This window comes from Acipenser ruthenus, chromosome 30 (genome assembly GCF_902713425.1).
Source record: "Acipenser ruthenus chromosome 30, fAciRut3.2 maternal haplotype, whole genome shotgun sequence".
In the NCBI taxonomy this organism is placed as follows: Eukaryota; Metazoa; Chordata; class Actinopteri; order Acipenseriformes; family Acipenseridae; genus Acipenser; species Acipenser ruthenus.
Genome location: NC_081218.1, coordinates 2,324,753 through 2,440,636, shown reverse-complemented (window position 1 = coordinate 2,440,636; position 115,884 = coordinate 2,324,753). Strand labels below are relative to the sequence as shown.

Sequence of the window (115,884 nt, the reverse complement as noted above, 5' to 3'; positions counted from 1 at the left end):
AAAGCATATTTAAATGAAGGGTGATAGTGTCCCAGGATACAGCAGAGGAGTTCTACAGGTGCTGTTTGAAGAGGTGAGTCTTAAGGAGGCGCCGGAATGTGGTCAGGGACTGGGCAGTCCTGACATCTGTAGGAAGGTCGTTCCACCACTGCGGAGCAAGGGTGGAGAAGGAGCGGGCTCGGGAGGCAGGGGAGCGTAGCGGAGGTAGAGCCAGTCTTCTAGTGCAGGCGGAGCGGAGAGGTCGAGTGGGGGTGTAGGGAGAGATGAGGGTCTGGAGGTAGCTGGGTGCAGTCTGATCAAGGCATCTGTAGGCTAGTACAAGAGTCTTGAACTGGATGCGAGCGGTGATCGGGAGCCAGTGGAGCGAGCGGAGTAGTGGAGTAGCGTGGGCGAAGCGAGGTAGAGAGAACACCAGGCGAGCAGCAGAGTTCTGGATGAGCTGGAGCGGACGGGTGGCGGACGCAGGGAGGCCAGCCAGGAGGGAGTTGCAGTAGTCTAGGCGGGAGAGTACCAGGGCCTGGACCAGGAGCTGGGTAGCATAGTTGGTGAGGAAGGGTCGGATTCTTCGGATGTTGCTCAGGAAGAATCTGCAAGTGCGTGCCATTTAAGGTTTGTAAAGTGGTGCAAGAAACTCTCTCTAGTCTTAGTTGTGCAGTCAAAATGATTCATGTTAATGTTTTAAACATGCTTAGTTTTTACCAGAACCCCATTGAAGGGTTGACTGGGTGTACATGGTCAGCTTTTCAGGGAACTAAACTGTTTCTGTGTGTCCCTTTAAGAACTCCCTGGTAAAATCGCCGCACTCAGTCAATAATCTTGGACAGCTGTTCTTTATTAGAAATACAGTATTTGCACCTCGATGGTGCCCTAGCTGCAGTGAGTGAAGTACCTGTATTGTTCCACAAGGAGGCAGTAGCAGATTCACGATTTTACTGTTGGAGCCAGTGCACTAATTCCGTAAAGCCTGTTTAATCTGGGACCAGAAAATTGTGCCGGATTCCACAGTGTGCTGGATTACAGAGGTACTGAAACATCTATACCAGGGGTATCCTACCCTGGTCCTGGAGAGCCCCAGTCCTGCAGGTTTTCTAGGTGTCTTTACATCATCAGTGGCTAAAGATCTGGAACACCTGTTCATCTTGACTAATTAAGCCAATAATTGTTGCAATTAAGTAACAGAGCGCTCGGCTGAAACAAAAACCAGAAGCCCCCCTGTAGCTCTCCTGGACCAGGGTTGAAGACCCCTGTTCTATACTGTACCCCCTAGAAAACAGATATCAGTTAAACTATTGAACACTTAACTATTATAGTACATAACACCACGACTACTACTAACAATAAAGTACTCTCCAAGTATACCCAGCAATTCAAGGATTGTATTCCTTTTTTATTTTACTTGCATATACTTAATTATACATTTACAAATGAAAGAAAAAACACATGACTCTCAGATTTACATTGCTTTTAATTAAGCAGGCAAAACTTACCCATTATGCTGGATTCCAGAAGAGACCAGTTCTGGATCATAGAGGACTGGATCACTTCATTCATTTCAATAGAGATCATAGAAGACTGGATCACTCCATTCATTTCAAAAGAGATCATAGAGGACTGGATCACTTCATTCATTTCAATAGGGATTGTAGAGGACTGGATCACTTCATTCATTTCAATAGGGATCATAGAGGACTGGATCACTTCATTCATTTCAATAGAGATCATAGAGGACTGGATCACTTCATTCATTTCAATAGAGATCATAGAAGACTGGATCACTTCATTCATTTCAATAGGGATTGTAGAGGACTGGATCACTTCATTCATTTCAATAGGGATCATAGAAGACTGGATCACTCCATTCATTTCAATAGGGATTGTAGAGGACTGGATCACTTCATTCATTTCAATAGAGATCATAGAAGACTGGATCACTCCATTCATTTCAAAAGAGATCATAGAGGACTGAACCACTCCATTCATTTCAATAGGGATTGTAGAGGCCTGAACCACTCCATTCATTTCAATAGGGATTGTAGAGGACTGGATCACTCCATTCATTTCAATAGGGATTGTAGAGGACTGGATCACTTCATTCATTTCAATAGAGATCATAGAGGACTGAACCACTCCATTCATTTCAATAGGGATTGTAGAGGACTGGATCACTCCATTCATTTCAATAGGGATTGTAGAGGACTGAACCATTCCATTCATTTCAATAGGGATTGTAGAGGACTGAACCACTCCATTCATTTCAATAGGGATTGTAGAGGACTGGATCACTCCATTCATTTCAATAGGGATTGTAGAGGACTGGATCACTCCATTCATTTCAAAAGAGATCATAGAGGACTGAACCACTCCATTCATTTCAATAGGGATTGTAGAGGCCTGAACCACTCCATTCATTTCAATAGGGATTGTAGAGGACTGAACCACTCCATTCATTTCAATAGGGATTGTAGAGGACTGAACCACTCCATTCATTTCAATAGGGATTGTAGAGGACTGAACCACTCCATTCATTTCAATAGGGATTGTAGAGGACTGAACCACTCCATTCATTTCAATAGGGATTGTAGAGGACTGGATCACTCCATTCATTTCAATAGGGATTGTAGAGGCCTGGATCACTCCATTCATTTCAATAGGGATTGCAGAGGACTGGATCACTCCATTCATTTCAATAGGGATTGTAGAGGACTGAACCACTCCATTCATTTCAATAGGGATTGTAGAGGACTGGATCACTCCATTCATTTCAATAGAGATCATAGAAGGCTGGATCACTCCATTCATTTCAATAGGGATTGTAGAGGACTGAACCATTCCATTCATTTCAATAGGGATTGTAGAGGACTGAACCACTCCATTCATTTCAATAGGGATTGTAGAGGCCTGGATCACTCCATTCATTTCAATAGGGATTGCAGAGGACTGGATCACTCCATTCATTTCAATAGGGATTGTAGAGGACTGAACCACTCCATTCATTTCAATAGGGATTGTAGAGGACTGAACCACTCCATTCATTTCAATAGGGATTGTAGAGGACTGAACCACTCCATTCATTTCAATAGGGATTGTAGAGGCCTGGATCACTCCATTCATTTCAATAGGGATTGTAGAGGAGTGAACCACTCCATTCATTTCAATAGGGATTGTAGAGGACTGAACCACTCCATTCATTTCAATAGGGATTGTAGAGGCCTGGATCACTCCATTCATTTCAATAGGGATTGTAGAGGCCTGGATCACTCCATTCATTTCAATAGGGATTGTAGAGGAGTGAACCACTCCATTCATTTCAATAGGGATTGTAGAGGACTGAACCACTCCATTCATTTCAATAGGGATTGTAGAGGCCTGGATCACTCCATTCATTTCAATAGGGATTGTAGAGGCCTGGATCACTCCATTCATTTCAATAGGGATTGTAGAGGACTGGATCACTCCATTCATTTCAATAGAGATTTGGTCAGGGACCCCAAAATGATGCCGAATTATACAGAATGACAGACATGCTGCATTAATAAAGTGGTTGCTATGAAATACTGAAATAGAAGATGCAGTCTCTTGAAAGGTTGTATTTTTCTGAAATGTGTTATTCAATAAAACACATCCATATAATTATTTATTTTCTTTCTACACTTTTATTTGTCCGAACCCATCCTGAAATAATTCTTTTTTAAAAAATAATTTAAACCTTTTATATATAAATAAAAGTTTGACTATTTGCATTTCACACTGGAGATTTACCGAAAGGGCTGTAAATAAATAAAAGCAGTATTTTTCCTTTCACTGCCCTGATAATGTGTATTTGCCTATATTGTCAGTGACCCAATGGAAGAAATAAAATCGTGGAAAAAACGCACTGTACCAATTAAAAAAATAAATAAATATATATATATATATATATATCAATCATGTTTATTTGGAATGACAGCACAATCCATAACAAATTAGACAAATACATGTACATCTTTTTTTTAATTTAACATTTCAAAATCCATCTTAAATATATATTTAAAAAAATCAAAACTCAAACGACTCAGAATTAAAAAAATATAACAGTTGTGACGAGAATAAAGACACATTTCAGAAATACAAACGAAACATAAATATATATATATATATATATATATATATATATATATATATATATATATATACAGAGAATTCAGAACCAGCGCCCAGCTCTCTATTCAAGGAGAATCAGGATCCAACAGGATACTCAGCAATCACTAGAAATACTGAATGAACAAGAAAAGTCACTGATAAACTGAAAACTTGCTGTTTTAATAATTTGCTACTACAAAAACATCCTCCTCCTCCTCCTCCTCCTCCTCATCATCATCATCCTCCTCCTCCTCCTCCTCCTCCTCCTCCTCCTCATCATCCTCCTCCTCCTCCTCCTCCTCCTCCTCCTCATTATCATCATCATCCTCATCCTCCTCCTCCTCATCATCATCCTTCTCCTCCTCCTCCTCCTCCTCCTCCTCCTCATCATCATTATCATCATCATCCTCCTCCTCCTCCTCATCCTTCTCCTCCTCCTCATCCTCCTCCTCATCATCATCCTCCTCCTCCTCCTCATCCTTCTCCTCCTCCTCATCCTCCTCATCATCATCCTCCTCCTCCTCCTCCTCATCCTCCTCCTCATCATTATCATCATCATCCTCCTCCTCCTCCTCATCCTTCTCCTCCTCCTCATCCTCATCCTCCTCATCATCATCCTCCTCCTCCTCCTCCTCATCATCATTATCATCATCATCCTCCTCCTCCTCATCCTCCTCCTCATCATCATCATCCTTCTCCTCCTCCTCCTCCTCCTCCTCGTCCTCCTCCTCATCATCATCATCATCATCATCATCCTCCTCCTCGTCCTCCTCATCCTCCTCCTCCTCATCATCATCCTCATCATCATCTACCAGCCTCTCTGGGGAAATCGGAAGCCCAAACGTTGCAGCTAATTTATTACAACAGCGAGTTATCAGTTTATCAATGATGTTTCTAAATTGTATTTATTTCTATATCTATATCTATAGATAGATGCAATAATATCCCGGTTTTAATACCACTCCGAGCAACGTTAATAGAACCCATCTATAAAAACCCTGTGTTCATTTTCGGTTGGCATACAACAGTGTTTAAATATCTACAGAATAAATTGAATGACAAACGTTTTGAGTCTTAATACACATCGAAAAAGACTTGGTTGTCATTTAATGTATTAAGTTTCTTTGAAATGTTTGTAAAATAATAGTTATGGATGTTTAAATATCTACCTGTAAAACTCAGACCCCTCCTCCCCCCCCCATGTCGGGTGTGAATGAAAAACAGAAACTTCATATCTAGAACCCACATCTCTAAAAATGCAACTACATCTGCCCAATAGTCACACATTGCAAGAACCTGTGTTGAAAACGCCATATTAGTTATAGTGCTTTAAATAGATTTAACATTTGAAGGGAAACATTTGCCTGCACGCCCAGCTACACCAGGACTTTGCTGTAAGGGTTAGATAAGGGTTAGATGACCATGTTTAAGTTCACAGTAAGCTTGTGGTTTGTGTCTGTTGTATTTAGAATTTTGAAAAATGACCTCATATGTGACCCTAACCACCACTTGTTTGTTTTGGCACCAGCGTTTTATAAACATTGTCAAACTTAATAATAAAAATAAATAAAACATTTTTAAAAAAAATAAAAAATAAAAAAATCACCAAGACAGTGATTATTAGGTCTGGCACTTTTAAAAAAAAATTCTCTCCACTTCACCTACAATGCTTTCAACAACCACCAGAGGCCACTGCTGTGCTGTCAGAACGCAGCACAAAGGAATATCCACTATAAACTGTCTTCAGATGATTCTTAATGGTTAGGTTTAGGGTATTGGGTTAGGGTTAAGTTTTAGGGCTGGGGTTGGGGTTGGGGTTGGGGTTGGGTTAGGGTCAGGGTGGGTCGATGTCGGAGCGGTGCCGAGCTCGGGAAGTGAAAGGTGGGAGTTCTTGGCAAATGCCCTAGAATCATCCGATGCCCTCAGGACAGTTTCTAGCAGATATTCCTTTCCGCTGCTGTCAGAAATGTAGCGCAAGAACACCACCTGTTGGTGCATTAGCAGAACTGCAGCAGCCAAAGTCTTATTGTTGGACTGCCAAAGCACAATGCTACACAAGATATTTTTCAAAACCGTCTGGAAAATTGCATATAAAACGTCACAGTAAGTATTATTATTATTATTATTATTATTATTATTTTAAATGTGCCTTTCATGAGGAGCTAGGAATCTTGATTTAAAAGTCGATACTGCCTAACTCAATTTAAAAAGGTTCTATCAATAGTAACATTACAGACACATCCCGAGCAAAACAACAACAACAACAACAACAACAACAACAACAACAACAACACACACAATCCAAACTGTAGCCGAGAAAGACTCCTGGCCCCACATTGCTGGAGGTAAAACGAATTGTTAATAGAATATTAATCCCGAGGTAAAAATTTTACAAAGAAAAAAAATATATTCTTTTTGGCAGGTTTTGCAGGCTCCCCCTAGAGGATTGGAGGACCAAACCATTTAACCTGTAAATCCAAGGTCTTTTAGTTTGCCATTGGTAAGATATATCCGAAACAAGCATCCAGCTGCACTGATATTCTGCATGGAGGGACGCAAGTTAAAAGAGCAGATGTCCGCCGACTGGTCTTGCAGCAGAAGGTGGTTATTAAAAAAACAAGCCAGAGAAGCCTTTTCAAATCCACCGTCTCCTTATTTCTTGTTAAATACCATTCAGTATCACTGCTTACGTTGTGCAGAATAACTCTTTCAGACACTATGCCCTTAGAAACTCCACTGATATATACTGAAAAACCCAATGGTTTTTAAAAAGTAGCTGTCATTTCGTTGACATGTTACATTATCAAAAGTCTTCAAGGCAGTATTTAATACATTTTGTAGCACTGAATTAAGTAAATATGGTAACCTAACATTATCTATTACATTTCCGTTGCTATGTAACAGTGTCACGCCGAGTGATTCTGGGTTCAGTTACCGTCATAGCGACTCCTCCTCCTTTGTTCTTTGGGCAAGCTCAAAGCCATGTAAAGGGAGTGATAAAGTATGCTTAATACAAGAGGAACTAAACCCAGATCCACTGGAGACACCGGAAGGGAAACACATGGATACACTGACTTAGAAGCTCCTCGCTAAACGAACAAGGGATGTGAACAGAAAAGCCTCTCAGCAGTAGCTCTCAGTGCACTGGCCCGCAACGCTGCCCTCCGCTGCTCCGCTGGTGCTGGGGGGCAGGCAGTCCAGGCTGCTGGGGGGCAGCTTGCGAGTGGAGATGTAACAGAAGGACTTGCCCTTCTTGGCTCCGGTGTGGTGGTGCTGTGGACCGGAGGACGAGTTGTCTGAAGAGCTGTGGGACTCTGTGTTGGTGTCAAGCTGCTGCTGGGAGGCAGACTGGCACAGGGGCCCGTGGCGGCAGATCCCATTTCCCGCATCCCCAGCCTCTGGCTCGCCGGCGCCTCCCTGTGGCATGTTGCTGTAGGTGTTGCGGTGCTCGTCCAGCAGGCTCGCACCCAGATTCCGCCTCTGCCATTTCTTCCTGATCTCCGACTGCACCTGTCAGCGCACAGAAATGAGGAATCAGTCACGTTCCTCTCCAGTACCTCGTTTTCACTGCGTTTCTTTGCTTGCAGAGCTAGGTTCCTTTACAACAGTGATTGCGAAATTCGTAAGGAGTTGCAATTACAATGGAACAAGACATGGAGCGTGCTGTGTATTTTGGAGGGGTTGTGTTTGTGAACCCGCCCGTGCTGTGTATTTTGGAGGGGTTGTGTTTGTGAACCCGCCCGTGCTGTGTATTTTGGAGGGGTTGTGTTTGTGAACCTGCCCGTGCTGTGTATTTTGGAGGGGTTGTGTTTGTGAACCCGCCCGTGCTGTGTATTTTGGAGGGGTTGTGTTTGTGAACCCGCCCGTGCTGTGTATTTTGGAGGGGTTGTGTTTGTGAACCCGCCCGTGCTGTGTATTTTGGAGGGGTTGTGTTTGTGAACCCGCCCGTGCTGTGTATTTTGGAGGGGTTGTGTTTGTGAACCTGCCCGTGCTGTGTATTTTGGATGGGTTGTGTTTGTGTTGTGTTCCTCTTACCTCCTTGTTGGTAAAGCAGTACAGAATGGCAACCAGCAGCCCCTACATGAGAAAGGAGAAAGATTGACAACAGTAACTAATCCAGACAACACACACACACACACACACACCGAGACACACACAGACACAAACACACGCTGAGACACTCGCACACAGAGACACAAACAATCCTCATATTTTCCTTCTTCAACCTCTAAAACATCTAATTATTAGTATTATTATTATTTTAGAGTGTCCAATTATTTACCCCCCCCCATTTTCTTTCTGCCCAATTCATAGCTGTGGCCGAACATTTTGCATCACCTAGAATTTTAGGATTTAGACATAAAAAAAAATATGGAAAACTACAAAGCGGTGTGTAATTCAATATGTTAACGTAACATTATTCAGCAGGTTTCTTTCGACTTTCTGAAGCAAAATGAGTTCATTCCGCAGGGTGATGCAAAACTTTTGGCCACACAGCTCGAGAGACCGGAGATTCACCCTGAACACAAAGCAGTCCTGCCTTTACCAGGGGAGACTTCGTATACGTATTGTGATGATGAAGATGAAGATGTAGATGATGATACCTGGAAAGAGCTGAGGAAGAGCTCTAAGAAGAACTTGACGTTGCGCAGCGTTCCTTCGACTTGCTCCTCCGTGATGAGAGCGAACACCAGCTTGTGAATCCCCAGGAGAGGAATGAGGGTGAGGGTCGACTTCGCCAGCCTGCCAACACACCAGAGAGTGACTTACACCACAACCCACCCCGACACAGAGTGACTTACACCACAACCCACCCCGACACAGAGTGACTTACACCACAACCCGCCCCGATACAGAGTGACTTACACCACAACCCACCCCGACACAGCAGAGTGACTTACACCACAACCCACCCCGACACAGCAGAGTGACTTACACCACAACCCGCCCCGACAGAGTGACTTACACCACAACCCACCCCGACACAGAGTGACTTACACCACAACCCACCCCGACACGGCAGAGTTACGAGTTTTATTACCAGTGTGACAAATGAGAACGGACCTCAGCAGGGCTTGGCAAGAAATACACAAACAAACAAAACACACACACAACTTGAATTTTCTTTGTTTCCGAGGTGCTGGTGTGTATTTGATGTCATAACAGAACAAGTGATTAAAATGTGATGTGGTATTTACAGGGCTCTGTAGCATGAGAGAGAGAGAGAGAGAGAGAGAGAGAGAGAGAGAGAGAGAGAGAGAGAGAGAGAGAGAGAGAGAGAGAGAGAGAGAGAGAGAGAGAGAGAAAGTCCCACCTGAATTTGTAATCCGTGTACCTCATCTGATGTGCTCGGAGTTTGGAAACAAGAATCTGTATAATCCGGATGAATATGAAAAAGTTTATCTGCAATCGAAAGGAAGAAAAGAAGAAAGGAAAGAAAGAAAGAATTTTAAAAAGGCAAAAAACAAAAGGAATAAAAAGGAAAGAGAAAAAAAGACAAATTATACATATTTTATAATTGCTATTTTTTTTTTTTTGGAGGTAGTTGTCGTAATTGTAACAAACAGTATTTTTTTCCCCCATTCCAAATTAGGTAATAAAAAATAAAAGCCCCCCCCCCCCCCCATCCATATATAATGAGTGTCTACTCCTGCTGACATGCTGTGTGGCAGAACCACAAGACGTCCAGCAGAACACAGCCTCAACAAGCTGCACTCAATTAATCTGCAGAATGGAGCGGAGTGGGTGGCAACCCACCTTATTAAACAGGCTAACGAATGCTGTCATTAGAGATGAGAAACATGGGAGCAAAACATTGTAGCGAGATGACAAATTGTCGTTTAGTGTAGATCGCTCAGTTACCAAGTGCTGTACAGCTTTTATTTGCACAACAAAAGAAACATGAATTTACCAGAATAGCTAGGAGTATAGGAGAGCGTATGATCCACCAATAGGACATGTTCTCGTTTATTTCCCAGCACCTTAAAAAAGGCAGAGGAAGATAATAAATCAATGTGTTCTTCTTTAGTTTAGCATCATGACAACAGTGACTGAATACATTCAACTATGAAACTGCTATTGCAAATTGAATATCTTCTCTCTTAAGCCAAGGAAGCATGGAGCCCCTCTGTGGCTTGGAACTTGGTTTCAGGAGACCAGATTTCAGGCCACTGCACGGCACACCAGGGGAGACTTGGGGTTTGATACAGCAACCTCAAACTAGGTCTCCTGGAAGCAGGTTTCAAGCCGCTGTTCCTGACAAAGTGGCTCCGTGTTCCCTTTATATTTGCAGCAGCCCAAAGACAAAATGTTCAGCAATCTCTGCTAATTTATTAAGCAGCTTTTCTGATGTATGGAAAAATGTGACATGATGCGATGTGCAGACAGACGCCCACATGTAACCCCAGAATCTAACACATCTCATTAAGCTCTGTGAAGTAATGTTAATGCAAAGTATCGTCACAATCAGCTTAAGTGGTTATCCAGGCATATGGAAAAATGGGAAGAGTGATATACATAAGGTTGCATATGCTGAGTAATAGAAATCCAGACCACAACAGTTTGGTACAGCATTGCGTTTGTGGTTTGAGATTTTATTAGGACGACTGTTAGTGAATGTTACTGGCTTGAGATACCATTACAGCCTCTTAATTTCATTATTACCCTGTCAGGCTATTACATTATGAAATAATTGCATAATAAAAAAGAGCAAGAATTTGAGTCAAGCAGCCCCACCGTTTCACCATCATCGCTGCAGGACTCTGAGTGTTTGAGGACGCGTCTGCAATTCAGCACGCAAGCAAGACATGTATATAAATAATCATTATTTGGACTGAAGCTTTTAAAATCTTACTTACTGATTGTTTTCATAAAGGTATCTGACCACGACCCAGGGAACTACAAACAAAACTGGGATTCCTGAAAAATAAAACCACTTTAAATTATTATTAGTTTATTTAGCAGATGCCTTTATCCAAGGCGACTTACAGAGACTAGGGTGTGTGAACTACGCATCAGCTGCAGAGTCACTTACAATTACGTCTCACCCGAAAGACGGAGCACAAGGAGGTTAAGTGACTTGCTCAGGGTCACACCAGGAGTCAGTGGCTGAGGTGGGATTTGAACCGGGGACCTCCTGGTTACAAGCCCTTTTCTTTAACCACTGGACCACACAGCCTCCTAAATTGTACATTAATGCATGACTGATTGGCTGACCACTTTGTTTACATTAGCTAGTTTTAAGAGTCTCGGCACACAAACTTCCTCCCTCTTTGAAGCTTTCTGGGCAGTTTGATCTGTTCCTGGTTTAATACGATAAAAAAAAAACTAGCTTAAAAACAAAAATGACACATTTTGCAAATTATATTTATATACACACACATATATATATATATATATATATATACATATATATATATATATATATATATATATATATATATATATATATATATATATATACATATACTTGTTGTTATTCATTTAAGAAGACAGGGGCCCGAGTGTATGTTTGACTAGGGCCCCGTGATGAGTTAATCAGGGAGGGCAGGCAGGTGTGCTCACCCCAGCCGATGAACAGGTAGCCTCTGAAGTAGCTCTTCTGTGAGAACACCATCACCACCAGCAGGTTGTGCAGGTACAGCCCCTCCACCAGCAGCCAGTAATAGTTCACGACCACAAAGTATTGCATGAGCACCTGGGCCAGTCTGCAGCCAGTCAGAGCCTGTCCACCAGGGGGAGACAGAGAGAGACAGTCAGCACACGCAACAGGCCTGGAAAACACTGTGAAGCCCGTTAGATTCATAACAATACAACGTGCAGGCACAGGTCCTTAACCCTTTCAGTCCTTGTCTAAGGGCCGGATGTTAACGCATGCGTCGGATATCACGTTGGAACCTCACGGGACTCCTAGGTCCCAGTCTGACAGGTAGTGTAGAAATATACAGTAGTGTGCAAATTTATTACAACACCTCAAGATTTGTCATTTATATATCCTTTATATACCTGCCCGCATGAAAACCTCTGGGTGTGAGAATTATATAGATATAGAAACAATAGGTACTCATGTGTGAAAATGTTAGACCGCTTTGTGCTTTTAATTAGGCGTCTTAAACAACTTCTAAAAAGTCTCCTGCATTTTACGATGTGCAGGTCTGTGTTCCTTTTTCTCTTCCTAATTGAAATTAATTGCATGTGTAGCCTAATAAAAAGTCGTCAATTAAATTAGACAAATCACCAATTTGCGCATTTGGAGAATTTTTCGTTACAGTGGTTTGATTTCATATGCACAAGAAATCAAACCGAATGAGGTGTTCCAATAAAGTTGCACGCAAATTGGAAAATGTTTCTACAGCATATTACCGATTCTAGCACCCAGAGGTTTTCATGCAGGCAGGTATATAAAGGATATACATAAACACAGTTGCACTCTGCTGTACGTAAAACACATATTTCTTTGTCCTGTGTTCTTGTGTACAGTATACAGCTTGACAAATTAAAATTTTATAGCTCGACTGAAAGGGTTCAAGTGCATCTGCGTCTACATCTGCCTGTGCCTGGTTGCTCAGCATGACGGTTGGGTCACGGTTTTCTCTCAGCTCTCTGGTCTGTCTCAGCAGCAGGACGTCCCGTGTGAGGATGGAGATCGCTCTCAATATGAAGGAGGCAAACAGGTTGCTGTGGATGTTGTTCCGAGTGCATCTCAGCTTTCTGCGGAGAGACAAACACATCGGGAGTGGTTTCACACATTCAGGGGTTCATCTGTACTGTTTAGTGAATGACAAAACTATATATATATATACACACACACCAATATTAATAGATGTAATACAGTCATCTAATAGTTTAGTCATCTAATAGTTTGTACAACAGAGTTTTATCAGATGGAAATTACATCTCGTCATTAAAATTAGCTATACTGCCCATTAAGTAGTATCTATCTATTATAATCAAGAATGCAGTACAGTTTTCACCCACTCAGGGTCGGCCAGTAACCCCACTCTTGGGTACCCTCTCTGACCTTGTTTCGTGCAGCACTCTACACGATTCTGTATCTGCTGTACTCCGGAGTGACTTGTCAGTGGTATTACAGACAGGTTTGAGTGTGAAGGATTGGGGTATGCTGCTTACCTGAATGACAAGAGGATTGCGAGCGCCAGCGTCAGAGCTCCGAGAGACAGCGAATACCCGACTGTGTACATGACCCTGAAATAGTCCAGGAGTCTCATCTGCTCCTCCTGAATCAGAAAACAAATACACCAGCATTTAATCTCTGCAACACTGCCTTCTAGAGCTGAGGGAAGCTGTAGCTTGGAACTTGGGTTCAGGAGACTAGGTTTCAGGCCACTGCACGGCACACCAGGGGAGACTTTGATACAGAAAAGTTGCCTCAAACTAGGTCTCCTGGAACCAGGTTTCAAGCTGCTGTTCCTGAAAATGTGGCTTCATGTTCCCTCAGCTTAAGGGGTTGGGAGCTTTATAGTTCACTCTTTAAAAAAATTCTGTTTAAAAAACAATTCAGATAAAAAAATAATAATAATAATCACAATTCTCTCTCTCTTTTTTTTATGGTGTTTGCGATCCTTTTTTGAGTTTTGTGGCTCCCATATATTAGTTATTCAAATTTTTCTCTTAATCTCCCTTTATCAATTATTATTATTATTAAATTTATTATTTGATTGTGAAGCGCCTTGAGAGGGCTTTGCCAGAAAAGCCGCGGTATAAACATTATTTGATTGACTGACAGATATCAGTGCCTTCAAAGGAACTGATAAAGACTTCAAGTCAAAACATCGGTCATTGAATTTTAGTTTCTTTTGGGATTTCTTTATTAAAATTGAGACACGGATCATTCAGTTATTACACATCATACCGATATTGTTAGAATGTTTGATATTGCAGAAGAAGGAGTTTGTCTACACAAGCTAGCCAAACCCAGACTTGACTCCCTGGAACTCGACAGAAAGGAGAGAAAAAGATCCAGTGGTTAAAGAAAAGGGCTCAGCCACTGACTGGCTGTGTGTGACCCTGAGCAAGTCACTTCACCTCCTTGTGCTCTGTCCTTCAGATGAGACGTAAAACAAATGAGGTCCTATTGCAAGTGACTCTGCAGCAGCAGTTGTTGATAAAGCATAGCTCACCCCCTAGTCTCTGCAAGTCGCTTTGGATAAAAGCGTCTGCTAAATGACAAATTAATAATAATAATAATAATAATAATAATAATAATAATAATAATAATAGCAAGCCTGAGGGACCTGTGCTTTCGGGAGACTGTCGTCCAATGCACACTGGGAATAGTCTCTCAAGGGATATCCAGAGCTGTTAATGAGCCACTGACCGTCCGAGCCGCAGTACCAGAAGACAAAGCCATTCCGAACTGGAGCCAGACAGGAGGAGGAGAAGGAGAAACAACACAATATATTAAAAGGTTGCACTTCAGAACAGTTCGGATGTATTTAATGTGTACATCTTTTTGCACGCTATAACCCCACTCTGATACAACTGTGTACATATATCATGCAGAAAGATTTACACGTGAAGAACATTGCAACTGTGCATAACAACATTGCGATTATGTGTATGTATTTACTAAGTACTTACAATTAAATAGGAATGTGAGACCAGTAGCGATTTCAGGTACAATACAATATGATGGGACAGTCCTGGTCGTACCAGGGTCGTACCTTGGTCGTACCAGGGCAGATACCACGGGCAGGGTACCTTCGCTGTGGTGTTGGGCAGACCGTCACTCCAGCAAGCATACTTGTCAAACGTGCGGTTACAGAACACACCTGTGGGGGGGGGGGGAAACCAACACAGAGTCACAAACCATGTATCTGATCATGCCTGCTGCTCGATCTGGGAGCATCATGTTTTGCTGCCTGTTCACTGTATTTTAAAAACCGCTTGGAACTGTATTATTAAAAAGAAAATGTAATCATACAATTCATCTGAACAGTACAGCGTGCTTCTGAAATCCACTGGATTTATCTACAGTGGCAGTGTGTAACTGGAGGGAGCACCCTTTCTCTTAGGGGGGTGAGGGAGGGAGGGAGCAGTTCAGTCTCCGTGCCTCAAGCCTGCCCTGGACTGGAGGGAGCACCCTTTCTGTTGGGGGGGGGGGGGGGGGGGCGAATGAGGGAGTTCTGTGTCCCTGCTGCCCTGGCCTCTCACCTAGCGGGTAGGGGTCATACATCATCTTCTTGTGACACTCCAGGTGATATCGCTTCCATTCCTCCAGGGTGTCCTTCAACATCTTCCCCGCTGAAATCTGCAAGAGTTTGGAGAGAAACCAAAGCGGTTGGTGGAGGACAGCTTTTCTTCTTTTAAAATGAACACAACGAATATTTCTGATATGTGCTAATTACTAAGAGGTGGCCTAACCACGATTGCACGCCTGCCCCCAGACAATATAAAAAGACAAGCTGGGGACGTGTCAAAATCACAAATAAAAGCCTTGCTGACAACTGCACTGTAGGGGAAAGAGACATTACTTTGATGGCATTGATATTACTGTCTAATGACCGTAGTTTATCAGGCATGCTAATAGGATCCTTATTATTTAAACCTATCGCAGGGAGTTTTGATTATTATTATAATGTTTTGTTTTTCATATTAATCCCCTGGCGTTCCTTTAGCCGAAGTTCTTGTGCACACTTGGGTGATCAAGCCTTCATGCTTCATGTCCCATTGCTTTGGATGTCCGTAATCTACCCATTCTTGACGTCTGTATTTGTACCTGCGTTTACTGCTGGGTAGAATAAACAGAGTAAACATGTGTGCAGCTATCAATGTAACTTTTTAGTGTTATTGTTATTAAAACTGAAATTACTGCAGCATCATTGTAACTAAACAAAATTGGAATTGGAATTGGAATTTCAGCAAACAGTGATGCTGTAATTGGAATTACCTCGGAGCCCCACAGCACTGAGACAGTGAGCAGGTGGATGACGGGAGCGCCCCACATCTCTGCACCTCATTACTGGAGGGACCGGGTCGTCTCGGGGGCTCTGCACGGGCTCATGGTCACAGCACAGGCTGAGCAAAGGAGACCCGAACCCAGCCGCTCAAATCGAAGATCTCAGGGCTGCATCGCCTCCCATCCTACTGCAAGAGAGACATGAGGGGGGGGGTAAGAGGTTACTGGAGAAGAACAGACTGGTTTACTGGTTTATAAGTTTACTGGTTTGTCACGATACACTAAGTATCACAATATGCTAAGTATCATGATACATTCGATGGGCTATTTGTATGATGCTTAACAATACCCATCTCTATTGTGATACGACACATCATGTAAAGAAAGGATCGCTGCACCTCTATCTACTGCTTCCCCAACTTGCTTTTTTTAAGTTAAAGGACAATGAAACTTTGCAACAGTAAAACAAAGCCAGACCTTCATCACATGCTTCTGCTGAGTCTATATTCCTCAGACTACCATTGGTGGAAAAGCAAAGGTTGGTATAGTCGATTTATGCACAAGTCAACGAGAGACATAAAGAAAGAGGATAGGCAACCAAACTGCTCCCACACCCCCTGAGAAAGGGTGCTCCCTCCAATCCAGGGCATGCTTGAGGCATGGAGACTGAACTGCTCCCTCCCTCCCTCACCCCCCTGAGAGAAAGGGTGCTCCCTCCAATCCAGGGCAGGCTTGAGGCATGGAGACTGAACTGCTCCCTCCCTCCCTCACCCCCCTGAGAAAGGGTGCTCCCTCCAGTCCAGGGCAGGCTTGAGGCATGGAGACTGAACTTCTCCCTCCCTACCTCCATCATCACGCCTATCCCTACAAAACAGATTTGCTCAAGTCCTGTCATCCCCCAATAACACCAGCTTCTGTATAGCTGATGAAAGCCACTGGTAATTAGATAGCAGTACTTGATGCTTTGTGTCAGATTTAAATCAGATTGGAAACTCGTGCATGAAAACCTCTTTTCTTCTGAAGTGGGATTAGTTTCAGATATAATTATAACTGAAGAGGTGCCTTCTAAAGCAGACAAATGCATCTCCATTTCAGCACGCAGAAGATACCAACACAAACGCTATGGCTTTGCTTTCGGTTTACTTCTGCTGGCTGTGTGTCGTACTCGCCTCTCCAGCAGATTGTATGAAGTGTTAATTCATGCATGAACGCGTGCCTTATACAGGTGCGCAACATCATTTCTCCAGGGTAAACAGACAATTATGACTTTTAAAAAAATCAAAAAAAACAAACAAAGGGAGATGGCTGGTTTTTAAGTACCCATCTTAGTTAATACATAATTTGAACGTATTGCAGTGTACACCGCAAACCTGTCATTAATAGTCTCTCGTCGTTCGGTTTTACATCATTTGTTTATTTATTTTGTTAAAGAGATAACCACTTAGGAAATTAAAGAGGACATAAACGTAGAGCCTAATTAACTCAGAGTGTACTCATGTATAATAACCATCTGAGGCAGGCCATGGGTTCCACTTCCAGCACAGTAAAAATACATCATATTATTCAACATTTAAACACTAAATGTCTTGGATTCTCAAATCGTCAAAAAACAAGGGACAATAAAAATTTTAAAAAATTGAAACTGAAGCAACTTTATGGTTTCTTACACATTTCAGAATTGCAATCGGCATTTTAAAATCTGTGCCAATAACAATTTGAAGTGAACAGAATGCGGTCCGTCAAAATAAACACCAACAGCTGTAAAAATCTCAAGCTGTCGCAACGGCCACTGTATACAAAGCACTTCCGAAAAATCAATAACTGTAAATCTCAAGAGGGGACGAACTGTGCAAATTAATTAAAAACGGGAGGATGTTCATGCAGTTCAATTTGATAAGTCAATATAACATTTTACTGCATGCTAATCATATCTTATTCATTACTAGAAAAAAATAAACTGTAGGCGCTCAATAAATGAGTGCTGATGTGTCATTAGAATTCAAGAGTGCAGTTGCTAAATATAGAGTACATTAGTTTTGTCTTTTGTTGTTGCAGGTGCTGCAGTGCCAATTGAAAAACATATTTTCCAAGCATTGCAAAATAAGTAGCCACTAGAGAGAAGTTCACAAATCTGATATGTGGACAAAGATCAACTAGTGGAAAAGCTGCCAAAGGTGCTCCCTCCAGTCCAGGGCAGGCTTGAGGCATGGAGACTGAACTGCTCCCTCCCTCCCTCACCCCCTAAGAGAAAGGGTGCTCCTCCAGTCCAGGGCAGGCTTGAGGCACGGAGACTGAACTGCTCCCTCCCTCCCTCACCCCCCTAAGAGAAAGGGTGCTTCCTCCAGTCCAGGCCAGGCTTGAGGCATGGAGACTGAACTGCTCCCTCCCTCCCTCACCCCCCTAAGAGAAAGGGTGCTCCCTCCAGACCAGGACTTGCAGGTGAGGAGCTGTTTTTTCATTCATTCACAGATTAAGCTCTTCTTGCACAAATGACTGGTTTAAATAAATAATATTAGCCACGTGCCAGGAAGTGTAACAACTGAAATTTAGGAGACAACAATAGTTAGGTTCTCTGTTCCTATTTGACCCACAATTGCATGTTTCTTAGCAACGCGGCAGAAAGGCTGGTCTATCAATGACAAATTGAGTGGTTGTCTTAATGTAGATTAGCTAACCGGGGCCTGTGCTGGTCAAACACGTGGCAGACAACAGTGGCTGTCTGACGCATTGCCTGAAAATAATAAATAAAATAAGAAGTTAAGGCAAATAAATAATAATAAGGCGGCAAATGCACATCAGAGATGGAAATAAGACTCCTATTGCAAAGCAGTTTCACTCATTGCATGTTTAAAAACTTGCTTGATTAGCTAGTGTGTCTAGGCAACAAGCTCAGGTGCGTCTTATTAAAAACTCATAGTGAAACCAGGAATGGATCCAATTGCTATGCAATGGGAGTCCATCCTTGTAAAGACAATGGAAGTTAGGGTAGACTGGCTTATGTCCTGCACCCTGAAAGCGTGTGGGTGTGAAGTCAATGCAAAAAATGTCACGTCACCATTCCAGCATTTAAGGGATTTTCAGTACAGTAAAATCGTGATACTCTGAATATTACCCTGCTTCCACAATGCCGAAGGCAACAGTAGAAACTTCAATATCAGAATGCTATGAATACTGTGATTAAGATTTATAGCAGTGTTTTCCCATTCAAGGGGTTCATTTGATTTTTTTTTTTATTGAATGTACTGCAGTCAAACATAAAAGGCATTTTTAGTACAGTGTCGATTACAACCAACCTTCTGATGGGAGTCATTCTCAATGAGCACAGCCATAAATACCTGAGATGTGGGGAGGCTTTGGTCTGTAACTGTGGTCCCTTTAATAAATCACGAGCTGCATACTGTATATAGACTAGGAAAGTATTTGGGAAAGATTATCATAAACTTGTGTGGCTTACATAGGGATCCCAAGTGGATACAGAATGGGTATGTCCTGCAATAAACTTTAAAATAGGAGTCTAGATTTACAGCAGCGTGCAAATGCATTAGAAACACCCCCATTGCTTCTGTAGTTTGGATTTGTTGTGCAGATGAAATCAAACCACTGCAACCTGAACATCTTGTTAAATTGTCCAAATATGCAAATTGGCGATTGTCTAATTTAAATTAATGACTTTAAATTGGCCACACATGCAACTAATTTAAAATAGTAAGAGAGAAAGGGAACACATAGCTAAGGGCTTAAAGAACTTCTTTTGAAAATGTTTTCACAACTTTACAGAAGTCTAAGTTCAAATAAAACCAGTTAAGTCAGGGGTCTCCAGTACTGGTCCTGGCAGGCCGGTGTCCCTCCTGGTTTTTGAGCAAACACGATGACGTTTTGCAAATACGAAACAGGATCAGCAAGTTATCAAGCTGAGATACCTTCATGGCTGAAGCGGTTATTACAACTTCAGCAAATATTGTATCAGTTATAAAACCACGAAACTCGATGCATTTTCTCATTAAATTGGACTGTTTGCTTGTGAAGATCACTGTGTACAAAGTACACAGACCTCAAATCATTTTTATTTATTTTTTTTACTGCAACTTGGTTTTGGTCGATTTAAAGAACTACTAGTTCTGAGTGTATAATATAGTTATCATTCATAAGCCACGGTTAACGTTTTATAACTGTTGACAAAGTATTTTATTACTAGGTGGTTGTTCAGTCTCCGTGCCTCAAGTCTGCCCTGGACTGGAGGGAACCCCCTTTCTCTTAGGAGGGTGAGGGAGGAAGGGAGCAGTTCAGTCTCCATGCCTCAAGCATGGAGACATTATCTGATACTTCGGTTTTATTAAACGGTTTCATCTGCGCCCACTAAACACAGAGAGTACAAAATGTTAACCACTATTTCAGTTTCGCAGCTAATTAAAGAAATCGTACTCCAGACGTAATAGTTTCAGAATGAAACCAATATGGACCACGGGATACAAAAAGGGAGTTTGTAAAACCGCATCTCCATAAACACATGCTGCAGCGAGGGGGGAAATAGGACGTTCTATACATTCGGGGATAAACAAATGGACATTTTTTAAAAGTGATGCAAAAATGTAATAAATAAATAAATAAATAAATAAATAAAGTCACTGTTTACCAGTTTCTGTCTGCAATAAAACGATCAGACATAACCTCGGCGGTTGGATAATAAGGGACTGCGATTGCTCAGTCATTTCTGTGGGAGAGTTTTAATTGTGTTTTAACTTAATCAGGAACTGCGAGACGCTTCTAATAAACTTACACCAAGCGAAGCCAGGGCATTAACGGGATGTGTCTATCGTGCAGAGACAAGCGCAGCTGGCATTAAAAACGCAGGAGCTATCGACGGAAAAAAACAGCAAGGCTGGGTAACGCCACACACCCTTTCGTCGCTTTAATTTAAGGACTAATCAAATGGTGATGTGTTTCAGACATTCTTGGAACTGATTTAGCGACTTCAAAACTGAGCTTGCTCAAAACAGTACGAACGTATTTCAACAGAATTGAATAAGCTTGAAAAAAAAAAAAAACACCATCAAACGTCACACCCCGAGCTAAACAGTGAAAACAAAGTGCCCACACAAACACTGCTAGGCAACGAGGGACACAAAACATAAGTTGACGATGGACACTAATTGACCTCCTTTTGGTACGGAGTTGTAATTAGTTTGACACGGTCACTGTAGATCAGCTTTAAATTGATCGTTGTTATGATACTCCATCAATACCTAACAAACAAAGTGATCAGGCAGCGTGGGTCCCTGTTGTCGACCTGTGTTTTTAAATCACCATTAAAAGAAGGAACCGGATTAAAATCAACATGAAATGGGAAATCACCAGTCAGTTTGCACGTAATTACATAGTTAACTTTGATGATGATGTGCCTTTCAGAGAGATGAGCAGAGCCGTGTTGAGGCTTAAGCTCAAAATCACACAAACAGAAAATGGTTTCGGGCTAAAGACAAGTGTGTAGGTACTGCAAAAACTGAAACGGTTTTGATGCCTATAATCAAACACGGAATCAGACAGAATAAGCAGGGATGGCAATATGGCCTGGACAGGAGCATGATGCTTCTGAAAGCAGCCATCACCCCCCCGGGTACAAGTACAGCACCGCTGGGTGGACTTGATCCTAGTGCTGCACCAAACGATGATTCAGGCGGGGGTCACTGCTGTGGATCGGGTGAAACGAGACAAGAAACAGCTGCTTGGGTTTGTGTAGATCGCTGCTTTTCTTATGAGGAGAACAGCGACCCGCACAAACCCCAGCAGCTGTTTCTTCACTTGCAACACTTGGAATGAGCATTAAAGTGATCCTATCACACACTACTCCATGCATTATTCTCTGTGTAATTATGTGTAAGTATACATGTATTTACAAAGTAACTATATGTAAATTGACAGAAATTACAGACACGTGATATATATATATATATGAGAGAGAGAGAGAGAGAGAGAGAGAGAGAGAGAGAGAGAGAGAGAGAGAGGGAGAGAGAGAGCTGATGCATGTCCAATTTTGAGAAATGTCTTTTTTTATACAAAAAACAAAAGGTTGCACAAGAGAAGGTTTGGTGACCTCAATTCAAGGGAGTTTAAAGAAGAAAAAAAAAACACAACAAAACCACAAAGCAGCAAAATGTAATATCACTCACCAGGAATCTCAAGTGTGCGATTAGCAAATACACATAATCTACAGAATCTGCAAGTGCTTGCAGGAACTGAAAATCAAATAAAGCCAGCTGCCGCCTCCGCACATGAGCGAAAGACAATGCATCAAAAGTCATAACTCTTTACATGTAGGAAAAAAAGAGAAAGCATTTCTTAAACAGTCATTTCATTTGTTTGCATTAAAAAAAAAACTGATGCAAAAAGGATTTTCGACATTCAAATGGCATGCTGGGGAAATGTGTAATGTGTATAAATGTGGAATGTGCAGCTGGCTCTTTCAGCTAATATATATACATATACATATATATATATATATATATATATATATATATATATATATATATATAGATAGATAGATAGATAGATAGATAGATAGATATAGACACACACACACAAACACAGAGCTGTGTAGATTTATTTCAACACCTCATTGCTTCTGTACTTTCTTGGATTCCATGCTGGACAAAAGCAAGTCTGTGGAAACAACTTCAAGAAAAATGGGATCAAATTACACCAGAGATTGAGAAAGTACACAAACGCAAAGCCAAAAGGATGCCGAGCTGTTACTGATTCCAAAGGTGACCATACTAATGAAACTTACAGCTAGGAGCTGTGTTTTTAGTTTTGAATTAGTTCAAGACGAGTTTGCAAAAATTAATATATAATCATTTGCAATCCGTGGTATCTGTCCAATATTTCATGTACAAAAACAGCCAAGGGCGTGTCACAAACGTGTGTTATCTACAAAATCAGCCATGTTAAAAAAAAATATATAACATAAGAGGTCAAGATATACAAGTGTAACCCCTCCCCCCTCCCCCCTCCCCCCCTCCAAATTCTTATTTGCTTATTTACGTGTAGGTCCATGCCGCAGTGTTACCTATGTCAGGTAGGGATGCCCCATGAAACACTGCCCAAGACGTCATAGTCCCTCTAGTGGAGTGAGCTGTAACTTCACTTAGAGGGTAGGTTAGCCAGCCGGATCGTAGCCACTGTCTAATGCAACTGAGCCATGCTCAACAGGAACAGCTTTAGCTCCAGCAATACCCTTCATATGAAGTTCATCCCTGTTCAGTTTTTCCTCCTTCCTTTATTCCAAGTTGTCAAGTTTCTGCGTGTCCCCATCTTGCTCTCATAAGTTCCACGCGTAAGTTTTTCCCCCTCTCGGGATGATGAGGTGAAGTCAAGTCTGAGGTTCACACCTTGGGCTGAAGCAAAGCCTTTTTTCCTCTTGGTATCTGGTAGTGAATTAAGTCAACAGCTAATACAATTTTCAATCTCTTGACTACCTGGAATCATTCCAGCTTTGACTATGACTGTAAAAACACAATTTACACCCCCCCCCCCCCTCAATCTTCTATGGCCTTGGCATAAAAACTTTTTTTAATATAGATATATTATTCATATTAAACTAACCGTACCTTTTAAACATTATAATGGAAGCATGAATCATTCTTAAATTATGTTTTCTTTTTCTGTCTACATCAAAATAGCTTTTAAAAGGGCATATTGTACAAACTGTTCTCGTTCCCTTAACTCCTGGCCTTCCATCCATACTGTGCAGATGCTACTGTGTAATGACGTTAATGGTTTTCTGCATTAAAATGTTTTTTGATTTGTCACGCAAGGTAGCACTCATTTGATAAAGAGTCTGGGTTGATTTCAGCTGCTTTTCAGTTCTAGTTGCTCGCCTCACACATATATTATATATTAGTATTGGTACAAATTATGGAAACAGCAAATTATTCACAGCAAGACTATGGGTTTGGATTGTAGTCCCCATTTTTCCCCTCACTCAGACCCTTTGCTTATCAAATACCCTGGTATCTCTGAATAGATCATTGTCTCCTCTTTCAAAAATGTGCAAATTATTTGAAATGAGCAAGACGTCTCACAAGTAGAACAGTCCGCTGAAATGTTCTCCTTTTTCTAGGAAAGCAGCACAGCTGGGGATGGGAACATTTATTGCTGGTTAACTTCACTCAGACAACTTGCTCACTAAATATCTTGGTAACCCTGAAAAGAAAATAGTCTCCTCTTTAAAAATAAGCGAAGGATTTTAATGAGCAATCCATCTAAAAAATTCAGTGGTATCCCAAATAGAATTGATATATTATTATTTATTTCTTAGCAGACGCCCTTATCCAGGGCGACTTACAATTGTTACAAGATATCACATTATTTTTACATACAGTTACATTATTTTCTTTACACAAATGTGTGTATTAAACATTAGCTGGTATTATGAAACATCTGCAGTAAACAGCATTATGTTAATACTTTGAATTACCTGGCAAAAGACACTTTGTGGAAATACTCGTAGAAATTAGATAAATGCATTACCCATTATATGTGTTACTAGAAATACAGTATACAAATAAAATGTGAATTCGTATAATAATTCTTGTTTAAAAAAAGTCTATTTTAGCTGACATTCTGGTACTTCAGATGTAGGACCACATTGCTGATAAAGACCCGATTGTCAACTTCTTTACATCGCTGTAGATCTTTGGCACAGAGGTACAAATCCATGATAGGAGGCTGTGTGGTCCAGTGGTTAAAGAAAAGGGCTTATAACCAGGAGGTCCCCGGTTCAAATCCCACCTCAGCCACTGACTCATTGTGTGATCCTGAGCAAGTCACTTAACCTCCTTGTTCTCCGTCTTTCGGGTGAGACGTAGTTGTAAGTGACTCTGCAGCTGATGCATAGTTCACACACCCTAGTCTCTGTAAGTCGCCTTGGATAAAGGCGTCTGCTAAATAAACAAATAATAATAATGATTTGCAGGTGTGAAAGCTAACGTGTGTGAGCCAATGGGTTTGTAAAGGTTCTGTTGCACTGTGGTGTACAATGCAGTGTGGGAAAGGTAAGGTTAATCAAGCAGGGCTGTGTGTGTGTGTGGGCGTAGAGGGATGTATATTGATGTGCTGAGAAAGGTCAAGGAGAAAGCACAGAGTGCATGATGGGAATCAAAAAGAAACGAAGCGTGATGTGAGGTTCGTTTACCTTGTAACAATCAAAATCACTCACAACTGGTTACACACTACGAGAAACGTAAATCGATTCAATGACCAACTGGAAGCCTTTCTCGGTGGAGGAGGTCCATTGGGAATTTCTGATTACCATTAACAGCAGAGCAGGATTACTCAGATAAAGGATGTTATTGATATAATATAAATGATTACATGACCCCAATGTATAATACAATACAGGTCGTGTGCAGATGTATCAGAACTCCCCGTTGCTTCTGTCGTTTTTGATTTGTTGTGCATATGAAATCAAAACCACAGGAACTGAAAAGCAGGCCTCTCTAGAGAGACATTTCCACCTTTCTAATTAACTCCACATCATAAACATGCTTGCAAGCAGTTTTCTATTACATTATGCAGCGGTAGGGGACTGACCCACAAGCGATTTTGTATGGGAAAAACAAAATAGGAAATTAACATCAAATGTGGCATTAACAGGAGAATGGCCATACTACCCTACTGAAGCTGCATGCAATTTCTCATAATAAATGAATGCCACAGGGTTTTGATTCTTTTAAAAAAAAGTTCTTAGGCATTAGTTAAACTGATTAACAATCTACTGAATGGTTTAACCATGCTAAATGTTATTCATTTCAGTTTATTTTATTGTTTGCAATTTACTGGAAGTTTACAGGATGTTAGAAGCGAGGGTTTAACAGTGGTTTAATACATTGGGTACAACAGATGGTAGCCTTACTAAATACAGGGCTGGCAATAACATTGAAAGTGGGTTTACATCGCCTTCAATAGGAGCAAACTGTACATCAGTGGTCTTAATTTTGATGTGGTCTTTTTCACACACACACACTTCAGCTCTCAAAACCACAGCCTTACTGATATGAAGATTCGTCCAATCCTCACACGTTAGACCATGCCTCAGGATCGGAACTCCGCCTCAGAACTGTGTGTGTCTCAGTGTTCTTAGAACATGCGTCTGTAAATCACCATGCAGCTTTCAAACTGAAACAGCAGCACCGGTCTGCCTGGCTGTCTCATACCAGGATCTCTGAAGGAGGAATGGGACAAATCCCACACACTTAGCTGGACCGAGAGAGACGCAACTCCCCCATTTCTTATGGAAACCATTGAGTAAGAACTTTCCAACGAAAACTTGTCATGCCAGACCCCAGTCCCCACTTCCCTGGCACTACCAGCGTAGAAAAACACACTGCATTACAGTTAATCAGACTCAATTAAAGGTATTAGACTCTCCTCGCTTTTAGCAAATTGGCCGAGATGAAGGCACATCACGGTGCATTATCATCACTCACTCCTGTCTGAAAGGACAGGACAGACAGAACCATTTGGCACTAAAAGGCAGGAGCACCAAGGCAAGACACAGAGCTCCATTATAGCTGTGCCACTTTCTCCCCTCTGCTTTCCTTGGAAATGTATATCCAGTAGACGCTGTTACAGTGATGGCGACCCTAACCCTAACCCTAACCATTACAGTATGCAATATACACAGTATGTTGATTGTGACTAAATGTTTCAACTCTAGAGGTGCATCGGTGTAATGTACATGGGGGACATGTCCCCCTCACTACTACAACTTTCATTTCTCAGCAATTTATTTGTGTATTTACTCGTCAGTCTCCACTAGAACCCAGCGGAAACACGAATCAACAGAGGCAGCACAGGTTGCAACAGGCTGTGTAATTCTGAATGTCATTTTAATTCATTTTTTATATCCCCACCCCATAGTGTTTCCAATTATTCCAAGTGCTTCTAGATCCTGTTGCTTGGAGTGCTTACCATTTTTTCTCAATCTCTAAATGAATTACCGAGAAGCTATCTTGAAACTTAATGATTGCAGGGATGGAAATAAGACTCCTACTGCATAGCTGTTCTGCCAGTTCCAGGTTTTAATATGAGCTTGATTAGGCCCAGTTTATAAGTAACAAGCTCAGGTGTGCCTTATTAAACAAGGAGTGGATTAGACTGCTATGCAACAGGAGTCTTATTTCCATCCCTGGATTGAATAGATAAATACTCAATACCATGATGCCTGAAGGTTTAAATAAAAAAGGAATCGCAGATTGTTACATCATTAGCTATGGAGTAAATGACATCACAAGCACATTAATAGAGAAATAAATTAGTGTAGTCAGCCTGACGAAAACGTTTGATATGCATTATAAAATAGATACATACAGCTATGGTCAAAAAGTTTCGCATCACCCTATAAAATAAACACGTTTTGCTTTATAAAGTCGAATGAAACCTGCTGAATAATGTTACGTTAACATATTGAATTACATACCGCCGTGTAGTTTTCCATATGCTAAACGAAAAACTCACATTGAAAAATGTGACATTTCGAAATCAAACATGAAATACTCTACTACTATTATGGCTTGTGGTTGACTTTTATGCAATATCATTTTGTAGTTTTTTTGATCACATGATGTTAAATAGAAGATGTAAATTATGGTCATATATATATATATATATATATATATATATATATATATATATATATATATATATATATATATATTTTAAAACTGTCTCAACCCTAAAATTCTAGGTAATGGAAAACTTTTGGGCAGAGAACTGTGGATAGGAAACTTAAGGTGGTACAATTATACACACAGTAAATGAAGGGGAGATGAGAGAGAGAGAGAGAGAGAGAGAGAGAGAGAGAGAGAGAGAGAGAGAGAGAGAGAGAGAGAGAGAGAGAGAGAGAGAGAGGGAGAGAGAGAGCTAATAAAAAATAAACCCTATATCTCATATTTCTTGCTACCACCTTTGACACTGGTATCTTTATCCCCATTATCAGTTAATTGCCTTTCCTGGCACATCGTTTCCTCCATCTGTCGCTTTCATTTCCTCCTTGTGCCTCTTTTCTCGTCTCTCATACTTCTGTCAAGCACTTCGCATAGGATTTCATACGTTCTCCAGTGCACCTTATCATTGTCTTAATGGCAAGATACCATTACAGGTAAAGAGGTAGGAAACTACTACCTGCCACACGTGGGTCTCCAAGTCTAGCTGTGAAGCTGGAAGCATAGACTGGCTTGGCTTGTACTGAAGCATCCTGTTGATCTGACCCCCCCTCACTCACATGCTAGGCTGTTCATGGTTTTAGTTACTTATGTTTTAAAATCCAGCCTCACGACTGGAAAGAACTCCTATTGCACAGCAGTTCTATTTTGTAATACAAGCTAGTGTATAGGTAACAAGTTCAGGTGTGCCTTATTAAACTCAGTGAAACCAGGAATGAATCAAACTTGCTATGCAACGGGAGTCTTATTTCCATCTCAGATCTGCTGGCAAGGGTTCTCCAACTTATTTGCTCTGTCACTCACTTCCAGGTTTGCAATTCTGACTCAATATTTTAAAGCAAGCAGTCTGTTGAATATTTTTTGTATCGTGCTCTGGATTGCATCAAGGAAGCGATTCAAATGAAATTGGAATGCTGTGGGACCTGTCAATCTACGTGGACGGTCGCAAAACATTTGTCTCCCTTATAAAAAAGTTTTCCCACAGTAAAAGCATTTTAAAAAGTGTATTAAAAGCATGACAAAAGCATGTTAAAACAAAACCAAAAAAAAACTTGGCAAACCATAGTAAGTGCATTGAAAATGCCACTCAAATTTCACTCAAAGATCTACTTTCAAAAACATCCCAAGTCTGAACTTTCGCATGGACACCAAGCACATCTGCCTAGCTTAAATCACTCTCTCACAAAACCGCGTGTATAATATTCCAGTTTCGAGACTGTACAAAAATCACCCTTTAGCAAAATATGATGGAAAATCCTTTGGAGCAAGGTAAGTGCCTATAACCACAGGGAAAGAATGAGCAAACTGTACAATTACTTTAAATTGAAGTCGGTTTTAAAACGTGTTTGGTTTATTTATACACGCTTCACTTGTCTTGCTTCCCCGATTTAGAATTGATAAATCTCTGTATCATCCCCAGCGGTGGGAACGCCTGTAACTCCCATTCTAATATCAATCCTAGCGTACAGCAGTGGGAGGTTATCGCCTCAGCTGTTCATTGAGGACGCAAAACCAAACTGACCAAATGCTAACTAATTATACTGATAAGGCATTGCAAGAAATATAAATGTGATAGTTTGACTGTATTATTATTATTTATTTCTTAGCAGACGCCCTTATCCAGAGCGACTTACAATTGTTACAAGATATCGCATTACTTTTACATACAATTACATTATTTTTTTTACATATAATTACCCATTTATACAGTTGGGTTTTTACTGGAGCAATCGAGGTAAAGTACCTTGCTCAAGGGTACAGCAGCAGTGTCCCCCACCTGGGATTGAACCCACGACCCTCCGGTCAAGAGTCCAGAGCCCTAACCACTACTCCACACTGCTGCCCACTGTAAAAGCTGTACCCAAAACCGTGGGTCGCGCATCTCGTACAGTACATATCACAAAGGGACGACACACGTGTATTTTTCTGCAACCAAAATTAATAAGCAAATAAATAAATAAATAGTATTAAGATGTAGGGACCTTACCTTTTAAGAATGCCAGGTTTTTATTGTGTTGATAAATCATTCACAGGTAACAATACCACATTGAGAGGATAAAAACTTCTGAATTTAAAAAGCAAGGGGACCAAATAAAGCTCCCAATAATAATAATAATAATAATAATAATAATAATAATAATAATAATAATAATAATAAATTAACACGTGCAATTAACACGAGGCGCACCGAGGGTCTCCTTTTAAAACCGAGATCCCGTTTATTGATTACTTCACTGAAAATATGATCTGTAAGCAGCGTACAGTACAAGCAGCTCAAGCAGAGCGAGTTAATCTGATTGAGTTACAAAGAGTGGGACAGACACTAGCTCTCTCTCTCTCTCTCTCTCTCTCTCTCTCTCTCTCTCTCTCTCTCTCTCTCTCTCTCTCTCATTTCTGCGCAGAAAGACGATTATTTTTTTAAGGTGCAGTACATCTGTCGTTCATGTGCATTGACGCTGTAGTAGGCTAACATGCTAAATAAATCCATTATAATAATCTTGCCCCATCAGCAGAGAGAAGCAAAAGGTTCTCTATCCAGGGAGAATCGGGATCCAACAGGGTACTCATCAACCAAATACTTAAATAGTGACTTTCCAGTGTATTAATTACTTTTTATTATTTATGATTGAATAGGACAGTTGTAACACGGGACAGTTGTAACTCCTTGAATTTCACAAGCGATTTTTGACCTAGTAGAGTACATTTTCCCCCCAATTTGCTTTTTTGTGACATATCCCTGTGTTATCCAGTTTATGGATCCAGACTTTTAGCATTCTCATCCCTGATCTCTGTACTTACAATTGCTCAAATCATTTGTGTGTAATGGGGAGAAAGGTGAAACATGTTACAACTGTCAATCTATTCTTCAAAACATTAGAATTAACACTCCAAATGCATCTTGAGTAATACATACTGTAGCTGGATTATTAATTATATGTGTGCTCCGCCTAATTACAGAGAAGCGTGTTCAACCCAAGCATACTTTAAAACACACAAGGATCAAACGATATATATATCCTTTGATCCTTTTGACACATAAACACACACGCACACACACACACACAGGAGGAAAAAGTAATTCAGTACTTAATCCATCTTAAATTATAAATGACCTGTCAATTAAACGCACTTCCTTGGGCGGATAATATCAAATTGTAATATGGCGAGGAACCTTGAAAAGCAACGGTGTTTTTACAAAGAGGGAAAAGCTAGAAAGTCAAATTGGCAATGCTATTATTCTATGCTTTACCAGACCTCTCTGTGCTTTACAATGCTTCCCTATGCTTTACCAGACCTCTCTGTGCTTTACAATGCTTCCCTATGCTTTACCAGACCTCTCTGTGCTTTACAATGCTTCCCTATGCTTTACCATACCTCTCTGTGCTTTACAATGCTTCCCTATGCTTTACCAGACCTCTCTGTGCTTTACAATGCTTGCCTATGCTTTACCATACCTCTCTGTGCTTTACAATGCTTGCCTATGCTTTACCAGACCTCTCTGTGCTTTACAATGCTTCCCTATGCTTTACCATACCTCTCTGTGCTTTATAATGCTTGCCTATTCTTTACCAGACCTATCTGTGCTTTACAATGCTTCCCTATGCATTGCCTATGTTTTATTACACTTTGCTTGGCTTTTACCATGGGAAACAGTTCAACTATAGTGTTGTCAACATCCAGAAATCAGCAGGCTTCACATTTGAACTCCATTGATATAACTGCGAGCAAAGGGAGTCTAGATTTCAAATTTCTTTGATTTACGAGGGAGGAGAAAACGCATTCATAATTTAAAAAAAAAAAAATTCTGCAACAGTGAAATATTGCACAAATGAAGCAGACTTACGAATGTGGGAAATCAGAGATGCAAGAGAAACTCATTACTTTTCTTTAGTTATAACAAATAAAGTCCATTCTCCAGGAAATACAGCCTTATTCTTTGCAATTGGGTGTACATTATTCTTCATATTATCCTGTATAGCAAACATTAAGAGGAGGCACGTGCTTTGAGATAGGAAATAATAAAGGGTTCTGAGCAACGTTTTTAAATCCACTTTACCCCTGGTTATAGCAAAGGTAACAACACAGTAGTGTGCACATTTCTTAAAAGACCTCCGTTTTAAGCTTTGCACACACACACACACACACACACACACACACACACACACACACAATGTATTCATTTACAACAGAAATGTTCTGAAGTGTTTACCCTTTCCAAGACCATTTGTTACCACGGCAATGAACGCAATGGCGTGTTGATGCATTTTGATGTCTGTTTGGCTGTTTACACAAGGGCTGGACAGGCCATTACAAGTGACAGAGACTGACCAATTACACGTGGGTCTGGAATTGATTTCACTGTTTTTAACATTGATCAAGGTGGCGGCTCTGTGCAGTTCCATGAAGGTGATCCAGTAGAGAAATAAGAAAGAAGGCAGACTTCAGATCCATTAGGTCTGTCATTGGCATTTTAAAATACTCTGTTCAGCTTTGACATATTTGATTGTGTGTATTTCAATGATGCAATTGTGTACTTAGATATATCGTGCAAAAAGACTTGCACATTAAATATATTGTAACTGTGCATAATGACATTGCAATTAAGTGTAAGCACACAGACATTTACTATGTAAATGCACAGCAATTAGAGGCACAATGAAAATTGTTACCTCTTTTTTTCCCCTACAGTTTGTTAATGGGAAGTAGAACACAGGGAGGTAGCAGCAGAATATGCTGAGATCTTGCAGAATTCTGCAAGCAGGTTTTACACATGAGCCCGGAAGTGCGGGAGTCAACATCAATACCAATGCACTGGCACACTCGTACGAAGTGCATTATAGACCCTGCTTTCACTGCCAGCTGCCCCATTGACAAAGACAGGAATACAAAGCCATGTTAGTTACAGTACCTGCATTGTCTTACAGAGCTGATATCCTGCAACTCGGGTTTTGTATAATTTTCTTGCCGTTTCTGCTTCGATCAGAATTTGCCTGGCTTACAAACTAAACCGAACAAGGTCTGTTTCTGAAAAGACTGGTTCCATTTTTATAACTTTCTCAAAGTCTGCCTTTAACTGGTTTTGAGCTGGATAATCCGAAGGACCAAGCACCGGACCTTGCAAATCCTAACCAGGTACAGTAAAGAAGTGAGAGTTCAATTCTAATTCAACACCGGAGCAACACAAAAGAACAGAACACAAAGACAAAACAAACAAATACTACTGCACCTGCTCTTTAAAATATAAAAAGCATACAAGCAAAAGATGTTCAACACAAGACATGGTACACCAGCATACAGTTGCTTGTGCTTGCAAAGAGTCTTATTTCTCATTCCTTATGCGGTATTTTACATCCGCAAGACGCCTAAAGCATATCAGAGTTCAGCTGGCTGTATAAGGACTAGTAATTTGATACAATTGCCTGTACGGCTTGCTAAACATTGCAGAGTCAACATGTCAGTTTGCTTTGTATTAAAACGTGTGCATTGGTTGATATTTGGTTTAAATTAGCCCTTTGTGTTTTCCATAAGGGAAAACGTATTGAAAAGCAATTGGGTGCATATAGTTGGCCACCCTATACCTAGCCTCCTTCTCATTGGATGCTCATTGGGTAACTTATCCCATCAGCATGGAGAGATTGAGTTCAGCCAGCCAGTTAAATGGGGCTGGACAGACCGGGTCCCAATTCAAACTGCTCCGCTGCTGATGGAAACGAGCAAGCCTGATTTGAAAGCGCTTTGTGGCTGACAAAAAAAAAATGTTACGTTAGCTTTCCCACCAGGTCACAATGTCCAACTGGCACGACACAGAACTGCAGTAATGGGACCCAAGGGGTTTCGTTACTCGCATCACATTGATCTCTGGTTAAAATGTAATGGCAAATGAAAAGAATTGAGTGAACAGTGAAGGTACATGTTGACTCATGTTTGACACCAGGCAGATCTGCAGAGTTTACAACGAACTGCAATTTACAACAAGTGAGCACCAGTGGCCTGTCTGACAGCTTACAAATTAGTCTGCAATAGATGTTGCCACAGGAGACTTGCAAAAAATCATTACAGACCAAAGTCCCGGGAGGATCCTTTGCTGAAACATCGTAAAAATTAATAATTTGCTGAAAGCTTTCTTTTTTTCCGTTACCTGTAAGAATGGGGAATTGATTCTGGCAATAATGTATACCTGCTTTCTGTCTTTAGATCTTTAGCATTAACTGATCTTGTGGTGTATTGGGTTGACCTTGGGTGCTGTGTGAAAAGCTCCAGTCACTCTTACAAGTCTGGAACATAACTGGGATCGATTCACACCATCCTTATTTTTTGCTTAACCCTTTAAAAGGTACAAGGGACATAGTTGTCCCACAAATAAAAATAATGCTAAATTTTCTTATTTTTGCAATGAGGTGGTGCACCAAACAGGGTTTAAATGGACCGGTTTGATCTGGTCATCCAAATTGTCAGTTTCCTCCTGGTGTATTAAGAAGAAACATCTGAACAAGTGTTCAATTCCTTGTTATCCATCTCCTTCTCTCTTATTAAATACTGCTCTCTTTACTTGTATTAAAAGTCTTTTTATGCTGCTTTTTTTTTGCCATTGGGATACACAGGTATTTCAAAGACAGTTCTGCGGAATTATTAGTTCCTAATTTAGTGTCTGACCATGATAACTTCTGGACAGACAGAGGAGGAAGAAAGCTAGTTTTAAATACAGAACAATGCAATTTTTTTTTAAAAATCATAAATCTATTGAAATTATGATTCACAAAATTGCCCCTCAATAGGCTTTCAGTAAAAAAAAAAAAAAAAAAAAAAAATGAAGTTATGATCAAAAGGTCAAATTGTGCATCACAGAGGAAGAATTAAATAATTCTTATGATGGAAATAATTGAAACTGTTTCTGTCTTCAAAAAATAATGCTTAACCCTTTAAGTACCCAATTTTTTTTCCCCCAAAGAAAAAAAATATCACAACACAAGCTGCATGTATTTATGTAATTTTAACTTCAATGGTTACTAAAATCAGTGCAAGTTATAACAATATATTTTAAATTTCTCTTTTAACAGGTAGATTTTTTGTGAAAAAAAAAATCAGACAAGGACAATGGCACCAGCTGGGTTGAATTATTATTTGTGTCCAGTAAATATACTCAGTGTTAAACTGGAATTGGATTCATTGGTGTCGTTTTGATTTTTAAAATCATTTCTTCGTCACTTGTACTTTAGCAGAGGGGGGCTGTGATGCGAGTGTAAGAGCCAGCCTTTCTCCCCTCGAGTAGCACAGAGCAGAGGGAGCTGCTGCATTAGCACGTGTTGAGTTTGCTGCTTTGTTCTCTGTACTCATCTGTCAACAACAAGCCACCTGCTTCTTGTTGACCAAACTGGAAATAATTTATTTAATGAGACACGAATGAAAAGAATCTTGCATTACATTTGCTGAGCAATCGCAAAGCTGGTTTTCGTGGGTGAAGGTCAAATATTTCATTCTATGATTAAGGAATCATGCACAGTAACCTACACTATATATTTTATGATCTATAGTTTACAATATATATATATATATATATATATATATATATATATATATATATATATATATATATATATATATATATACACACACACACACCTTACTCAAAGGTTTGTCACTATAGGTCTTAAAAAGGCCTACGTAGCTTGTGTGGCTGCAGCTTAAACGACATTTGGAGAATATAAACAAACTGGACAGCCAACGAGACCTGGGTTCAGATGACGCAGAAGGCACAGAAGGCACTTTTGTGTTCTTCCGTTTTGAGTCAGGACTTGTTTTAGCGATTGCGGTGCACTGCAGCTTTCAAAAAAGTGTATTAATCCATGTTTTACTGGTACAATCAGTCTAAATATAGAATGGAATTCGGAAAACGCAGACAATCATACAAAGGCTTCTAATAAAGGCGATGGGAGGTCTTCAGCGCAGGGGATCAGAGTGAGTCGCTGCTTTCAGTTAATTGCAGACTCCAAGGCTGAAAACAGGATGCTGTCCAATTCCAAATTGAAGCTCTTGCGGCGCCACACCGATTATGAAGGATTTTAAGATTCTGTTGAACCCATCAGGATTGGACTCGCAATTAATTATTTTCTTATGCAAACTCGCGACGTATTCTGGATCACAGCAAAGCAGCAACTTTTGCATGTTTATGGCAACACCCGTTTGCGCCTGTAAATGACACGTATTCTATACCGTTTTGTAAACTGTGGTAATTACGCAGCATGCATATTTTACTTATTATTATTATTATTATTTATTTCTTAGCAGACGCCCTTATCCAGGGCGACTTACAATTGTTACAAGATATCACATTATACATTATTTCACATTATACAGATATCACATTATTTTATATACAATTACCCATTTATACAGTTGGGTTTTTACTGGAGCAATCTAGGTAAAGTACCTTGCTCAAGGGTACAACAGCAGTGTCCCCCACTGGGGATTGAACCCACAACCCTCCCGTCAAGAGTCCAGAGCCCTAACCACTACTCCACACTGCTCCACTTAATGAGTTTTAATAAACACAAAATTACTGACAATTTCTTGCTGGCAAGCGTTTCATGAACCTCCCTGTTACAAGTTTCAATTACAGTATGATTTTGTTCCTACAGGGCTGGAAGTAAGTCAAGATAACGCTGTACTGAATTAACTTATAAAAAGACAATACAGAGATTTAGTCAAATGTAAATGAGCAATAATGCATTCACTACAAGCCTTGATCATAAGTACAGTACCAACATCCGTTCAGTGTCTAAAACTGAGGGAACATGAAGCCCCTCTGTGGCTTGGAACTGTGGCTTGGTTTCAGGAGACTAGGTTTCAGGCAACTGCACGGCACACCAGGGGAGACTTTGATACAGCAAAGATGCCTCAAACTAGGTCTCCTGGAACCAGGTTTCAAACCGCTGTTCCTGAAAAAGTGGCTCTGTGTCCCCTCAGCTGAACATTGGTTTATTCAATTTAATGCTGTTTGCACAAGTCTTACTCCACTCTTCTAAAAAAACAGATCTATTTTACCAAGACTGTCGCCCACTTCATCTCCAGCAGTGCTTGGTTGCATACAAAACTGGAGATAGATATTGCAGTCTAGGCTATGGACCAAAAACATGTTTCCACCTTAAAACCTTTCATCAAAAGAACATGCATTGCATACCGCTATCTCAGGAGGAGAAACAATGAAATAAATAGGAGGAAAAAAACCAGAACCACTTGTTTAAATCTGGTGCAGGCTCCAGCGACACTGGCAGGGTGATGGAGCGCGAGGCTGATTTTATTTCACAGTCGGATGGTGTGATTATGAACATTTGCAAGCCCTGAGATGCTCGCTTCCATTACAGCGCAGCCCAGAGTTTAGAACAGCTATAAAAATGCTTTATTGAACGGCTTGGCAGCCCCACCAAGATTGTTTTAATCTTCATTGCTGTCACTTGCCTGTCTGCCTGCCTGCCAGCCTTTCCTCTCCCCTGCTGCTAATTCCCACCCATTACAACTCTGTAAATTCCCTTTCTTGCTGGGTAGTTTCAGTGCTTCAGTCTCCTTATCTTCCCCAGAAAAGGTCAGTGTGATCTGCAAGTACATTGCCCAACGTGCACCTTTTATGAATGTGCTTCATTATAAACTTTTCTGCAAGTGAAAGATGAGCATACACTGGACTGGAAGGTGAGGGAGCAGTTCAGTCTCCATGCCTCAAGTCTGTCCTGGACAGGAGGGAGCACCCTTTCTCTTAGGGGGGTGAGGGAGGGAGGGAGCAGTTCAGTCTCCATGCCTCAAGCCTGCCCTGGACTGGAGGGAGCACCCTTTCTCTTAGGGGGGTGAGGGAGGGAGGGAGCAGTTCAGTCTCCATGCCTCAAGCCTGCCCTGGACTGGAGGGAGCACCCTTTCTCTTAGGGGGGTGAGGGAGGGAGGGTGCAGTTCAGTTTCCGTGCCTCAAGCCTCTCCAATAATTTTGCAAAGCCCTGGTAATCACTTCTTTGAAGGTAGTGGAAAATCGGAATAATTTGCACACCCCTCTGCCAAATCACTGCTCAGCACATTGTCATGCAATGAGAGTTCAAACAGAATTGAAAGAAGTGTTTTCCTCATCACAGCGCATCAGTCCAGTGGAGATTTCTTCACATATTCCATCATTAGCGGCTATATTAAATTTTAGTTGTGTTTTTGTCAGGTTCACGTAGTAGCTCACATTGCTTATCATTACAGATGGACTAATATGGAAGTGCCAGGACCTGTCTGATTCAAGCCAGGTGCAATTTTAATGGGGCAGAAATATAAAACAGATATTTTATTTAACACACTGAGATTGCAGTGCATGCCAAAGACAAGCCAGATATGTCTGGCAATGCCGAGGAAATGCCTTCATTCAACGGGATAAGATGGCCAAACTTCACAGTGGCGGTCAATGCAAAATAGAAAATTCAACTGAAGGTACTTCGGTGATGTTATTTATTTATATAAAATCAAGAGTCGTAAAGCCAATAGCTTTCATACAAAACGTTGTGACAGAAGCTACATTCAATTCGTCATTAGCACGTCTTTTTTTTTCAGAAAGGAGAAACACAACCAATAAAGTTAGCAAACCAAACTAGAAATAACACAAGCTACGGTTTGTTCTTCGAACCTTGGAAATCGAGGGGTATGTCTGAATATCTAAATACACAGTGCAATTAATGCAACCACTGTACTGCTCCCTAATTGTTCCCAACCCATTGGGCTGCCACTGGTGGCAACGCTGTGGTCAGCTAATGGTTCTGCTAGAGTTCAGTCAAGGTATTGGGGGTATGCGGTAATGTCCCAATTTATTAGAACGCCACAAATTGAAAAGCTGACAGAATAGAAAAATGAGCGATTTTCTGATTTAATTGATGACTTCAATAGGCCACACACGCAATCCATTTAAAATAGTCAGAGAAAAGGAACACATAGCCACACATGGTAAAATGCAGGAGACTTTTTAGAAGTTGTTTAAGATGCCTGATTAAAGCACAAAGTGGTCTAACATTTTCACACGAGTTCCTTTTGTTTCTGTATCTCACAACCAGAGGTTTTCATGCAAGTTTGGTATATAAAGGATATCTCGAGGTGTTCAAATACATGTGCACACTGATGTGTATTTGAAGCAGCTATTTTTATCAGGTTTTTTTAGTACAACTGGTCCTGATTGAGTATTTAAACTAAGGCACAGATAAGTGGAGGTCTAGAGAAAAGAGAAGTGCCTCTCTGCTTTCAGTGTGGCGTAGGAATTCAGAAGGGACTTGGGAGGAAGAGGCTATAAATCAATAAAGAGACTGATGGACGGATGCAGCGTACCAAAAAGTGATTTGTGATGAAGAGCTGGATGCAATTGAAAAGTAAATGCGCAAGTTTTCGCCTTCAGAAATCCATAACAAACAGATTACTGCGGGTAAGTATATGCGGATTGTTCAGTTAGAAGTCAGTATATTATCAAAAAAGAAGTGGAGCTCCACAGGTGTTTTTTTTTTAGTTTCTAGACTTTTCGTTTTAAAAAGTTGAAGCCACACGCTGGATCCTATTTTAATGATCTAAACAGTGGCGGATCTTATTACCACCGTTCTTTAACTGTGCATTAATCCTGCTGGGAGTTCCATACGAGTGATTTATAGACCTCACTTATTAACAGTACTACCTCTGTAATGAATCTCCTCCTAGCGGCTGATCCACCACCAATTAGATTATTCAAATAGAATCCACTGGGCCCCATTCACATATTGATTGGTAATTCCCATGGTTAGCACTGAAGACATTATGGAATAATTTAGCATTGTTATATAACCTTTACCTATGCCCCAAACCTAATCAATATTAACATTACTGGGAAGCACAGATATTTACAGATCATTACCATCCGCTTTGAGTTTCCTATCCTGAAGGTTACAATAGTTGATCCATTTCTGAACCTGTTCCAAGTATTATTATTATTTTTTTTTGTTTTATGTTTTATATCCAAACAGGGCAACATTTTTACAGTAAGTAGTTACTTTATAAATACACGTGTGCTTACACATAATTACAATGTTATTATGCATAGTTACAATGCATAATAGCATTGTAATTGTGTGTAAGTACTAAATAACTCTAAGTAACTACAGTAATAAGAGACACTTCATGTAGTGTTATGTTGGTAAGACATTACTAAGTAACTGTGTATTGTTTTATGGCTCTAATCAATATTACCATTCCACTTCAGTGAGTGAAAGAAACCCCCAAAGGAGAATGACTGCCGTGAAAAATAATAATAGAAAAATAAACAGGCATGGAAAATTATGAACTGTAAGCGACTTAAAGCATTCCTTTGAACTGCACGCCTGTAAAAAATAACCAGTAACGCCACGAAAACTAAGAGATGGGATTTATTTAGATCCGACTTGAAGTACACCCTGGAAGGAGAATTGTATTATTATGTAAATAAAAATAAATGTTTAGAGTTGTTGGGCTGATTTGTTCAAAGGTCTCACAGCAGTAGATTGCACTTGTTGAAATATGGCTAGTCCCGCTGGTGGAAGGGTAATTACACACTACACCCGCTTGACGTGTTACCCGGAGAGCAGACCGCTTTCGCTCAACAGTTTTAGCAGATCCAGTCACCGCTAGACTCACAATGGGTCTTGTTTAAAAACTCGAACGCGTCACAGCGCTTATTTTGACCTGGAATGGCGTCACGGCAACCCAGGGCGTTCTTGGCAAGCTACTCTGCGTTCCCTTTTAAAAGCCCTGAAAACGAATGCAAGCCGTTTCTTCATCTGTGCCGTGGTTTCTTTGCTTTGAAATGTTTTATTGGGATACCAACTTGCCAGGGCAAGTTGGCATGACCAGGCTGTTCTTGACCAGTGGTGTCCAATCCTGGTCGCGGAGGGCCGGTGTCCCTCCTGGATTTGTTCCAACTGTACCCTAAATTAATTAAGTGGACCAATTAAGCTTCTAATAACCACTTACTTGGTCCAATTAAGTAATTTAGGGTAACTGAGCTCTCAGTTAGTTAACTAGACCCTTAATTGAACTGATCGTTTGCTTAATTAGACCTTTTAATTGTTTTCAGCTCTTAAACAGTTGCAGATTTCAAGTTAGCTATAACATTTTAGAAGTTGTACTTGAACTGCAACTTTTTAGGAGCCGAGAACAATTAAAAAGGTCTACCTAAGCAAACGATTAGTTCAATTAAGGGTCTCGTTAAGTAATTGAGAGGTGTTGGAATAAAAACCAGGACCAGGATTGGGAGGCTCTATCCTAGGGTGTTGTAGTGAGGGTAGAAATCCAGGGCCAGGTCTTCAGAATAGCCCCTGCAACAGACCCTTGTAATACTGTTATTTGTAAAATGTAAGCACATTATTATTTGTTTATTTAGCAGACGCCTTTATCCAAGGCACCTTACAGAGACTAGGGTGTGTGAACTATGCATCAGCTGCAGAGTCACTTACAATTACGTCTCACCCGAAAGACGGAGCACAAGGAGGTTAAGTGACTTGCTCAGGGTCACACAATGAGTCAGTGGCTGTGGTGGGGATTTGAAGCCCATTTCTTTAACCACTGGACCACACAGCCTCCTGGACCATATGTTTGCTGTATGGGGCATGGAAGCACCCATCAAAACAGAGACAGCGGTTAGATCTCTCAAATTCGATCAAAGTACAAGGATTTAGTGGATGGGATGTTTGCCTAAATTTAGAGGAACTACCATCTTGAAAAAAATCCTCTCAATATGTATCACGTCTCCTCATGCTAAACAACACACTGAAAAAATGAAGTTACTCATAGGGAAAGAAGGGGGCTCAGTGGTAACGTTTGGTAACACTAACAGAAGAAAATGAACTGCAGAGGTTTGCTGATCATCACTCTTTGCAATGTGTGCCAGCTCTCTCCTGTGTCATCCCACAGCGCTCCTATCAACACGGTATTATTTGCGAAGCGGTGACTGACTGTAGTACAAGCGCACACTCGCCCTGCATCGTACAGTGCGTACAACTTGCCAATTAGGTGACAATGTAGGGCTTTTCTTTTCTTAAACCCTTTATCTCCTCAGATACCTCAGCAGCACTTTTAATTATTAGTATCTGCATTTGTTTTTCTAAGCAGTGGAGATTCTAAAGGCAAGGATTCTGAGAGCCTCCCAATTTTAAGCAGTGCCATCGCTTTGTTAACTGAAACCCACACAAACCAGGGCTGTGTGGCCTCTGGCACCGTCTTCAGGGATTGCCAAGAGACGTTTGCATTTTAGATACAGTGATTATCTATTTTGTAACACAATGGAGACCTGCCAGGGATTATTTCAAACTACGTTAGGGGTACTCTCCGAATATTGTATTATAATAAAACAGTGTCGTGAGCTAGAATCAAGGGGTTCTCAAACTCTTAAACAGTTGCAGTTCAAGTTACTTGTAAAATGTTACAGCTAACTTGGAATCTGCAACTGTTTAAGAGCTGAAAAAAAGTAAATTAAACAAACTATCAGTTGAATTAAGTGTATAGTTAAGTAATCGAGAGCTCCAGTTGGAATGAAAACCAGCAGACACAGGGGGTCCCCAGAACCCCTGAGCTAGATACTGTAATAAGAATTGGTGCCGTCTGCTCTGCAATGCTGAATTGGGAGACAATATCGGTCGGTATACGAAGTGTTTGCCAGTACTGCTCCCCAGTGCTTGAAGACAGCAACTGCAACCCAACGAAACAAATCTACTGGACTGAATGTAAATAATTGATTCAACTGGCTATAGTTCTTCAACAAACTGAGCGCCAGCGACATCTTTGTAAAACGGTTAACAATACATTAACTAATAAACTGTTATTTAGGCGTAGTAACAGTATTTGTTGATGTGGAAAACCTCATGATGTTAAAATGATTTACCCAAAAGTTAATGGCAAATTTAACAGCAAATTTAATTATAAATACTTTCACATCGCTTTATTTACTATTGGTTAATGAATACCAATTTAAATTTTACAAGGACGGGTACATTGCATTAACAAAAAAAACATTTACAGCGAGTTGCTTGGTGAAACAGCAAGCTTTGCGTTTGTCTGTGCGATTCCATTACAAATGAGACTGACACTCCTAATTCAATTTCACGCCTAATTTGTCAGAAGTAAATTGCGTTCCGTTTATCAACCTGAGACCCACACACGCATATTGGTTTCAGGTGAAACCATTAGCCCCAAACTGTGGCTATACCCTAATTAGCTTTTTAAAATAAAAAAATACAAAATATATTTGAATTATGGATACCAATATTTGGTAGCAGCGATCCCTATTCAAGCGCCACCACTATGTTATTATTTTAAATAAGTCATATATTTAACCACATAAACCTTTTAATACCCTAATTGTCATTGGTGTTGCATCGCTTAACGCACATACATAAACATAAATATTTAGTATGCTAGGTTATTTATTTAAAAAAAAAACACACACACCACATTTGTTAGTTTTTAATAAACAAGAAATCGGTGTGTGCAAACTTCGGTTTTATGTATTTATTGATATTGTCGTTATTTATTAATTTGTGTTTTACAACAGCTACACCGTGAAAGAAGGCCCAGGATGGAGAAAGTGAGGTTGTTGCTATAGAAACAAGCCAGGCAAAGGCGGCATCAGCTGGATACAAGGGAGGGCCAAGGAGGAGCACGGAGAGAGGAGAGGAGAGGAGAGGAGATAGAGGGAAAGTGGAAGGTGGAAGGTGGCAGGGAAGACTGATTTAATTTAAGAATAGGGGAAAAGAAAGAGGGAAGCGTTTAGGATTCCTATAAAGGGTAGTTTGCCCGATACGGGGGAAAAGGGAGGGTGGAGAACTCTAATGATGGCTGAAAATAGAACGTCTTCGTTTGGAAGCCTCTATGACAACACTTCGCTCCTTCAGTATTGCAACGGTAAGTGTGTAATGCAATTTGATATATTATTCTGTTGCATTAATGCTCTCCCTCCTTTTGATGTCGCGTAGTTTATAATACAGTTGAAAAACACGAACAAGTCCGCTTATTTATGTATGGTGGGGAAAAAAATGCATGCTTGCGAGTGTTTGCAAAACAAACCAGTTTCTGCAGGTTTTTGCTAAGCAAACGCACAGCCAACGCGGGGAATATAATAACATTAGACGCCGAATATTAATGTCAGTGGTATTTTTAGTTTTCACCACTAATTTGGCATGAGATCGGTGTGTATTCGCAATGTAAACAAGCCCGGACACAGAGATGGGTCAAACTGTTCAGATACTGCCTGGTGTTCATTATATTGCATCGGCTGTGTTTTTTTTTGTTTGTTTTTTTTAAGCACAGTGATTATTAATCGATACTTGTCTGGTGATTGATTTAGTGCTCAAGTTGTACAGTGATTAGGCCCGTTGTAATGCTGTCGGGTAGATACACAGGTGCAAGAAGCCTAGTCAGATATGGACAGGTACTGAAACAAAATAAAAATATCAAATTCAAGCAAAACCAGAGCGTTTCAAACAATGTCTGCATTAAAGCTGCAGTGTCCCAAAATTAGATTTTACACTAATATATAGGTCTGTGACCTATATGAGGAAGCAACACTTGTCCCCAGTCCAGTTTGTTTGCATTCCCCAAAAGGTAGTATGTATAGGAAATAAAAATGACCTCTTCTTTGAAAATGGCTGGTCTGTGTCACTTGCCAGATATACATGCTTTGGCAGAGGTGCAGAAAGACGGGCCAGCTGAGAGAATTCAAATACTGAGTTTAAGATTGAAATCAGCCTAACCCTAATGGAAAGCATGCAGTAGTTTAACATTGGCCTGGCTTCGTGCACCAAGTAAAAACCGTGGCTTGTCTTTCTGCACCAATGCCCGTGCTTCCTTTTCTCCAGTCTGTGTTCCACAAATGCGTCGAGACAATGACTAATTAACAAGGTAACGGTAAACTGGTCTTTCCTGGGTAGTAATCTTGCTTGCAGCACATCGTATACTGCAAGTGAGCAGCATGCATTTGCATTCATAATACCTGCTGCAAAACGCAGATCTCCCAGCATCATTGTGGGAAAGGTACACTTTCATAATCTAGTTCGTAAGTCCAGCACGGTCCTGTGAAAAGCTGTTGCTGAGCTCCGCTGCATGCAAGCAGTACTCTTGTCTTGCAGATCAATGTTAGCTTCCCCTTGATGTATTTGCAGAAGTGGGCAGGTTCCTCACAGAGGTCTCTTGCTCCTGTAGCTTGGTGTTTAATCTGTGTATTAACAGCAGTCCATACTTGTGGCATGTTGTTGTCAAACACAGCCAGCTATTTGGTGCAGTCCGTGTTGAACAAGGCTTTTATCTGTTTGCTTATTTAGTCATGTGCTGTGCAGTGTGTTCTGTGTGCGTGTCGCTGGGTACAGAGTAGAAGATTTGAAACACGAATACGTTTTTGTGCAACACGGCTTGTAGGGTCCCATGCAGTTTTAAAAATGAAAGTGCATTCTTGTATATGTTGGTAGCATGCAGCCTCCCACCACGGCTGAATTGTAAATTCAGTGTGCTGGAAAATGATGATGCCCACGACGTACCGCTATGGACAAAAGTTTTGCATCACCCTATAGAATTAACAAAATTTGCTTCATAAAGTCGAATGAAACCTGCTGAATAATGTTACGTTAAAACCTATACTGTGTAGTTTTCCATATACTTAATGAAAAACGTGACATTTCGAAATCTAACATGCAAAAACTATTATGGCTTCCGGTAGACTTTTGCGATATTTTGTAGTTTCTTTGATTTACATGATCTTAAATAAAAGATAAAAATTATGTTCATATAGTTTTTTTTTATTTTTTTATTATTAAGTTATGTCTCAATCCTAAAATTCTATGTGAGCACTAAACCTTTGGCCATAGCTGTGGACGAATATGTACAGTAAAGATTAGTATTGCATAATGGATAAGAAATGACAGTCGCTGGATCATTAGGTAAGCAAAGGAGGTGTCATGGTAAAGTATATTGAAATGACTGCTTTGGAATCTTCTGTTCGCAAGGTATGTAAAATGCAAGAGTGGTATAGATGGATGTACAGTAGATGCAGCCTCCTCCATAAATCCACACAAATCTGATAATGCCGACAACTTCTGCGAAATGCCAAGTTTCATCCCAGCTGTAGCTCCATGTACTGGTATGAAGCTGCTTGTCAGCGCAGTTGAATTTCATCTCTAACACCCACAGGAGAAGCAGTCCGTGACAGCTGAACATCCCTGAGCCCTGTGTCACTGAGCCAGCTCTGTTCTCATTATTAATCTGTCGATACCTGTGGCTGTCCTGTGATGCTAATGAAGCTCTGCTCAAGTGACAGTATGCAAAAAGGAGGCATCTGTTCTTTAATTTTTTTTACCCACTCTGCCCAGGCTCTTTCCAGGTCTCTCTCACCTGCTCTTGCACGGAAAATAATTATGATGGAGGAGTCTAGTCTATAAGGAATCGTCTGTCTAAAGTAGCTGTAAATGTTCGGTCTTTTTGGTGGCCAGTTAATTGAGGTTGTATTATATTCACCCTGCTATATATGAGAAGTGGGGAATGTATTTTCAAGTTATTTCATGGTGTTTTTTTAATTTTTTAAATATATATATGATTTTGAATCTATAAAAAAATAATAATATATAGGCTAATCTCTGTCTTTCTGTATTGTGATTTGAAACCTTAAGGCAGACTTTCCCATTGACGTCAATGCATTTTAAAATATTCTAATATATTTTGTCTGTTCAATTGGACGGCCACGCCCCGTTTTTACTATTTTCAACCGCACATCTGAATGATCTGAATGAATTCCTCTCTGCTTAGACATTTCACTCCTGAAAGAAACAGGACCACCATCATTAACATGTATGTCTGCCATTCCTAACTTATGGGACATCCTTTTGATGTTTCTGCACATGAATTGATCCTTCATGTGAATTGGAATGCAGTGTCGGACAAAGGATACGCTTGTAGACACACAATCCTTTTTGATTCTATTTATTTTTAGTTGTGATGGTGAATTGAGTCCTTATGTAAAAGGGAGCAAAATGTGCAGGTGCAGTTGTAGTATGTGTGTTTCGCCACTAGATGGAGTATTTGAGTCGCTTAACAACAGAAAAAGGCTATCGGAAGAGTAATACCAAGTAGATTCGGCGACAAACGTTTTAACTAGGAGTCTTGCTCCGTGTCAGATTTGAAGACGTTGTGAAGGACAAGACAATGAGATTCCTCGTGTTCAAGGATTATGTGTACGTTCCCAAAAGGTAGCTCAGGGATGGAAATAAGACTCCTTTCACAGCAGTTTCACTCATCCCAGGTTTTACAATACGCTTGATTTGCCCCAGTTTGTATGTGCGTCTTATTAAAACTTGCAGCAAAACCAGGAACGGATCAAACTGCTATGCAATGCTGTTAAAATGGAACCTTGAAAAAGCAGCTACAAATGTCCCTTTTGACTTTTGATTAATTATAGTTAAAAGGGCCCATTTTTAATTGACTTAAAGCGTGGCAGGATTAATTACGCCACACTTTGTAATATTAAATTATAGAATCAAACTTGTCATTAAGTACAAAAAATGCACTAAAGAGACGCACAGCCACGATGTTGTCAAAGCCCCCCTTTTTAGCTTAATGCAGAGAGACCAGCTTTTAACTTAATGGTTCACTGTAACCCTATACTTCAACCTTAAGTTATTATTATTATTATTATTATTATTATTATTATTATTATTATTATTTATTTCTTAGCTGATGCCCTTATTCAGGGCGACTTACAATTGTTACAAAATATCACATTATTTTCACATACAATTACCCATTTATACAGTTGGGTTTTTACTGGAGCAATCTAGGTAAAGTACCTTGCTCAAGGATACAGCAGCAGTGTCCCCACCTGGGATTGAACCCACGACCCTCCGGTCAAGAGTCCAGAGCCCTAACCACTACTCCACACTGCTGCGCCGAAGTTTCCTTCTATGAAGATAATGCTTTATGTTTTCTGTTTTATTTAAGTGTGTACAGTAATGCTCCTCTAGTCTATTGTACTTGGGTGAGGATTAAAGTGATGGGTAGAGTCACATGCTGAAGTATCTTTTGCTTTATCCAAACTGCCTCTTCAGTTTCTATTGACCCACTGCTCCAATCCTTCATAGGCATACTGCATTCCAGTATTGATTATCAATTATTTAACCACTCTGTGCATTGCTCATAATATTGGTCCAGGATCTATCGCACTGTAATATCCTTAATGACTCCCCGGGCTCTGGACCAATCCTATTGGAAATTGCATCCTGCGTTGACCATGTCGTCACCGCCAGCCAATTAGGTAATGGGACTGAACAAAAGCCTCTTGTCAATTCCAGCTTGTTTAATTTCAGTCATTTTTATATATTGCTTAACAACAGTGGGATGTGCTGTTATGAGAGCTTTTAAAGGCAGAGAAGCACTTAGAAAAATTGTGTTTTGCATAGATTGAAAAGTAGGCTTTTCAGCTACAATGCTTCAGATCAATATTTTAAGGGCGGGTTTCTGCAAAGATTAAGTTTCTGTAGCAATTTATTAGCTGCTTGGGTACAGGCTATTCAGTTTGGATTCTCATCCAGTTCTGCTTACTGTAGATCATAATTATCAGGTTTAATAAGTAATGTCCTTTTTGGGTTTTAGAGACGAATATGCAGTGAAAGCTGAAAGCTGGGGTTTTCAGAAGTGTGGTTTTAAATTTTTGTCGGTAGAATAGTTAATAGCAAGCGAGATTGGAGCGCACTCTACATCTGTAATGCTAATCTGTACCACTGCAGTATACTGATGTATTGGTAGGTGAACTAACTTGATTACAAATGCTATTCTGTGCTTGTGCCATTTACTAAATCCATCTATTCAAACGTCATTGTATTTTCCATTGTGGAATAAGTAGTTAAATGTCAAATGAGAAAAAACGATCATTCACTCGACCCACGAGTCGTACGTGTCCATGGCAAAACCCCCCCCCAAAAACTATTAACCGCCACTGTTCTGAAACAATCGCTGTAAGCCTGTTTTTGTAAATGCTTTGTAACGCGCAAAGCCTATTTTAAATAAAGTTGTAGTTCCTGGTTAACCCTTTTAAAGTACTCAAGGAACCGAGCGCTTGTTCAAACGGTTTCTTCTTTAAAATACATTTGAGAGCGACCTGGGTATCACAAGGAGGAAACGGACCATTTGGATGACCGGATCCAACCTGTCGGTACGTTGCAAACCCTGTTTCGTGCGCCTCATTGCAAAAATAAGATAAGTTAGCATCATTTTATTTGTGGGACACGTACATCTTGTGTACCTTAAAGGGTTAAAAACCCTGTCCTGTTTGGGAGGGTAGCTGAGCAGCTGAAAGCACTTGAAGCAGAAACAGGAGTCGAGCTCCTGTCTGACTGGGTCGTTGGGATGTTTAATGGTCTGTCTGGCCCTGTGCCAGCATGACGCAGATCACTGCATCAGGGAATCTGCAGGAGTGGAGGGAGTCCCATTGCAGGATGCAGGGAAGGAGATGGGCTGGGTCAGAGTGGGGTGTGTGTGTGTGTGTGTGTGTGTGTGTGTGTATTTACATCAGGGGTGGGAATGGAGCAGAGAGGACACGATAGATGAAGAGCTTGAACGGAAACCCAAAGGGATTAGTTTGAGACTGACCGGCAACACAGTGGCATGGCAGGTAGGTAGACACTCGGCAGGTCGATTTTTAATATTTCATTATTCCTTGGATTGCTGATGTTGCGTTTTAATACGGTGATTTCAGCTGAGATTTGAGGCCGTTTGTCTGTGTTGCAGTAATTTGTGGGAGGGGAGGGGTAATTTTACAAAATGACCAGTCATTCTTCCAGTAGCTCATCCATCCTTGCTGTCTGTACGTCCGTACACACAGGCCTGTATATACAGGGCAACCTGTTTGTCTCTCTCTCTCTCTTCTAATGAACTTTATTTAATACTAAAATGAAAAAAAAAGCCTTTAGGGGGTGGGACTAAGACTCCTATTGCATAGCAGTTTCACCCATTCCAGGTTTTAATATGTGCTTGATTTAGCCCTAGTGTATAGGCAGCAAGCTCAGGTGTGTCTTGTAAAACCAGTAATGGATCAAACTGCTATGTGTTGGGAGTTTTGAGATACAAAACACATTTTAAAGCGTTTCAGAGAACTTGAAATATATACTGTAAGTCGTCATTTTTGGTTTTGCTTTTGTATAATTAAGATGGTTTTTAATAACCTGTTTAACCTGGAGTAAACGCTTTGAGAATACAACCCCTGGTCTCTTAAGCTGAGTGAACATAAAACCACTTTCAAGAACAGTGGCTTGAAACCTGGTTCCAGGAGACCAAGTTTGAGGCAACTTTTCTGTATCAAACCCCAAGTCTCCCCTGGTGTGCCGTGCAGTGGCCTGAAACCTAGTCTCCTGAAACCAAGTTCCAAGCCACAGAGTGGCTTTGTAGCGAGATCCTCACCTCCCTTTCTCTTTCACCCCCTCCGGTGGCTCAGATGACAACCTGTCTGCCAGCAGTTCCATGGAGGTGGACGACCGACTTTCGTACCTGGAGCAGAGAGTGCAGCTGCAGGAGGATGAGATCCAGCTGCTGAAGGCGGCGCTGGCTGATGTGCTGAGGAGGCTGAGCAGCTATGAGGAACAGAGCCAGGGCTTTGGCAAGAGAGGGGGACCCACGAAAGGTGCAGCCAACTGGCTTCATCATTCATGCATCTGAAAGAAACACGCAAGCACATCTGCACATAAGCTACATTTTCCATCTGCACCATGATGCCAGTCTGTAAAACTCAATCTCATCTCGTTCCCAGTGTCAAACTGGCCTGTTCCGTGTGCAGTCTGCAGCTATGGCCAAAAAGTTTCTAAACATAATAAATACATGAACATAATTTAGGTCTTTTATTTAACATGTTCTCAAACATTCAATTCAATATGTTAACATTACATTATTCAGCAGGTTTCATTTGACTTTATGATGCAAAATTAGTTAATTCTGTAGGTAGTGCAAAACTTTTGGCCGTACTTGTACAAAAGTTTCAGCTAATGCCTTTATTATTGTAGGCATCTCAGTTGAACATTTTATTTTAACCCTCTTGTCTTTACATTGCTAAAGGCGAGCTAACATTTGCCCTCAAGCACATATCTACTGGGTGATTGTTGTAACGGTACTGAGATACTCTGACTGCTTTAGGAAAACTTTCCCTAAACAAACCTTGTATTTGAATCATTTTTAATTAAATGCATGTAAATGACATGCTGAGAGGTCACTGGTACTTGAATTATTATTATTATTATTATTATTATTATTATTATTATTTATTTCTTAGCAGACGCCCTTATCCAGGGCGACTTACAATCGTAAGCAAATACATTTCAAGTGTTACAATACAAGTAATACAATAAGAGCAAGAAATACAATAACTTTTGTTCAAGCAAGGTACAAGTGTGACAAACCACAATTCAATAATACAGCAGATAATAGTGATAGTTACATCAGGATATGATTAAATAGTGATAGTTACATCAGGATGTGATTAAATACGAAGTACTACAGGTTAAACACTTGGCAGATTACAGTATTCTGAAGTACAGGATTAAATGCAGTAAAATAGGGGGCAGATAAGAGCAAAATAAAGCACATTTACATGAAGGGTGATGGTGTCCCAGGATACAAACAGAGGAGTTCTACAGGTGCTCTTTGAAGAGGTGAGTCTTAAGGAGGCGCCGGAATGTGGTCAGGGACTGGGCAGTCCTGACAGCAGTGTTTTCTAGCTTCGATTTCTGACACCTTATGATGGAATTTTATTTCTGCCTTGCAGTTCGTCAGATACTCCAGGCCTTACCATCCAAGCCCTTCTGCAATGGGTATCTACCACAGAAAAGAATGGGGGGATACCCCTCCTCCCCGTCCTCCCCCAAGAAGGAAATGGTACTTTCCGGGAAAAGGTAGTCAAGCTTGGTATTCTGAGACCTGTTTACTAGGCATTAACGTTTTAGCTGTTCATAAAAATTAAAAAAAATATATAATTTCTTTCTAAGCAAATGAGGTTTGCTCTACCTTTTTGAGTTTTATAATACTGAAATATATACAGTAGTGGTCTGAATGTTGGGGCTACCCTTGCTGGTTTCTAGGGGTGGGGGGGGATTGTTGCCAATTTAACTCAACTCGCTTACTTAATGAATGGACAATCTTACACACTTCAAATATATAAATGATTTTATTTAGCTAACCGTCTCTTAATTGTACCCTAGATTCTTATCTAGGTATGCTGGACTGGGGTTGGAGTGTTTATTTCCCCTTTTAACCCCAATCTGACCCTTCTTTACTGAACTTCTTGTTGCTGCTGAATAGAGCACTGCTTTCTGTACAACAATAAGCAACAGATTTTAACCATCATCATTTTAACTGTTGTTTTACAGTTGCGTCTTTTGCAAAAGCTAGCAAATAATAATAATAATAATAATAATAATTTCTTTCTTAGCAGACGCCCTTATCCAGGGCGACTTACAAGATATCACATTATTTTTACATACAATTACCCATTTATACAGTTGGGTTTTTACTGGAGCAATCTAGGTAAAGTACCTTGCTCAAGGGTACAGCAGCAGTGTCCCCACCGGGGATTGAACCCACAACCCAATCACCCAAATCATTTCAAATCCAGCTGAAGGCGCTCCTTGAAGTATGAAGCTGTAATGGGCAGTCTAGCCTGAGATCTGCTGGATAGATTTCAAAGTGTGTCAGAAGTTGGGATCTCATGGGTTAATTCTTTTAACACCAGTCCACACAGGCTACATTCCCATCTGCACCACGATACCAGTCTGTAAAACTCAGTCTCATCAAACTGGAGATGCAGCTGGTTCCGCGTGCATGCATCGTACATCCTAAATGTGCAACCAGGCGTTGCACAAATCCGAGATCCTGTGTATAATTGCTGTTTTATAGAATTTGCACATCGATTGATCTGAGATACCTGAAGCCTTCCAAATGTGGGAAAGCCTTTTAGAGTTCCATTTAAAAGCAGTGTAACGTCATTACCGGCTGACATTAATCCATGTAAATGTGACCGGTGTGCAGAATGTAAAGAAAACCCTGCCACTTAGACACATTTTAAAAGCTGCTGTGCAACACCAAATTGCATTGGAAGGTTTTGAATGGACAGAGCTTTCCCTCTGTGACCCCCACACGCTTTGAAAACAGGCCTCTTAGTGCTTTCAGTGGTTTAGTCATCAGTAATACAGTCCATCTTTATTGCAGGCTGAACTGAACTGTTGTCTTTATTCATTGGCTCCTAGGCTTTGTAACGTGACACTAGTTGTAGGTGCAGAAAGTTAAAATAAAATCTGTACAGACGACAATTTAAATGCATGGTTAAAAAAGCAAACCGATAAATAAAAATGCACAATGCAGGTTTTGAATGAATTTAGTTCCTTGGTTGAAACAAAATGAACCCTGGATGCTTTCTCTTGGTATTCCAGACATTATTTATCTAACTTCCTTTTATTCTAACCTGGGCTGGATTTCAACACTTCCCACTACTGAACATTAATTTAAAAAAAAAAAAAAAGAAACTTCTCTTTTTATTCAAGTGTTTTTTTGTTTTTTGCAATAAAGGAAAAATTACTTGTCTTTCACTGAAGGCGTTTTACTGCTACCCGGTTTTGTATCACAAGAGCTTGTGTGTTTTAAATGACATCTGGATTGAAGCCAAGATCATTATCTTGCACCCGGTGACATGAAAAATAAGAGCAGACGGAAAGGTCCTTGTGCAAATACGGACGCTTTTTAAATGCAACAGAGTTGAAAATGATATGCAAATAAAAAAACGTTGTATCCTGCTCTTTGTAAAATATTGCATTGATAGGGATCATAGAGTATCAAGCATGATGATCCTAGGCTAGGGGGTGTCCAATCACGGTCCACAAGCCCTTCTTTGTAAAGGTTTGCCATTGTAAAAGCTTAGCAAAGTGCATTAAAGTACAGTGAAAGCTAAAGCACAGGTAAGCTTTGTAAAGCACAGAGAGGTATGGTAAAGCATATTGAAATATGTGGCAAACCATTATAAACTATAGTAAATCCATGGAATAACCATGTAATGTCCTATGAGATTAATTCTGAATCACTTCTGAGTATAGAACAAAAATAAATCTGCTACACCGCTTTAATGAACGCTGCGTTTCTCTGTCCGTGTCTCCCAGTCTTGGAAGAAGCTGCTCCATTGAGCGCCTGTCCTCTGTGAAGAGAGAGGGGTCTGGGGATTCACGCAGCCGGACCACCTCCTCCAGCAGCTCCTCAAGTGGCAAGAAAGACTGGTATTATTATTATTATTATTATTATTATTATTAATTGGTCATTTAGCACAGGGCTTACCAACCCTGGTCCTGGGGACCCCCTGTGGCTGCTGGTTTTCATTCCAACTAAGCTCTCAATTACTTAACCAGACCCTTCATTGAACTAATACTTTGCGTAATTAGACCTTTTTGTTTGTTCTGGGCTTCTAAAAAGTTGCAGAGTTCAAGTTACTTGTAAAAAGCGGACTTGAAATCTGCAACTGTTTTTTTAAGAGTTGAAAACAAGTTAAAAGGTCTAATTAAGCACATTCTTAGTTTAGGGTCTAGTTAAGTAATTGAGAGCTCAGCTGGAATGAAAACCAGAAGTCGGAGCAAAAAAGAGCTGAGAACAATTGGGTCTAATTAAGCAAAATATTAGTTCAAAGGCTGTGCAATTAAACCTGGCCATTGTTAAAGGAGCATTAAGCAGGTTGGGGTTAAGCTCTTTCCATGGCAATATAATTCAGGCATTGAAACTTGAAACACGCTCTGCTAATTAAATTGACACACCTGCCCTGAGTACACACACACACTCGCACAGACTGAAAACACAGCCGGGCAAGATTACTGGGGGAGTGGTCTGAAAAGAAGGCAGGGAGGTTAGAGTGAGGAACTGGCCAGCCATTGGTCCAGAGATCTTTGCGTGTTCTGTATAAATGAGCAGGGTTGAACTTCACAGGAAAAGCTTTAAGACAGGATAAGGTGTTGGTGTTTTGTTGGGTGGCACATCTGACTCGGTTTGTCCACATAACAGCAGTAAAGATGAAGAAATCAAACAGGTAAGCTGTTGTAGGCTTGTGCCATCACTTTTTGTAGAAACTTTTGGGCTTAAACTTTGTTTTTTTTCTTCAAGTGTTGGTTTAAATGGCTTGTTTTGGATTGCAATCTTCCATTTTAGAGTTTGGCTTGTTCCATTTTAGTAGAGCTCTTTAGAATTTTGTGTTGCATGTACTTACAAAAATGTACTGCGTGCTTTTAAAAAGGAAAAGAAAATGCACATTAAACTATCTGTCGGTATATTTTAAATCTAATTGCACTGTTGTTTTAAAGTTAGCTTGGAGGCATAGGATGTTTGGGCCTCCCATAAAACCTCTAATTGGATTCCAGAACAGAACCAATGTTTTAAAATCAATCCACCTATGATAAAAATAAATATTAACCGTATGACAGTTTCAAGGCTATATATATATATATATTTACTAACTTTTATTTATAAATTATTTTTTTAGCGGGGCTTTGTTCTGCATGCCAACTGTGGTAATGTGGTAGAGATGTTTTGAGATCTCAGCAACCCATTATTTCCTGTCTTCAGTTGTGCAGATATGCATATTTCTGGAACTGGTTAATTAGTCCAGCCTTATTGAATTCCTCACTGTAATAAAGTCCAGATGCAGTGACGCCACAGTATCTTGCGCTTTGCATTTATTCAGCTGCAGACAACATTGTACACAGATGTCATTAAACATACAGAACTCGGTGACTATTTAACCAGGTACAAATATTATACTAAACATTAATATGTATTCTGATTACATTTTATTTTAGCTAACTCAGTGACCATCTTCATACATTGTTGGCTGTTAGTCTGAAATGAAAGAGAAAGGGGTGGAAAACATTGCATTGTCCATCAGCTCTGTAATGTTTTAAAACCGAAATGCCAGAGGGATTGCTAAATCATTACCCTGGAGAAAAGCAGAAACACAAGCATCGACCCCCCCCACCCTCCCCCTCTTCGAAGACGGATCAAACAGATCCCAGTTGCAAAACGGCTAAAGGACTAAATTGCCGAAACTGGGCCTGGGTTTCAGCATTGTGATAAATATTTGCAACTTTGAAACTGCAAATAACCAGGGGCATATGCCGTGCTTTGCTATTTACAATTGTTACCTATGCCTCCACTGTGCTTTCATTACAGTATGCTATGCTTTTTACCATGGTTTGTCTTTTTAATGTTTTACCATACCTCTCTGCTTTACCATGTTTTCACTTTGCTTTTATACTTTGGTGTGCTTTTACTATGGGGGAAACCATGGCAATATGACAGAGGCCATCTTTGCAAGTTATTCTCTTACGGACGTCTGGTCTGTAGACCGCAGAAGTCTTGCAGCTTTGTAGTGATCGTCGCTAACATTAGAAACCTCGTGATTCCCTTTTAAATGTGGCTTTTTTCTAAATGGCTCCTTGTTCCTCTTTGCAGTTCGATTGCTTGTGGTATGTTCATCAGACTTGCAGATCAGTATATAATCTGTTGCAGTGGATTATTGCACTAGCCTTGTATTTTATTCAAATAGTTAATAAAAGCAATCCCCAGATTTAACATGGACTTGTGTCCGGCAGAATTGCATAACTCATTAACCAGCATTATTGTATTCAGTTGTAAGGACATTTTATTGATGCATTTCTGTGTGAAGGAATGCACGCAGCAAGGATTTAAGCAGAATTGAACAAGTTTCCTTTATTGATTCCAATAGTCAAGTCACACTTTTACAGCTTAATCATTATTATTCACAATCATGAGTCCACTAGTTATTAACAGAAATTAAGCAATAATTAGTTGCCCATTTCTGGAAGAAAGCATCGGGCACAGTACTGGTGTCTTCATGGAGGATCTTGAATGCTTTCTCGCATGTAATCTTAAATGCCACCCCTTTGCGTGCAATAAAAGACAATGAAATATTATTTCCCTGATAGCAGCCAGATAACCTCATACGCTGCACAGCTCCACTCAATCAGTTCTGTTGTAATCTTTTCTTTTAACTGTACACCGCACATGGAAATGTATTATCCTTATGCCTAAGGGGTGTCTTAACTTCAGTGGTTGCTAGTATCTTTGTCAGTTTTTTTTTTTAATGATAACTGATCACATCCCTGCAGAGTCCATTACTAAAAGAATATATTGTACAGCACAGGGAAGATGAGATAATGGAGATTACACTGCAGTAATTAAAGTTCCTCTTAATAATTTGAATTGATATGCCTCAGATGATGGTGTTCCTGTGTAAACAGTAGATAAGGGATAGGGGCGGGGGGAGTTTTGCATAAACAAACAGGTGAGGTAATTTCTTTTACAACGAACTAATCTTTTAACTAGCAACTCAACAGTTCTTGATGTGTTCCTGCAGTAGTGTAGGTATCGCAATATTGTTCCATGTTTGGCTGACTATTGCATTTAACAATCGCCATAAATCTTTTGATTGTTTCTGTACAGTAGCGCCTTTACCCAATGCATTCATTTTTTTTTGTTTTAGTTTTGGGCCTTGCTCTTCTTTTTTATAATAGAAAAAAGTTTAGCCTTTTAATCTAGTTGTTCCAAAACCACTGGCAGCTAAATGCTGTGTGACCAATCTTTCGTTACTGTTTTCAGTACAGCTTTGTTTTGTGGGAGGGAGAATTTGTTCCGGCCTCACAGCAGTGTAACTGAAGATAGTGTTGTTTCCAGTGCAGATAGGCATGGGTGTGGTGATCACAGTCTCAAATTACTGCCTTCGCTCCGGGCTAGATAAAACAAAGAACCGACACTGAATCCTCAGCAACAGGCAAACTCAGCTGAACTCTTTCACAGCTGAGCGCTGACGGGTCGTTCTGTTCTAAAGGGGAATTCGACAACACTTTTAAAATGATTCCTCAAACTAGTAAACACAAGTTCCTGATGTGTTGTCTGCAGTACGGCATGCATTTAGTTAATGAGGAAGATGAAACCTTTTCAGTTTATTTTTTGGCTTGTGAACAACATCCATTAGCTGTTCTCAACCACCACTGAAACAGCAGTTTGCCCATAAACTGACTCCATTGTTTCAGAGATCATGTTTTCCCCTGGCACCACTTAGATGTGTGCATTAAACTTTCCATAGATTAAGCTTTAGCCTTGACATCAAACCTTAAAAGGTACCACTAAAATCCATACATACTGTAGCCCATGCAATTGATCAACAGACTTTGCAGTGTTTTTAAAAAGCTATTGTGTATTGCCTTTGCATAATGCATATGGTGTATAGCTGAACTTTCTCTAGCTGAATTTTTTTTTTGTGTAGCTGAAGGCTAAAGGTGGAAAATTGGCAGCTGTTTTATTATTTTTCATGTCTAATTTTTCAACACATTTCTTTACTGAAATCACGTCAACTTTAAATTATTTTAATTAAATGTTGTGTGGAAGTTGAAGCTGGTTGTTCTTTTCAAAGTAGAACCAAAAACCCCTGAATCCATACTCTGTAGGTGAACCAGCATGGTTATTCACACGTTGATGTAATAATAAGCAAACAGATCTTTTGTTGCATTAGAAATATAATCTATTCAGAGGGTCTCTTTCTGTCACCAGTAGCTGCAGCACTAAGCGATCTGTATCCCTTAAGTGTTGCTTAGACAGTTTGTTTTGCACCACATCAATCGCCTCGACACGGTCTCATTTCATTCTTGCTGATGTTGGGTGAATTTTTTTGCTGTAGAGGTTAAAGGAGATCGACCTGTTGTCCTGACCTCTCCCTGCACCACCGTCCCCAGTGACTTCAGCGCTGTTGTGTGCAGATTAACAACGCTGATATGTGTTGGTTCCAGGGGGTTAGGACCAGTAGCTATCTGTAGGCATAAAGACTGCAGATGCACAAGGGGGGCTGTCGTTTTGCATCCCATGTCAGGAGCAAATTGTGTTGCATGCTCTTCATTTCTGAGTGCAGGGGTTAGTTATCTTTGGGTAGATGCAGATGTATAGGGCAGTTGCATTTTCCAGTTGGTTGCAATCGGACGGTACAGTGTGATTCTGTTCCTACTCTATAAAAACAATTGCATGCTAGATAATGTACAGTGTAGAATAATGGATACAGTGACTCTATACCACGATGCCTGAAGGTTTAAATAGAAAGGAATAGTAGATCGTTACATCATTAGCTATGTAATAAATGACATCAGAACAAAAATGACATGTTTGCTGTAATTCTATAAAAAATAAATAAATAAACTGCCAGTATTTCCAATGCATTCTGCTATGGGGTAAGTCTGGGCTTGTGCACTCTGCTCAGAAGCTGTTGTCTTTATTTATTAATCAATTTGTGCATTTTTTTTTTTTTTTTTTTTTTTTTCTTTCAGCAAAACCAAAGAGCCTGTCTTCAGTGCTGGTAAGTTTACTGAAAGAACAAGTCAAAGCACTTAATGCACACACTGCAGGCAATGTTTTAATCTACCGAGACCGCTGCATAAGAAGGCTTGCAAGACAATGATGTAGTGTGTGCATTGCATGGAAGATATTTGCATAAACTACATGGCGATCTCCTAAAATTGTCCTTGATATTTGCATTGATTTATTCGCTTCCTTAAGCCAGATACTTTCTGGATTGGCAAAACTACCCCATTTAGTAGCAGGTTTCCTGTATACCTTTCTTTACTTTTTCTGCAAAGCAGGGTGTGTCAAATTTGTTTTAATTTTCCCAGAAAAAAACAATCTTCCATGCAAATACTGTCAAACACATTGAACAAACACCTGTCTTTATTTTATACAGCACCACAGTCATGTATTGCAAAGCCAGCAGGAGGAAATCCTTTAAAGGAATACAGTAAACCTGCCCTTGCAAAACAAATGAAGTAACGACAAAATAAGCTGTGATTGATCATGTAACCACCTAGATTGTCATTTGCTTTGACTTCTTACCCTGCACGTTGTGCTGTAGCCAGCATTATTGGCAATAACAGAATCGATAACGGCATTTCAGGACAATTGCATTCACCATCCGTACCATGTTGTGCTGTACACGTGTCCGTGCATGTGATGGAAAAACCAGTCCCTACCTTTAATGGTGCTGTGTAATTCGATAATTGATCTTTTTGACTGCAGAGTTGGAATGTTTTTAGGGGAAGGATGAACACACAACAATGCTTCCATTTGAGCAATGCCTAATGACTCGTTCAAGGTCATGGCTTTGTTCATTATGTACACGCAGACCCCCATTTGAACTAATCCTAGGGCTGTCTAATGAGGTTGTCCCTGATTAGTGGTAATTGGGGTGAGAAACAACAGACTCTGCAAGTGGCATGCATGTACTGTCAATTTAAATGGGGAGCCCTGCTGCACCAAACCTTTATTGCACGCTCCCAGCCTCCTATAAACATTGCAAATTGCATTGGGATATAATCTGATTAAACTTTCATTTTATGCAAGTGTTTAACCTTTTGGTTGCTGTGCAAATTTTTTTTTTTTGAGGACCCACTGTGCATGCACTGGTTTTACATTTAAAAATGCTGCAAAAGCCAGTGAATGATGGTGGTGTAATATACTAATATCCTGGTAAGATACATGTTGCGATGTATGTATCACGTAGCATGTGATGGGCTGCTTGTGTGATGCATCGCAAGATCAAATGATCAGTTACCAATTGGCCTTTGATAGAAAACTAAAGTGAAATAAGTGAATAATCTGAAATGCAGTAACACAGTTGTAAGTTGTGGCTTGTTTGGTTATCGTTGAATGCGCTTGTGTGTCTGTGCGCGTGCCTTTCTCCTAGATGATGGTTATGTGAAGATGTTTCTCCGCGGTCGTCCCATCACTATGCACCTCCCTGACGGACTCAAAGGCAGCTACAGCCTGGAGACCAAAGCACAGCTGCCGGAGCAGAAACTCAAACTCCAGTGGGTGTATCCTTTTCACAGAAACAGCACCGCCAACCGCAAAGCACCACCAGTGAAGTGTTTTGATCTGCGGAAGCTTTAACGTTTTCGAGTTTAAAAATCCATTGCCCGTACCTCTCCTTTTATAACCAGCTGGGGCAGCTTGGATTATGAAAGGTCAAACTGTGTGCGAATTGGCTAGTTAAAATAACTTTCCTACACATGTGACGTATTCACTTTTTATAAATCCCAAAATGTTAATTGTACTCTAACTGCTTTTTTTTTAGAATGCTGTGTTTATGCACAGGGATGACAAATATACACAGGATAAGATGTCCTAGATGTTTGACAGGTCTGTTGATTTTTTTCTGTAGGTTGTGTTCTTTGCACAAGGAGGCTGTATAGTCCAGTGGTTAAAGAAAAGGGGCTTGTAACCAGGAGGTCCCCGGTTCAAATCCCACCTCAGCCGCTGACTCATTGTGTGACCTTGAGCAAGTCACTTAACCTCCTTGTGCTCCGTCTTTCGGGTGAGACGTAGTTGTAAGTGACTCTGCAGCTGATGCATAGTTCACACACCCTAGTCTCTGTAAGTTGTCTTGGATAAAGGCGTCTGCTAAATAAACAAATAACTGTGGTGATCCTTGACCTGTGCGTGTTCAGGTATGGGTACCGGGGGCGGGACTGTCGGTCGAACCTGTATCTCCTGCCCACGGGAGAGATCGTCTACTTCATCGCCTCGGTGGTGGTGCTGTACAACGTGGAGGAAGAGCAGCAGAGGCACTACCTGGGGCACAACGATGATGTCAAGTGGTAAGGAGGCTTGTTGTCAATCAAACTCAGAAGGTTTGCATTGGATGGTCGTTTTACAAGGGAGGGGATGGGTGGGGTTCTGAATGGTCGGTCTTAATTCTGTGCTTGTGGAATAAGGGCTTTGCAGAAGGTGATCTACCTATTTTTAGCGCTTTTTAAAATAAACTTGATAGTTGGACATATCTGACTCCACCGGAGCCCTCTGCTGGTAAACAGCAGCAGTTTAAAAAGTACATGGCAGTACACATTTTTTTAATAGCAGTTCTTTGTATGTATACTGAATGCATTTAGCTAGTAAATATGAGCATTTGCATGATAATAAGGGTTTCCCTCTGCGGACCCCTTGTAAATAAACTAGTTTCTCAATCCTGCTTGTTTTTAAGGGGCACACAAGGAACTCCCAATACATCTGAGAGCGACTCGTAGCATTAAAAGTGGTGATGTCGCTTCAGGGGTGATTTTTAAAAATTATTAATTTTAGCAGACGCCCTTATCCAGGGCGACTTAAAATTGTTACAAGATATCACATTATTTTTACATGAAATTATCCATTTATATTACTGGAGCAATCTAGGCAAAGTACCTTGCTCAAGGGTATAGCAGCAGTGTCCCCCACCACCTGGGATTGAACCCACGACCCTGCGGTCAAGAGTCCAGAGCCCTAACCACTACTCCACACTGCTGCCCAAATGTTGGCTTTAGGTTTCATTTTAAATTTAGGCTAATTCGGTCATTCTCTACCTTTTCAGCTTGGCTGTCCACCCCGATATGGTCACCATTGCGACAGGACAAGTAGCAGGAACCTCCAAAGATGGCAAGGTGTGTATTGAGATGTTTAATCAAAAGCAACCTTTTTTTTTATTAAAGGAATCATTTTGTAATTAATGTGAGACTTGCTCCCGGTTACTAGCGTCCCTTCACATATCTCGTGTTCTGGTTTCTCCCCCCGCCCCCTCGCTCCCTCGCTTGCCTCCCAGTCTTCATCCTGACCCCATAACCTTTTACTCCTTTTTTTCCTTGTTCAGCAACTGCCCCCTCATGTGCGTGTGTGGGACTCTGTCAGTCTGAACACTCTTCACGTTGTGGGGATGGGAGTCTTTGATCGTGCTGTCACCTGCGTGGGCTTCTCCAAGTCTGTAAGTTTATTTGTGTTCTTTGAAAAAAAAAAAAAAATATATATATATATATATATATATATATATATATATATATATATATATATATATATATATATATATATATATATATATATATATATATATATATATATATATATATAACTTACTAATGTTCCAAACCAGTTATTTGGATTTTTTTTTAAAACTATTCTGTGTGTGTGTTTCTGTATTAATGCATTTGTGCCACACAGAATGGAGGGACCCATCTGTGCGCAGTTGACGATGCCAACGACCACATCATGTCTGTGTGGGAGTGGCAGAAAGAGAAGAAGCTGGCTGAAGTGAAGGTATTGGACTGGCTGGATTTTTTTAAATTTATTTATTTTTCATTCTCTGAATACATCTCCTATAAGGGTTTAAACCTCTTCATACTTTGTACTTGCTACATAAAATAGCATATCAGGATCATTCATGGAGTGTTCAGATACCTCATTGATGGAATAAATTCATCTACAAGATGTATTTTTTTTATCTGTCTATCGATCGTATTAATTTAGTATCTTTCCGTTTTGTCTCCCTCTCTTTCTCTGTCCGACAGTGCTCCAATGACTCTGTGCTATCTGCAAACTTTCACCCCATGGATTCGAACCTCATTCTGACCTGCGGGAAATCTCACCTCAACTTCTGGACCGTAGAGGACAGCACTCTGACCAAACGGCAGGGCCTGTTTGATGTGAGCATCCTCCCTCCCTCCCTCTCTCCCTCACTCCACCCGCCTGCCACAATGCTGGAGAAATCCCAGTAGTCCTGTGCACATCCAGGCTTTTTTCTACAGCAGGCTTTTTCACATTTCTTTGTTTCAGAAACACGAGAAGCCGAAGTATGTGCTGTGTATTGCCTTTGCGGAGAACGGAGACGCCATCACTGGGGACTCCAGTGGGAACATGTGCATCTGGGGGAAAGGTCTGTATGCACCAGGAGACACGAGGTTAAGAGCTCTCGAAACTCCACGTCGTACTAGAAGAATGGCTGGTTTCACAGACCCTGATTTGGCATTAATCGTGGACAGCCTTGCCTAACATTACTGCTAATCGGAGTTTTGTGAAACCAGTTGCGTGACAGACGCAGTTCAATTGCATTTTTAAAAGGAACATTAATATGTATTTTCAATTAGGCGGTGTGCTTTCTGAAAGTAGAATGCACAAAATGATAAACTGTCGAATCTTTAGTACAGACAGTGGTTTCGTATTAGTGGTTTGAAAATGAGCTTGATTGTTCGATGTATCTTACTCGTTAGACCACTGCTGGTAAACGGCAAGTTTAAAAAGTACATAAGTACAAATCCCCCCCCTTTTTTTTTTTTTTTTTTAAATAGCAATTCTGCATGTTTACCGAAATGCATTTGATTAGTGAATTACGGGCAATTAGTGAATGGGGGTGCTTCACATTTTTACTGTTTGCGAAGTATATAAATGAATTTAAGATTTAAGATTAAAATCTTTTCAAGGGAGACCTAGTCAAGGTGGCACATCATACACAAAAAACACACACACTTTCAAACGAGCAAAACCAACAAACAAGTTAATAAAATTACAAGAAACAATTTAGGAGCACCGGCTACAACAAAAGCATGACTGCTATATGGATATCATGCCATTTTATTTTTTTAAACTCCTGTTTTGAAAGGTATCGAGATGGTAAGTTTCAGGTTCTTCCTGAAGTTTATTCCAAGACCAGGATTGCACGTTGGACGGTTGCACCCCTGTTCTTTGCTCAGGCTCTCTGTTCTTGACAGGGGGTAACCGGATCAGCCACGCCGTCCCTGGCGCTCATGAGGGTGGGATCTTCTCGCTGTGTGTGCTGAAGGACGGGACCCTGGTGTCGGGAGGAGGAAAGGACAGGAGGGTGGTCCTGTGGGACCGGGACTACCAGCAGCAACAGGAGCTGGAGGTACTGCACGAAACTCCTGCACTCTTCAAATAGTGTGTTTTTATAAAGCCTGTCAGAAACAAAATGAAGCAATTGGCATTATCGCATGAATGGTGTCCAAGTTTAGGGTAATCGGGGTCTGTGATAAGAGTGAAGTTATGCTAAGTATGAGTGAGCTGTGTTCTGCTATTAAGGGGAGGGGGAATAACCAACTTATCAGATGAGGGCACCAAACATTGGGTAGCGATATTCCAGGATGGGTTATTAGGAGTTCTGTAGTTGATGCCCAATGCACATAGCGTTACCCGACATTGTGAAACTGGATTGGAAAGTGCAGATCCCCGCTGGACCCTGCTGGTTTCTCTCCACAGGTCCCCGAGATGTTTGGGCCGGTCCGCTCCCTGGCGGAGGGGAAGTCCGACAGCCTGTTTGTGGGAACGACTCGGAACGCTGTCCTTCAGGGGTCCTTCTCCGGAGAGCTCAGCCCCATCGTGCAGGTAAGCAGGACGGACGCTGCCTTCAAACCACTCCCAAGAGAGGTGTTCATTTTCGTTGCAGCGAGATGGATTCCTTTACAAAGGGGAGTGTTCTCTTCTCTTGCAAGTGGCAATGCTATAGAAATATGTGGTGTGTGGTTTTTAGTGTTTTTTTTTTTTGTTGTTTGTTTTTTTAATATAAATATACAGCTATGTCAGTTTTGGATCACCTTCAATTTTAGGACACAGACATTAATTTAATAAAATAAAGATCTATATTATTGTAATGCAATATATTTAACATGTAATTACAGAAACGCAAAAATGATATCGCAAAAGTGTACTGGAAGCCGTAATAGAAGTACAGTATTTTTTTCCGATATACTTAACGAAAAACTGCAAAACGTATGTAATTCAGTAGGTGAATGTAATATTATTCAGCAGGTTTCACAGCACTGCACTGCCTGTTTTTCAGGGTCACATGGATGAGCTCTGGGGTCTGGACTCCCACCCCAGCATGGAGCAGTTTGTGACCTGTGGCCACGACAAGGTTGTCCACCTGTGGGACGTGGCCACACACAAGCCCCTCTGGACTAAAGTGATTGAGGTATCTTATGCTCCCCAATCAATCTATGTATTAAATACCTAATACCTGCATTTAAGATTAACCGGTAAAGTGCTTACCTTGCATTGAGATGGTCTTGCTGGTCACAGAGACTATACTGTAGGGACAAGGAAAAAGCAAATATCAAATGTACGTCCCTTTTGCTGTCAAATCTGACTGTTGTTGTAAACATATGTTGGGTTTTATAAACCAGTAAATATGATGGGAGGTTGTGTGGTCCATTGGTTAAAGAAAAGGGCTTGTAACCAGGAGGTCCCCGGTTCAAATCCCACCTCGGCCACTGACTCATGTGACCCTGAACAAGTCACTTAACCTCCTTGTGCCCCATCTTACGGGTGAGACGTAATTGTAAGTGTCTCTGCAGCTGATGCATAGTTCACACACCCTAGTCTCTGTAAGTCGTCTTGGATAAAGGTGTCTGCTAAATAAACAAATAATAGTAATAATAATCTCCGTCCTCCCCATGCAATGAAGGATCTATTAAACAAAACCACCCGGGCAATACCAGACACATAAAATAAAAAAAAAATATATAATATTTAATTATTTTTTCAGGATGGGGCCCGATCAGCAGGTTTCCATCCCAGCGGATCGGTGGTTGCCGTGGGAACACTGACTGCAAGGTAACCGCGGAAACACCATTTTCAAGCTGAACTGTTTTCTGTGTGTGATTTTTAGTACCTCCGCTAAATGACCAAATGTTTTCAATGGTAGTTGGTACTTTTTTTTTTTTTTTTTTTTTTAAGCTAGCATTTACCGGTTGGAACACTGCTTCCCTTTTTAGTTTCAGCATAATGGTTTCTCTCTCTCTCTCTCTCTCTCTCTCTCTCTCTCTCTCTCTCTCTCTCTCTCTCTCTCTCTCTCTCCTGTTTCGCTCTGTCTTGCCCTCTCCAGGTGGCTGGTGCTTGACACTGGAACGGCAGACCTAGTGTCTGTCCACACAGATGGCAATGAGATCATCTCCAATGTGAAATACTCACCAGGTAGGCAGGAAGGGTTGCAATAATATTGTTTGTAATTATGTACAGTTGATTCTGTCTAATGGTTGTAAGAGTGAAACTGAAATGAGAAGACTCTCCTACAGGTACCATATTAACTTCTTATAAACCATGTTTCACTTACAAGAATGCATTAAAGAGTTCATGCCATTATCCATGTCTTTTTTTTAGAATGTAGGTCAGTCAGTTGTCTACAGAGCATGAGACAACGCTCCTGCTGTATGGAGGTGATCGGAAATCTGGCGTTTTTTGATTGAGCTTGGCTTTATGATGTAATATTTGTGCATGAGAGAATTCGGTGGGATTTTAGAAGTGTGTCCAAGTACGGTTGCGCAATGACCCTGATGTAACTTGCAAAAAAAAAAGGATGGTGAGCAAGTAGATTCAAGAAAATGTCCTTTTCTTCAATCAGTTGTTAGGTTTATTGAAATATGCAGGGAGTCTGGTCCCAGGTACAGGACAAACAGAATACTCTTCTTACAATTGTTGCATGACATAAAATACCCTTCTGTATAGCTGGTCCACCTCTTCTTTCTCTGACACTTAACCAGTAGAAAAGGTACAACACATTATTCTGTTACCATATATTTAATTTTGTGTGTGTAATCTAGTGTGATGACCTCTGAACTCAGTGCATTCTTCAGACCCCTGGTGGTGCCCCAAAAGGTCCATACATCTGGTTTTTGTCATCTTCCTTGTTCATATCTCTGTTTTGCCTGAGACCCTTTGAGTCCAGTGGCATTATCTCTTATTCTCCCTGAGAACCTTTGGGTCCAACGGCAGGGACTGGGAGCCTTTTAGCTCCTTTATGCTTTGTATTCCAAAAGTCTTAGAGCCTGGCCCCTTCTGGTCCACAGCATTGTTATCTTGTTAGCTTGCAGTCAATGTTGGACAAGAAGCTTGTAGACGCAAGGTCTCTTATCAATTGTTAGCAGTACATGCAATTTGAACCAAACAGTCTGCTATCTGCAATATTAGTCTCTTTTCAGAAAAGAACACCAGTATAGCTCTGCCAGTCCACATGCATAGCAAACTGCTAATCAATTCTCGATCCATGTTTTCCAACAGACCCTAACTGCATTTTGTCTTGGGTTTCACAGACGGAAACTACCTCGCGGTTGGATCACATGATAACTTCATTTACGTTTATGCTGTAACGGAGAACGGCAAGAAATACAGTCGTGTGGGAAAATGCACGGTATGGGGTCACTAGTAAATCCATGTACAGCACCTTGTATGCAGGACTGTTCAATTAGCTCAAGATACTACAAAATGGATTGACGCTTTCCTTTACCTGATTGGTCCATATGAGGTCCCTAATCCTCTGGTAAAGGACCTTCAATGTTATCGTTCTCTTTTCCAAATCAATCTGCCTTGAAGTATGTGAATACAGCATGCGTTTATGTAATTTTACATTTTTTTTTTTTCTGGTTGATGAAATAAATAATATTTTCTCCTGTCCACGCCCTCTGAACGCTGTCTGTCAATGTAGACAAAGTCTGCTCACTTGCTGTCCTATACGTTCAATCGATCTATTTTCAAATTTAATACTGACAGATTCCGCTTTTCATAAGGAAGTGTTTTTTAGTTTGCGTCTTCAGATTTGAGGTTTGGTTTTTACCACCTCTACCTAATATAATGCCCAATCGTGACACTTCGAAGTGATTTGCAATAGTGCTCTGTCAAAGGTCTACTGCTTTAATGTTTTTGGTTTGTTTTTCCTGCAGGGTCATTCCAGTTTTGTGACTCATTTGGACTGGTCTAAGGACAGCAAGTATATTGTCTCCAATTCAGGGGATTACGAAATCCTTTACTGTAAGTTTAAGTTGAAATAGTCCTGGAGCTTCAGTAGAATTCAAGGAGCCTCTTCTGGTAGTGCGAGAGAGAAGTGATCGGATTATTATTTTTTTTTTTTTCCTTGTGCAGGGAACTCGTCAAACTGCAAGCAGGTAACCAACGCTGACACTGTGCGCAATCTGGAATGGGCCTCCTCCACCTGTGTACTGGGAATCGGAGTCTTCGGTGAGCTTTTACTGGGAAATGTGTTCTGGGGTGTGGCCATCCACTCTTCCAGCACCAAGTAACTTTTTACAGCTAGCCTGTGGGTAACCCATTCAACGGTTTCAGTCTGCTACTGGAATGTAATGTACTGTACATAGGTCTGCAGATTTAGTTCATCAGTCTGCACTTCATAACCTCTGACTTCTCATTACTTACCGTTCCTTGCATTTAACAGTCAGATACAGCTCTGGCCAAAAGCTTTTTGCATTGCCTAGAATTTTAGGATTGAGACATTCCTTTTATATATATAAAATATGTGTGTGTGTGTGTGCATAATTTTGAGATTTTTATTTAACATCATGTAATCAAAGAAACTACAAAAACATTGCAAGTCTACCAGAAACCATAATAGTGCAGTATTTCATTATAGATTTCAAAGTGTCACTTTAAGTATATAGGGGGGAAAACTACAAAATGGTACATTTAATTCAATATGCTAACGTAACGTTATTCAGCAGGTTTCCCTTGACTGACCTATGAAGCAAAATTAATTAATACTACAGGGTGATGCAAAACTTTTGGCCATAGCTGTAGATCCCCAAAGATGTCCATAATTCATAATATTTTCAGAGCACTAATACTATGCCCTCTGAAATCATTTGTGTGCCTCGAGGCCCCAGTATTGTATTTCAGTTTCTCGTTCAGTATATTGAAAACTACGTAGCTGTACACTAGACCTAGTAGCTTTCTTTTCTCCCTGTACTTGGGTTTTGCCAGGAAGTGATGTGTTTTTTTTTTTTTTTTTGTTCTCCAGGTATCTGGCCCGATGGTGCAGATGGCACAGATATAAACGCTGTCTGCAGTTCACATGATCGCAAGCTCCTGGCCACAGCGGATGATTTTGGCAAAGTGCAATTGTTCTCGAACCCCTGCTCCCAGCCCCGGGTGAGCAATCTCTTTTTTTTCCCCTAAGCTGCCTTCACAGCAGTAAGTTGGAGCTGGATCTGTCTGCTCAAACTGTGTGAAATTGTCTCTCTTATAATAGACCTGGATTCATTTAAGGATGACATATCATTTTGAATTGGCTAAGGGTGGATTTAATTTAATTTTTTTTAATTTATTTTTTTCCCCGTAAGTATTTTTATAGGTCAGGTTACCATTTCAAACATGGTTAACTCAACACGGTAAAGCAACCTATAAAACAGCCTAGCTGTGCAACTTAAATAACGAAGGACTTTTTAAAGCACAATTAGATACTACCTTGGGGTAAAATTGTGTGCTAGCAGGCCTTCACTGCATCGTGGAGATTAGATAAAGGGGCATTCAGAACAGAAAATAGGAGGCACTTTTTGACACAGAGAATCGTGAGGGTCTGGAACCAACTCCCCAGTAATGTTGTTGAAGCAGACACCCTGGGATCCTTCAAGAAGCTGCTTGAGATTCTGAGATCAATAAGCTAACAACCAAACGAGCAAGATGGGCCGAATGGCCTCCTCTTGTTTGTAAACTTTCTTATGTACTGAAATAGTTACTTGTTGATTTTGATTACAATTTTTTTTTTAAATGTTCCTTTTAGGCCCCAAGCTATTCCTATGGGGGGCATAGCAGTCACGTGACCAATGTTGCCTTTCTCCATGACGACACTCAGCTGCTCTCCACTGGGGGGAAAGACATGAGCCTTCTGCAATGGAGAGTTGTCTAAACAACTCCACTGAAGATTATCTTTCACTGGAGCCTCCTACCCATGAGGGCTGAAGTCCTGCTATGCCTAATTTTGCTTACCACCCTTGCGCCTAGAAAATAAATACAGAACTGCACTGCGTTTGACAGCCACTAGAGGGGACACTGACCCAGATAGCTAAAAGCATGACAAGTAAATTATTAATGTGTAAAGAAAAACAAAACTTGTATTGTAACGTTGTTGCGATAACCTAAAGATTCTATTGAATGGCTGTGAAGTTCTTAATATTATAAAAATGTATTGAAGAATTTATAGTTGTAGCGTACCTCATTTGACAGAACTAAGAAAGCTAAATCGCTATACTTGCTTACTTTTTTTTTTTTTTGTCTAATAAAGATTCTATTGCTAAATAGTGTGATGGTGTGTGTTTTTAATTTGCTATGACCTTGCTAGATTAAATCCCAGCGCTTGGATAACTAGAGTTTATTATAATCTACAGTGTAACTGTCTATGGCATCAGGTTAGTCTTGTATTGGTCGAACACAAAATGTAGTTCATGATCACACTTAAATTCTTCAGGGACTGAAATAAGACTCCCGCTGCATAGCAGTTTGATCCACTCCTGGTTTTACTATGGCTTTAAGACAAACCTGGTGGCAAATCAGGCTTTTTTAGAAATCTGAAATGGCAAAAACTGCTATGCAACAGGAGTCTTATTTCTATCTGTGTATATATAAAGAATCACAAATCCAATTATGTTGAAACTTGACAGCTAAGGCCAGAAGTTTTGCATCGCCTAGAATTTTAGGATTGAGACATCTAAAATAAAAAATAAAATATATATATGGAATGATTTTAGATCTTTTCTTTGATCAGGCCTACATGATAAATAAATTACAACATGATATCGTAAAAGTCTACTGGAAGCCATAATAGTAGTAATATATTCAAAATGTGTGTGGTGTGTGTTTCTTTTTTTTTTCTGTAAGTATATGGAGAGGAAAACTACAAAGCGGTATGTAATTAAATATGTTAACGTAACATTGTTCAACAGGTTTCATTCCACTTTCTGAAGCAAAATTAGTTAATTGTATTGGGTGTTGCAAAAATTTTGGGCACAGCTGTGTTTTGGGAGTCTCAGAACCTGTACATATAAGAAACCACCCACCCACCTGTCTGATCATCCATTAATTACACTTGGAGGATGTACATGTGCATGCAAGGCCAAGTTGTTTTCATGATGTCGACTTACAGGTCTTTTATCTACGGTTATGTGAGGTTTTGTTTTTTGTGTTGAGTGATCTAGCATGAAACCCAACGATAGAATGACCGGGTGAATCTTGCTGTTCCGAATGATGGCGCGTTGCCAAGCAGATGGATATATTTTCTTTTGGGGGTGTGGGGGGGTGCTAGATGGAAATAAAGTAACAGTTTGTTTAATTTAGGGTTTAATGTACTTTTTGTTTCCTATACATTGGACATGTTCTATAAACAGAATATGTGGTTGGTGGGTTTCTTCATCCTGGAGTCTAAGAGCTTGCAGTAGAAGGCATGACCAAAAATGATGTTCGACGAACATTCATCAATCCGTTGTAAATTGTGTAATGGCAACCTGATTTAACAAGCCCAAATCCAGTGCTAAAGCTTAGTACAGTACACTGTGTTTTATTTTAGTAGGGCCTGTCCATCCGATTTGGATTTGGTGTTGCCCATGATGTTTCACGAGTGATTGTGTGATGTGATGCTTGCAGTGCGGAAGAATTGCAGTCTACCAGGATAGGGAAAGGCAATGATTAAAAAGCTCTGTGCACTTTTTTTTTTTTTTTTTTTAAATTCTGTAACAGTGTTTTATAGATGCCACGTGTGCTAACCCCCAGCAAAATTCTTAGAATCTTATTTTCCTTTTTTGTGACCTGCCAAGTCGTAAATTGTGTTTTTTTTATTCTTGACACCATTGCAAAAAAGGCCTCCTTACTTTATCACCCAGAGCTGTGTAATACGCAACATCAGAGCTGTCTATCCTTGTGTGTGTGTGTGTGTGGAGAGAGAGAGAGAGAGAGAGAGAGAGAGAGAGAGAGAGAGAGAGAGAGAGAGAGAGAGAGAGAGAGAGAGAGAGAGAGAGAGAGAGAGAGAGAGAGAGAGAGAGAGAGAGAGAGAGAGAGAGAGAGAGAGAGAGAGAGAGAGAGAGAGAGAGAGAGAGAGAGAGAGAGAGAGAGAGAGAGAGAGAGAGAGAGAGAGAGAGAGAGAGAGAGAGAGAGAGAGAGAGAGAGAAGAGGTTAGGGCTCTGGACTCTTGACCGGAGGGTTGTGGGTTCAATCCCCAGTGGGGGACACTGCTTTTGTACCCTTGAGCAAGGTACTTTACCTAGATTGCTCCAGTAAAAACCCAACTGTAAAAATGTGTAATTGAATGTGAAATAATGTATAATATGATATCTTGTAACAATTGTAAGTCGCCCTGGATAAGGGCGTCTGCTAAGAAATAAATAATAATATATATATATATATATATAAGGAGGCTGTGTGGTCCAGTGGTTAAAGAAAAGGGCTTGTAACCAGGAGGTCCCCGGTTCAAATCCCACCTCAGCCACTGCTTCATTGTGTGACCCTGAGCAATTCACTGAACCTCCTTGTGCTCCGTCTTTCGGGTCAGACGTAATTGTAAGTGACGCATAGTTCACACACCCTAGTCTCTGTAAGTCGCCTTGGATAAAGGCGTCTGCTAAATAAACAAATAATATATTTTAATATATTGAGAAATGAAATATATTGATTAATATATTTCAATACATTGAAGATTACAAAATGCATTTTAGAATAATACTCTTAACAGTTTTTTTGACATGTGAATACTTTTAAAGTAGTTATACAAATGCAAAAAAACAAATAAACATTCAAGAATATTAAACTTAAGACTAAAATGACAATATGTTTACAAAATATATTTTCCTTCCATAAGGGAAGTCCTGTGCCACTGTACATGCATGCATGCATGTACACGTGACTGGTACACTCGTGTTTCATACAACAGGGGAGTAAAACGAGTCTTTCTTGTCCCTCTGTCAAATTCAAATTGGTTTAAAAGACTTGACTCGGGACGGAGTTCCAAAGACCCTCTCTCCCCATCCCCTCCTGATTTTAGATGACTTTTAGTAGCTACCAAGTTCAACATAATATTGGAGTGCATGTGTTAGTGTTAAACTCCTTGAGAGACCATTGTAAGTCACACCCCCATTGGATCCCATTAGCAGCATCTACACTTATAATTTCTCTGAGAGTGAAGATCTCGCACTCAGAATGTCAATGACAATCCATTCTAAATGTTTAAACCATGACGGGTTCAGTATAAACAGATTAAGTGTGTTCTAATAAGAATTGGAAATGTTTATTCACAATTTTGATATGTGGTTCTCTAGATCTATGGAAAAATGTAAGTGTGGACATACAGATGCCCTAGAATCTAATACATTCAATAATGTAAGCTAAATAATATCAATATTAAGTTTCATCAAAATTGGGTAAGTTCTTCTCTAGATATTGAGGGAATAATGCCAGTATATCACTCGGAAAATTCTAGCATTCCCGGCAATTTAACTCACGTTTTTTCGGGTAATCAGTGTGCGACGATCAGACAAGATTTCCCATCCTGATCGACAAAAAAAGGGCTTTACCTTCAATGTTAGGATGTGATTCAGCATCCTGAACTGGGGCAGACCCAGGGGGGACTGGGGAGGATGTCTGGTCCAGTGGCATGGCACATCCTTTTCTCTTCCCCCTCGTATCGAGGGCAGCTTCCCCCTGAGTTTTCCTGTTCAATCAAGCAAATGGGTGCGCCCGCTGAAGTCAAGCAGACAAACGTTTTGGATAGTGCTGTCATTTGCGTTTGCAAAGTTTTCAGAGGGCCTTGAATTATGAGCCGCAATATTTGTCAAGTTGATATATCCCCTGCGGTTTTTTTTATTACGTTTAGAAATTTTAAAACGGTTTGTGTTAACTCTTTGGAGTTCGAGAAGTTGCCCTGCCATAACTTTTTTTGCCAAAAAAAAAAAAAAACATACATGCGTTTGAGACACAGATAGGAAACTTAACATGGTACAATTATGCGTACAGGTGCTCTACTTGCTGTACAGGATTCAAGAATGTATTTAACTGTATTCTGTGGGTGCTGATTTTGGTCAAGGTTGTGGTTGGATTTGGCCATTTTTTTACGTGCTTGAAATTAAGTGTGTAAATTCTGTTGATTGTTTATATAAGGTTACAATGTGACTCCATGTACACAAGGACAGTTTGGGACAGTTCAGGGTTTAACTCCCATCGCAATGCATTCCGGTACTTTTTACCTGTCTCAGGTACCTTTCACGGCAGAACTACACTTACCAGAATGCATTGGGGTGCAAGTTAAAAAGCCTGTGCTGTTCCAAAATGTCCTCATGTACATGGAGTCATATAGAAACTCCACCTTTACACTTTATATTTTTTCCCTGATCTGTAGATTCAAACCCGCGTGTTCTCTCTGCTCTTTGTAAACTGGAAATCATACAGTGTGTTTTGCACCTGTCTTGCGTGACTCCCTCATCACCTGTCTCCAGTTCCTTAAACAAACATCGTCCTGCTGTCTTTGCTGACTAACGACAAAGCTGCTGTCTGTATCTCAAGTCTCATCTCTAGATTGCTCCACTGGAGTGAACGGACCGTAGTAAAACACATAATATTTATCCAAAAAAAGCAACGAAGTGTTGAATACCAAAGTCTGCACAGAAAACACAAGCATTGCCCTGTTGCATTCTCTGTGAGGTGAGGTTAGTTACAGCAGAGATGGATTTTTGTTACACTGTGTCAGTAACCCTAGATGTTTATTCTCGCAATGGGCACGTGTGTATTTTTCAACCGGTCAAGGGCATGCTCGTTTCTGCATCTTGACAGCCATCTAACTGCTGTTCTTAATCCACAATGTGAAGTAAGAGAACATTCAAATTCACACATTTGCTGGCGAGCACAGAGAAGCAGATTTTATACAAACTGATAAGAGTCTTCTGAGATTATAAGGGCGTGTGCTGTTTTTATTTCATGTACTGTAGATTAGATTACATTAGTGTAGTGTAAATTAGATTAGATTACAGTAGCGTAGAGTAGATTACATTAGTGTAGAGTAGATTACTTTAGGGTAGATTAGATTACATTATTGTAGTGTAGATTAGTGTAGTTTAGCTTAGTTTTGAGTGGTGTAGTGTATTTTATCTTAGAGTAGTTTAGTTTATAATTGTTTATTGTGTAGTTTAGTTTTGATTAGTGTAGTGTAGTTTAGTTTAATTTGGTTTAGTATGTAACTTGTTTGATTCCTTTGTGTCCATGACACCAGAGGCAGCCAAGATGCTGCTATCTAGGGGGAGCCGAGGGTAGTACTGCCTGCTATCTTCTATTCTATCCAGGTCCTGTATGGGCTGTCACTTCGCTGACGATGAACAGCGATTCAACCGGCTAGAATTCCAGCTGCATCACAAACTTAGTTTCCCCTTCAAGTTCCAAGCTTTTCCGATAAAGGTTGGAGAAAACAATGGGAGTTTTGGGGAATACCGTGAAGCGCAAGGGTCTGGAGCCTGTTAGACGTGGTGGTGTTCAGCCTCTTGCAGCTGTGCTTATCTGATAACTGAAGACAATGCTCCAGCAGCACCTCGCTGTTCAAACACACTGGAACGTGCTTTTACAAATACGTTATTAGTTTGACCTTCATTTAACGAGCGGGTCCCACTGAGATTCAAATGTCTCTTACACAGTACATTAAAGGTCAAACATTAAGAAGAAACGCAATACACCCACAGACAGTGCCAGACTGATGCCTCTTGCCATCGTCAATGACAATGCAGCATAGCTCACCACTGAGTATCTGCTACAGTGCCAGTCTAACAGCCACAGCACTGCTTTGCAAAATCATTTGCCTGCTTTTATTCAGCAGATTTTCATTTTAAATACCTCTACCTAGACCGACCCTGTGCTAGAAGTCAAGGATAGGCTGTTGGAGTAAAGCTGACCTGCAATGCAGGAAGTGAATAGCAAAGCAACAGGAAGTTCATCTATTGCATTTAAAGATCTCCAGGGTAAGAAAAAGAGGGTCTAGCGATTTAAGGCTTTAAAATCAAACTCTGTCCCAGAGGTGCTTGAATGCTTTTGGTGTCACTGTGCATTCATTTGCAGTTTGAGATGGGATTAATGAGGGGTCAGAAAACTCAGCATACATTACAGTGACAACTCAGTGACGTACAGAATACGTCAGCTTCTCAGGATTACAGAAAAACAGTTAAGCTAATGTGAGTAAAAAGACCCTTGGAGAAAACCAATTGCTGAAATAAATAGATTTTTTAAAAAAAAGCACGTGCATTTTTAGCACAGATCGTGTCAATGGTGAAACACAGCTCAGATATTTATTGTTTATTGTTGCTCCTCTTACAGAAGTCTAGATACACAGAACACCACTTCAAGCATTTAACATTTAATAAAATACAGTTTCTGCAGTGTACATGTGTGGCTGTACATCCAAATCAATCTGTCATGCTTTATTGTCACTCAGAATATCCCATTCATCCTGCCACAACACTATAAAGAAGGAAGTTCTCCTCTACCTCATCACTTCCTGTGTCACAACTCTTCCCAGATCAGTTCAGGTGACGTGGATGTGTTGCTTTGTAACAGAACAAAATCTGGTAAAGAGAAATACAGAAATAAATAAAAACTTTTAAGAATGACTTGGAGAAAAAATATTTCCAACCAGCGTTACATATCGAGGCTACTTGTAAGGCTCAATAAATGATACAACTGGTATTGTATTCTGGTGTCAAATAACTTTCTCTTATTCAACGACGCAGGGTGACTTTATTTCTTTCTAGCTTGCATTCATTCAAATCCAATGACGAAATGAAAGAGCGAATCACACTGTTCCCCATCACACCCGCACGATGTTAAACAGATGCAGAGCTGGGTCTAGTCCCATTCTGGAAATGTAGCTGTTTCATTTCAGCTTAACCTACTGTTTTATAAACAGTAGAACACTATGGCCGTGTGTTTACTTAATGGACATTCTCATTTATGGAATAACTGATGTTCGTGAACATTAGTTGACTGTCCTTTTTTTTTTATACAGTTGAACTATAGCCTGTATAATACTGGTATGTGTGATCTGTTCACGAAATAAAATAAATGTCATAAAAGATGTATGTTTCATGGAAAATCCCATGTTTATATCTTTAAACCCAAGCAAACCTATAATTAGCAGTTTGTTTATTTGTTCCACAATGTTAAACACATGCCAATAGCTGGGAGGTGGTATTATTTTTTGACAGCAACAAAAACACTATCTTCTTACACAATTGCAACTGATAGTCATGAAATTTAGCTTAACCCATTCGGTCCTGGCGTAGGCCCAGCCTTATCTCAGCACCACATGTTAACGCATGCCTTTGGAAATCACGTTGGAACCTCACAGGACTCCTAGGTCCCTGTCTATAAATATATGTAAGAAAATATTTCTCTCTTTTCCAGTGTTTAGGGATTCACTTATTTAGTAGCAAAAGAACAATCATTTAAGACGATATTAACACTTCGCAACATTTGTCATCACACTGTTTCTATGATGTAATAATTATCACTGAAGGTATGGGTTGTGGGTTTAGATTTATACATGTATGAATGGTTAAGTTATATATTTGAGAATATGTTTGCATTATAAGATTGCCTGTATGTGATTTAAAAATGTAATGCAAATATTTATTACCAAAAAAAAAACATATTTTGCCAACAAACGTTTGCCACTGAATTGAACACGTTTCTTTGACTATTTTTAAAACTATTGTGTGCTTACTAGTTAAGGACTGGGCACCATTTTGCACAGTTTCTGGCATATCTGGACGTAAAGTAGATTAGAAATACTGTCTGGAGACACTTCTTGGCAGGTGGGATTTTTTTTGGTTTTGTTTTTTGTTTTTTTTTGTTTTTTTCAGCGTTTGAAAAGGTCAGAAATATCTTTGATCTGAATCATAGAGGAAACTGAGTAAAACCAAGCGATGGAAAGGGGTTGTTGTGCTTATCTGAGAGCTGGCAGGACAGCAATGTAAGGAAGTGCATTAGTCTACTTTCATACTGACGTCAATACCTGTTTGACAACATGTATTCATGAATTTCCCTTAAACCGTTGCCTCTGTGCTTATCCCCGTCCACCTTCTGTTTTATTTGTGGTAAATTTTAGACCTGCTGTACAAATGCATTAGTCTCGATGACTTCTGTTGACAGCCCTTGATAAAACAAAACTTGCTGTGGTATATCACTTATCGAATCAATTCTTCTTCTTGCATACAGCTATGGTCAGCATTTTTGCATCACCCTATAGCATTATCTAATTTTGCTTCATAGTCGCTGAATAATGTTACCTTAACATATTGAATTACATACCACTGCTTTCTAGTTTTCCCATATACTTAACGAAAAACTGGTGACATTTCTAAACCTTACATGACCTTACATATTATGGCTTCCGGTAGACTGTTTTTGCGGTATCATTTTGTAGTGTATTTGATTACATGATGTTAAGTAAAAGATCTAAATTACGTTCATTTTTAGGTGCTGCTAAACTTTTGCCTGTAGGTGTAGATTCACTTTGCATCATTTTCTGTCATCACATACTTGTGAAACTTGTTGCTGGTATGAAATATCAATTCTCTTAACCAATGTGATCTTCTACTAAAGCACACCATTCTGCCCTACTGGGGGGAACTCTTTTAAGAGCACAGAATGTAGTCCCTTTTTTTTGGTAAAAGTTCCCACTGTTTTATATATACTACAGTCAATGACCCATTCCTGTGTCTAATCTTCCTTTCCTTGGTTTAATTATAATATAAAAACTAACAAGGAGCAGGGAATGTGTGTGTAATTCATGTCATGTTTTGCATAGCAGCGCTAATGCAGTTCTACATATCACTTGTTGAGACTTGCCAAAGGCTGCTAGAGAACGATTCAATAAGGCAGTTCAGAGCAGATCTACGTGGCCAGCAACAAGGACGGGGGAGAAAAGACAGCAACTCCTGTTAAAATCAAGCCCACATCCACACAGAGTTCTCAATAAAAGCAATAATCTTTATTTCATATCTTTGAAACGTCACAGCAAACGCAGCTAACACGTTTCGAGCCATAGGTCTTCTTCTCTATGCTCTGAAGAAGAATCTTTTTTTTTTTTTTTTATTTTGTCTCAATCCTAAAATGTTAGGTGATTATTGCTCCATTTGGTTCTTTTAAAATTATCTATCTATCTATCTATCTATCTATCTATCTATCTATCTGTCTGCTATTCCTGATGACACAGATGAAGACTCTAGTCTGAATATTTATCAACTTGACTTTTACTATAAATGTACCCTTTGTTACAGTATGCCTGATTCAACATGTTCTGATTGAGTGTTTCACATGTTTTCTAAATCAGATCAGTGGTGTCCATGGCAGTGTTTTAAATATAAGAAGCTGTTGGAGACCCGGTTGTGTGAATGGCTGGCTGTGTTTTATATCACAGGCTTGTAATAAGCTTTGCTTATTTTATTTATTTATTTTTTTTGTAAACCAGTTGCTAGGCGACAAGCCTGCAATTGTGTTTGAAAAACAAGAACGACATCAGGCAGAAAAATTACAAAATTAAAAACCAAACAGAAGAAAGGTCAAGCTGGCCTTGTGTGCCTCTAGCCTGCCCTGGACTGGAGGGCGCACACTTTCTCTTAGGGGGGTGAGGGAGGGAGGGAGCAATTCAGTCTCCATGCCTCAAGCCTGCCCTGAACTGGAGGGAGCACCCTTTTTCTTAGTGGAGTGAGGGAGGGAGGGAGCAGTTCAGTCTCCATGACTAGCCTGCCCTGGATTGGAGGGAGCACCCTTTCTCTTAGGAGGGTGAGGGAGGGAGGGAGCAGTTCAGTCTCCTTGCCTCAAACCTGCCCTGGACTGGAGGGAGCACCCTTTCTCTTAGGAGGGTGAGGGAGGGAGGGAGCAGTTCAGTCTCCTTGCCTCAAGCCTGCCCTGGCCTGGAGGGAGCACCCTTTCAAGTTTATCCCAGGCCTCTAAAGGTCAAGAAGACTAATCTTATTCTACTGCATCACACAGCCCCCAATAAATACAAAATGTCAACTAAAAGCCAATATCTATCTTCCTTTATTTACTGGTTGACATATTTTCTTAATGTTTGACAGCTGAAAAAGTTCACCCAGAGTGGCTGTTTTATTTATATATATATATATATATATATATATATATATATATATATATATATATATGGAGTGCTCCCCCTAGTGGACAATGCTTATAGTGAACGGTGCCCCTTCACAGCAGGAAGCTTACCAGGAGGAATGTGTGCAGTTATGTTGAGGTCCTAGGGTTATACCGTGCTTCTCGGTTTTCAGTATGGTACTCTGTTTCACAAGGCCTTTTTTCACAGCTACCACTCTCGGCAGATTTTTTTTTTGTTCAATTGATGTCAGCAGTTGTCGGTGCGTGCGTGTGTGCGTGCAAGTGCCTGTGTGTGTGATTGTTCTTTGGGATTGGAAAAAAACTAAAATATTTTTTCTGTGTTAAGTGTTGAAGAAAGGAGTCTTGTAATCCAAGGATACATTTCAAAGTATGCTGCTGTTCGAGAACTGAGGTGGAATTGATTATGGAGTGTACTGCATTCATTTTTGAATACATAAAAAATACAATAAAGTTGCATTCTCTACCTTAAAACGCTGAAGAAACGGCAACATCTTCACAATACAATTTAACATAAAAATAATAAAGTATTTAATTGCGTCTGACCAAAGTATTGTATGCTTTCTTTCAATTCCCTCTAAACTACAGTGTGCTTTTTCTAACAGAATAACATGCAGTGTTATGGGAGGCTGTGTGGTCCAGTGGTTAAAGAAAATGGCTTGTAACCAGGAGGTCCCTGGTTCAAATCCCACCTCAGCCACTGACTCATTGTGTGACCCTGAGCAAGTCACTTTTGCTCCGTCTTTCGGGTGAGACGTAGTTGTAAGTGACTCCAGCTGATGCATAGTTCACACACCCTAGTCTCTGTAAGTCGCCTTGGATAAAGGCGTCTGCTAAATAAACACATAATAATATGTTTGCATTGCATGCGGTGGAGGTTCCTTCAAAAAGCATCATTATAGCACTTGACAAAAAACACACAAATAAATATATCAGTTTAGAATGAATTGATAAACAGCGAACACTAGTGAAAAAAATATATATAATGTACTTCTTTGAGCCTGGTAATATTTATGGGTTACACTATGTAACACAATTTTTGTTCCTGGGTAGTAAGTGTTATTTCCTAATTGCTTATGCCTCAAAAGTATAGAAAATGGCTATTATTCCCCACAAACTTTGCTTTTGTGACCAGGACAGTGATATTTTGAAATTTATCTATTTCCAATGAGAAAACGGGCGAATTTGTGTCTTTTCGTTCACATAAAGTCAGAAAAAAACAACATATGAAGCCAAATTAACATGTATTTATACTAAAGTAATACAAAAATGACTACAAAAGATTTAGAAGTGAGTAGTTTTTCGAGATTTACGATTATACTGTAAATCACTTTCACGAATCAGCCCCCAAATGTAGTCTCCCATCATGTTCCCGTTATACTGTCCTTGGTAGCGGCGTTCAAAGTCCAGTATATCCTGGTGGAAGCGCTCGCCTTGCTCCTCCGAGTACGCTCCCATGTTCTCCTTGAATTTATCAAGATGAGCATCAAGGATATGGACTTTGAGGGACATCCTACAGCCCATTGTGCTGTAGTTCTTCACCAGAGTCTCAACCAGCTCCACATAGTTTTCGGCCTTGTGATTGCCCAGGAAGCCCCGAACCACTGCGACAAAGCTGTTCCAAGCCGCTTTCTCCTTACTAGTGAGCTTCTTGGGGAATTCATTGCACTCCAGGATCTTCTTTATCTGTGGTCCGACGAAGACACCGGCTTTGACCTTTGCCTCAGACAGCTTAGGGAAGAAGTCTTGAAGGTACTTGAAGGCTGCCGACTCCTTATCTAGAGCTCTGACAAATTGTTTCATAAGGCCCAATTTGATGTGCAGTGGTGGCATCAGCACCTTCCGGGGGTCCACCAGTGGCTCCCACTTGACATTGTTCCTCCCCACAGAGAATTCGGTCCGCTTGGAAGGGTCCACCATGCAGAAGTAGCAGTTGCTTGAGTGGTCAGTGGGTTCCCGCCAAATTCTTGGGATAGCGAACTTCATGGCTCTCTTTTCCCCTCTGTACCATCCTACAAAAATACATTTATTTCACCCATGACAAATGTGTAAGAGATTCTCGCAACATTTTTCATATATGATATATTTTTTCAATAACATTGAAAATTGTAAAACATTTTAAAATTAAAAACTTTAATTTAAATTTAACAAATTTTATAACATAAAATTCCGAGCAACAATTGTCCATCTTACCTCCCAGAGTTTTTTTGCAGTGCTCGCAGGTGAAATGAGGTGCCCAGGGTTTGTCTTGATCCCCGACAGGCATGCTGAAATATGCCTTGTAGGCCTCACACATCTTAGCAGATGCTTCCACGGAGTACTTTTTCGCTCTTGTCTTGATAAATTGGCCGCAGACATAGCAAAATGCGTCTGCCGGATGCTTGCAGCCTCTTGATGCCATCTCAGAAAAATGCAGATATGTATCCACTTAGGCAGCTGGAACTAAACTGAACTGGTGGGCTTAAGGCCCCTGTATTTATACTACTATTTATATTACTGGAAAGTTCTAGAAGTTACTCCAAGTTTACTCAGCACTGAATCTATCTGGAATGTTCTGGAAAATAGGTAAATTTCAAAATATCACTGTCCTGGTCACAAAAGCAAAGTTTGTGGGGAATAATAGCCATTTTCTATACTTTTGAGGCATAAGCAATTAGGAAATAACACTTACTACCCAGGAACCAAAAAAAAAAAAAAAGTTACACGGTGTGATTTGTATTGCTTAGACTTTTTGAGATATCTGTTCGATTTATTTGTTTTAACTTCTTCAAGATTAACTTATTAATGACTTCTCATTATTAAGGTGTATATGTATTTAATCAACTATATACATATTTGTGTAAATACCCTACGTATAAACAAGTATTGAATTGAACATTAAATCAATCAAATAAATAGCTATACGGTAACGAGCCTGGGATTTAAAACAGCCAGAATTAATTTGACCTTTGATGGAATTTGACTGTGACACAGAGGTTAACTGTAAACACACCCACTAGTCTTTCAAAAGAGTCTCACAAGAACAAAGTACCGTCGCTGGAAAATGGAACTGCTGAACTAACCTGCAGCTAAACATAAAACACATGTAAATCGGGTGATTACGAGCGTGTTGCACGGCTGACAGCATCTCGATGCAGTGAGGTACAAAGGCGCAGTGTGAACACGCGGGCCCTGGCCAGGCCCTTCTTGGAGAAGGGTTTTCAAAATTATATTAATAGACAGGACAACCTTTCGTTTTCTTTATTTAATATAGGAGGCTATGTGGTCCAATAGTTGAAGAAAAGGGCTTGTAACCAGGAGGTCCCCGGTTCAAATCACTGTGTCTCCTTGGATAAAGGTGTCTGCTAAATATACAAATAACAATGATATGTTGTAACCTAATTAAGAACACATGAGAAAGGATTACCTACCTAACCTATAGTCCTCAAAGTTGATTATATAGAAAAATCAACTATTTAAAGTGTTAAACAGAAGAAGATAATAACAACAATAACCTCCTCCTGCTGCAGGTTGGTTATTTCAGGGAAGCTAGAACTAGCAATGGTGAATGCAGTCTGTTTAACCCAGGTGATCTCTTTTATTTGTATGTATTGTGTGTGTGAAATTAGACACTGTTGATTGTGAGTCACACTATCTGCCGAAGTGCTAGTGATTAAATAGTTAATAGGGGTGTGGAGAGAGAGAGAGAGAGAGAGAGAGAGAGAGAGAGAGAGAGAGAGAGAGAGAGAGAGAGAGAGAGAGAGAGAGAGAGAGAGAGAGAGAGAGAGAGAGAGAGAGAGAGAGAGAGAGAGATCAACACAACACAGCCCTTCTCCTGCAGTTTTTCATATCACTTAGTTGAAGCGACGGAGTTCAACCTTATCGGAGCTCCCGAGTGCACTCAGAGAGGAAACACGAAGGGAGAAGCAACTGGACTGGGCTGCATTCATTCTCGCTACTAGAATAAACTGTGCACGGTTATAACTTACAACAGCTACAAGCGAACCAGCCTCTGCCAAGCAGCTGTTGTTTGGAGTGTTAGATATATTATTTGTTATCATTAACCGGACTGCGGAATACAAAGGACTTTCAAGTAAGTAGCAACTTAAAGGAATCGAGACTCAACAGCTGAACAAATACTTTCCTATGTCTGTCATGTTGAATACAAAACTGGGTTTATTCACCGGGTTTGTAAAACGAGGTGTACCAAAGCCGATTTTTTTTTCTTCTTACAAGAGATAACTTTTTTTTTTTTGTTTCATTAAAACTAAAGCATTTTCACTATAAGTCGACTTGTAGCAGTTTAGCAGGCAACAACTATTATATCCAAATCGTTAATCCAGATCTACCGAGTCTGGTGTATTTAGGATTTTCCATTGTTGTAGGCAAAATGAAATGAAGCGTAAGTATGGAATTTCTTATCCTGGAGACAGAGCTGACCTTTAAAAACCAGATGCGTTCAAACTGGTTAAAAGATAAGTTGCAAAGGGTTTTGCGTGTATTCATGTATTTATTTTAGTTTTTATTATACAGAATGTCAGAAAATGATAAAGAAAAGTGAAATTGTGTATACACACACACACACACACGGACGAAGGCTATATTTGCATCCTGAGCCATTCGAATAAAAGGCGTAATAGCACAGTAGTGACGTCAAAATGTCATAATTCCTCTAGAGGAAAATACACTTGAACTTTGACCCATTCGACTCCTCGAGACCACTTTCAATTCAAACACAGAAAAAAAGCCAAACCCCACACAAAGTATTATTTAACCATTTTATTCCATTCATTGGGCGTTTTTCTTTTTCTAAGAACCCGACTAACACATGTATTTCAAACATTCAATAGCTATAAATCAAGAAAAACAACAAATCCCCAACCTGTGTATCCTCCCTCGTGTGCTCTACTCCCAATATCCATGTATTATAAAAAATAAATAATAGATGGGCTTCATTGAGTTACAGGAAAACAATTCCATCTAGGGCTTCTGTGACGGTGTATAAACGTCACATATGACGTCATATAAACCCTAAATGGAATTATTTTCCTGTAAATCACTGAAGCCCATCTATATATATATATATATATATATATATATATATATATATATATATATATATATATATATATATATATATATATATATATATATATACATTTATTATCATAAACATTGTCTTAAGAGAGATGGAACATATATAAAACAAAAAAAGAACTGAACGAGATTTGTTCAAAAGCTGTCAAACGTAGAAGAGGCAGTTTGGTCGCTGAAGTGGGGGTTGTGAGAAATCTCGTCAGGTTGATAATGACGTGGTTGTTTTCTACAGCAGTACATCATTAAGAGAACAGAGCGTGACTGCACAGGTCAGTGGAAAAATAAAGAGGACCATTATCCAAGAAATTAGGCAACTCACGGCGTTTTGTAAGGTGAACTTTTTTTTTTTTTTTACATAAAACGTTGTTGTGTTATACAAACTTTATACCATATTTTCAATATATGCTTTTAATACCGACTGCCACACTTTGGTGCACTTTTAAATACATCAAACTGCAGTCGTTTGTTTTATATTATATAAGGGACGTATTGGATAACATACAGGGATGCTTGTGTTTATAAAACGGCAGGGTTTTATAAACAAACTGGACTGTCAACAAGGTCCTATAATGCGGAGTGCACAAAAAGGCTGAACTACGAAGCAATTATGTTTGCATGAGTGTATTTTATTGTGGGGTGCAGCAGCATTTAACTCTACCAAATGATAAACCAACTCACAACATTTGAAGTAGTAAATACTTATCTAAAGTCTTTGAAACGTACTGCCGTGCACAGGTTGCACAGCAATAAAAGCGTTTACACTTTCTTATTTTAGCATACCGATGGCACCACACTGTCTGTCTCAAACCATTATAGTGCCATGCCTGGAACATCATGGCAGTACAGGGTGCTTTTCCGTATCGAGACAGCTGTGTTGTAATTGTCGGTGTGGTTTTGCTAATGGTTTCTGCTCGGTTTTCTTCAGGGTAATGAAGTGAATAATATACAAGCGGGAAAATCTGTTGACTTTATGCCTTATTCAGCGTTTGTGCAAGGTCACGCTGTGTGTACTGGAGTTACATAATACGGTTGGGGCTGTCTGCATGTTAAAACGGATTACTTGGCATTTCACACCAAGTATTATTCTCTAATCTTGCTCATAAGAATGAACTGCGGAGCGCATTTTTGTTCTAATCAGTTTTATACCACGTCACCTCTCATACAGAAGTAAAAATGTCAATGCCCCAGTTGAGAGGAAAATTCGCTTCCATTCGGCTTTTAAAACACCCAATAGGAATGTTAATTGCCTTCGATTGTAAAGGTGATGGAAGGACCGCTTTTCTTGTTTTGGAATCAGGACACGAGTGAATGGGTTTGTTTAATCCCTGCTGATAAATACTTCTTGAAGGCAGTTACGAGCAGGAGCACAGCCCTGATTTCTTTTTTCAGTGGGCTAAATTCTGGGTGGACAATAAAAAAAAAAACTGAAACTTTTGATCATGCTGGTAACAGTAGCACAGTCGTCCTTGCCCCTTTCTTCCCGTCGTTTAAATTCAATAAATGTTTTAAAAGTGATTTTAAAGTCTCAACTCTGCCAGCGTTGCTGATACGACTCGAGACGGAGTTCCAAAGACACTCCTCGCCCCCTCCTGATTTTAGATGATTTCTAGGAACTACCAAGCGATCTGATTGAGATCAGTTGATTCAATGGGACGTTATCAAGCAAAAATCATCCCATAGAAATGGGCCAGTAGGTACCTACTAGCCTACTAACCCCTAAATCTACCCCCTACCCCTAACCCTAATCTCTACCCCTAAACCTAATCTCAACCCCTAACCCTAACTGTGTTACTATTAAAGTATTTTTTCCTCTTATTTCAACAGCGCTTTTTAGCGCCCTCTAGCGGCTACTACACCCCACGTCCATTAAAGCACTTGATCAGGACCAGCTCTTCCTAGTGGCCCATTCCTATGGTTTTTGTTTGATAAGGTCCCATTGAATCGACTGATCTCAACCAGATCGGGTGCAACTACCAGAAGTTCGATCTCAAGCTGCGATGAGGAGCAGAAGGTGCCAACAGTTCCTGTAAATATAAAAGGCCTTATAACTTTAGGTAGTAAGCAGAATTTCACAAAGTACAAATTCAGAACCCGTGCAATTATAAATTGCAGGGTTAGGCACGCTTGACAACTTTCTCTGAGGTGTAATTCACGCTGATGATGGGGTGTTCAGATAACAGTTTGTGACAACCTAATCCATGGCAAACACTGTCTAGACTTTAATAGCTCCTCGCGCTCGCAGTGGGGAAGAATGTTCAAATAGAACGCGTCTTATTTAGTTATTCATTTGTGTGTGTGTGTGTGTGTGTGTGTGTGTGTGTGTGTGTGTGTGTGTGTGTGTGTGTGTGTGTGTTAGACGATTATAGAATATGTTGTTCTCTTATCGTGAAGGTAAAAGCTAGTTGCTTTTGCTCCTTTATGTCCGTGCTAGATTCCTCCTAAGCTTCTGTCAGGGCTGTTTTGACGCAGACGATCTGACAGATCCCTGGCTACTTTCTGTCATATTGCAGGGACTCAAGATTCAAATGTATACATACTGTATGTATGCAGAAACAAGTCTTAAAAGCTCATACACTGGAATGCAAAGGCGTCTGCAGTAAAAATACAAATAAGACGGATTAAAAAAAACATTTCTATCTTCTAGTCTTTATATTGGGACATTTTGAAGACGCAAATGCCTGCTAGCCTTATATTATTATTTGTTTATTTAGCAGACGCCTTTATCCAAGGCGACTTACAGAGACTAGGGCGTGTGAACTATGCATCAGCTGCAAAGTCACTTACAATTACGTCTCACCAGAAAGACGGAGCACAAGGAACCACTGGACCACACAGCCTCCTATATAAACCAGATGTCATTTTCCCCTCATAAAGCAATGGAAAACAAATTAAAAAAAAACATTTTCATGAGAAACATATTTAATTAGGTGTCCACACCATTTTTTACAGCTGTTTTCAATGCTTCATGCATGAAAAGGTTAAAGCTATCATTTTTCAGAAAACTTTTTTTTTTTTCTTCTCTCCCTTAGGTCTTATAAATCCCAATCCAAACCCTTTGTTTGTTGTTTCTGATTAAAAATTCATGCAATCCTGCATTACCAATTCCCAATGTGGACGCTTCCTTTCCAGTGACATAATGGTTGCTCACATGAGGACATTATTCACACGTCCTGTTGTTTAATTACGGAATGACGGCTTTGATGGAATTCAAATGTTCCTGAAAAAAAAAGCTTCTCAACACCACAGAAGCATCACCACATGTTTTGTTGTGTCACACTTACACTCGAACCAGCTGTCGTAGTTCATTACAATACACACCACCTCCAAAAACACAACTGATGTCTCAGCACTGGTTGTAGATGGAAAGGATAGTGGTGTGTGATGCTCTGGTGGTACAGATTGTGCCCCCAGCCGGTGAGATGAGATTGAAAGCACTATAACCGGGATTGCACAGGGGCCTGGCTCTTTTGCACAGCGGTTAAGGTGTTTGCTAGCTTTGAGCAGTGGTCAAGTCCTAAATCTTAAGGTACCAGAACGGCACTAAAATATCAATTTTATTATACAAGAATTGTTAGACGAATTCCCACGTTATTTGACTGCTGAACCTCTAGTAACACATATTATAGGCAATTGCATTTATCCCATTTCTACAAGAATTTCTACAAAATGTCTTTCTCCGTCTTACCAGAGTGCTTTACTTTAGTTGTCTCTGTGTGTGTGTGTGTCAGTGGCTTCGTTTGTGTTTGTGTCCTCAGTCGTAGCCAATGCGCTGTTCCTGTCGTCTTCGTCAGCTGTCCCTGTCATCTTCTTCAACCTTCTTAAAGAAGTAGTTTGTAACAGAAGAAGTTCCTACTGCTCTTTTCGTTGCTTCAAGAGGACTGCTGACTGAATGGGACAGGTGTGCGGGACTTGTGAGTGATGTGACTTAGCTTGCCTGTTACGTGAGTTCCAGAGTGGTTGTGATTGTATGGGTCAGTGTATTATAATAAGTCATTTAGCAGATGCTTTTATCCAAAGCGACTTACAGAGACAAGGGGGTGAACTATGCTTCATCATCAACTGCTGCTGCAGAGTCACTTCCAATAGGACCTTGTTTGTTTTATGTCTCATCTGAAGAACGGAGCACAATGAGGTTAAGTGACTTGCTCAGGGTCACACGAAGTGGCTGAGCGGGGATTAGAACCGGGGACCTCCTGGTATCAAGCCCTTTTCTTTAACCACTGGACCCCCAAGCCTCGCTCTGTGTAGGTATGTAGCTAACAAGCCCTTTGTTTAAGGCCTGCTGGGGTTGTGATTCTAATTTCAAAGAATTACTTGTTAAGTTTCAGAAAACATAAGGACACCGTCCTCAATGTGTTTTAACCAAGAAGACAATAGACAAGTCCTGTTTTGTCAACAGCATGTATTGACTTTGCTTCCTGTAGGGGATACATTAGAGCCGGGACTGGCGTTCCTCATGTGGAAGTATTCTTTCAAAATGTAAACAAATATTCTAATCTTATAGAATTTTGAATTAGGTGGCTATAATTTGAACCATATTGCAGGAAAACAAATACAAGTGGTACCCATTAAATTATCTGTTAAAGAAAGGAGAGAAACCCTGTTGTAAACTGTGTTAGAATGCTTTTATTGAATTTATTACGGTTTCCAAGGCAACAGCCTAATGACGCGTTGTGAAAATATGTTAAACAACAACCCTAATAGATAAATCCTCACAGGCCACATGTGTTTTTTTTATTATTATTTCTTAAACACAGAAATACCTTTTTCATTCCAATTTGGAATTTCCCAAGTTATTAAATACAGGCTTGTAAATCATTTACTGGAAACGTTTTGTTTTACTGAACAAAATGCAAATGAGAAAGCTCTATTATGTTTTTTTCTTTTTTTTTTTTTTAAACTAATCTGTGAGAGTAAGGGACTGATCTGATCACCCTATACCCTGATAAACCTCAGCTGGGATTTGTAGAGCATTTTACAGCACGGCTGGGAGTCACCCTGGACTTCAATCAATCCACGGAGGGTTTCTCCAGTGCTGTTAAATGTTCTATCCATCCGTGGCTTAGCAGGGTATAGTTAATCAACCCCTTGATGTACTTGCCAGAGAGAAAATACATGTACGCTTCCTTCTACAATACAAAAATCAAAACCTTATCTCAGTAAGTAAATACCCTGTCTTAAATAACTTGCCTTAATAGGAGTGTGCCTGTTTTGACTCCTCTGGGCCATTTCCATATAAGTTTGAGCCAGGATATCGTTTCACAAACCGCTTCGAAGCCTCTTGACCTTCCCCCCCCCACCCCTACACCCCCCGCTCCCTGCCACCCCCACACTCTTGCCATGCATTTACTTAAAGGAAGCAGACCTTGTTTTAACAAAGAGGAAACGGATAATGAGCACTTTCTCCTATCTCATAAAGGAGTGGAACGAACATGAGCCGTGTGCTACAGGGTGTACACTGCAATGGGAGAGGTTCGGTATTCAACCAGCTAGTGCTCATGGTAAAAACAAGGTAGCAGTGGCTTCAGTGAGGACGCAATGCAGTGGGGCGGCCATGCCAGGGCAGCTACAACGAAAAGAGGTCAGACATCTAGAAGCAGACATACAGAACTTATCGGCAAGTGCCTTCATCAGTGTAAGGGTTCAGACTGTGTTTGAGGAATTATTATGTCTGTAGGGGCAGGCTGATTACAACGTAGTGGTGAAACAGATGGTTTATTTTTTTTTGGTCATGTTGCATAGCTAGAACTTTTAAGATTTTTTTTTTTAGATTTTCGGTCATTTACAATGGGGTTCGAATACTTTGATAGCAAGTTTACAGCCAGTGATCCAGCTGACTGAACTTAAGTAGGGACTGTGGTTACGCTCACATAGTCAAATCACTCAAAATAAATACCACACAACTTTTTTTCCTAGGCAGTTTCCTCCGTGTATAACTATTCACTGTAGTGCTACATTTTGAAATGCTAAAAGAATCTTAATAAATTAAATGACAAACGTTTCCACTGGAAACACTCCTGCTCACACAAATTAGCGGTCTGACGGCTAATTAATCATTGAGAGCTCTCCCATTAATTTAAATTAAATTCGCTGCGGGATGTCAAGGAAACAGACCAGTAGTAAAAGGTTGTAATGCAGTTTTTTTTTAATCGTTTGTTGTAATGAATGCCATTTTGACCCGATTTTAATAGCAGTGTATTACCCTGAAAACAATATAAATAGAGAGGAAAAATGTAGTCCAGGGGTGTGATAGAGGACTACATCTCCCATAATGCCTTGGGGTTTGAAATTAGAGCCAGGATGGGTAACACCTGGCTCTAAATATAGAAGGAGGGACACCTGTCTGTAGTCAGGCAGGCAGCTGAATAAAAGCAGGTCAAAATGTTTGTCGTCTCTCTGTGTGAAGGTGAAGGATTGTGGGTAACCTGTGTTTCAAGACCTGAAGAAAGGTATTTGATAGTTGTGTTTTGTAGAACCGCTTTTAACTATAGACTAAATAAAGCAGCGACTGTGCTGAATTCAGAAAGGCTGAAAGACACTGAATAGATTCAAGGGCAGACGTTTCAGTTTTGAATGTATGAAGTTTTCCTTTCAGCATTTCTAAATGTTGTAGACTGCTGTTTGTGAAACTTACGTAAATGCCCAATGTTTATTTCAACAAGCATGTACAGTGAAACCAGCAGACCAAAGCAGTTTTATTAAACCTGTCAGAAGGCAATAGTCATTTGACTTTTGACTGCTGGAGTGACTACTGGCTGGTTTTGTGGGAAACAGCACTAGTACTTTTGGTCTTGTGACTCTGTATTAGCCACTAGGGTTGCAAGAAAGAGATACAGGGGCACTACCCTTTTAAAAAATGTGTCAAGGTACACTAGGGTAAAGGCAAGCAAACTGTAATAAAGCTAAGTAAAATCATAGTAAAACTGTGGTAGAGCACAGGTGAGCAGCTCAGATTAGTATGGGAAAGCGTTGTAAAATCCATGGCTGAACATGGTAAAGCATGATAAGCTTAATCCTCAAGAAACAGCAGGTGTCTTGCAGTAATAATCTTTTTCTTTTCTGTGTTCTGCGTTTTTAGTATATTTTTCTGTTGCCTCACAGCCTGAAGTATTCTGGTTACAGTGGGGTTTACTTTTCAAACAGACGGCTGTATTGCCAAGTAGTCGCCCACTCCGGATTACAGCAGGGATTTGTGGGCGATGCAGCGTGGGGGCAGAACCTGAGAGCAAGCAACTGTGGCTTGCTTTTCTCTAAAAGCGTCTGTAGCTTCCAGAATCCTTCCGTGAATCCTGCACTTTCAATGCTCAGGTCTCAAACGCTGTTACAGCAAACATTTTAAAACACTGCAAAAGGAACACTTCTGAAGCTTGGAAGCTTTTCTCTATCAATTTAAACACCTGTGATCGTGCTCCTCATGTAATCAGTTATGTGTTCTGAAATGACTTCAAACACTTGCAGGTTCTCAATGAACCCTGCAATTACTTCAGCAATGTACCACTAACAGCTGTGTCATTAATTACACTTGGAATTGCTTAAATAGTATCACTTGCTAAAGGCATCTGATCGATTATTTGTCAAGTGCATCTGAGCTCGATCAAATACATTGTGTTAAATGCAATACATTGCAAAGTGATTAAGATGCAAATAAGGTGTATATTTAAATGCAAATGAATTTGCACTTGAACCCAACCCTGGTTAATATTAGCAATACAGTTTGAATATTAGCTATCGGTCTGCATCGTACCTATACAATGTCCTGCATGTGTGAAGATGTTTTGCACATCTTTGATGTCTGCTGCAGGTCTGTTTTGTGTTTATTCTGTGTTGCAATGAGATCGGTTCTCAAGCTTAAGCCCTTCATAAGAGAATCAATGTTTGAATGTTTAAGGGCTATTAAAGTCTGGCAGTCGTCCCACACTGAGAGCTAATCTCATCATTCCCCAGATAATTCGTTTTGTCGTCTTTCAAAGCAGCTTTCCAAACTGAATTGTTTCAAAAGGACGCCCCGGCACTGAAGCTGAGGCTATTTAAACATTGGGAACGGGGAGAATGAGATATTGAAGATAGCTGGGGAAAAAAAGTATGTCAGATTTTATTTTTTACATGGCTTTATATAGGAGTAAAATGGAATCCTCATGTGAGGCCATCACGGATTTTCATCTTTCATATATTCACATATATATATATATATATATATATATAAAGACTAGCAGTTTGTTTTTTATCCATCCCCATATGAGTTTGCCACACGTGAAAGGGTTTAAAAAACAAATACTTGACTGAAGCTTCAAACCTTTATGAAACTGTACAATATCTCTGTACACATTAGCAGCAGTGTGAAGTAGTGGTTAGGGCTCTGGACTCTTGACCGGAGGGTTGTGGGTTCAATCCCCAGTGGGGGACACTGCTGTTGTACCCTTGAGCAAGGTACTTTACCTAGATTGCTCCAGTAAAAACCCAACTGTATAAATGGGTAATTGTATGTAAAATAATGTGATATCTGTATAATGTATAATGTGATATTTTGTAACAATTGTAAGTCGCCCTGGATAAGGGCGTCTGCTAAGAAATAAATAATAATAATAATAATAATAATTAGCAGCATACTCAATACCATACTCCTTTGAACTGAGCTGCCCTGATGTTCCTGTGAACAGCAGGGTCAAGGCTTGTCAGCACTTCTGTTTGCATTGTGATCTGCTGGCAATCTTGGAAAAACAAACTAAGCAGCTGGATCTTGGTCAGTACTTCTGTTGAGACCTTTGCTTTTGGTATCAAGTACTGATGTCTTGCTCAAGATGTCAAGATATTTCAATGATTGTATTGCAGTACTGTAAGTGGGATAGCAGTGACCATTTTTTCATGCGTTTGCTTTTCTTTCTTCTACTGGGGAAAAAAAATCAAAATGATTTTGATAAACATAAACAGCTGTTGCCAAATAAAGCTTGATGGAATCTGACCATTTTTTATTCGTTATGGGTTCAGTGCTAGAGAAAGAGGCGAATTAAGGATTTATTTTTTATCACTGCAGTACCAGTACAGTAGCTGATAAAAATAAAAATAAAATGAATACCACAGCAGCAAATAAACATGGACTTGCTGATAGGAACCCACAAGAGGAAATGCATGTGGTGTTGATCTTATCCAGCAGGAATAACATCAAGTACGTCTTCACTGATGCTGTGATCTTATCCAGCTGCAGCTGCATTTAAAGGATTTGACTTTAAGACCCGCGCTCACGTGTTCAGAATAAAAGTCTGCCAGATCTTGGATAATGGCATCTGCTAAATAAATAAATAAATAAATAAATAAATAAATCTATTTGTCCAGGGCCCAAACAAGGGAAGAGGGTTATTTTTAATTTTTTTTTTTTTTTTTTGTCTGTCAGTCTGATGGAGAGTCTCCTGGGGTTTAGAATAAGGCAGGGTGTCAGTTACAGATCAGTGACGGGACTTTTTCCAGAATTCCTCTGATTTAATATCCCAAAAGGATATTAAACAAGGACAAAGGAAAATATATATTGCTGCACTGAAAAAAGGGACCAGATCTGGGGTTCGGCACCAATGAACCCTCGGATATACAATCGTTTTTTTAAATTTTTTTTTATTTTTATGGAATCTTTCATTTAACGCTAATCTTGCTTGCTTTTGACCTGGCAAACCCAAAGATCCTAAATCTTATAGAGCCACCTAACTCTCTCGGGGCTTTCTTTCTAAACAGTGCCATGACCCTAACCCTAACCCTGTCTTTAAATCTCTATTAAACATTCCTGGTGTTTTTGTTGAAATTTTAATCTTGTTAGATCTAATGCTGTTTTGGGATTTATTCATTTTTCTATTTTTTTTTTCATCATCTGTGTCTTTAAATTATTATTTATTTATTGCTCAAAAGAGCCAACTTCCCAACGTTTCGGTTTGTTTAACACACCTTTGTCATGGGAAAGTGTGATTGAAAACAAACAGTTGAGGTGCTTGCAGACTTTTGATGCCATGGAAACTACACTCACTTATTTCTATATAGATTTATTAATGTGCTTCTGATTATTATTATTATTATTTATTTCTTAGCAGACGCCCTTATCCAGGGCGACTTACAATTGTTACAAGATATCACATTATACATTATTTCACATTATACAGATATCACATTATTTTTACATACAATTACCCATTTATACAGTTGGGTTTTTACTGGAGCAATCTAGGTAAAGTACCTTGCTCAAGGGTACAACAGCAGTGTCCCCCACTGGGGATTGAACCCACGACCCTCCGGTCAAGAGTCCAGAGCCCCTGACCACTACTCCACACTGCTACCATTTACTACATAGTTAATGAGGTCTGTGTCTTTTAAAAATACAAAACACACGGGTCCCATTGCTCACCTGAAAATGATTCTGAACCACAAGAGTATATTAGTTTCATACCCATATCAAATTGCCCTCTAACATTGTATAGAGCATAGTATTGGGTACTGATATCCACTCAGTGTTTTCTCATGGCTAATTTTCATGCGACAGCATTTCCATGTGCTACAAATGGCTGTATCACACCAATATCAGGGTCTGCTATTTATATTTTACATAAATACAATTAATAAAATGCAAAAACAAGCTCTAAGTTATAGTGTTAGAGCACCAGGTACACAACTTAGTTTCTTCAGTTTATTATTATTATTATTATTATTATTATTATTATTAATCTCAAATGGAGTTAATCAAGTGCATATTTTTATACCCATATTTCAATCTCACGTGTGTAATTATTATGCTAAACCTGTTATTGGTGCTATGCTGGCAATGGTGTGGGTTTGTTATTTACAGACCTGCCTTAAGGAAGTGATCCTCATTAGCAATGTAGTGCTATGGCAGTGCTGTAGTTATGTAAGTTTTGCATCACCCTATAGAATTAACTCATTTTGCTTCATAATGTCTGAAATGAAACCTGCTGAATAATGTTACGTTAACATATTGAATTACATACCACTTTGTAATTTGCAATACATTTAACTAAAAAACTGAGAAATGTATGTCATTTTTTTTTTTTTTTACATTGATTTATATAGGAGTAAAATGGAATAATCATGTGAGGCCATCATGCATTTTCATCTTTCATTTTCATTTCTTAATCTAACATGAAATACTGTACCACTGTTGTGGCTTCAGGTAGACTTAGAGTAAATATTATGTTTCATCGTGAAACATCTTGAAATACCTATTTTTAGACTGTGAAATAAGCCATTTTTACAGTGAAAAAAATACAGCCCTAACGATAATCCATGTTAATTTAAGTTCTAATTAGATCTGTTCTGCTCTCATCTTAATATTTATTTCTTTTTTTTTGCAGATACGGTAAACCAGAACAAGAAAAGAATGATTGACTTTCATCTCTGGGAACAAAAAAGTGACAGGAGTCGTTTACTGAAAAAACACAAAAACTAAAAAGGAAGTCTAAAGGAGAAAGTCTTCAACCCCGAACCCCACCCCCCAATAAACACAGATAATATACTTGTCTTTTATGGTATCCTTTTCTGAGTACAAGGATTCCGAATTTGACCCCTTGCAGAAATCTGGTTTCGTCTTTCGCAGCCCGGTGAGTGTCGTTAAGGAAACTGACCATGGAACCCTAGGAAAGATTTTGAGCTAACAGGACTGCTGTACTGAATAATACGAATGCCGATCTGCTAGGGGGAAGGGGATTATGTATTTTGTTCACTGCAAGAACTTTTTGAAACTTCATCACCTCTGCTGTGTTTGACACTGCCAATTCGTTGAGTTGGATCTTTTTACAACACATTTTGGGGGTTCCCATTCTGAAAATGCTGGGTCGCTATTGTCAAAGAAAATAAAAATAAAATGAGTTTATTGACGATGGGGAAGAAGTAACGTCTGATATAAAAACAAAAAAAAAAACTGTTTTTGTTACAAAAAATAACAGGATTTTATTCTGTACTTTTTTTTTTTTTTTTTTTTTGAAGAGAGAAAAAAAAAAACTGGCTGAAACGACGGAATTACAAAAAAAAAAAATAGAAAATGTGCAACTCTACGTCCACAAGCTGCGACGTTGTCTCAAAAATCGACCACCTTTTCCAGCCCACTTTATACATCATCGTGATTGTCATTGGCCTGCCCACCAACTGCTTGGCCCTATGGGCGGCATACCTGCAGGTGAAACAAAAGAACGAACTGGGGATCTACCTGATGAACCTCTCCATCGCTGACCTGCTTTACATCGCCACGCTGCCCCTGTGGATCGACTACTTCCTGCACCACGACAACTGGATCCACGGGCAGGAGTCCTGCAAGCTCTTCGGCTTCATCTTCTACACCAACATCTACGTCAGCATCGCCTTCCTGTGCTGCATATCTGTGGACCGCTACCTGGCCGTGGCCCACCCTTTGAAGTTCGCCAAGATCCGGCGGGTCAAGACGGCCGTTGCCGTCAGCCTCGTGGTCTGGACCATGGAGGTCGTGGCCAACTCAGCCCCTCTGTTCCACGACGAGCTGTTCCGAGACCGCTACAACCACACTTTCTGTTTCGAGAAGTACCCCATGGAGAGTTGGGTGGCCAAAATGAACCTCTACCGTGTCTTTGTGGGCTTCCTCTTCCCCTGGATGATCATGTTGTTCTCCTACCTGGGGATCCTGAAGGCGGTCAAGGGGAACGTCTCCACCGAGAAGCAGGAGAAAGCCAAGATCAAGCGGCTGGCGCTCAGCCTGATCATAATCGTGCTCATCTGTTTCGCCCCCTACCACGTTATCCTGCTGTCCCGCAGCACCATCTATCTGATCAAGCCCTGCGACTGCAGTTTCGAGGAGAAGGTTTTTACTGCCTATCACGTTTCACTGGCTCTCACGAGCCTGAACTGCGCGGCTGATCCCATCTTGTACTGTTTCGTCAACGAGGGAGCCCGCAGCGATGTTACTAAAGCCCTGGCTACCTTGGTCAGGTTTTTCACCAAGGCCAAGCCTCAGGAGCTAGCTAATGGCTCCGTCACCCTTGAAACCCCGCTGTCCTCCAAGAAGCCCAGCTTCTACAGCAACACGGAGACAAACAGTTACACTTACAACACTGGGCAGGTGGGATTACAGGAAGAGTGCCTTCAGATGAAAATACTGAGTATCAATAAATAAAGATTGTATGAATGGATTTTTTTTTTATTGTTGCTTATGAAAATAAGCATTTTTTTTACGTAATTAAAAATATAATGGAAAAGAACAGGAAATATTCATATGTTCTTAATTGTATTTTATTTATAAAAAAAACGTTCAGTTAGGCACTAGGTTCAGTTCCTGTGTAAAAGAATACAGTTTTTTGTTTTTTTTTGTTTTTTTAATTTAGTCGTTGCCAATTATTTTTTTTATTATTTTCTCCCCAATTTGGAATGGTCAATTAATTTTAGGCTCGGCTCACCGCTGCCACCCCCGCGCTGACTCGGGAGGGGCGAAGACGAACACACGCTGTCCTCCTGAAGCGTGCGCCGTCAGCTGACCGCTTCTTTACACTCTGCAGACTCACCGTGCAGCCGCCTCAGAGCTACAGCGTCGGAGGACAACGCAGCTCTCGGGCAGCTTACAGGCAAGCCCGCAGGCGCCCGGCCAGACTACAGGGGTCGCTGGTGCGCGGTGAGCCGAGGACACCCTGGCCGACCTAAAAAGAATACAATACTAACTCAAAACGTCTATTTTTCATTCTTTCAAACCACTGAGATATTTTTTATTTATTTATTTAGTTATTTTTTATGTGTGAATAATGTGGTTGGGGTTTCTGTGATTTATTTATGTTACTTCGTTGCAATCCTACCCAACTCTCTACCCTTCTGATTTATTGACAAAAAGTTAATTCGCGACCTTGAAAGAAAATCAGAACCAAATTAATTTTTCTTTGAAAAAAAAAAAAAATATTGAGAACACAAGTTGTATTTATTTCTGTAATTTGATACAATTACTTTAGATGCAACTTTTGCGGTCAATACAATTAGAGTAAGTTACCATATACAGTTTAAAAAGAGAACATTTAAACAGCCCAGTTAAAAATGCTTCAAAAATATTACAAAGTAACCTGACCTCAAATGAGAACAAAGGCACTTAATGGGTTAGCTCTGTTCGTCTTCCTGCATTTAACTAGCCATGTAGTTTTTACCCGGGGATACAGCACAGGGCAAAACAATTAACAGTATGTTACTTCTTGTCTTGCATAGAATTGTAGTTTCTTGTGTCAAATTGTCATTGAACCCTCCCCACCATTGGCATTATTTTTAGGTATTTATGAGAGAGTTTCGCCTGTGTTCAAAGAAACACTTGAGAGCTCACTTGATGGTATTCCCCGAGTATGAGTAACTATTTGCTTCTGAATTTGGCTGACTTCTATATATAAACTTGGTCTTCTGTCTCTTGAATTTACAAATTATGTTCCTCCCAGTGCTTTACCCCCTGTGAATGAATGTACACAATGTATCAGGCTGCCTAAAACTTGCTTGCCAGCAGAGATGCCAACTAACGCGGACCAAAATATACATAGCATCTTGCAGTATTTTTGGACGCACCTTTTCCTAAGCAGTATCCCCTCCAGCAGTATTGTGTAACTCAAACTACTGTAAAATTAAAATCTACGCTGCTAAAACAGCACTCCCCAATTTAGTAAGCAAGGCAGAATAATGTACTTCAATAAACCATGCAAGTACCAACAAAGTAAGTTAATATAGACCAGTCAACTCTCCCGTATTGCGTTGGACCCAGCAAAGGGAACGCAATGCGTCTCTTGTGAACTGTAATCATTTGAGGTGCATTTTAAGCAACAGTCTCCCCGAGATATGATTTGTTTTAAGTTCCATGCTTGACCGGCTCATTTAGAAAAGAAAATCAAATGCACTGACACTGGCTGTCCACAGGCACATACTGTAATGAGCCAATGAAGAGCGTGCCACTAAGGGCTGAATGACATTAAAGAATACAGCGCCCCTCATAATCTCACTGTTTTAATGGCGTTATGCAATCAAATTGTGATACCTGAACAGAACACTGAAAAGCCTGTAAAAGAATGTCTGTCTGTCTGTCTGTCTGTCTCTGTTTGTGCACCTCTGTCTATCTTTTTGTCAGTCTCCTGTGCTTGTTGTTTAGCAATCTCAGGAAGTTTTTTTTTTCATAAAATAAATTAAAGAAATAAAGTTTTGTAATTTTTTTTTGTATATATGTGTGTGTGTGTGTGTGTGTGTGTGTGTGTGTGTGTGTGTGTGTTTGTATTAAAAGGTCAAATTTGAAAAAAGAAAAAAGTGTTTGTCCAGACTTTGCTTTATCCCGATTCACTGTGCTTTATCAAATTAACATTTTAAAACAGATTTGTTTGAGTTGGCTTATTCTTGAGCTGGACTGATTGGTCAATGTCTTTTTCTAGTTTTTTTTTTTGTAAAGCACCCTGGGAAGAGTGCATGGAGAGTGCTATATAAAAGCAAATTATTTTATATTGTATAACAATATGCCAAGAAAACCTATCACTCCTATCACTACCTATCACTCCCCCCCCCACCCCCCCACCCCTTTTATTGCCCTGAAAAAAAAAATTGTTCATTTTTATTGTTAACGTAGGATGCGAAATATTTCCAATACAACCTTTTAGATAAACTGCTGCATCCTGGTACCACTGGGGTCACATGGTCTGATTACTGCTAGACTATTGGAGTTTTAACACAGGAAGTGATTAGGTACCAGGAAGTACCAGCGACTTTCCATCTAGAAATACCTGCATATCTCCGAGTATGAAAAAAGACATTTCTACAGCTAATAATAACTTGTTTGTATTAGTTGTGCTCATTTTAATTCTTTTTTTTTGTATGATATGCCACCTCCATGACCAGGTCTCCCTAGAAAAAGAGATTTCAATCTCAACGGGACCTTCCTGATTAAATAAAGGTTACATAAATAAATTGAATAACTGAAGCAAGAGGTAACCACATGGAATTTGTAAAGTCGGCTGCCACTCCCAAACGCTTTGAGCCCCGAGCGCCAAACTGTGTCCGAAAAACAAACGGAACAACACCAAAGCTATAGCAGGCCCAAGAGCCCCCTGCTGTACACTGAGGCTAATACCAAAAGACATTACATTTAGAAATTCAGATACAGACGATTTAAAAAAAAAAACCTCAGGGTGCTGTTTGAGCACGGAGTGAATTTTAATTCCCACCGGCGCTGCTGGGGGTCCTGCAGTTTGAAATGTCACCCCGGTGGTATAGGACGACCCAAGAAGCATAGTCGTGTTGTCCTGAATATTCAATATTTGTTTTCTATTTAAAGAGCAAGAAACTTGTTGGTAATCATTCTGAGAGTTTTTTTTTGTTTTTTTTTTAATGATTTTAATGTGTTAAGGTGCTTTGAATATAGTTCAGGAGCTGCTCTTCATCCGCAGCTGCCTGCCACTGAAATATGTAATGTAGGTACAGCTATGGCCAAAAGTTTTGATTATGTAACCAGAACCACTCCGAGCCATTGCAAACACTATGAAAAGGTGAGGGGATCTATAAGTATAATACAAAAACTAGTCAAATATATATATATATATATAAATGCATCTCAGTCCTAATTTTTTTCATAAACAGTGAAAAACACAAGAATTATTATTCGCCAGAAGAAGACATACAGAGATAGGGTTCGAACAATTATTAATTATTGATTATTGCTATATTATGAGAAAACTAAACATGTGTCGCGACAGGAAAGCTTTATGTAATTCTGTGGGGTTTTGTTAGCTATATAACTATGGCAAGCCAAATGATCATTTAGAGATATTACAAATTGCATTTTGAGATATCTTGAAATATTTAGAGATATGTGTAATTCAATTGCAGATATGTTTAAAACGAATATAAGATATCTGTAAATAAACCCTTTTGAAGATATATCTTAATTTCATCTTGAGATGTCTAAAAATGAAATAAAGATATCTCAAATTGATTTACAGATATCTTTAAATACTGTTTTGCTAGCACGGTACGCCAAACTGTCATTTCAAGATATCTCTAAATAACTTCCTGTCCATTCAGAGATCTCCCTAAATATCTCTAAATGAACAGGAAGTTGTTTCAAGATATCTTAAAATCATTTTGAGATATCTGTAAATGAACAGGAAGTTATTGTAGGAGCCAATTAGTATTTTTTGCCTATATTATTTATGAGAAGACATATTTTGATACATTATATTGGTCTATTACGCATTTACAGTAATAGGGTAGTATATCTTTAAGAGAGCGAGCTTTGTTAGGTTCTGGGGCTCGCGCGCTTTTGTATAAATTCGGAAAATAACGGTCACTTGTTACTCTGTTGTAGACATAGCTTTGGAGCCTCACGGTTTTCTTAACGTGTCGTGTTATCTTCGTTATTCTGTGGAAATTACCTGTCAATAACTTATCTGTTATTACGCTGAAGATCCTGTAAAATAACTGTGAATACTAACCTGTGGAAACCTGAGGAATAAAAGTTGTATTGCTTTATTTTACTACGGAGTCTGTGTGGATTGGATAACGTTAGATGGATACGCGTCAGCCATACCAGCCCAAGCTATGCAAATTTGGATGTTATACAGAGTTATTTAGAGATAGCTTTAAATATTTAGAAACATCTATAAATCAATTTGAGATATCTCTAAATGATCATTTGGCTTACCATAATATAACCCGTTCAATTGCATTTTCCATTATGTCATGTAATAGAAACATTGGCTGCAGTATATATATATATATATATATATATATATATATATATATATATATATATATATATATATATATATATATAAGTGCGGTGTGCTTTAACTGTAAATGAGACGCAGAGTATACGGTAAACAGTACTTAGAAACGTGGAGTAAACACGAGCAGGACATTATACATCCAATTTAAAACCGCTGTGAAAAAAAAGCACTGATAATATGAATCATTGATAGCATTCATTACTAAAATCCTTTGCTGACACACAGTGCCAAACGCATTTGGATGCGCAGCGTTTAGAGTAGTTGACAGGTTGAGGGTTTAGGGTTTAGGGTTATAGTTTTTTTAAAAATTAAATACACAACGGTTGCACCGAGGGTTGAAAAATAGACAGACAGTGGTCAATAAGCTTTATATCGAATTCCAGTATTCAAACCAATAACTAGAAATAGTAATTTCCGAACCATAAGGAAAACCATTAGGCCTAGAAAAAAATATATTCTATAAATTAATCAGTGGGTACGGACGCAATTTTCCTCGGATGTCTGTGGCTGTTTGAGGGAAGTGAACAACGGTTAGCAAATTTTTCTATCCTGGAGGAATTCATGAAGAACAGACAAACAAATTAAACACTTAAGGGCTGTGCATGGTTAAACAGCTAGTGTTTTACTAAACTGCAATTTCAATGTTTTTCCGGCACTGATGAATCCTTCTGTCATTCTGAGCGGCTGACTTGTACTTTATTGTGGGAGGGTTCACATTTCCCTTGAGCAAGACAGAGTGGTCTCTTGTAACATCTAACATATTTACGCATTCACGCATAAACTTTATTTATTTTACCGATTTTAATATGTAAAATAAACTCCAGGATTCTTTTTTTAAAAAGATAAAAAACAAAAAACGCGGAACACTATTTATGCGCTACATATATATTGTTCTCATACACAACCGGGCAATTATTGTGGACAACTGGCGTCTAAAGGCCTTGAGATTAAGAAGTCGCAGGGCCACTGTACAAAACCATACCATAACCCAGCCTGTGTCTGCTGTATCTGTACTGTGCTGTACTGTTAATTACCCCATTGCCTTCTTGTTTCAAAGGTAAAGGGAGATTTTTGACCACAGGACCCTCAATCTTCTTACACTCTCTCACTTCCACTGTGAAATCGATTGCTTTTGTTTGCCCTAATTTTCTCCAGATGTCACCGTGTTTACACAGGTCCAGGGCACAGACCCCACGTGCATCCGAGTTCCCGTCGTTTCAGTAAACAAGTTTAAGAGCTTCGAAGAAAAAGGACAGGCTATGCATGAATTCTCCCAAGTGCTATGTTTGGCCTGGCTTCCGTCCAGTTGTGTCTTGAAGATACAACGATTACAGTAAAAAAATAATGGGCACAATGTGTAGAACTCACTTTTTAGCTGTCCCTCGTTTTATGATTGATTTATAGGCAAAAGGAATCGTTGATTATATACAAGCTGCATCTCCCTGCAGCCAGTCAGAAAATTTCAAATATCCTCGATTAAATAATAATAATAATAATAATAATAATAATAATAATAATAATAATAAGTAGCACTTAAGTATATGCACGGAAGGCTTTTAGTTGCGCAAGGAGCGCCCACCAATGGTCAAGGTTTTCCCCAAATGAGTTTGAGGAAGTGCTCCAAAATCAGTCATTTTCTCTTGATTTTTTTTTTTTTTTTTAAGAAACACCTCTTACAAAGCTTTCTAAATCGAAAAGTTTGTAAGTTAATATCATATAAATGAACAACTCCAAAATCAGTGGCTTCTTTCAACAGCCAAAACTTGCAGTGCTGGGAGTCGATTCTCAGAAGAGTCGATTCCTGATTCTGACGTTCGAAATTTTGAGAATCGATTCCAAGAATGAGGAGTCGATTCACGGTCGGAATACATATTTGATGTATATTTGATGCGCATATGCAATAATCCGAAATTGCTTCAGGGAGGGTTGGGTTGGCCAGGGTGTCCTCGGCTCACCGCGCACCAGCGACCCCTGTAGTCTGGCCGGGCACCTGCGGGCTTGTCTGTAAACTGCCCAGAGCTGCGTTGTCCTCCGACGCTGTAGCTCTGAGGAGGCTGCACGGTGAGCCTGTAGCGTAAAAAGAAGCGGTCGGCTGTCGGCACACGCTTCAGGAGGACAGCGTGTGTTCATCTTCACCCCTCCCGAGTCAGCGCGGGGGGGGTGGCAGCAGTGAGCTGAGCCTAAAAATAATTGGCCATTTCCAAATTGGGTAGAAAATAATAAAAAAATAATTGGCAACGTCTAAATTTAAAAACAAAAATAAATAAATACATTTAAAAAGAATCGATTCTGGAATCGACTCCTAAAACCTTGGAATCGAACACCCTTAGAGTAAAAAAAATTTCCACCTCCAAATGCAAACCAATCAATTGGAGACACGTCATTGAAACAAAACCCTGCCTCCTTTCCATAATACACCAATCAGATTGGAGATGTGTTATTCTGCCTACGGGACAGATATGCATACAGAACAAAATTCATCGCAAATAACTGAACTGAGCATGAAGCTCACCACTATCAACTGCACTGTACTGCCCTCTATCCTATATGACCAGTACCCGTTGTACTAGCCATCTCTGGTACATTCTGTAGGGGCAGCAGTGTGGAGTAGTGGTTAGGGCTCTGGACTCTTGACTGGAGGGTTGTGGGTTCAATCCCCAGTGGGGGACACTGCTGTTGTACCCTTGAGCAAGGTACTTTACCTAGATTGCTCCAGTAAAAACCCAACTGTATAAATGGGTAATTGTATGTAAAATAATGTGATATCTGTATAATGTGAAATAATGTATAATGTGATATCTTGTAACAATTGTAAGTCGCCCTGGATAAGGGCGTCTGCTAAGAAATAAATAATAATAATAATAATAAAGGGTAGGGTGCCTCTGGCATGGAAGATTATTGTGACGTCCATTCTGTAATATTATGCAAATCAGTTTCAGTAAACCTGACGCAATCATCACATAACAGTTAACTTTACTGGAAATATAATGAAGACGTAACAGTGAGTGAGCTTAAAAAAAAAACATCTGTTTAAGTCGAACCCTTTTATGCATGGCTGAAAAAAAAACTAGTTTTGGACACATAGTAAATATAGTGTTCGCATTGAAATGTTGTTTTTTCCTTTGATTTATATGCGGGAAATGACATTGTCATATAAACAGTGGAAGAATGTTCCATGCATGAGGCGACCGGGCGACCCTTGGTCAGAGACCACCTGGAAGATTGTTACTTATTCCCAGTGTATAGATGACAAAGCAGCGTGTGCTTTTTTTTTCTGTGTGTTTTAACTCATTTACACATCTTGCTCAATTATTATTTTTTAAATAGTAGCAATATAATAATTGAGCAAGATAAGGAGCCGGGAATAAGTAACAAACTTCGAGGCGGTTTCTCAGAGCAGATGAAGAAATAAAGACATGAGAGACATTCCTGTCTACTGTTTGTTTAGAATACCATTTCCTGTGCTTTTATTGTCGACCTTTTGTTTATGTCATTAGCGGTTTTAGTTAAAGGACGAGACAATTTTAGGTGGGGGCGCTGGCTGTATATCAAATACGATGAATCAGTACATATGAAGAATGCATTTAAATCCAGTGTTTATTTCGTAGCGTTGTGTTTGTGCGAAGATGATTTTAATGAATGCTATAACGAAAATAAACTTTGAAGTTGTGTGTATACAAACGTTGTGACTCAAGGCCTTTGTGACCAGCAATATTAAACAGAAAGCTTATATATATATATATATAACACCAAAAAACCCCTCTTTTTAATTTTTTTTACAACATTTTAGCTTCCTGTGGACTCTTTATCGGAAAGCAGAGCTGTTGATGGTCACATTGCTAATAGTTTAAAAGTTTAGCAAAACCTATATTGATCCAATAGGAAACATTAAAAATACTATAACATTGACAGCCAATTCATATTGTGCATCTATGGTAGTGATATTGTATTCTGATTTAGAAGCGTGTGTTTAAGTTATGGTTGGGCTATTTAGTGTCCTGATGAAGCATATTGAATTCCCGGGGCACGTTCCTCAGGGTCCGGTAGACGACCTCGTTTGTAACACAATTGCTGTTCAGTGAACCAAATATACTCCTGTTGTACATATCTTTAACCTAAAGTACATATACATCAGGAAGCAAAACGGACAAATAAATGATAGACACTATTTTTTTTTTTTTACAAGAAACACAGACAGACGATTTCCCACTCTATTGCAATGACCCAAAACAGCGGCATGTCTTATCACCAGGATCTCTTCATCTCTGTATTATTCCAGCTGTGGTCGTACTGACCCTAACATTACAACACACATTAGTAAAATTCAGTGAAATGACTTCCGAAAAAAAAATAATAATAATAATTCACAGTTTACATCATTAAGACTGTCCCTCCCTAATCCAAGCAACTAAACATGTTGTGCAATGCCCTTCTGTGTACTTCAGTGTATCAAATAGCTAGAAACTACAACCACACGCACGTACGCACGCACGTACGCACAGTTTACATCATTAAGACCGTCCCTCCCTAATCCAAGCAATTAAACATGTTGTGCAATGCCATTCTGTGTACTTCTGTGTATCAAATACCTAGAAAACTACAACCACACACACGCACGCACGCACGCACGCACAGTTTACATCATTAAAACCGTCCCTCCCTAATCCAAGCAACTAAACATGTTGTGCAATGCCATTCTGTGTACTTCAGTGTATCAAATAGCTAGAAACTACAACCACACACACGCACGCACGCACGCACGCACAGTTTACATCATTAAGACCGTCCCTCCCTAATCCAAGCAACTAAACATGTTGTGCAATGCCCTTCTGTGTACTTCAGTGTATCAAATAGCTAGAAACTACAACCACACGCACGTACGCACGCACGTACGCACAGTTTACATCATTAAGACCGTCCCTCCCTAATCCAAGCAACTAAACATGTTGTGCAATGCCCTTCTGTGTACTTCAGTGTATCAAATAGCTAGAAACTACAACCACACGCACGTACGCACGCACGTACGCACAGTTTACATCATTAAGACCGTCCCTCCCTAATCCAAGCAACTAAACATGTTGTGCAATGCCATTCTGTGTACTTCTGTGTATCAAATACCTAGAAAACTACAACCACACACACGCACGCACGCACGCACGCACACACACCAGCTGTTGCATTAAATACTTGCCGAAGTAGACCAGACGGTTCTCTTTTTTCCCATAGTAACGGACAGAAGAAAAAAAAGTGAGGAAACAATCGCCTTAAAGCACACACGTGCAGTCAGCCTTATGGTAAAGCATATTAATAAACAATGGCTAACCAGTGTAAACTCTACTAAATGCATCGTGTATTTAATGGACACACGCCTTTATCCAAGGCGATTTAAAGGTGCTACAGGGAAGTACAGAGTTACAATGCAAGCTTCATATTTAAATACAGTGTAGTTTACAGTAAGTGCAAATTATAATACTAAAATACAGTCTAAGATGCAACACGTTAGGATCAAAACAATTTATACATACAATGATACGATAGTATTGCAATAGTGCAAGGACGGTGCTTCAGTATTGGGCAGCAGTGTGGAGTAGCGGTCAGGGCTCTGGACTCCTGACCGGAGGGTCGTGTGTTTAGCAAATTAAATCACCAATTCACAGAATTGGTTCTTTAGTTTGGCAGGTTTGGGCATGACATATCTACACCAGCTGGTAATGGATAGGTCAGCAGTGTGGAGTAGTGGTTAGGGCTCTGGACTCTTGACTGGAGGGTCGTGGGTTCAGTCCCAGTCAAATTACAATGTTGCCGGATCCGGTGCCCACTCAAGGCTTATGGGTCAGATGCGGGCTCCTGTGTTTGCGTGCCATCTGCTCATTAAGCAGTGTGACGGTACCAGCCTGCTGAAAACAGCACGTCACTGTTTACACTCGCGTTCTGCGGGCACGGTGCAGTGTTCACTCGCGTTCTGAGGGCACGGTGCAGTGTTCACTCGCGTTCTGAGGGCACGGTGCAGTGTTCACTCGCGTTCTGCGGGCACGGTGCAGTGTTCACTCGCGATCTGCGGGCACGGTGCAGTGTTCACTCGCGTTCTGCGGGCACGGTGCAGTGTTCACTCGCGTTCTGAGGGCACGGTGCAGTGTTCACTCGCGTTCTGCGGGCACGGTGCAGTGTTCACTCGCGATCTGCGGGCACGGTGCAGTGTTCACTCGCGTTCTGCGGGCACGGTGCAGTGTTCACTCGCGTTCTGCGGGCACGGTGCAGTGTTCACTCGCGTTCTGCGGGCACGGTGCAGTGTTCACTCGCGTTCTGCGGGCACGGTGCAGTGTTCACTCGCGTTCTGCGGGCACGGTGCAGTGTTCACTCGCGTTCTGCGGGCACGGTGCAGTGTTCACTCGCGTTCTGCGGGCACGGTGCAGTGTTCACTCGCGTTCTGCGGGCACGGTGCAGTGTTCACTCGCGTTCTGCGGGCACGGTGCAGTGTTCACTCGCGTTCTGCGGGCACGGTGCAGTGTTCACTCGCGTTCTGCGGGCACGGTGCAGTGTTCACTCGCGTTCTGCGGGCACGGTGCAGTGTTCACTCGCGTTCTGCGGGCACGGTGCAGTGTTCACTCGCGTTCTGCGGGCACGGTGCAGTGTTCACTCGAGTGCTGCGGGCACGGTGCAGTGTTCGCCAGATCTGTTGTACACAGTTTAATTCTTCACAGGTCATTCAGTGTCATAAATGGTTAATTATGGTAATGTTTCCTTAAATTATTCAGTCACTCTTTATTTTAAGGGCCGTTTTGTTTTGTTTATTAACTGTCAAGAAACAGCTAATAAAAATAGGCCAGCTAAAACTACCAGAGGCCTATGGATGATCAATCAAACACCAGAGCCCTATGGATGATCAATCAAACACCAGAGCCCTATGGATGATCAATCAAACACCAGAGCCCTATGGATGATCAATCAAACACCAGAGCCCTATGGATGATCAATCAAACACCAGAGCCTATGGATGATCAATCAAACACCAGAGCCCTATGAATGATCAATCAAACACCAGAGCCTATGGATGATCAATCAAACACCAGAGCCCTATGGATGATCAATCAAACACCAGAGCCCTATGGATGATCAATCAAACACCAGAGCCCTATGAATGATCAATCAAACACCAGAGCCCTATGAATGATCAATCAAACACCAGAGCCCTATGAATGATCAATACCCAGTCGATCATATGCTTGAAATTGGTTCAAATTGTTACTGTAGTAATGTTTAGCAAATTAAATCATGTTTTTGTTTTTTTTTATCAAACCTAACCCTAACCCTTAGATAAAAAATAATGTTTGTCAACAGTTAATAAACTATACAAACGGCCCTTAAAACAAAGCAACCAATTATTCACAGAATTGGTTCTTTAGTTTGGCAGGTTTGGGCATGACATATCTACACCAGCTGGTAATAGATAGGTCAGCAGTGTGGAGTAGTGGTTAGGGCTCTGGACTCTTGACTGGAGGGCTGTGGGTTCAGTCCCAGGTGGGGGACACTGCTGCTGTACCCTTGAGGAAAGTACTTTACCTAGATTGCTCCAGTAAAAACCCAACTGTATAAATTGGTAATTGTATGTAAAAAATAATGTGATATCTTGTAGCAATTGTAAGTCGCTCTGGATAAGGGTGTCTGCTAAGAAATAAATATTATTCCCGTTCAGAATAGAATACAAGGTAGAAGCTTGGCTGGAGACAATGGGGAATGTCTGAATACGAGAAATAAATTAAGCAAAACGAGCATTATTTAAAATGTGGTTTCCATAGTACTGTGTTGATACAAAAAAAGCGATTGTATTGATTCTAGTTATTCTGCGGTAGCTCAAGCGCGCCCTCTTGAGGCCATTCATTGTATTTGCCGGCCAAGAACTCCACGTTCTTTGATTAAATCAAAAGTAATAATTACGTGTAACATACCGAGTATTTATTTATTTATTTTTTTAAAAAAGGTTGTTTTTCTAGCATGAAATGTGTTAAAAGTTTACTCCATCAGCTGCCTCAGACGTTTCCGCAGAAACCTGAACCACAGACTTCAACACATAACCCGCTTCCCCTCGGTACGTAGTTCCGGGTCAAAGGTCGTGCTAGCTTCCAGTCTGTGGACCCACGTGTTTCTACATGGTTGTCCATGCCTGCCTGGAGTTATATAGTAATGTATAACAGCCCGTCTGCTTTTTAACTGTTGTAAATAGACAAGATCCAAGCATGTCAGCTAAACAGAAACTGAGGGACGTGTCCTCATCGAGTAGCGAAGATGATTCGGAATCAGAGGTGGAAGAAAATAATAAAACGCAATCAGATTCAGAGATCGAGGGCGATCCCCAGGCGGAACCACAAACACGTAAGTTTAGAGTAATGCTTTACACAGCTAAGAGGCAAGAGTAACACTTACATATGTCCTTATTACACATGCATATCTGTAAAAAAATATATACTGTATTGTGGATTTCATATGGGAAATGCATACGTCAACTATTGCGCTAAGCTACATTTTAAATTGGGTTACAGAGTATTATTAACGCTTATATCATATGGGAAAGTTATTATTACAAGACCTTGCAGAAAGAATATTGGCAACTGGATTGAAATGAATATGGCTTTCTGTTATGTTACGGGAGACCCTTTATTTAAAACAATAATAGTGTATATATATATATATAGAGAGAGAGAGAGAGAGAGAGAGAGAGATAGATAGTATTTATCTTTCCCCAGTCCCGATGTGAACCAGTAACAAAAAAGTAGGATCCGAATCCATGTCTTTATTTACACTCCGCCACTCGGTTAAATTCAAGCAGTAAACACGATAGGCTGTCTCTACTGTCAGCAGCTGCTCAGTACATTGATATAAATCCATGCACAAATCAGTATTAACAAAGTGTACCGTAGTGCAGTATGTATGTTAATAATCGTGGTTCTCATAGTTACAATAAACAGAAGATCCCTTATGCTATTGTTAATAACCTCCTCTTGCTGCAGGTAGTAGGTGGAGCACACCTTTTAGAGATCTCTATTCAGATAGTCCTTGCAACTGCATATTAATATGAGACAGGGAAATGCTCTTAATAATTGCTGATTCAGTTCCAATACACGTGTGCTGTGCAATTATTATGAATCTGCTGTATGATACCGGAAATAAACTAAAATAACAACCAAAAATCACTAAACGAAACGCCATATATGATTATAGGCGAATGTGTTTTGTAGGTGTTTGGTATTATTTAAATCAAAGCTAATAATGAGATTTCCTGATTTTTCTTCACACGTTTCTGTCCAACAGGTACGGTAGTAGCACCATGTATTTTACTGTTTCGCGTTTCCATGTGCAACCGCAAGGTTTTGCACAATGAATAGGTGTCTGGGTGCAGCGCAGTGTCCGCTGCAGGGTCGCGCTGGATGTATTGAAGTGCATGTGGTTGTTTTGCTGCTCTGCAGGAACGCAGACGAAGTTTGAGTGCCCGGTGGATTTCGTCTCCTGCGCGTACGATACCTCCAGGAGTCTGTCTTTGGAGAAGCTGAACGGAAGCAACACAGAGCTGTGGCTGATCAAAGCTCCAGCTAGCTTTAAACCAGAGAGGTAAACCTGGCCTACTTTCACAAAGCAATTCTACAGCTCTGGACAAAAGTTTTGCATCACCTAAAATATTAGTGTATGATCATCATTTATATATATTGAGCATCAAAAGAAACGAACCACTTATATTTGGATCAAATTCACTAGATGTGATCGAAAAATGACAAACTCTGTTTTAGAGCAGGTGCAGTGACTTTTTATTGTGCTGATTAACAACTGACATCACGAAGATGCTGCAGAATGATCTGCCGATCTTGGGCAGGTGTTGTGACTCTTGGTCTCCCGGTTGGTGGCTCTGTCATTGACAGAGTTTGTCTGGTTATACCAGGTTTGAAATTGCTGGCTGTGAGCACCCAAGACGGCGAGCCACAGCACGCTGCCCTAGTCCAGCCTCCAACATGCCGATCGCACGAAGGCGCTGCTCTCTCGACAGACGTGGCATATTGTTTTTTTTCAGTGATTTTCTTTATTGCTTTTAAGCAATTCAACAGTTGAAATCACTCCTTTCAATATGTTAACGTAACATTATTCAGCAGGTTTCGTTTGACTTCATGAAGCAAAATTAGTTCTACAGGATGATGCAAAACTGTTGGCCAAGTACTATCAAAATCCTAATTTACTCGAAGGTTTACTAAAGCAACAATGCAGATTGATCTGTCTGTATTTTATTTTCCAGCTTCTCTGGCAAGAAGGTTCCTCTGATCGGATATGAGACTATAGAAACTGGGAGCGCAGCGACCAGAAAGATCTACAACGTGTTCAGCAGCCAGAAGGAGCTGGTAAACACTCACTTACTGGTGCAGGGAAAAGGCAAAGGCTCCGTGCTGTGCGGGCCGCTGATCCAGGGTTACATGAACGTGGGCGAGAGATTCGGAGACTGCAACGGCACCGAGGGACCCAAAGCCATCCCGGCAAGCCCGGCTCCACAAATCCCAGCGGGACTCAAGCAGAGGTTTACCCCGTTCGGGAGCAGCACTCCCCCAAGTGCGGGGAGGAAGAGAAGCAGTGAAGGGGAGGCACTGTCTGCATCTCCGGCGCTGGATAAGAGGGTGAAAGTGGTCCCCAGCCAGGGGGAGCAGAGCACAAGGAAGGAGAAGAAGAAGAAGAAGAAGAAAGATGAAGAGATTGACGCGAGTCGAGTTTTAGAGTTTGAGACGTCGGGAAGCAGCGGAGAGGTGACTGAAAGGAAAAAGAAGAAAAAGAAGAAAGATCGGGAAAGGAGAGAGGAGGAGGAGGAGGAGGAGGAGGAGAGAACAGAACTTGAGATGGAAATTAAAGAGCCACCTGAGATTAAAGAAGAAGTGTTTGAGCCAGAGTTTGGAGAGCAGGTGGACTCGGGGAGGAAGAAGAAGAAGAAAAAGAAAGATCGAGAAAGGAGAGAAGAGGAGGAGAGAACAGAACTTGAGATGGAAATTAAAGAGCCACCTGAGATTAAAGAAGAAGTGTTTGAGCCGGAGTTTGGAGAGCAGGTGGACTCCGGGAGGAAGAAGAAGAAGAAAAAGAAAGATCGAGAAAGGAGAGAAGAGGAGGAGAGAACAGGACTTGAGGTGGAAATGAAAGAAGAGCCACCTGAGATTAAAGAAGAAGTGTTTGAGCCGGAGTTTGGAGAGCAGGTGTACTCAGGGAGGAAGAAGAAGAAGGACAAACACAGATCTGACCGTTAGATTGCATGTGTGTGGGGTCCAGGATCGGGGTCAAGTCCTTTTTCAATTCCAATTTCTTTATTATAATCAATTTCTAATTCCCATTCCCTTTTAATCAATTCCAACACACCATTGCTCAAAATTGCAATAAGCAGTATTCTGTTAAAATGAGCTTCTCACCACAGTGGCAACAAATGACTGAAGTCACTATTTCTTCGTCAATTAAATTGGATTCCAAGTGAAAGCAGTTGAACAGTCATGACAATTATTGAGTCTCCTCAATATTATTATTATTATTTGTTTATTTAGCAGACACTTTTATCCAAGGCAACTTAGAGACTAGGGTGTGAGAACTATGCATCAGCTTCAGAGTCACTTACAACTAAGTCTCACCAGAAAGACGGAGCACAAGGAGGTTAAGTGACTTGATCAGGGTCACACATTGAGTCCGTGGCTGAGGTGGGATTTGAACCGGGGACCTCCTGGTTACAAGCCCTTTTCTTTAACTACTGGACCACACAGCCTCCAAATATGACTTCCAATTGCTTCAAAGGAATTGAGAATTGATTTTAGAAAGGAATTGGAGATGGATTTGACCCCAAACCTGATGATGTATTTTTAAATGCATGTCAATTATACATACACATAAAATTTCAAAGCTGTAGCTGTTTAGCTTGAACAGGGTACATGCACACAAGTTGACATTGCAATAGAAACTTGCGTATACTATTTGAGACTGAAAAAGACTTCTGGGGTGGGGGAGGGAACGCTTGTCTAAATGCAAGTTTCTTTTTAGTAAGACTGGAAACCATCGATCTATTACTTTGAGGACAGACTACTTTGTAATCTGTTTTGTGTAACTGGAGAATCGGCTCAATTTTCCAACCTGTTATTTTGTTTTCTTCCTTGATCTATTTTGTTAAGATAACTTTCTCTGCAAAATCCTTGAACAAAAACAGATTTTAAACTTTTAACTTACTGGAAAGACCATGCAGTGCCCGTTTGGTGCAACACAAACGCTCCAGTGCCCTCTGTACCATATTAGGTTTTTTAGCCAGGCTCAACACTAAGTCTGTATTACTTTTGACTGTGTTCCTTGTGTACTAAGTTACATGTGCATATGTTGAGTCCAGGGCCATAAACGGTATGTCAAACACATGTAATGTTGTTTATTCTTTTGGCTATTGTCTTTATCCAGAGCGGCTTACAGGTGTCACAGGGCAGTACAGGGTTACAATGCAAGCTTCATATTTAAATACAGTATAGTTTACAGTAAGTGCAAA

The 115,884-nt window shown here is 40.2% G+C and overlaps 4 protein-coding genes across 7 annotated transcripts in view; 3 read left to right on the top strand and 1 right to left on the bottom strand.

Moving 5' to 3' along the window:
* Positions 1-4,709: 4,709 nt before the first annotated feature.
* Positions 4,710-29,967, bottom strand: LOC117394424 (glucagon receptor-like). The gene is made up of 14 exons (XM_059004884.1): positions 29,744-29,967; positions 16,028-16,224; positions 15,292-15,388; positions 14,802-14,909; positions 14,373-14,494; positions 13,249-13,355; positions 12,675-12,828; positions 11,683-11,842; positions 10,977-11,037; positions 10,031-10,100; positions 9,434-9,522; positions 8,724-8,862; positions 8,155-8,196; positions 4,710-7,629 (listed from the first exon to the last, which is right to left on the bottom strand). The coding sequence occupies exons 2-14, from the start codon at positions 16,082-16,084 to the stop codon at positions 7,243-7,245; spliced, it is 1,593 nt and encodes a 530-aa protein (XP_058860867.1). The 5' UTR covers positions 16,085-16,224; positions 29,744-29,967; the 3' UTR covers positions 4,710-7,242.
* A 13,278-nt stretch (positions 29,968-43,245) lies between these two features.
* On the top strand, positions 43,246-70,695 carry LOC117394348 (echinoderm microtubule-associated protein-like 1). 3 transcript variants are annotated; one of them, XM_033992522.3, is made up of 22 exons: positions 43,246-43,656; positions 50,222-50,407; positions 51,542-51,668; positions 53,922-54,035; positions 59,133-59,161; positions 60,542-60,671; positions 61,305-61,454; positions 62,204-62,273; positions 62,480-62,590; positions 62,824-62,919; positions 63,171-63,305; positions 63,436-63,535; positions 64,368-64,522; positions 64,873-64,998; positions 65,453-65,584; positions 66,158-66,225; positions 66,497-66,585; positions 67,701-67,798; positions 68,328-68,415; positions 68,527-68,622; positions 69,416-69,546; positions 70,178-70,695. In XM_033992522.3, the coding sequence occupies exons 1-22, from the start codon at positions 43,584-43,586 to the stop codon at positions 70,301-70,303; spliced, it is 2,430 nt and encodes an 809-aa protein (XP_033848413.2). In that variant the 5' UTR covers positions 43,246-43,583; the 3' UTR covers positions 70,304-70,695. The 3 variants fall into 3 exon arrangements, with proteins under 3 accessions (XP_033848413.2, XP_058860865.1, XP_058860866.1); XM_059004882.1 differs by lacking the exon at positions 43,246-43,656 and adding an exon at positions 49,383-49,402; XM_059004883.1 differs by lacking the exons at positions 43,246-43,656; positions 50,222-50,407; positions 51,542-51,668; positions 53,922-54,035 and adding an exon at positions 54,698-54,832.
* A 13,686-nt stretch (positions 70,696-84,381) lies between these two features.
* Positions 84,382-101,033, top strand: LOC117394602 (G-protein coupled receptor 4-like). 2 transcript variants are annotated; one of them, XM_059004879.1, is made up of 2 exons: positions 84,382-84,619; positions 96,966-101,033. In XM_059004879.1, the coding sequence occupies exon 2, from the start codon at positions 97,652-97,654 to the stop codon at positions 98,750-98,752; it is 1,101 nt and encodes a 366-aa protein (XP_058860862.1). In that variant the 5' UTR covers positions 84,382-84,619; positions 96,966-97,651; the 3' UTR covers positions 98,753-101,033. The 2 variants fall into 2 exon arrangements, with proteins under 2 accessions (XP_058860862.1, XP_058860863.1); XM_059004880.1 differs by lacking the exon at positions 84,382-84,619 and adding an exon at positions 92,030-92,072.
* A 10,412-nt stretch (positions 101,034-111,445) lies between these two features.
* Positions 111,446-115,884, top strand: part of LOC117394547 (DNA-directed RNA polymerase I subunit RPA34) — a 6,711-nt gene continuing 2,272 nt past the window's right edge. Inside the window, exons 1-3 of the mRNA XM_033992875.3 lie at positions 111,446-111,728; positions 112,820-112,961; positions 113,635-115,884. The exon at positions 113,635-115,884 is cut by the window's right edge and continues 2,272 nt beyond it. Coding sequence (XP_033848766.3) covers positions 111,593-111,728; positions 112,820-112,961; positions 113,635-114,622 — 1,266 coding nt within the window. The 5' untranslated portion in view covers positions 111,446-111,592 and the 3' untranslated portion in view covers positions 114,623-115,884. The remainder of the gene's footprint in view (positions 111,729-112,819; positions 112,962-113,634) is intronic.

What these genes read in the sequence shown, in the direction of transcription:
- LOC117394424 (XM_059004884.1), bottom strand. Translation starts at nt 16,084, where the DNA reads ATGTGGGGCGCTCCCGTCATCCACCTGCTCACTGTCTCAGTGCTGTGG. An exon ending in TCTGCCCTGGTACGACCAAG is followed by an intron (nt 14,495 to 14,801) that starts GTACGACCCTGG and finishes GTCTGGCTCCAG; the next exon opens with TTCGGAATGGCTTTGTCTTC. An exon ending in ACAGTCTCCCGAAAGCACAG is followed by an intron (nt 13,356 to 14,372) that starts GTCCCTCAGGCT and finishes TTTCTGATTCAG; the next exon opens with GAGGAGCAGATGAGACTCCT.
- LOC117394348 (XM_033992522.3), top strand. Translation starts at nt 43,584, where the DNA reads ATGATGGCTGAAAATAGAACGTCTTCGTTTGGAAGCCTCTATGACAAC. An exon ending in AGCTCAGCCCCATCGTGCAG is followed by an intron (nt 64,999 to 65,452) that starts GTAAGCAGGACG and finishes CCTGTTTTTCAG; the next exon opens with GGTCACATGGATGAGCTCTG. An exon ending in GTCGTGTGGGAAAATGCACG is followed by an intron (nt 67,799 to 68,327) that starts GTATGGGGTCAC and finishes TTTTTCCTGCAG; the next exon opens with GGTCATTCCAGTTTTGTGAC.
- LOC117394602 (XM_059004879.1), top strand. Translation starts at nt 97,652, where the DNA reads ATGTGCAACTCTACGTCCACAAGCTGCGACGTTGTCTCAAAAATCGAC.